The 144,179-nt window shown below is 30.5% G+C and overlaps 15 protein-coding genes across 21 annotated transcripts; 6 read left to right on the plus strand and 9 right to left on the minus strand.

Annotated features, from left to right (window-relative positions):
- The first annotated feature begins 1,463 nt into the window (after nt 1–1,463).
- LOC114171584 (cyclin-dependent kinase inhibitor 7-like) lies at nt 1,464–4,630 on the plus strand. Of its 2 annotated transcripts, XM_028056530.1 has the most exons (5): nt 1,464–2,139; nt 2,276–2,331; nt 2,618–2,788; nt 2,937–3,008; nt 4,166–4,630. In XM_028056530.1, exons 1-4 carry the CDS (start codon nt 1,822–1,824, stop codon nt 3,004–3,006), a joined length of 615 nt encoding a protein of 204 aa, XP_027912331.1. In that variant the 5' UTR covers nt 1,464–1,821; the 3' UTR covers nt 3,007–3,008; nt 4,166–4,630. The 2 variants fall into 2 exon arrangements, with proteins under 2 accessions (XP_027912331.1, XP_027912330.1); XM_028056529.1 differs by lacking the exon at nt 4,166–4,630 and having other exon boundaries at nt 1,478–2,139; nt 2,937–3,292.
- Nucleotides 4,631–10,384: 5,754 nt separating this feature from the next.
- On the minus strand, nt 10,385–11,477 carry LOC114174193. The gene is made up of 2 exons (XM_028058984.1): nt 10,767–11,477; nt 10,385–10,632 (listed from the first exon to the last, which is right to left on the minus strand). Exons 1-2 carry the CDS (start codon nt 11,328–11,330, stop codon nt 10,564–10,566), a joined length of 633 nt encoding a protein of 210 aa, XP_027914785.1. The 5' UTR covers nt 11,331–11,477; the 3' UTR covers nt 10,385–10,563.
- Nucleotides 11,478–19,091: 7,614 nt separating this feature from the next.
- On the minus strand, nt 19,092–20,014 carry LOC114172985 (calmodulin-like protein 1). The gene has a single exon (XM_028057165.1). It carries the CDS (start codon nt 19,857–19,859, stop codon nt 19,308–19,310), a length of 552 nt encoding a protein of 183 aa, XP_027912966.1. The 5' UTR covers nt 19,860–20,014; the 3' UTR covers nt 19,092–19,307.
- Nucleotides 20,015–22,760: 2,746 nt separating this feature from the next.
- Nucleotides 22,761–24,833, minus strand: LOC114169837 (ATP-dependent RNA helicase eIF4A). The gene is made up of 7 exons (XM_028055165.1): nt 24,702–24,833; nt 24,566–24,614; nt 24,349–24,486; nt 24,000–24,230; nt 23,764–23,803; nt 23,372–23,469; nt 22,761–23,098 (listed from the first exon to the last, which is right to left on the minus strand). Exons 1-7 carry the CDS (start codon nt 24,749–24,751, stop codon nt 23,081–23,083), a joined length of 624 nt encoding a protein of 207 aa, XP_027910966.1. The 5' UTR covers nt 24,752–24,833; the 3' UTR covers nt 22,761–23,080.
- Nucleotides 24,834–26,929: 2,096 nt separating this feature from the next.
- LOC114174279 (heat stress transcription factor B-1) lies at nt 26,930–28,767 on the minus strand. Its single transcript, XM_028059093.1, has 2 exons — nt 28,249–28,767; nt 26,930–27,884 (listed from the first exon to the last, which is right to left on the minus strand). The coding sequence occupies exons 1-2, from the start codon at nt 28,450–28,452 to the stop codon at nt 27,234–27,236; spliced, it is 855 nt and encodes a 284-aa protein (XP_027914894.1). The 5' UTR covers nt 28,453–28,767; the 3' UTR covers nt 26,930–27,233.
- Nucleotides 28,768–38,046: 9,279 nt separating this feature from the next.
- Nucleotides 38,047–40,252, minus strand: LOC114173522. 2 transcript variants are annotated; one of them, XR_003602512.1, is made up of 3 exons: nt 39,699–40,252; nt 38,813–39,459; nt 38,047–38,662 (listed from the first exon to the last, which is right to left on the minus strand). XR_003602512.1 is itself a non-coding variant. In XM_028057979.1 (2 exons), exons 1-2 carry the CDS (start codon nt 40,132–40,134, stop codon nt 39,377–39,379), a joined length of 519 nt encoding a protein of 172 aa, XP_027913780.1. In that variant the 5' UTR covers nt 40,135–40,252; the 3' UTR covers nt 38,047–39,376. The 2 variants fall into 2 exon arrangements, 1 of the variants encoding a protein (XP_027913780.1); XM_028057979.1 differs by having other exon boundaries at nt 38,047–39,459.
- Nucleotides 40,253–45,352: 5,100 nt separating this feature from the next.
- Nucleotides 45,353–50,088, plus strand: LOC114173587 (CLK4-associating serine/arginine rich protein). Its single transcript, XM_028058075.1, has 13 exons — nt 45,353–45,718; nt 45,856–45,894; nt 46,014–46,156; nt 46,377–46,452; nt 46,821–47,124; nt 47,222–47,331; nt 47,462–47,509; nt 47,632–47,841; nt 48,114–48,215; nt 48,500–48,627; nt 48,774–48,918; nt 49,628–49,759; nt 49,850–50,088. The coding sequence occupies exons 1-13, from the start codon at nt 45,522–45,524 to the stop codon at nt 49,872–49,874; spliced, it is 1,659 nt and encodes a 552-aa protein (XP_027913876.1). The 5' UTR covers nt 45,353–45,521; the 3' UTR covers nt 49,875–50,088.
- Nucleotides 50,089–60,290: 10,202 nt separating this feature from the next.
- LOC114166873 lies at nt 60,291–61,888 on the plus strand. Its single transcript, XM_028051751.1, has one exon. The coding sequence runs from the start codon at nt 60,414–60,416 to the stop codon at nt 61,641–61,643; it is 1,230 nt and encodes a 409-aa protein (XP_027907552.1). The 5' UTR covers nt 60,291–60,413; the 3' UTR covers nt 61,644–61,888.
- Nucleotides 61,889–67,255: 5,367 nt separating this feature from the next.
- On the minus strand, nt 67,256–79,313 carry LOC114173829 (zeaxanthin epoxidase, chloroplastic-like). Of its 4 annotated transcripts, none has more exons than XM_028058459.1 (16): nt 78,675–79,313; nt 77,632–77,794; nt 77,417–77,491; nt 77,092–77,192; nt 76,880–76,995; nt 73,371–73,582; nt 72,849–72,940; nt 72,509–72,623; nt 72,303–72,406; nt 70,139–70,184; nt 69,933–69,997; nt 69,759–69,842; nt 69,502–69,556; nt 69,334–69,422; nt 69,162–69,246; nt 67,256–67,536 (listed from the first exon to the last, which is right to left on the minus strand). In XM_028058459.1, exons 1-16 carry the CDS (start codon nt 79,178–79,180, stop codon nt 67,456–67,458), a joined length of 1,989 nt encoding a protein of 662 aa, XP_027914260.1. In that variant the 5' UTR covers nt 79,181–79,313; the 3' UTR covers nt 67,256–67,455. The 4 variants fall into 4 exon arrangements, with proteins under 4 accessions (XP_027914260.1, XP_027914262.1, XP_027914263.1 ...); XM_028058461.1 differs by having other exon boundaries at nt 77,632–77,762; nt 78,675–78,941; XM_028058462.1 differs by having other exon boundaries at nt 77,632–77,784; nt 78,675–78,748.
- A 7,854-nt stretch (nt 79,314–87,167) lies between these two features.
- On the plus strand, nt 87,168–89,961 carry LOC114173585. Its single transcript, XM_028058072.1, has 4 exons — nt 87,168–88,347; nt 88,712–89,036; nt 89,262–89,343; nt 89,560–89,961. Exons 1-4 carry the CDS (start codon nt 87,729–87,731, stop codon nt 89,764–89,766), a joined length of 1,233 nt encoding a protein of 410 aa, XP_027913873.1. The 5' UTR covers nt 87,168–87,728; the 3' UTR covers nt 89,767–89,961.
- A 295-nt stretch (nt 89,962–90,256) lies between these two features.
- LOC114173586 (RNA-binding protein Musashi homolog 2) lies at nt 90,257–94,560 on the minus strand. Of its 2 annotated transcripts, XM_028058073.1 has the most exons (14): nt 94,379–94,560; nt 93,970–94,195; nt 93,753–93,842; nt 93,216–93,281; nt 93,018–93,083; nt 92,803–92,888; nt 92,626–92,671; nt 92,384–92,438; nt 92,109–92,185; nt 91,743–91,887; nt 91,529–91,656; nt 91,312–91,416; nt 90,734–90,865; nt 90,257–90,598 (listed from the first exon to the last, which is right to left on the minus strand). In XM_028058073.1, the coding sequence occupies exons 2-14, from the start codon at nt 93,988–93,990 to the stop codon at nt 90,539–90,541; spliced, it is 1,077 nt and encodes a 358-aa protein (XP_027913874.1). In that variant the 5' UTR covers nt 93,991–94,195; nt 94,379–94,560; the 3' UTR covers nt 90,257–90,538. The 2 variants fall into 2 exon arrangements, with proteins under 2 accessions (XP_027913874.1, XP_027913875.1); XM_028058074.1 differs by having other exon boundaries at nt 93,970–94,510.
- Nucleotides 94,561–95,414: 854 nt separating this feature from the next.
- Nucleotides 95,415–99,526, minus strand: LOC114173893. The gene is made up of 5 exons (XM_028058561.1): nt 99,199–99,526; nt 97,295–97,485; nt 97,155–97,188; nt 96,250–96,863; nt 95,415–95,916 (listed from the first exon to the last, which is right to left on the minus strand). The coding sequence occupies exons 1-5, from the start codon at nt 99,524–99,526 to the stop codon at nt 95,662–95,664; spliced, it is 1,422 nt and encodes a 473-aa protein (XP_027914362.1). The 3' UTR covers nt 95,415–95,661.
- A 15,897-nt stretch (nt 99,527–115,423) lies between these two features.
- On the minus strand, nt 115,424–116,521 carry LOC114174276 (transcription factor HEC2). The gene has a single exon (XM_028059090.1). The coding sequence runs from the start codon at nt 116,310–116,312 to the stop codon at nt 115,578–115,580; it is 735 nt and encodes a 244-aa protein (XP_027914891.1). The 5' UTR covers nt 116,313–116,521; the 3' UTR covers nt 115,424–115,577.
- A 4,826-nt stretch (nt 116,522–121,347) lies between these two features.
- Nucleotides 121,348–122,209, plus strand: LOC114170495 (protein RALF-like 34). The gene has a single exon (XM_028055989.1). The coding sequence runs from the start codon at nt 121,473–121,475 to the stop codon at nt 121,860–121,862; it is 390 nt and encodes a 129-aa protein (XP_027911790.1). The 5' UTR covers nt 121,348–121,472; the 3' UTR covers nt 121,863–122,209.
- A 14,738-nt stretch (nt 122,210–136,947) lies between these two features.
- LOC114173158 (mitogen-activated protein kinase kinase kinase 17-like) lies at nt 136,948–138,364 on the plus strand. The gene has a single exon (XM_028057404.1). The coding sequence runs from the start codon at nt 137,123–137,125 to the stop codon at nt 138,152–138,154; it is 1,032 nt and encodes a 343-aa protein (XP_027913205.1). The 5' UTR covers nt 136,948–137,122; the 3' UTR covers nt 138,155–138,364.
- Nucleotides 138,365–144,179: the final 5,815 nt, after the last annotated feature.

Here is a 144,179-nt window from a genome sequence, read left to right on the forward strand (position 1 = left end):
CTCACGTGTATCGCAATATGCGTATCTCAACCGTATTTGATCATACCTACATTCAATATCCATATTTACCTCACATATAGAAATCGGTATGGTCCAAAATTAAATGACCATGTGTGTCATGTCCCCTACTCTTTTCTCCTAACTTAATTTGTTGCATGTCACCATTTCAATATTTATTGTCATCAATTAAGAATGAGGCACTAAAAGGAAATACTAGCTGCAAGAAACAAAATCCCCTCCCAACACAAGGAACCCAAAAATATCGAAGCAGAAAAAAATAATTACAAGTACTTTTTTTCTTTTCTTTTTATGAGCAAGGAAAAGAATATAATATAATATAATATAATATAATATAATATAATATAATTTGAAGTATATATAATTTTTTATAGAAGTAATCTTTACAACAAATGTAGGTTAATTGTATGAGTTTACTCAATAGCGGTCACATTTTGTTTATCAACAAATATTTTATCTCTGAAATGAGATAAGGACGGTTGATAGAATTGAAACAAAATGCGGTGTATTCATCACAAAGTCTTAATTAGTGCACACAAAGTAGTAAATAAAATGCTAAACTAACTACTATATGTTTTTTATTTCTCAAATTAGCTTTCATGCTTCATGAAGCAGTAAAAATTAGAATCAAATTATGGTCAAAGTAAAAATTATTTACTTCTGAATTAAAAGTAGAATTGATTTGAATTAGGAAGAACTATAATTAGTACCAAAGTCAATACATGTTCCTACAACTTACTGTCTAAAGAAAAAGAAAAAAAAAAAATATATATATATATATATATATATATATAGATATATATATTAGATTAAATAAAGATAGACTGTGTGACCAAAGACTACACGGAGAATATTAATCCAAAACCTTAGGATTCTTGTATTTAATATCTTTTAATTAGTGTCCAAGGACATGCACATGGATATTTACATGTAAGTAAAAAATTGAATTTTTGTTTTTTCCTTCTAAAAAAACATTAGAATTTTATTTATTTATTTTAGTATAATAAGTTGGTATAGCATAGTAGGGAGCAGCAGTGACCACTCACTATACGTACTTCACGACTAAACCAAGGAGGAAAATAGATAAATAAATAAATATATAAAATATGCACCCAAATTGTTTGAAGAGGAGAACGCGCAAATGGCAGTGTACTTCAAAGAGGATAAAGGTGGTGGGAGTATTAAATGGCATTTTCTTGTTTCACTGTTTATAGGAAGGATATATCCGTAATTTGGGAAGAAACGCATATACCTAACGATAGTTTCATCAGAAGCGCATGATTCTTATTTTGCACTACAGAATCAACGTTACTTTGTTTGTAGTGTATAATATAGAGGCTAATCCCACTAATCCTTGATTTGTCTTAATCTTATTCCGGTTGGAAGCTTGAGGTGTAAGAAGACGCAGGGTACAAACATGAATAACGGCGCCGTCAGATTTCCCGTTTTTAGATTCCCAGTCATTGTTAACAGAAACTAGGCCACCACCACCACAATGAAAAACAAGCTCCTCACATACACTTGCCAGCGCCACTAAGAAAAAGCAATTACCCAATCCCAACCGTTGAAGCCCTTTCGTCGTTATCCCAATTTCGTCGTCTCCGTACTACACGCGCGCACCAACTTACTACGCTCACTCACGCCACACCTCATTCATTCTCTCTCTATCTTACATTACCAAACCCAACCCCAAAAAAACGCACAACGCAACATCGTGCACACCACCAACACCTGAATAGGAATCACCTCGCGAGAGGACGCAACATTAGTTGTAGTACTTAAGGGGACTCACAGTGCACATCAATGCCTGCTCAGGTCGGTGTCAGGACACGCGCCCGAGCCGCATTAGCCATGGAACCTGACACTTCAGCTCGACCAACTCCCAAGAGAAAGACCATCACCCACACCAACCAAGACCCTCCTAAATCCTCCAAGTCTCCCAGAACCAGAACCAGAACCACTTCTTCTTCCCTCGTCAAACCTCTCACGCTTCTCCCGCAGCAACCGGAGATCAACCGACGCTGCCTCAGCCCTACCTCCGCTGAAATTCCTGCATTTTGCTGCTCCAACAATGGATCCACCAGCCTTGATGAGGACATGATCAAACTCTTAGATCTGGAGGTAACGAATTTATTATTTCTTATCTATTGCTGTCTGTCATACAATTTGTGATTCAACTCTCCTCTTAAATCGTTCCTTTCGCTCACTCATTTTCCTTCACCTAAATTAATGCATCGCATTCAACGTTTTGTTACAGGTGGAGAGCGCGCAAGTTGAAACGTCGACGTGCAATGGTGCTGCACAAATTGAAGGGTCTTTTAATCAAACTCATTTTATTTAAATTTGAATTTGCTTCCAGCTATAGTTCCATATCCAGGCGCTTTTCCTCCCACCCTTTTTTTCTTCATAATTCAAGTCAAAACAGCAAGACATAAAAAATGCCTCAGCAGTCATAATAATTTCCTCAATTCAAAACTCAAACTCATTCTTCTTCTCTCTCTATCTCGTGTGTGAGTGTTTGTGTTTTTTCGCGCACTGCTCATTTTATTCTATCTATATATAATTCTGAACAGTAATAGTTTTGGTGTCAACATTTCAGGAAAGAGATGAATCGTTCCAGCAAGCATCTCGAAAATTCGGAGGACACAGAGTCAGTGGAGATCAATTCTTGTCGTGCCTCGTCAAAGGTTCAAACCATGCCAACGGTGTCGGAGCTGGAAGAATTCTTCGTTACCGCCGAGAAAGACATTCAGAAACGATTTCAAGATAAGTAAGTTATAATTGCTAGAATTTTCTTCTTTCTCTCTCACACTCTTTTTTTCTTTTTCCTTTTTTTTTTTTAGTTTTGGTTTTTGACACCATAATGAGTATATGATGTAGCTCACTCATTCCATTTTAATTAAAAATTTATTTTGCAGGTACAATTATGACGTTGTTAAGGATATGCCGCTGGAAGGACGTTATGAGTGGGTTCAGTTGAAACCATGAAGGTGTGAGTCTCGCCACCTAAGAACAAAGAACTCCTATCAATTTGAACATGCCATTTTGGTCTCTTTAATTATAATATTGCTAAGTCCGGTCTAGGTCTTTGGTTTCTTGAATGTTAATTATCATTTACACCAACCAAGACTCTTTTCTCTTGTGTACAACTTTTTGTATTTCAGTGTGGTTAATGTAAACAGGTTGAGATTCGTTTGTTCCTTGTACAAAGAAGCAGCTTAATGCAGAATACTGTAAATTTCCTTTTGAAGAACTAATGCTCCCATTACAGGCTTCAACTTCTCTCATTTTTCCCTCTAAGCGTTCCCCTAGAATCCCTGTCCATTTGTCTTTTTAAACTTCGCTTTTTAGTGTAGAGTACACTGAAGTCAGTGACTGTATGATTGTGTCTACTTTTTCTATTCTTTTGTATATTTTTTTAAGAAAAAATAGATAACAAACAAAAATGAGAAGGAAGAAGATTAAGCGACTTATAGCGAAAATGGAGAAATGAAAGGAGTGGGAGTTGGTTGAAGGAAGAGGGGAGGCTAAGATTTTTCTTAGATGTTGAACATGGGAGGGGGCAAAGACACGCACCATTTAAGTTACGGAACGTGTTTGAGAGGGTGAGAAAGATGATCCCCGCCCCCACCATGTGAGAAAAGTCTTCGAAGCTTGCGGCAAAATCCATTCCACTTTCACAAGTACAACAAATATATGTAAGGGAGTAAAAATTGGAATATTGTTGTTATTGTTGTTTCCACACGGTACCATTCTCGCTTCTTCTTATCTACCAAGATACATAAAACGGAAAGTATCTGGTCTTGATCAGAACTTGAAATCCATAAAGAGAGACACAGGCATCATTAATTAGTTGGGTTGTTTTGTTTAATCTCTAGAATTTATGGCAAAGGTGGATTCATTGAAAGAAAGAGAAGTTAATTAGAGAGAGGAAGAGGAAGTAGGAATGAGAATGGGAATACGGTGATGAAGATGAGAGGAAAGGGTTGAGGTAGCAGAAGAGTGGTGTATAGTTGGGTTGAGAAGTTGTGGTCCTGATGCTGCATAGCCATAGTGGGACTAGAGATGGAAGGTAGCTAGTGTGACCTTTATCGGCCGTCGTTTTGGTTTTGCAATTTTTAATTAATTATTTTGCCATGTTGCGCAGGAGGAACGTGTTTGTCACGTCGTACTAGCTAGGTGGCTTATTAAGGCGCTGAGATAGTGCAGCAGTACTACATTGTTATGAGGATTGAGATTCTCTGCTGCAGATTGTGATTCCGTGATGTGCCTTCCCACTGCTGCTTTCCGTTATGTTATAATCATTGCCCTGCAAATCAAACACTGTGATTCGGATGAGATATCAGAATATCTTCGACAACACAGGATCTTCATTCTTGCAAACTTTTCAATCTCCAATCAGGACCTTTACCTTTACTCTCTCCCCTTTAACCCTTATTAACATGTGCACATTCATATAATAAATACATTGTTGTGTGTTGTTTTCTCCTTCTCCCAAAAGTGGAAACAAAACACACATTCATCTCATCTTTAATTAGAAGGCAATGTTAATAAAGCAGTGTCCAAGTTTTAGTGGGATCTTATGATAGTATATGAACATCGGATTATGTGACACTTTTTATTTCTATCATCATTTTATACGGTCATAATTAAGTTGTGTTCGTGCGTGTCTTTCATAGCATAATTATTTTACATCCTCCAATCATATATTTATTTAACCATTTTACCAACCAGATAGGACAAGAAAACAGAAAACCAAATTCAAATCAACGAAAGATACAACAACACCTCTCTCTCTCTCTCTCTCTCTCTCTCTCTCTCTATATATATATATATATATATATATATATATATATATATTATCAAGTAGGTCCCCCCAGATATTCTTTTTTATGACACATGTCACGACAAGTGGATGATGCAAAATGTAATTCACAGATGAAATAGTATATTGCTTATCCACACCTCATTTGTCCTTCCCCTTGCAGTTCGTGTTAACCAATAATTAACAACACAATTCGAAACCTTAGGTACAATGTACGTGAAAAACGTTGAGATTCACATCACAAATTAGTAGCAGTACTGATTTACTTTTTCAACAAATTCACGGCTGCTAATTATTTTCTTTTGTCTCCGTGTCTTTATTGTTGCCGAGAGAAGGCATCTGCATGATAACAATCTAGACAACATCAATCGTTGGTTGAAGTAATATATATTTGGTGCAATTCATAGATGTGGGCAAAACATAGGCATCAGCAGTAGGCCGGACTGAGATATTGATATTATTATTAATAATATCGATGAAAAAGGAGACAATGGCATATGGGTTAACGTTATTATGTTTGAGTTGAATGGATCAAAAGACAGGGTTTAATAGATATGCTGTGGAAGGATGAGGCATAAAGACGCAAAGTGTGGTTAAAATGGTAATCCGTAGCTAAAACGAAGATTGAAGGTAGAAGTGCACGAGGGCACTCGAAATAGGAATATATCTCCGGAAAAGGCAGTAAATTAAACCCACAATGCTGGATCATAAAGAAGAGAGAGGAGAGTTAGGCTTGCGGGCCCTGCCAACATTCAATTGTACGCTGATTTGATGCATCAATGGTTGATAGCAAAAGGTTCTAAAATGGTGTAATTGGTGCCAGGGAGTAGAGTGAGGTAAGGAATAGGGGACAGTGTCTGTTTTGGTTGAGGACGGTTATAGGCTGAAAGTGAGGATAAGGAGAAAGAAGTTGAAGATGATGCAGAGGATGAAGAAGGAGAAGAGGGTGGTGAAATATTGGAAGCATGTTTATGTGTTTTATTATGTTGATTTGTTGATTTTTGAATGAGTGATGAAGAGAGTGTGGTAGGTAGGTGGGAGAAATAGGAGGATATGTGGGTATTAAAGAAGGGAAGTGGCACAGTGGCAGTGGACAAAAACCTGAATCTATGTACTATTGTTCTTGGATCTTGTGCCCTGTTCCTTCTTCACTTCACTTCTCCTCAGCTTCTTTTCATGCTACTTTTGGTCCCTTCTTACCCACGTGGAATTTTGACTTACTAAGTGTTCCTCCTCAATATTCCTCCCTCACCATTTATTTACCTACTCTCTCCATTTATGTTCTTTAATTATTCTTAGCTACTCCCAATGGTAACTCCATTTCACACCCACTTTCTGTAATGTGAGATTTCTTTACCTATTTAATCGAAATTATTTGAATTTAGAATCTTATGATTTCGTGTGTGTGTGTGTGAGAGATAGTTTAAAAGCATCATTTTTCCTTACTTTACAAATATTATGAAACTTCTTTTAAAGAGGAAAACCTCCCATTTGAAACAAAGCGAATGCATTCATCTTTAATAATGCAACGAATTTAATGTTGCAACAAAGGATTCATAGTTTTTATCATTTTTATTTATTGTTAAATAAAGTATGTTATACGTTAAGCACAATTTATTAATAGTATAGAACTTATAGATAACTTGTCAACACTTAATATTATAGTCTACATGATCCCATTAACTAATAAGCTAATACCCATAATATTCCCCAAATGTAACTTTAATAAATCCAAAATTTAATTAAAAATTAATCGTTTTTCCGAGCCTAAACCATAGGAATGGGTTCATTATCATAACAAATTCTTCCTACGTGTACACACTGTTAAGAATTAGACAGCCTTAATCAACATGTTTAGTGATTCAAATATGGGTCGAATGAGATTCTCTAAGTTCATATTGAAGGCCCTTTCTAACCCTTTTTTTTTAGTTTTGGCAAATTTATATCATAAACTTGGTGAAAATGAAATTTATTGTATTTATATTTTCAATAAAAAGGTTTTAAATGTGAAATTAAAATAAAAGGATATTTTTTTCATAAACTTCAGTAAAAACAAGAAATAAAATAGAAACAACATTTTTCAAACCAATGGGCCAATTTACTACGGTCCATTACTAATAGCTTACTAATACGAAGAAAAGCCCAATTCTCCCGTAATAGTCGACCCCTAACGGCTTTTACTTCCTGTCTCCCTACAAATATTTAGCACAATTTCACAAATTTTTAAAATGACTATTTTACTTCTCAAAAAGTGACTTTTAGAATATATATATTGTGAAAACTTTCTGGACAATCTTTGTACTCCTTAGATTAAGATTTTCAGAAGGAAATTTTCTTAGCAGAATTTTTGGAATAGATTTTTCAAAATCATATTTCTAAAACATATGAAGTACATTTCGCAATAAGATTTTTGGAAAAAAGCATTCAGAAGGCGTATAATGCCTTTTGAAAGCTAGTTTTTTGAAACACTGTTACATGAAAATATGTTTTAAAAATAACATTCTGGAACATCTAAAATGCTTTTCGAACTTTTCGAAACAAGTTTCCTTTCGCATTTTCTCTTCTTTTGCAACGTTCTCTCCCTCTTCTTTCTCAGTAGTGATGACGGTGGAAACAACGACGACAACAATGCCAAAGGCTGTTTGAATCATTTTTCTATTATTGTGGGATTTTGTAAGTCACGAGATGCAGGAAGCAATAACTACATTTGGGTTTTCTTCCTCCATTTCCAACTTTTCTTATTGCATCCCAGAATTTTTCTAAAATCTTTTAAATCATCATCGGCTTTTTAACTAATTAAAAAAAAATCTTTCCTTATATTTACCCATCCAACAGTACTTACTCCCTCGCAATTTTCTCACAGTTGATGGAAGAAAAAATGTTTTTGAAAATACAGGATTTCAAATTTGATTTGGATAGATATGAGATTTCGAATTCCGGTTAAAAAGATTATCAAATTTCGAAATCTATTTAAGGATATTAGTGAATTTCAAAATCTAATAAAAAAATTATTGAATTTCGAATTCTGGTTAAGAGAATTACTAATGTTGAAATTCGGTTAAAGGAACAACCAAATTTAAAAATTAGGTAAGGGAATTACGTAATTTTAAAATTCAATTAAAATGATTAACGGATTGGAATCCGGTTAAGATAGTTAACGGATTTAAAAATATATATTATTTTTTTAATTCTGTGTTTTATATAATATGTTAAGAAAAATAAAATAAATGTATGTATTTTTTATTTTGTATTTATAAATTTTGTTTTTATATAAGGTGTTGAGAAAATAAATAAAATTAAAAAGACTAACATTAACAAAAATTAAAAAAAAAAACTAAAAAAATAAAATATATAATAAACATTCAGATATTGATCTCATAAGTTTAATGCCCAATCTCAAGAGTTTAATGTCAATTTAAGTGGAATGTGAACTTACAAAATTTGAGGTCGCAAAGAAAAACCCACTTAGGGATGACAAAAATATCTGTGCCCGCAGATTTTTGCGGATAAAATCCGCGACGGATAGTTACTACCTGCGGGTAGTGGGTATTTTAATACCCGCTTATAAACGGGTCGAGTACGGGTATCATACTATCCGTACTCGCGGGTACCCATTACCCGCAAAAAATTAAAATTAAAATTTAATTTATATTTTATTAAGTTAAATTTAATTAAAATTAGAAATAATAAATAGTATATTTTATTATGTCAAATTTAATTATAATTATAATTTAATTTAATTTATATTTTATTTTTATAATTTTATATTAAAAAATTTATAAAATACATATTTTTTTAAATATTTGCGGATATCGGATATCCACAGGTACCAGTGGATTTTAAAAATATTCGCGGATATTTTTTAAACGGATATCCGGCAGATAAACGGACGAGTAACGGACAGATTTTTTTTTTGCCGGATCGGGTTGCGGGTAGACACTATCCGTGCCCGATTCGATCCATTGTCATCCCTAAACCCACCACACATTCTCTACTAACACAAGTTACACAACTCAAATTTAATACAACAACAAAAACTTACCTTTTATTATCTTTTTTAAAAAACAAAACAACAGAAACTTGTTATTATCAGGTATTACCGTAAAAAAAAAAAAAACATATCACTATTACAAGACATCCCAACAGATGAATTACCTGTTTTTGTCAGTCTGATAATATTTTCCAAAAATGTCATATAGGGAGTAAATAAAAAAAAATATGCCAATAGCAAGGCTCCTAGATCTTGTAGAGCACATTTTAAATTCTTATATTTCAACTAATCACTCACATTTTATTTTATCTTAATTTCTATTAATCATATCTTATTTTAAATTAATTTCATTAATTAAAACTTTTTAATTTTAAATAATAGTTAATGTTTTATTTTAAATTAAATTAAACTAATTATATTCTATTTTAAATTACTTTTAACAATAAAAACAAAATTATAATCTTACAATTTTATTAATTAAAACACTTGTTTTGTCTATCACACAGTCCTCAAATCATTTAGTAACTTTCACAAATATTTTCTTTTTCTTTTTTTCAGTTATCATGATTTTTTCTCGGTTCAAATAACTTGATTTCTCATCCTCTTTTCTCTACTTTTTATCATTTTTCATTTTCTCAAATCCAAACAAAGCTACTGATGTTAAATTTACCCTACTCTCTACAATATTTTTAGCCATAATATTAATACAAATTACTCTTCATATAAAGTAATGACTCACATTATTTGAGACTTTGAATGTATATGAAGTATATTTAACATACTTTATTACATATCTATGATGATATCCTTTTACAATCTAATTTTATAACTCATTTTTATTTTCGTGACTTGTCACATGCCAAAAAATGTGTTAGTTGTTTACATGATATAGCATGTTGAATCAAAATCTTTTTTCCAACTGGATACCAATATTATAGTTGCTACTTTCTAAGATAAAAGTTATTCAACTTTAACTTTTTCTTTGTACGTAAAAATTAACAAAATTAAAATATAACAAGTGGGTTTTGACGGTCTTTTACTGATTGTTTCAGAAAAAAAGAGGTAGAATATTGCACATGTCTCTTTCACACTCAAAAACTACAGTAAAACACACAACAAAATCTTCCACCAATGAGAATTTTATATATTTGTATAAAACTCTCATGAAAAACTAAACTGCAAACAAAAGCATTTTTTCGAAGTGAATAGAAAGGAGAGGGAGGAAACACTCTTGTGGGAACTAAATCAAAGAAACAGTGTTTTTGTCCTTTCTTCTTCTATGCATCACTTAACACAGCGTACTCTATCCCATTATACAGTGCACTTCTTTTCTCTCTTCCCTTTGTATATAATAAAACACAGTACACATTTATTATAGTGATTTTCTCGATCTATTGTGGCTGCTCGCATTAGATTCGAGCATTCATGATATATAAGAGACATTTATTTTCCTTCAGTATAAGCCTAATGTAGTGGTTAGGGGAAATTAATGACGATCAAAATATTTTTCTTGTGAGTGAAACATGAAGATGCAAGATGCAAATAATATGTACAGCTAATAGGTTCTACATTCAAGAGAAATAAATTACAAGAGAGAATAAAAAGAAAACAGCCAAATCCTAACACAAATAAACTTACTTAACTCATCATAACAAAATGAAGAGAAAAACAAAAGAAGAGGCAAAAAGAAACAAAGAAGGAAGGAGAAAAAAAGAGAAGCTCCATTCCTCTACAAATACTCAACACTGTCACCCACCCCATAAGCTCCATAATTTGATCCTCCTTCATCTAAAACTTCCTGGATTACACCAAAAAACAAAGACCCAATTATCAGACAACCACCTACGTAGTGATCACATCAAACAAAAACCAAAACAAACACAACCCACAGGTGAAGTTTTTTTTTTAGAGAGAGAGAGATTAGTTTATGACCTGAGAAGAAGCGACATTAATCGGAGGAGCTTCATTGAGCAATGCAGACCTTGGTTCTGAAGAAGGTTCAGTACTCTTGTGAGGTTTCTTGGAGCCAATGTGAGTCTTTCTGAGACCCAGAAGGCCCTTCCACCTTGTTGAGGAGGCCTTGGGTGGCCTGAGAGAAAAACCCTGATCGTATTCATCGTCATTTATGAGGAGCTCTTCCTTGAGAGTGGTGGTGGTGGTGGTGGTGGTGGCCCTTTGCTGCATCACGTGGTTGTTGCAATTGTCCTTGTACGACATCAACCTACCCTTGAAGAAAAGCTCATCAGCACTCATCATGGAGTAGTTCGTGACTGAAAATTCGAAGTCTGAAGACACTGCAGGCGCGTCTGATCTTGAGCCTCGTTGTTCTTGTTGCTTCATGGCCTGCTGCACATCCACAAAATCATTCGAGAAGGAGATTCTAGGGCTCATTGGAGCGCACTGATGATGATGGTGATGGTGATGGGGATGGTGGTGGTGGTGGTTGTTTTCATCACGGTTGTGGTCGGAGTTGTTATACATGTCTAAGCATGCCATGAGATTTCAGAACACCGCATCTAAGATAAAAAGAAAACAAAATGGATGCATGCGAGAGAAGTAGAAACAATGAACTCCACTTGGGACCCCCTCTTTCACAGTGTTGCAACCCCACTTACAGCAGAGGTTTGTATTTATATGTGTCACAGAAGGGATCTTCCTTTGGATTTTTCTTCCTATCTTTGCTAATAAATACTATTATTTACATGCATGGCATGCCTTGACATGATGCTTTGTCATGACATGTCAATTTGGCCTTCAATGACGGTCAATCTTCAAGATTTGTACTGTCTCCAGTTTACACTGCTCTTCTTGGACACATGTGAATTGTGAATGCCTGCAACTGCCAACAATTTAAGTATTTTAACTGTTTTGTTTATTTATTTTCCTTCTCACCTTTCACCCCATCACCATCGGCTGCTTCCAACTCATGCAAAAGCTCTCCTTTTTAGGCCAATCCCTTGTGTTTCATCTTCTAATATAAACAAAGTTTTGGGAAGATTCGAAGAACTTGCACTTTTAACTATGCCATCTCTCATCATCCAATGCACAGTAATAACAAACCATATTATATATGCTTTATGCTTTATCTTTTCTTTTCTTTATTCACAACTTGAATAACATAACAACCATTGCATAGACAAAAGATTTTGCTTGCTCCTTGTTCTCTTCAAAGGTGTCGAGGTTATGGAGGAGAGTTGATATATAGCAGTTAGCAAGCATTTGAGTTACATAAAACAACATTTAAATTAAAGAAATGGGGTTTATATTGAGATTATGCAGAGTTAGATGGTTGGAATATTTTTGAATATATGAAAGTTTGAAGGCTCCCACCACCACCACCACCAAAGTGGCACAGTGGCAGAGTTACAGCTTACAGTTACAGAGAGGACCGGCATGCGCATGCATATATGCTGTATTCATACACATTTTATCTCTCATAATTGACCCAACTTTGACTCTAAAATCAAACAAAGCCAGGGAATGAGCTGGCGACACTAACGGATCAAAGTCACCACGTGACTCCGGATTCTTCTTCACAACACACATTTATTAATTCAAATTCAACCTACTAAATCCTCAACACCCAACACACATACATGGGTGAGGAAGATACAACATTTTAGTACCATCACTTACTAGATCCAAATCTTGAAATAAATAAATGTGTCTCACTTAAAATAAGTTAATGCTCGTTTACTTTTGTTGTGAATTGAATTCAAGCCATGTTTTTTTTTTTTTTTGTCTTCTTTTCTGGTTATAAATTGTGTTAACTTTTTGAGGATGGTTTGGTTTGGGGACATGTTCAAGATTCAAGTTTTATCTAAAACCAATAAAAAGTAGCAAAAACTACAAATGATAGCTTCTGCACTGACATAAATCGAGTGTGATGAAACAGACAGCACGATGTATATATCAGAAGAAAGATAAACAGACTCAATCCTTTTTTCAACAATCCTTAATGAGTCCAACCATAATAAGTGCAGTTTCCTCACTTCAAAAAGACTCTATTCCAAACCAAAGCCCACAAGGGTATGTTTTAATATGTTCAAGGTGTATGTATACATGTATATATATATTTCATGTGAAGAGTTTTAACTGTAATGTCATATTCAAGTGTTGGATATATCTAGCTAGAACATGAGTTGCTTACACCAATTCATATATCAGTTTGAATCTTTATTGTGTGAATATTCCTGGTACGCACCAAATGGCTTTGCATCCTAATTGCAACTTCTGTTATGGCAATCATACAAATTGTTACTATGATTATCTGTTTTGCAAATGGGAGAGAGAGAAAGAAAAGGGTGAGAGGGGTCGTAATCTTGAACTCTTGGAGTATTGTTTAGAAGTAGAATTACTAGTCTTCAGGACCAAGAAAGCCTGGTAACATGCAGGGAAAGGACACAGACCACTAAAAGTTTATTAAAAAATTTGAAAAACTAAGCTGCAGCAAAGGACAAGGTTGTCACTCACGTGGTTCAGTTCTTTTGAAGTGATTCTGCTAATGGGGTTATGACATGTGGCTGATTCCCACAAATGAAAACCCTCGAACATGGACCAGTCAAACACAATCGGCAAATTCTTGGAGATGAAAAGGCTCTTCAGTTTGTCCTCATCCCGGTTTTGCTCTTCCATTTCCTTCTAAAACTACTTCCATCTTATATCGTCTGTGATACCACCTAAACCTAACATAATTTCATATTAAAAACTTCTTCTATATTTAATGTCCATGCTCCTTTCCCAATGCCAGATCTCAACAACGAACTAATTTCTAGCTAGATGATTCTTCTGTGTCTAATTTCTTTATGATAACTTGCTTTTGTATAATTTATATAAGATTTTACCTTTTAATTTATACATAAACTAATTTTGATTTAACAACAGGAAGATTATTTCATGTAATACGTAAAAATAAGTCATTGGTGGTGTCTTATAGATGGATTATTCCCACCTCGTGCTGTAGTTCTGATGAATCTTTTGAGAAAAAAAAATATTGGAGAGATTAAAAAAACAATGAAAGCTGAGCCAAACTCAGAAAATAATAACTGTACATTCAACTCAAAATCTTATTTTTACTGATACAAAACTTAAACTTATATCCGAACAGTTTTTTTGGTTTGGAATGGAAGCTGATTGTAAAATTGATGCAATTAAACTGTTTGATGATTTTGAAAATGGTTACTGCTGAGCATGGATAGTATATAATAAAAGACGTGTGAAGAAGAGTAATGAATGATTGTTGTGAGAGTTGTTTGGGAGACAGGTATGGACCTACATTTGAAAAAACAGCTTCCAAAAGTGCTCATGCTGTTAAGAGGCTTTGTTTCAGCCAGTAGTGGCACTGTGATATAAGTTAAAATAGGGCAAGTCACGCTGGCTAAATCTATTCATTAATTATCCTCACATTTTGGGCTTCGATATTCATTCATATTTGGATAAAAATAGTTTAATTCACATTTTTTTACTCACTTTTTACTTATTTTTTAATCATCACTAGATTATTTATTTTGATTTTTTCAAGTGATGTAATGATCTAATGATGATTAAGCTCACGGATTAAAAGTAAATAAAAAAAAAAGGTTAAAATATCATTATCTTTTATATTTTTGGCTAAATTGACAATAATATCCCATATATATATATATGTATAACATTTTTCAAATTTGAAAAGTTCACATGGATATTGTTAATTATCTCTATTTTTATTTTATTTGTTAGTGTTAGAAATAGATAATGTGCTAGTGTCGATTTTTCTTTAATTCATAATTTGGTAAGCTCATTATTGATTTGTACGTGTCATTTGCCTACTTTGATGTGTTTAAATAAAATGAAACTCTAGGAATTCAGTAGGAATTGAACCATTCGCCAATTACGATTTTGGCACTTTAATTAAAATAAAATAAAATTTTATGCGATAGGCTAGAAAAAAAAATGAAAAAAAATATATGATGTATCAAGGAATTCATTATAATATATCATACCCTTGCTTTTATATTTTAAGAAATTAACCGGATAAGAAAATAAAATCTGAGAATATAGAGACAACACTTTTAAATTTATCATCAATTTTATCTATGGATTTTTGTGGTGAGAAATTATCCACAAATAATGGTTTGTCAGCATTACTCACATAAGTGAAGTCATGAAAATTATATATGAAAGGTGGTCTGTATACATTGTTTACAAAATTTGAGTGGAGAAAAATGATCCACGAACGATGGTCAAATTTATTATCCACAAATTGATATTTCTCACAGACACAAAATCCATAAAAAAATATTGACATCAAATATTTGAGTTGTGGATAATCCGTTGGTAATTTCTGATTACCATGAATTTTTGTTATTATCCATAAACTTTTACATTAGGTAAATTATTTTGTTTTTGTAGTAAATAACTTAATCATCCGAATCTCTCCATTTTTCTTTATTTTATAATATCTCTAAGGTCAGAAATATATAGTATTTGTCTCTAACTAATTACTCACCTAGAAATATTGATCAAGGATTGTCTTGAAAAAAGTATTTAATTTATGTTGTTTATAAAGGATAATTAATCGGAAACAATTTTGTCTCTAAAAATGATATATATATATATATATATATATATATATATATATATATATATATATATATATATATATATATATAAAGCGAAATGGATAGATCATATGAGGAAAAAGGAATTTGTTTACAGTATAATTTTATAGAAAAGTACACTTCATCTTAACCTTTTTTTATAATAATTTGATAAATATAAAAGATAATTTACATGTGAACACAAAACTTAAACAATAAAGATTAATTTGAAATTTATTGCAATATACTTTTTAGTAATATTATTTATCTTTAATTATCTTAATATAACTAAGTATAGCTGTGGTGACAATAATTTAGATAAGCTTCTCCTTAAATAGGAGAGAGAAAAAAGTTAAATAAATTCTTTAGCAAATTAAAAATAAGAATTTAAAGAAGTTATATATTTTATAAATTAATTTATATATAAACTAATTTTTATTTATAAAGAAATTTATTTTTCTTCTAAATATTTGTGCAAAGAAGTTTGGGAAACAAGTCTTGAAATTTTCAACGAAAAAGAAAACCCCAATGGCAGTCTAGTGAAGTTATCATATAGCTTAAAGTTGTCCAAAATTGAAACAAAAACTGAAACATATGAAATGCCAATGGCATAGAAAATGAAACATGGAATTTTAAATATAGGGATTAAAACAAAAAGTGACACTGATATAAAAAAGGATCAAACTAGATAAATAAATTATTTCTTCTTGGTTGCGTAAAAAGTGAAAAAAAAATGCATATAAACATAAAATCTCTAATTGAAAATGGTGTAAGAGTTGAATGTTTTAATATTTTCCTATAACAAATTGGACATTTTTTTTTCCATGTATTCCATTATAAGTACGTTGGGACTTTAGAACAAACCGAATGGACATGAAGAAAAGCCATCAGACACAAAATTAAAACCTCAAACTTTGTTTTCTTGTTAGAAATTCATGAAATTCTGACATAGAATAGAAAAATAATTGAATAATATATATAAAAACAAAATCCATGAACTAAATCTTAAGGTTTAATATTAAGATTTTATGTTGTAATGTTAGTTTCTTTTATACGAAGAATTTATGTCCTTGTTAATAAATCTCTACTATCTTTTCAAAAAAAAAAAATCCAACACTTTCTTTTCATTCACCAAATTCGAACTGATCTTAGACTGACAAATTCTGCATCACTTAATCCACAATGGTAAGGGGAAAGAACACTTCCAATCTTCAAGTATTTGAAGGTAATAGTATTATAATCCATTAGCCAAGTATTGTTTACTTTAAAATTTGAAACATCCTTAAAGATGTTTGAAGAAAGAAAAAAGGATATATTTAAATTAATGTTAGGTTAAAGTGGAGAAAGAAGTTGAAATGTAGAAGATGAAAATGCAGTTGTTTCCTTTGTACATGGATAGAATAAAACGCCGCAACAGGCGATATGGTCTCAAAGTTGAAAACTCACACGCGCAGCTGTAAGCAGATAACTTTGTTTAATTAAGTTCAAAAGAGCATTGTTTATAAATTTGGGCCTTGGGAAGGGTTGCTTTTCAGAAATTTCTTGGTGCCATCAAGAGTGACCGTGACTTCTAGTACTACGCAATTCCAACGCCATTTTTGATTTCGTTCATTCTATGCCTCAAAAACTGCAACCAAAACTCCATGCACCCTTTAGAGAATGCAAAGGTAAATGTGCATTTCGGAAATATCGAGGTCCCACCAAAATCTATCCAACTGCATTAATTACCTATCAATAAGACCATGCCCTACCCATAAAAATGCCTCCAATCCCGGTAATAAATTAATAAAGATAACATTTAAGGTTTGATAAAATGATATAAGTTTGTCTTATTTTCTAATTGATATCTTAAATATAATTTTTTTATGCATATCAAGTTTTAAATTAGACATCTATCAACGATGCAATAACACGATAATTCTAATAAACACCAAATTCCTTAAGTAATATAGATTTTTAAATAACTTTGATACCAAATTATGTCCACAACAAATCTTTTTAGATAAACACTCTTTTAATATTACTATTTATGATGTGTGATGTAGAGACAATTAAGAAAGCTACATAAGTGAATATATAACCTATGGAAAAGTGGGCTAGTCCAACCTATCTTGTTTGTACAATGGAAATAGTCATTAGTTTATCTCTCCATCAAATCAAATTAGTCAAAGATGTACATTATCAAATTAGCCAAAGATGTAAGTTCATGAACACTTAATTAATTTCTCATTTAATTTCTGTCAACAACCGCGCAAAGAAATTAATAACATGGGTTTAGTAGTCTAAACAAAAACATCCATGCCCATAATGATAAACTACTCGTATAAAAAAGGTTTATCCCTTGAAAAGTTGTGAAGAGTTTAAGCCCAGATAATCTCTTAACTATCCCGTTAAACAGGTAAAAGATCTATTAAAGTGTGAGATATTACCCTACCAGAGTGTAATGTGTTTCCAATGCGAATAAAAAGTAACTCATCTAATTTTTTTTATCGGACATTAACTTAGAACCATGCGCATCTAAAACACTTTTTAATAAAATCAATGTAATTGTAAGACCCTTTAGCTTGAACCTTAATACAACCGGTACCAAAATATACAATTGATATAACTATCCAACTACTTCCAAAATACTACTAATGAACTTTTAATCTTAAAAGTAGTTATCCAACTATTACCGAAATACAATTTAATAAACTCCATAATTATTACTAACAAACACTGCTATCTTTTATATTTTTTCAAATATCCTCATTTAAGTTTACTTAACAAAAGTGGACTTTAATTTAATTCAACCGTACAAAACAAATTTGATCAGACAATATAAATCTACTCATATGGGTGTAAATTTATCCTATTTCTAATCCACTTAGATATCCGATGTATATTGCATCAAAGTTTATAAACAACTTTTCTTTTATAACCATTGGTACTACTTATTTGTTACCTTTGTCTAACATTAATAAGAAAAATTGTCCTAGAGAGTCATGCCGAATCATAATTTCGGGTTTCTAAAAATATTCCAGTATAAATATGTGGTCAAGAGCCTTAATATTATTTCTCCCGGTAGAAAGAACAGGAGACTCGTTAGATTAAGAATTGTTGTTGATTAAACGATTCAGTGCTTTAGGATTTAGTTTCTAATTGCAACAGAAGTTAAAGATCTGATTAATTCAATTTGTTTATCATGGGCCATGATTTAGTTGTGTTATAACTTATATCTCAAAGTTTGTTCTCTGGTATCATTTTTCTTCATTCAATTCGTTAGGTTTTTAAGGAGGGTGTTTCACTGGAGAGATACCTGAAACTCTTGCCAGGAAGACTTTCGATACTAGGATCATACTGTACTCGTCTGAGCCGGTTTTAACCATCGGTTTTGATACCACTTGTTAGGTTTATAAGGAGAGATATCACTGGGGAGATACAGTACCAAATGAGACCTGAGCCCAACCACATAAGGCATTGACACCACTCTCAACCCAAAACCTTAAGACGATGGGTTTATGGGTCTTTATCCTTATATAGTGTTCCACTTTCTCATTTATAGTCGATATGAAACTTATACTGACACTTAAATTTCTCAGTTCTCTTATATCATTTTTCTTCATATCATAATTATAATGTGTTTCCAAGCATGATGTGTAAGAGATTATCTCGAGTGAGAAAACAACAAGGCAGGGAATCAAAGACAAAATAACATTAACATTTACCATATACATTGATATCAGAAGCATTACACCTGTTACTAACTAAGCATGATATAGTTATAGTTAATCTCATATATAGGACCAACAAACTATAGTAACCTCTCTAGCACTCAAGAAAAGAAAAAGAAACAAAGTATTTCTTAAGACACGAATAACAGAAACACTGAAAACAAGATAATTAGTCTAAACACTTAGCCTAGTTTCTTCCCACTCATCATCATCCTCGTAAACTCGTTCAAGTCAACGAAACCATCTCCATTTCCATCCACTCCTTTCACCATTTTTTTGCATGCACTAAGGCTGCAACTCTCTCCTAGCCTCTTCAGAACTTGGGACAATTCCTGAGCACTGATCTTCCCATCACCGTTCAAATCAAACACTTCAAAAGCGTTCTTGATATCCGCTTCTTTAATCTTACCCTCTCCGTTGAGCATCTCCACGAACTCTTTGAAGTCAATGAAGCCATCCCCATCAGAGTCCATCACCCTAAAACCCTTCACTGCTTCAGCTTCCCCAATGCCCCTATCCAAAGCCCTTGCAGCAGCCTTGTATTCTTCAAGTGAGATCTTGCCATCGTTGTTGGTGTCAAATTTCTGAAACACCCATTTCATTTCCTCCTCTTTTGGTTGGAAACTTTGTCCTTCATTATTCGATGTCTGTCTTGAAATGAAGCTATGCTTGCGTGAAGAGGAGGGCTTCCATGAGAAGCTATAGTTGAACCTCAGGAAACTCAAATTCGACATGTATACGTTTTAGGTTAAAAACATACACAAATCTTAGGCTTTAGTATGATTATGAAGGCTACTTCATCATGGTTTGTTTATATAGATAACCTTCCTCCATTGGATTCCCTCGAGGATCAAGATATTGTTTACAAGGAAAAGTAGTAGAATCTGAATAAAGACTCATTCCAATGCCCGGAGTTTAAACTCTAGTTGATATATATGCTTTATGCTACATTCTTTAGGATTGTTTCTGCTCACACGCTCAAGCTGTTTATTGATGAACACTAGTTTGGTGAAGTTAGAATATTTTTTTGATTGGTCAGAATTCACGTAGGTGGGTGTTGTGTTAGGTTGAAATGCAATGTGTTTGACGATTCCCTTCGATCTTTTTGGTAAAACCGTGTATTCACCACATACAGAGCTGAACGAATCCTATTCTTTTGTCACTTGTTAATATATATGTGTGATGAGGTATATACGCGTGTACATGAACCTTTCTTTCTTTTGGACTTGGTGATTGGAGAGATTCATTCCTGTTGCGTAAATTTTAATGTATATGCAGTTTTTTATTTCATTCATGTGAAGTTCATCACACTAGAGATGATGACACCCATCTGAAGCTCGCCAATATATTCTACTTTACCACTCAACCATTTGCAATTGAAAACTTTGTTGAGCATATTAACTCGCCTAATTTTCGTTGAGCCAGCAAGTTGTATAGATGCAAGCATCAAAGAAAAAACATGACAATGACAATAACAAATGACCGAGAGATATAAGGCCATGAAGAGACCTAATATCTGTCAATTTTAAACTGATCCCTCACAATTCTTAATCTAATAATGTCTTCTTCCTACTTATTCATGAAGAGACCTAATTAAGTGCTTCTTCCTACATCATAATAAAACCTGTACAAGTGATTATACGATACATAATACTATTTAACAAGCACTTAATTAAGTTATTTAATTACATTGGTTGTTTCTTCCTACACCCCCTATAATTTTCTTTGTGGGCCTCCAAGAAATACAGAATAAACTTTATCTTTAAAAGTTATGTGAAAGATTTTTTTTTCCTTTCAAATTGAGCAATCCCCAAATCATTCTTTTGCAAAAAAAAAAAAAAAAAACTTTCGTACAATTTGAAAATATGTATAATTTAAATTGTATATCGTTTTACATGACTTTCAAATTGTATAATTTAAAAAGCTTTTATAATTTCTTAATTATGTAATTTAGAAGTCATCTTCTTTCATAAAAAAAAAATTATAAGTTGCACATTCTAAAAGTCTTTCATTTCTATAATATGTAATCCACAAAAAAATTGAATTACAATTTAATTTTATTTTTGGGTAAAAATAACTTCCAAATGGTACAATATAAAACACTCTTTTCCTTAAACTATGTGGTGCAGAAAGAAAGAGCCATTACATTTTACATGTACCAGCCCTGCTGCTTGGACGCAACAAGCCCATCGAGCCATATTTCAAAGCAAAGCTCATAATTAGTTTTATCAAACATTTTCAGTTCTTAAGTACTGTCTAATTGATTGTCTTCTTACATTGTTTTACAAACTGATTTCTCAAACAATTTCACTCAATCAATCTTTCATCCAAGAAATGTTTAAGGAAAAAAAAAACAGAAACAGTCAAGAAATGTCTTCTCAACCTCTTTTATGTTCTTCAAATATTCTGTTGAAGTGCTTTTTTTTTCAAGTGCTTGTTTCTATGACATAAAAGTCACTACCTGGACGTTTCACCAAGACGTTTGACGATACTATAACGATTCGAGACATTTTTTAAGATGAATGTCACTGCCTAACTTCATCAACGGGACATTTTTTGTCCCTTTCATGTTTTACGCACAGGAAAGCTTTGCGGTTAGAGTTTTAGCTAGAGTACAGACTCCATCCCAAAAATGTGCTTCAGAAAATCAGCCTCGTACATTGGTTTTCATTTTTAATGTATAAAAAATGCCTCATGTTTCTTTGCTTGGAAAATCACTTTTTCTTTCTATTTCGATTTACGTGGGATCCAAAGTCACTTGCAAACTTTAATTTGATTATGTTACTAATCAATTTAAGATCACCTGCATATGCTCCTCACTAAATAACTAGACATATCAGACACAACGTTGGGCCAAATATTTACAAATGGTCTAATAGTTAAGCTAGCAAAGTCTGGTAGACATAAAGATGATAGGACTAAATGTTTAGAAATCCTCTAACAATAGAGAACCTAACAAGCTCCATTAGAATAAATTTCGATTTCATTTTTAGCATTGTGTTGTCGTTCCTATAAGACCGATTTATAAGTTGAATATTATCACTCACTTCTATATTAAACTTAGTCATATCACTATTTAGTGCAGAATCTTCAACCTCCCACAAGAGATTGTCCAAATTCATGGAAGCCTAATTGAAAATCGCTCAATTCCTACTCTGCAAGAGCTAGGCTAATCAGCTCATAGCAGGGTGATCTCATCGAAAACTGTACACAGTATTAGCACACTTCTTGAATCTACTTCAGTGTTTCTATTGCTTCAGTGTTTTCCCAGACAATGGTCAGGACAAATACAGGGCCTAGATTTCAGGCACTTTTATGCTATAAAAGGCCTCTTATTTTCGGAAAAAACTAAGCACATAAGTGGCACTGTCAAATTTCAGGGCACTTCAACCAGTAAATTTTTTCTTGCATAGTCTACGTGTTAATGTCAGTGTCCCACGGTCTACATTGCGATACATGCACCACAAATACTGCTTGTCGAGCATGATCAGTGCTTAGTTGTTAAATGATAAGTTTCCTTCTACGTGCTTAGTATTTCGCCTCATTCTTAAATTTCTCCCGAAGATATAACTACAAAAGTTATTTCCATTCATCTTTCCGAGAGAGAGATGGAGAGAAAACTGACTCTCAACTGCTTCCTCCCCCCTCAAATACCACTTCTATAATGTTAAACTATAAATTACAATTATATCTCCAAGAAAAGAGAAGAATAAGAAGTTTGTCATTTCTACCAAATTTCTGTGTTATAATTTTAAACATCCAATAAAAGATGTAATCTAGAATGAAAATCTACAAATCCAAAATAGTAATAAAAAATCAGTATTTTTTTGCTGCACTGGCTAGTGACCACTCCCATAATATTCGAAGAAATGAGCAAGCCTCATGTCTTCAAACATTCATGAATGCAAGCGATCAAATTTTGCTTTCTTCGAGAAAGAGCAAAGACTGAAGATCTTCATAAAACGTCAAGAATCTGCAATGTTATAAGATATGTAATTATAAGACCATTGAAGAACCAAAAAGACGTTTATACAATAGTACTAAACTAACAAGACAGGAAGACCAATAGGAATGAGAAAAAACATAAGAGTGTTTCATCCAACAACATATAAGACAGAATTCCTTGCTCTGAAAAAAAAAAAAACTAATAGGTATGAATATACTTCAACAAATTCAGAGTGAGATGACTGTCATGTGAACTTCCCATAGTCAAACTCGAGCAGAAAGAGTTAGAAGGCAAACTTACTCGCATAGGCATCTCTTGCATGACAATATTGCTGCTCTCTTCGATACTTTTCAGAGTCACCACTTCCCCCCCAACCACCATATTAATAACAATCCCATCTGCACATTACTCGGGAATGTTAGCAGCAATGAAAAACTACAAACTATCACATACTTAGACAAAAGTTAAATACAGTTCCTTAAATCTTGTTTGTGTTGTTTTCAGTCAAAATTGAAAACTCGGCTCGATAATAAAGGTTTACACTAAAGGAATATGCAAAATTTCGAGATAAAACTTCAATTTTGAGAAGGAAATAGAAGAGATAGCATCTAAGGAACTGTATCTATGTTTTGGCCAATTTAAAAAAAAAAAAAAAAAAAAACTACAGAAGTAGTAGGCAATAAAAAAAGGACCGGATGTTAAACAAGCTGCCAATCGCCTAGCGTATGTCTCCTGCAGGAAACACAAAAATAATGAGGAAAATAAGAACAGACGATACACTCAGGGACACCAATTTCGCATACATAAACAACTAAACCTGCATTCTTCTGCTAGGAAACATGAAATATAAGAATGCAGATAGCGATGGTAAATATCAGCTGCAGTAAAATATGCAGAAGAGAGAGAGAGAGAGAGAGAAGAGAAAAACCTTCTTTGCCGGTAACTCGTAGTTAATGAGAAGATGAGCATTCAGGGGAAGTTCGCCAGAAGAAAGGAGAGGGAGGCAGGAGTCTGTTACAATGATCATATGAGACTTCTCGTCTTTCCCAATCTCATCCTCGCTTGGCGCTCCACCCTGATTCGACTGGTTCCACCGTGCTGTTACCTGTTGAAATTTCTCTAAAAGAAAAGCGCGTTCATCTTCAGCGAGATCACTGTACTGACACGCGGAAAAGGGAAACGGAGGAAACAAGAGCGAATTACGTAAATAAAATAGTGTAGCGCGTGGGAATTTTGAGGAAGTGAATGAGTTGGTGATTGGAAAATTCGAGAGAGACCAGAGCAGAGGAGGAAACAAAGGGGAGAGTGGAGAGAGAGGAGCAGAGAGAGTCGAGATCGTCGCGCGTGCTGCAACAGACCACGATTGGCAAGGATGGACGTCGAGCGACCAGATCCACGAGTTCGATTACCGTTTGCTGCGATATGTCGATCGTTTTAGATAATCAAAAAATCGAAACAAAAAGTGAAAATGAGTGAGTGAGAGAGAGAGAGTACCATTTTGAAGTTGAGCCTGTCAACGGCGAGGTAAAAATGACGCGGGTGGCTGAAAATAAAGGAGAGGGGAGAATGTTTATGAATCTTAAAAGGAACTTAAAGGGGAAACGAGGAAGGAGAATGGAAAGAAGAGTACCCGAACGGTCCGCCCTGAAACGGCGGAGACGAACCGTAAACGCTGTCCATCGCCAGGGTAGAGGAGAGGAGATGCTGCTTCACCGTGGACTCTCTTTCTCTTCCACGCTTTTAGTATTTTTTTTTATATATAAATATGTTTTTCCAATTTAGCTATAAATAAATTTAGATTTTTTAAACTAATTCTTTTAATTTCATTTATATTTTAAACGTGTCATTTGAGTGTAATTGTTTACATGTTTGTTATGTTTTTCTTTAATGTTATTTTATAATCCACTTTAATGTTAAATACTATGATATGCATTTGAAAGGTTAAATATGAAAACATAACTATGTAAATTCAAAATTCATTTTACCAAATATATTTGAAATATTATACAGTTAAATAGAAATGTGTAACAACTCAACTCAAATAATATCATTTATAAACTAATATCTAAATAGAAATATGTAAAACGTATAAACAATTCAACTTAATATTATTTCAAAATATATTTAAAATATTAAATAAATTTAATAAAATTTGGTTGAAAAATCTAAATTTACATGTTTATAAAGATCTAACTTCAAATAAAGTTTTCAAAAATTACTAATTCCAAATTTTAAAAATTTGAGGAAAAAACATATTTAACTTTTGTTATTTTATTTTTTGATTTTTAAAAATGTCTTCACAGCTTTCATTTTTATTGTATGTTTCTTTTCTTTGAATTTTTTTTTAACGTAAAATAAATATGTTAATTCTAACAATTAAGTTTTCGGAATGTTAAAATTGGAATTATAGTATACACGTGGCTTGGAATTTGACGACAACCTTAAGTTTGTAAAGAGGGTGAACAAAATTCACTACTTATGCCAAAGTCCAACATGACTTATTATTTGGTACAACCTTTCTCTCACAAAATCAACGTGTTTAATTTTAGGAAGGGAATCCTATTATTTTTTACTTATCTTCATCTTAATCCGTATCTCAATGTTCACACGTTCACATACGTCGGTGTCTTGTACCTTTTCATCACATTACCAACATTAAATTCGTGAACAATGTTTAGTTTTTCGATAGTTTCATTTCACCAAGTGAAGTGAAAGTAACAAGCCAAACAGTGATGCCATCTTATTCATAAACAATCATCATCTATAAGCAATTACACTTTGGGAACACACTTGTAAATAACAATACCATTATTACCTTTCACCTTTTTTTCGATATTGTGTCTTCAGGAATGAAGACCTTGACATTCTCTAAATATAATTAAATATTTTAAAAATTATAATATATTAATTGTATTTATTTTTTTATGGTATCTTGTTATATTTTATTTTAATATAATTATATATAACATCTATAAGTACATTTAATTTTAATATCTTTCGAATAGAAAAAATATGAGAACTGCCTCTGTGTAGAATTAATTCTTTTTAGCAAGATTCAATTTAGTTGCTTTTTCTTTTTTGTATTTTGGCCACGTTTAATATAATTTTTTTAATTAAAGTACTGTTTTAGATGAAGTTATAAAATTAAAAAACTAAAGTGAATCTCATTAAGAAATAAAAAGATTAATTTTAATTTAAAAATAATATGAAGGATAAGACAATATAGTTTAAACCGTTAACTTTTAACTTCAATATGCTATATGTGTGTGCAATGCACTTAAAAGCGTGAACATCATATCACAATAATAAATAATAGTAATAATTAAAGAAAAAGAATCATAAATATCATTTCTGTGAAAAATTGAAAATATATTGACATAAATTGAGCAACAAATTAAAGAGTAAATAGAAATATTGGTGAGATATTGTTAAATTAAAATTTGAAAATAAGAGATCTTCATTTTGGTCTCTGAATGTATACCAAGTTTTGAAATTATATTCTATTGTTAAATTCCATCGGTCTTTTTTACTCAAACATATAAATCAAGGATTATTTTTGTTATAAAGCTATGATATTAACAGCCAATTTAAACTGTGTATACATTTTAAAAAATGAATTTTTTTTTTTACTATTTCAAAGACTAAATCAGCAAAATTTCTAAGATTTAAGAATTAAATTATTCATTATTCTAAATTAAACTATCTTAGTAAAAGTATAAATCAATTAAGCTAGATCCATCTATGACGTTGATTTTTTGATTAATCAAAAATAAATTAATCAAAATGAAAATTGATTTATTAAAAGCCACAGTATTAAATTGCTATCTCTCCTATTAATCATTATTACAAGAAATACTGTTTTGAAAACTTTAATTCAAACATAATCGTTAACATCAACCAAGCTACAGAATGCCTTACATAAAAAACCCATATATGGTTTCCAATCATACAAGGATTGACCTAGGTATATACATCATTAAATTTAAAATTAAATTAAAATAATAACATAACCTAGACACGTGGAGGGAGCAGAGCAGAGGCTACCGCATTTGGTCTCTTTACCCAAACATAATTATCGCTTAGCCTTTTACTTTTTCATTATCCTATTCCTTCCTTAATTTCCTAACAGGAAAAATCAAATTCTTCTTTGTTCATCGGTTGGTCAGTTGCAAACCTTATTGCTCGTCATGATGAGATTTAGAGGTTCAAAGTCAACAACGGGCTTGGACTCCTTCAGGCGAGGCCCACCGAAGCCCATTTGGTCTTCGCGCGCTCTCTTGTGGTTGTTGTGTCTTTTGTCTGCTAGTGTATCCTCTTTCAACCAGACACCAAACAGTTTCAAACACTCCCCACCACCTTCTTCACCTACCGCCTTCTCAGATCCGCAACTTCCTTGCCGCATGATGCGATCTATTTGATCAGGGCCCACCATCAGACGGTTCTTCAGAAAACCCACGAGCTCATCGCACTGCTTCCTCGCACGTGCCAGCTCGCAACTCAGCGTTTCGTTATCCTTCTTCAGTTTCTGGTTCTCGCTCGATAACTCATGAGGAGCTGTTGTGTTTGTTTCCACCAACCCCGTGTTCTTCCAACCGGAGGAAGAGGACGAGGTAGAGGTGGACCCAGCGTCATCTCCACCGCCGGAGTTTAACGGAGAGTTACCACCCCCGCTGGATTTTCCGGCCTCCGGTGGCAGCGCTGGCAATTGCGGCACGGTCTTGCGGCGTTTAATGTCGCAGAGAAGCTCCTTGTGCCCTCGCCTGAAATGTTCATTTGCGAATTCCCATTTATCTGGCACAATCTTTCGGAATCCCTGCAATCTCAAAACGCCGATTTGTTATTATTATTTGTAATGATTGGCTGTTAATCATATTAATAATAATAATAATAATAATAATGATTAATAGTAATCATATTTGTTAATTGATGTTTTCATTTCTCTTTTTCCCGAAATAATTATACATTTCAAGCTCATTAAATTTGCTCATCCCTATCATATATCGTAAAAAATATACCATACTTAGATATCAATTTAACTTAAGATTTTTTTGCAGGCCAAATGTTGGACTCCAAATGTTTTCGAATATACGTAGCAATTAGTAAGAACTATTACAGAAAAAGGCAGAGTAATTGGTGGAAGTAAATGTAACGAGAGAAAGAAAGAAGAAGAAACATACGTAGGTGTTGAGCTGGCGAACAAAACTGGAGAAGTTATTGTGCTTGAAACATTTAGGAAGCAAATCCTTGGCAAATTCCGCTTGTTTCCACACAACAAACGTGTTCCCACTGTCACTCCACGATATCACCTCGTTCGTCCCTGGATCATCCACCAACTCATACGTCTTCGTCAAAAACGGTGCCGGCACAGATCGTTGCGACATGATTTCACCCTCACAAATCTCTTCTTATTACAATTATTCTAAATAAAAAAAGCAAGAGAGAACTTAGGAGGAAGAACTAAAAAGGAGGAGAGCTGTCAAAAACTCCCAATCCCAGCAATAAAAGCCAGAAAGGAAAAAGCGAGAGTGAAGCAAATTCTTGGAAGGTTTTCTGGAATGATCAGAATCCATGAGTCAAAATCTCCAAATCAATTACCATAATTTCACGACACAAAAGGATAAAGTACCGTGAATACTTATACTTTTGTTATTCTCCTCCTCGAGGATTCTAGGACGAGACGGACTCTTATATAATACGGAACCAAACATATTCCAACCCAAAGTGACGTGTGGGTTCTAGAATTTTTGAGAAACTTACACATATAAAAAAAAATGGCAATGTTTATTTTGGACCAAACCAAAACTCAATCCACACGTACGCAATATACAGGGCACTTTGCTTTACACAACAGTGAATTGGATAAGGAGGCAATAGAAGAGAAGCATTGCACACACGCTTTTCACAAGGGTTTTCTCTCGTGCAAATTGCGTTTTCACTTCATACATTTTCTAAACCGAACTTTCGAATACGCTTCCCTGCTTGAAAACTTTTCCATTTTAGTTTTTGCTTATTATGACATAAAATATATTGTTTTGATAGAAGGACGCGTGCGCTTGTAAGTATTTGTAAAAGTTGCGAAATAAATTAATTTAAAAAATATTATATTTTATAAGGTTAATTTTAATTTATCGGAAGGGGAAAGAGCAAGTGGGTAAGAGGGCTTTTTCTCTGCCCTCACCTAACTCTGCATTCATCGTTATTGATATTTTAATTATTATTATTACTAATGTTGTTATGATTAACTATGTACGTGTCTTGTCATGTTTCATCAATTGGTCGCCCCATCCACTTTGTCCAATTTTTTTTAATTTTTTTTGTGTTAGACCTTTTCTGCCTGTTATGACCGCCCAACAAATATATAAAGAAATATTGACAATGGAAGAAAAAGAAGACTAATGCGATACAAACACACATATGCCTTTTATTTGTCCTCTTACTTGATTTGGACTTTTATGTTCTTTCCTCACAAATTCCTCCGATGTAGTTTTCACACTAAATTATTAACACCACATTTTAAACTATGTACTTCGTGCTACTCTTTCATTTCTTTTTCACTGAAATTAATTACGCTTGGATTTTTGTCTCTTCAAGCAACTCCACTTAAGGACAATTAATACATGAATGCCTAGGTTAACTAATCTCATTTATCAGTCTTATTCAAATCACTTAGGTTTCAAAATAATAAAGATATATACCTTATTAGGAGTTAATTAGTCTAGGTTAATGATGTATTTGACTCTGACAAAACACCTTTCTTAGATGATACGCTTGTTTCTAAACTGTGTGGATAATGATGTTTCAGGACACTGTGTTTGTATCTTTAGAGAGAAAAATAGTCATATTCTTTCGTTAATAACTTTTTCCACTTAATTTTTTTTCCTAATTTGCTAGTTAATTAAACTTATGAAAATATTATTATACATGTATATTAGGATGTGTTTGATAAAATGACCATCCCTTTTATATACCTTTTAAAGAAAATATATAAAATATATTCATGATTATTCATTAAAAAAGTTATGTTTGATTACATTATATGAATAATGAAACTTTAATATCAGATGTTTCATTCAATTTACTCATTGTCCACTACTCAATTTACGACTAACATAAGTTCTCACTCGATTATAAATGTTAATAATTGATGCCATATACTATGTACTAAGATTTTTTTTTTCTTTTCAAAAAGGTTCTTATATTATGTTTCAAAAAATATATTAAATCATAATCGTTTAACTTGTCATATTTTATTTTTAAGGCAACAATAATTAATAACAAATTAAGAACAATTTGATTTTGAATTATTGGAATGTAAGAAAAAAAAAATATGCCGTCACTATCTTAAAAAAATTCTCAGCTTTGACATTTCAAGGTTTGTTTCATATTTGAATTCACACATTTGTGAATTCAAAATTGTCAATCTCTTGTATATTATTATTAAGTAAGTCCAGATGATAAAAATTCATGAAATATCTTTATTTTTTAATAATTAAAAATAAGATAAAAAAAATGATAATAATGTGTTCAATTGCACATACAGTAATTTATAACATTTAAAATAGCAATAAATAGTTACATAGAAAACAAAACAAAAAATAAAAAACAAGTAATTCTTTTAAAAATTGAAGAACACAATATCTTGAAAATAATACAAAAGATGGAATATTACTTTAAAGCTAAAAGAAATATAATTTTCATGAAAACAACAAATAGCATTTTTTTTAAATGATTATCTTAAAATTAAATTATTATATTACTTATATTTTTAATTATTAAATTAAATGTATTTAATTATTAAAACAATATTCAATCAATTTCTAATTAAAATTATAAAAATTCATAAACACAACTTATCATAAAATGGAAATATAAAATTCGTCCAAAATTGAATACTTAATTTGTCCAATCAGTTACTTCAATTGAAAACTAACTAACTCATGATTATGAATTAAATTAAAATATCATTTAGTTGAATTCATATTTAATAATTCAATTAATTTATGATTTAAATTCTAGAAAAAACATAAACACAACTTAATACCATAAAATGTAAATGTAAAATTTAAAGAAAAATGAAGAATTCATCAATTAAAGCAAAACTCAATTATTGTATAATCATAATTCTATGGATTGAACCTTAAAACTTATTTATTCATCCTTGAAGAACAACTGATCCAAAAAGAAAAACATATATGAAAAATAAAATTTTGAAAGTTAAAGATGATTTTTTTAACAATGAAAAAATTAAAAAATTAATTAAGTGTTCTAAATTAGAGAGTTCAATAAATACTATGCATAAAGATCTTGTTAAAGTAAGAATATGTCTAAATATAAGCTCTAATTATAGGTCCTTAAACTCAATTATAGAAAGTCAAAACCAAAAGTAAAATGTTAAACCCGCAAAAACTCATACACAAAAATACAATTTTATTTAAATTTTAAAAAATGATTACAAAGAAAAAAAAAATCATGTACTTATTTCAAAAATTCAAAAAATAAAATTTCAAATGCAAGTGAACAGTTTAAAGTAACGAGGACGCAAATATCATACTAACTAAAAATATAAAAATTCATATAATTACGTACATTGATTTCAATTTATTATAATTAACTCAGTTTATTACAATTGAGATGAAATTATTCAACAATTAAAATTAAAAATATAGGAAAAGATATTTTGGATATAAGATAAAACTATAAATATATATATATATATATATATATATATATAGAGAAAATACGTGTTCTCAATATTAATTAAAGAAATATATGGAATTTTCTAATCTTCTAATTCAATGTAGAAAGATACATAGAGAAAATATAGTTCAATGTAGCAAAATAGTTAAAAGGAAAAAACAATTTGACTGGAGTCAAATTACTTTGATGCATGCCCAACATAGGAATGTATTTGATAAATGAATATTCTACAATTTCATTGTAGTTGGCAGCACCACCAAACGAATTACGATACACGAATTACGATACACACCTTTTGCGTGAAAAATGTGAGTCAAACTTTAGGAATAAATAATCATCAAAATTCCTTCGCATTAAATAAAGGGTATGACTTTCCGACCACTGCTTTACCGTAACATATTTGACTCTTTCTATTACAGTTAAAGTTTAATAATAATTTATCAAAATACATAATATCATTTTCATTTTCACCTATTATATTTTTATTTAACAATATACTGTGTCAAGTAAAAGAAAAAAAAAAAGACGAGGAGCCATGTTTGAAAGGTAAAAGTACAGTTACAATAGATATGATATGACTCACTACCATATTAATATGTAATTTTTTTAATTTTAAAAATTAATATAAATATTAATCTTAATTTATATATATATATAATAAATTTAATTTATTAAAAATAAAGCTGCGATACAGAAAATTAATAATAAATATTTTTGAACGTGCACATGCAATATACAAAATACATATATATTCTATGAGATTAAAATTTACAAAATTTAACGGTAAGTTATCTCACACATTAATACTCTAAACGTGTGTGGAGTTGTTTCTACAAAAGCATTGTTACCTGAAAAAGAGAACTAAAACAACTTAAACAATAATTGAGAACTTTAAATTAAAGCTGAGTTAGAACCAAACTAAAAAATATAAATCCATGATAATCACTACATATATTTGTTTTTAAGTTAGAACAATCTGAATTACATAAACTCAATCAAGTAGTTAAATTTGACAAAGTTTTGAGTTGTTCAAATAAATATAACAATTCAAATATATTAGAGAATTTTTTTAAAGTGTTTCAATATGGATCGGTTTGCTTAAGTGTCTACAATTCCAAGATAATTTATCGTGTAAAACTTATTTTTCTTGTTCATTCAATTTTTAAGGTCTCATGTTCACCTATAACCACTTGGATGATATTGCGGTACTTCTAAACTAAAGTCAATAGGTGACTCATGAAAAGGGTATTAAGGGTTGTAATGCATGTGTTTTTGCAACCATACCTTAAACCTTTATTTTTTAAAACCTTTATTTTTAGTTTGTGTTATAGGTTTCTACCTTTTTGTTGGTCTAATCATGACTCAATCATACCTTAATCAACATTAGTTGGTTGATTCGTGATTAATCTGATCTTTATTCTACAACAAGTAGGCTAGAATGATTGGTCAAGTTGGTCAGCTAAGAATGATCGATTCGAAAGTGATCGTCAAAGGATGATCGGTCCTAGAGTATGTACCATACACAAAGTAACTTGTATATAATCAGTAGCGGACCTTTGTGGTAGCAGGGAGGGGCCATGGCACCCCCAAAAATTTGATTTTTTTTTTAAAATTTTAGGTATTTTAAATTTTTTTATATTATAGATATTAGATAATATATTATAAATTAATGATGATTAAATTAAATATTTTATTTCTTTTATAAATATAATAATTAATGTTAATAAATAATAAAATATAAAATTAAACATAATAAAGAATAAAGAATACAAAGATTTATCAAGATGTTTTTATTATTATTTTTCATTATGGTTTGACCTTCTTATAAATCGTTTTCATTTCTTATTCTTAAATTTTTTTCTTTTGCTTTTGAAGAGAAAAATATTTATTTTTTTGCTCTTATTTCTCTTTGTTCTCTTTCATTCACGAGGAGGAAAAGAATTAGGTAATTTTGTTATCTTACTTGATAGTGAAATATTAGTTTAATAAATTATTTAATAAGTCTCTTTTATATTAATTTTTATTTTATGAACATAGAAGTAAAAGTATCTTATTGTGTGTTTTTTTTTATAACCGGATACTGTGGTTCATTATATGACTTGAGTTTCTCACAAATCGTTCTCATCTCCCATTCTCACCTATTTTCTTTTGTTTCTTAAAGAGAAAAAGATCTACTATTTTTGCTCTCATATATAAGTTGTTGTCTTCCATTCTCGAAAAAATAAAGAAGAAAGTAATTCTCTCGTATCACATGATAGTGAAATATTAGTTTAATAATTGTATATTAATTTATTTAATGAGTTTGTATATTAATTTTTTATTTTATGAACATAAAAGAAAAAATATTGTACTGTGTGTTTTTTATAACTGGATCTTAAGTGTGGTTTGATTATCATCGAATTTTCTTTTGATATTTACGTCTCTCAGTTTTTTATTAGATTATGAAAATTTATTTTTTAGTATTTTTTTTTAAATAGGTATACAAATTCAAGTCTTCCATATATTTATTTGTAATCTTTTTTTTTTAGTTATCGTTATACTAAATTATGTATTTATTTTTATTATATTAGTGACAATAATTAAATGTATAAATTTTGAACGTATTATTTTGGCTCCCCCAACAATATTGATCAAGATCCGCTACTGTATATAATATCATATCGCTTGTAACTAATGGTCATATATATGTTACATTGAGATATTTTATCTCAAAAAATATTAATATAAAAGTATATGGTTGAGATATCTTATGTTATATACATTAGGATTCATAAATAAATATATGAAATCATTTTAACTTTGTTTTTATAGACTTACATACCAAAAGAGTATAGAGAGGTTTAACATAAAAAGAAAAAAATATATTCATCTAGTATAACTAAAATAGTGATAAATTGCACTTGAGTCAATTTCCAAAAAAAAAAAAAACTTTAAAGAGAAACATAATAAAATCAAATATTTTGACAATGGATAATTTTATGTATGTTCAAATTTACATTAAACCTAACATTGTATTTGTAACTGGACGTTCAGATGTCAATTAATCTAAGTGTCAACTATTACAAAAATGTAAATAAATTAATAACGTATCTTTAAATAGCAAAGAATGACATGCTTACATATACACAAATTAGTGATTTCAAGGTAATACTTCAAACTTTGTTGTTTGTGTTGATACAAAAATTAAAATCAACATCTAGTTAATATTTTATGCTAGATAATGGAGTTATATATCTCGTAGTAGGTTAAAAAAAAATTGACTATTGCTTCATTGTAGATAAAAAGTTATTTTCTTGTTTTGATGCTATCTTGTATAATTTAAGAGTTTTATATTTGGACAATTCTACTGGCCAATAAAAATATAGTGTGATAACTTTACAATGTATTTTTGACTAAAGAAAGAAAATGAGAATTGAACATGTAAGTGGTGAGTTGATGATTTAGTTCATTTAATTAAAGGCGTGTTACTAAAAAAATGTAAGGATGATACAATACCTAATATGTAAGAATGAAAATTGTCTTAAAAAATGTAACATTTATTATAAATTATTTGGTTAGATATATTTTTAGTTTCAAAATTTGAACTCAAAGTTATAATTTGTCTTTATCTAAAACTTTGATACATTTTTGTTTCTAAACTTGAGTGAATATAATTCTATTAACACAATATTGTTAATTTTTGTTTACGTGTTAACCTGTCTTTCTTTCGAACTAAACTAACATTTGAGTCAAAATATATCAAATGATCTAAACAACTCTAATGTTGCTTGATATGTTAACAAAATTTACCACAATTTGGTTATAAATTTATTTTTTAAAGTTTAAAAAGCAAATTATATCAAAATTTCAAATAGGACAAAATATAATTTTTATATTCTATCCTTGCAACCATGATATTTTTTTAATTTTCATTCAACTCATCATCAATTTAACATGAGATATGGAGACAATTCCGCATGTTTGCACTATAAGATGGTTAGAGTTTTATATGACATGGTTTATTGTTGATAAATCAAAGGACATGTTTCTTCCAAGGTTCTTAGCTTATGGGTAATATTCTTCTACCTTTCATTGGGAGTTGAGGCTAAACTGTGATGACTCTGTTAACCAGCTGCAAAAAGAAAATATTGTATTGGGTGTTTATGGGGACCATTCTGGTGGTGTCATTTCTTGTTCTACAACTGATCCTGACTTCTTCTGTTACTTTTGCAGAGTTTTGGATCTTGTATTTAAATTGATCGGAGCAAAGGTTTTGGAGTTTTCACTCTTGAATTCGATTTTCACGTGGTGAGCAGAGGTATCCACCACAAGTGCAAGCATCCGCTGAATCCGACCAGGTTATATGTATCCGGATGAGTCGAGTCGAGTCTTAGTGTATTGATTTGAAAGTCATAACAGACTTAGGTGGCTTAGGTGTTGTATATTTATTGGACTGTGAAAGTATACATGATTGCATGAAGAAAATCTTTTTGGCTCTAGCTTACCCTTTGCTTGTTTGATTGCTTGTTCTTCTACTTTTGCGATGATGATCAATTTATTGATGGGAGCAGATACGAGAGGAAATCGTGGTCAACAGGGGAGAGATGAATCCGCTGCATAGTCTTCCTGGACTGGACTTCTTGTGCTGATTGGACTTTTCTTTTAGGGCAATGGCTTGCCCATGTATTGTTTGGCCTTTGGGCTTATTTTTTTGAAAACTTTTTCGTTATTTCTCTATATTTTATTTTGGCATCATGGTGTGCCTTGGTTACTGTATGAAGTTGTGATTGTACTCCAGGACTGCTTAGCTTAACATATTATTCTACGTGACATCTCCTTTTAATTTGATTTATTAATTAAATGGTACGTTACACATAAAATTAAAAACAACTAAACATAACCTGTCGTCATTTAAAAATAATTCATAATCAAATAATATTACAAACATAATTATTCTTATGTTCAAATTATTTAATATAATTATCTATAAACAATATTTTAATTAAATAATATTTTTCTTAAATTTGAATATTATTGAATATATGAACAAATAAGAACACTAATAAATACCATATAAAAATTGGAGAAACTACATAATGCAATGCAATTTGACTCACATGTATAATAAAATACTGTACTGTGCAAAGAACAATTTTATGCTTATTTTATTTTAAATTTTAAACTATGTAAAATAATTATTTTCGTGACTAAGTTATTATATATATGAACACTACAGACACATGTTGAATGTTATAATACTCCTTCTCGAACCATCCCTCTTAAATTTTGTTTTAAATTTTGTAATTAAATAAGTTGATATAATTTAGACTCTAACTATAATCTAAAGTTGACCTCTTAAATTTTGTAATTAAATAAGTTGATATAATTTAGACTCTAACTATAATCTAAAGTTGACCGCATCATACTTCGATGTATTGAGGGATACAATATGTAAAATATCTTGATTAAGATCAAGATATATAAAATCAAGTTTTTAAAATAATCATGCATTTAAGAAATAAAAAAAAAATTGTTCACTAAAAAAACCCATAAAATTAAATTACTTGACATTAAGTACAAGAGGTGTGAAATAATACTAACGTTAAATTACATTTTGTTTATTTTTATAATATTTAATCCACAATTTTATTTTTAATTATAAAATTTATTTATTTTTAGTGATAAAATTTATTTATTTTTATAGAAAAAATAGAATTGAAATGAACCTCATTTATTCCTTACTAACTAAATAAATTATTAAGTCATTTGAGTGGTCTGAGTAACAAGGTTTATATATTATATCAAAAGTCAATATTAAAGGAGAATATTTACTTAAAGCAAAAAGAAGTAGAAATAATTGGATAAAGAAGTTAAATGATGGGGTACACACTAACTTACTATATTCTTATCATAAATAAAATAGAATATAACAATGGTCGATTAAGATTGAAAATTAATTAAGTGAATTATGTAAACGACAACTTCAGAGAATAAAAAAATAATAACAAATAATTTAAGTTTGTATTAAGAATGACATATTTGAAAGTTCTGTTTTCGAGTCATAGGCATCTTGTCAAACTTTATATACATATTATAAATCAGGTGTTAGGAATGACAAAAGAAAGAAACAAGGTGAAATTGTTATTTTAAAAATTCAGATTAAAAATATTAAAGTGATAAATTAAAATATTATTATCCTTACATTATTAAGTTTAAGGTACACCGTATTACTGCAGGTGTCAATAATTTCGGTTCAAAATATAACTAATTACAAAACTAAAAACTCTGTACACAGAAACACGAGAAAAATAGGTATATCACTGAACAGTCATGTAACTTATACATGCAGAATTATAAACTATGGTTTGTTGAGAAAGGACAATATATTGCAATATGTTTTAGCTCAACGTTCTGTTCTGCTAAAACTCCAAGCTCTGCTAAAACTTCCATGGATTCGTAGTTTCTTTCCCGATTTGTTCATATGTTCCGTGCAAATGACTCATAACGTTTTCTAGCTACACTCAATTGTGTTTGTTATATCCAGATTACATAGTCAGATATATCCAGATTATATAGTCAGATATTCCCTACCTCTCAAGATTATAAATTTACTCTCATTTCAATGTATTTTCTTTTAACCACACCATTTTTTATATCTACTATTATCTTTTTCACTTTTCTTATCTCTCTATTACTATCATCCAAATTCACCTCAAATGAGTGCAGGCCGAACATTAGCCTTCATCCTAACCTTCAATTTTTTCATGGATGGCACAGTTCTCGTGACATAGGTGTTCAACACATAACCGGTCACTGCAATTTCTTTGATGTTAGTCGGAATGGATTGACTTGACGGCAGTCTCCGCGTAAAAAAAGTCAACACTGGAGACTTTCCATTCCATTGCCACTCTGTCTCTGGAAAATGGGTGGAAAATAAGTGATGACAGAGGGAAGCTAGCTAAAAGTACAAAAGGTAAGAAACACAAAGTAGTCATGCCAGCAGCGCAATATTCTCAGACCCAGACGAACAGGAGAATGTTGAAATTTGAAGCTTCCCTGTCTTACCTTTCACGAAAGACATAAGTTGAATCGTACTGCTACCAGGTCCATGTTAGAAAGCAAGCTCTATCCCTCGTTCAAGTTATATTCTTCGCTTCTCCAACCAAGCTACCAGGCAAATCCAAGAGGAAAGAGAAACTACAGATACCAAAGTTGAGCAGAGTAGAGCAGAGCAGCACACACAGTACTGGATTCAAATGCACTAGTAGAACCAACACCTTTTCACTTTTCTTTTCACACACTCACCACAAACACAAAAACAAAGACAAAACTAAATGTACGTACTTCTACCACATCACATAGACAATACTATAATAGATCTAACTTAGTAGTCATCACATATTCCACAAGTACATCACAAAACAAGGCTCTGCCGACACCCCACATGTATTACTAACTACCTACTTTGCTTCCCTCACAATCGGGTGGTTAAACAGGGTCCGCCATCGCTTCAGTTCGGTGAGAAATAGTTGTCATTTATATCAATCACAGTTTCTATTGTAATGATTTAGGTTTCACAACCCTGCTTCGGTTCCGGATCAAGGATCATCATCGCATCATATAATCCATTCAGCTAGAACTTTGACGCACCGCACAACCAACAACCTGAGCCCACTGCTTCAGCCTCGTCTTCACCGTCTGAGGGTTATCACCTTCATAATTTATTCACATCAAACAAAGCAATGATTCAGCAAACAAAGATATGGTCATATCTTAATCCACTTCAATCACACTCAACGCATATTAAACAAGACCGAGATTTAAATGTCCTTATCTATATTTCTCAAAAAAATTGATAACCTAAATTATTGGATGCAAACTTTTTATAATTGTGACACATGTGAGAGATTTTTATGGAAAACAGATAATAGATCAGATAACTGTTAAGTACCTGTGGTGAAGATGGTAGAGTGGGGACTGCCGTGGGGAGAAGGAGTGCCTTCGCAGTCAGATGCAACGGAGGAAGACGGTGTGGTCTTGGGGACAAGGGATTCGTTGTAGTGTTTGTTGACGGCGTAGTAGAGACCTAGAGCTGGTAGGGTATCGGAGAGGCGGTGATCAAGCTCAACCTCAGGGGAGGATTCGAATCCGAAGCCCAATTCGATGCAGGCTTTGAGTTCGTCCACATCCTCGTCTGTGACGCTCTTGCTGCGGCGGTTCTTCCAGTTTCCCTTGCGGCGGAGCCAGGCCTCGTCACGGTAGACATCCGGCGACCATGATCGCTGCTTGAAGAGCGGCGGCGCAGACTGCAGGAGCGGTGGACGCTGGAGCAGGAAGGGTGGCGGCTGCGCGTGGACATCCGATTCCGACATGGGCGTGGAAAACATGCACAGCCCCTTAGAGTTGGGGTTGTGCGGAGGTCGAGGGACCTCGCACGATGAGTTAGAGAACGCTATGGCGTTGTTAGGTTTCTCTCTTTCGGCGCTTTTGAATGCGAAGGGACACCACAGGCTTTATTCTTAGCTGCTTGGATCAAACCCACACCTCTGTCCTCTCTCATTGGTCCACGTCATATATTTTCTTTTTTAATCTTATGTCTTATTTTCTTGCATGACGTACAAATATTTTCATTCTACCATATTTTATATGTCCAACTAATACATTGGCAGAGAATAATCAAATATTATAATAATATAATAATGCCTTGTTGACTAAGGAAATAATAAGCTCCAGGTACTCACATTAATTGATGCTTATTTCGAGATTAACTATACGTTAAGTTAGGTATAATACTCAATTATCTTTAAATTATACTTAAGAGCTTCAATTTTACGATATATGGATGTTGTTATTTGCATTATGCATTATTGATGGAATCCTTTACCTTAAAAGCAATCTCTGGCTATGACGTGTTGGGAACTTGGGATCCAGAAAATTTTCTTGTTAACCATGCATGTTTCCATTATTGTAATAATAATAAGTTAAAAGAAATTATATTTTATAGTTTCATTCGCATAGTATGAATGCGTGGTCCACTAGTAAGATTACATCGATTAAACTATATACATGCGCCATTTTACTTTGTCAATTCCAACCACAAAGACGCCACAACTTACTCATGTAAACATTCAATTTGGCTCTTTATTTCATCTCTATATATTATTAACCTGAGTTTCTATTCTTAATCGTGAAGATACTTTCCCTCTTTTCTTTTTCTTCCCCTCTCGATGAACCATTCTTAAGTGTACCATTTTTATAAAATTTAAGTTAGCTACAATAATATTTTATTTTTAAATTAGTTACACATTTAAGTGAAAGTGATATTATTTATTTTAAACTGCACATGTTATCACTTATATTTATTTAAGATTATTGAGTCTGACAAAATATTTATGAATTATTAACAGAACTTTTAATGTTGTATAAAAAAACTAGTACATGTAAACCTTTATTATCTCCTTCTGAACTTTAACCATAGTTATCCATAAGCAATCTGGTCAAACTAAAACCCCTCTTAACTTTTATATCATTTGTTCACGCATCAGCATATTTAGTGAAAATAATATTTATTTTAGCAACATCTGAATCGAAAATTTAATTAAGACTGCAATATAATGATATGTAAATTAAAAACATATTTAATCTAGCCTTCGAATGAAAGTTAATTGATAATTTCATTAATATTTGAAAAATTTAACCATGGATTTATAGATGAAATTTTGAATTTTATATGTTATTTGGTGTATGTTTATTTCTTAGTCGTCATTATGATAACAAAATCAACTTGACGTCTTCTTTTGATTTGTATATCAAATATAAATATTATATTAAAAAGGAAAGTAAAACTTTATACTATCTCTCAGGTACAAAAATTGTATCTTATATTTATATATTTCATACTTTTGTGCTTATCCTATTAAACATTATCTATTTTAAAAAAATAGCATAAAAATTTTCTATTATTAAATATAAAAAGAGAACGAAAAATAGAGTAAATTTTTGTAAATGAAAAACTATTTGCACAAAATATTTTATAAGCTGCCTTGTTAAATTTTTTAACATCAAAAAATTAATTAATTCATAAATTAAAATTACTTTGTATATGAAATAATTTCAATTCGTAAAAATTTAAGTTATTTTTGTTAAAATAATTTTTGTTCAAAAATTGCTGAAATAGGTAACGTGTTTAAACTGTTTGTAGGTTTGTAAAAATTATTATGACAAATAACCTATTAACTATATTTTCAAGAGATCAGGTCAGGTCAAAGTTATTTGAAATTTGTTTAAAATTTATAAACATTACATATTATATTTATAATTAAAATATATTATTAAATACTTATTTATATATATATATATATATATATATATATATATTCAAAACCTAAAACTTATTTAACCGAATATACGAAATATTCCAAACTATTGAAATAAAAAATATAAAATCATCAAATTGCGAAAGCATGAGTGACAATAATTGAATACGATGTAACACACAGAAAAAACACTAATTTTATTTAGCAGACTTTAGTTTAGTGGTGCAAACCAACGTGGTAGTTTAAGAGACACATCCCAAAACCATGAAAACCACAAGAAAGAAATAATATCTAGTGTTAGGACCTACATGCCCTATTCTTATTATCCCTGTTGCTGATTAATCTAGCATATACGTACGGATATCCCTATAGATGACATGACATGTCATAAGAAATAATATATTATTTTACTTGCGTTATTTCTTAAATATATATAATCTTAAAATTGAATTTTTGATTATAAAACTACAGGATGTAGTCTACAGTCTGATATCCACTATTTTTAATTTATTATATATTTGATTTTTTTAATATTATTAGGTATTCAAAACGACGATCAAATATATATTCAAAACCTACAACTTTTTTTTGCGGTAAATTAAAAAAAATACTAACAAATTTTAATTTAATTTACATATAAAATAGTAATTTATTATTAATTCTTCAAAATTCTTGTTTGATTCTTATTAAAGTTCTTCGATCTGATGAGTATTGAAAGTTGTATGATAACAAATTAAAAGAAAAACCAAATTGGTTTATTAGTCTGCATTTATGTGAAACGAGTCAAACTTTTCATACAATGTTGAAAATACATGACAGGCTAGCTTGACCTGCATTTTGTGGGCCAAGTGAGTCAGGTCAGTCCATATTATCACCCTTACTAATGTTTTGTATAAATGTGGAAAGTCACTAACTCCCCCAAATTTTTCTAATCTTATTATATATATATATATATATATATATATATATATATATATATATATATATATATATATATATATATTATACATTATTATATTATTTATATTAAGTTTAAGAAAGTTTGTTACCATTTTATTTATATATATCACTCATTATAGATCTTTATTGTTTATAAAATAAAATAAAAAACTAATTTGATGGATATTTGTTAATTAAATGATTAGGATTTTTTCTTATACTTTCTCAATAGTCATTAAGAAAGTATGGGAGTCGAAAACAAAAAATATCGAGATAAATCAGAAAACGAAAATTGGAAGAATAGAGAGATTAATAATATATTATGACAATATTTCTCATGAATCAATATTAATATTTTATTATGATTTATATATCTTAAATTTATGATTTTTCTATGATATTTCTCCTAAATTAGTTTGAACCCTAATTATATATATATATATATATATATATATATATATATATATATATATATATATATATATATATATTTTAAATTAGTATAATCTTAATTATAAATTTTAAGAATTTTATGTTTTCAAATCCACATGCTACAATTTTTAAAATTTTATGGATATATGCATTACGAATCCATTATATACATATTTAAGGATAACCTTAAATTGGATTGAAGATTATAATAGGTTTGTTGTGTGCATGCAATAAATAAAAGAAAATCAGAGGTTGAAAAGTCCATAAGTGATGTGTGAAAATGGTTTAAGTAGATGAATTGAAAAGCTTTTTTTATTTAATTAGAAAAAAATAATTTATATATAAAAATTATAATTTAGCACTTCTAAAATTTTTGACTTGATTAAGCTGTCTGACTTGATTATTATGCAGTTCTTTCTTAGTTTAAAATAACTTATGTTAGTTATAGTTAACTATAAGATATACTAAATTGGACAATTCTATCAAATCAAACTAGCTTGACAAACAAAAAAATATCAAATGAAACATAATAATTATCTTACTAAATCCATCAATTTAAAATAAAATAATTTATTACAATTAACTAGTTTCTTTTACATGGATAGATGCTACCTCACAAATGTAAATGCAAGAAATATACTCACAAGACAGATAAAGAATAAAAGATAAATCTACTTTATCCAAAATCCTTGTCGAATGAGATTTTAGACATTTAAGTAAGAAATCGTATAATGAAAATTTTATTTATAATCCAACTTTTAATTGTAAAATAATAGAATATTATATTTTAATATCATTACTACTCTTAACTATTTTTTAAATAATTTCATAATTATTAATTTTAATTATTTAATTATATACGAGTACAGTTTACAAATAACTAGTAAAACATATATAACAAAAACTAGAATATTACATTCATGTTTTATTTAAATATATTACGAATCTTTTAAATTTATAATTTTATATTTTTTTTCTAGAACAAGAAACCAATGTCTTATTGAAAGACTCGATAAAAAAATATCTTGTTGAATTTTGTTATAGAATCTATTCATTTATCTAAAAAAAAAACTGTCTAAAAAAATTTACAGCTTAATTACACATGTTGTTTAAATTTAAAATATAATTTGATCCTTAATTTATTCTTACATTATAAAACATTATAAAACAGAACAGTTATTTTAAAGAACAGGACTCACTTATCGGATTATTTTAATCAATATTTTTTTGTTCACATTATTTAATCATTTCCACACACAAGTTAAGAAAATGTATTGATTTTTACGATTTTCTCCAAATTTTATTTTTTATCATGATTATTTTATTATTTCAGATTCAGATTTAAATGAAAAATATATATATATATATATATATATATATATATATATATTTTAAATTACAGCAATTAATATTATTTAAAGTTTAAGAAATATGTATTCATTATTATTATTATTATTCAACAACCTTCAAACTCAAATTAAACATAAATCATATATTTTTTTAAAACTATTAATTTAAACTTTACATTAAAGTTTATTAGTTATTATGGTCAAGCTAAAACATTCAATTGAAATTAAATATCGTTTTAGTTATATATATATATATATATAATTTTTTCAAAAAACATCATCACTATAATTTTTTTGTTATTCTTAAACAAAGTCGTGCTTTACGAAAAAAAACTTAAATGCCACGTTAATTTTTACATTTTAGTTCACTGAAAACTATAATAAAAGATAATTTATATAACTAAATGATCACAAATAAAAAACATTTTTCCCATAAGTTTATAAAAGTTATAAAATTAATTATTAATTAATAGTTAAGAAAAAAAAGATAAGGCCTGAGGTAATTAAATGGAACAAGTGACAACAAAGGGAACCGGGTTCAGTAAGCTATGGTAATTTCCTCGATTGGGCCATTCATACATTCATAGGTGGGGGACTAAGTCCGGGTCCAGGATGAAACCCGCGCAAACTCTGTGAGCACGACACGAGGTGCAAGGCCACTGTGTGTATTGCAGGAATCAAAATTAGGGTTCCAAACCGCATTGGAGAGAAAGAAGAAGAAGGGGAAGCAGAAGAAGGATGTGGCACGAGGCGAGAAGGTCGGAGAAGAAAGTCCACGACATGATGGACGCAGCTCGGAAGAGAGCACAGCGACGCGCCGTCTACCTCGCCAAGAGACGCGGCGATCCTCAGCAATCCATTCAACTCGTAGGCTTCCGCTGCCGAACCTACCGAGACGACGCTCTCTACCAAGCCACACAGGATCAGCAGGGCCTGTTCGTTTCTTTCACTCTTCTCTTTCAATACCTTGATCTTTATTCGATCACCGTTTCCAAAGCTTCTAATCGATTCAATTGTATTCTGTGATTAATTAATTTGCATAAGGTTGATGTGGTGATTTTTTGTATCTCAGGATACCTTGGAATGGGAAACAGGATGTATTGATTGACAGGTGCGAGCCTTTTCTTCTCTTACGTGTATTTCATTAATTAATTAATCACGCTTGCTTCATTGCATTGAATTTTATTAGTAGTGCTTCTTTTGATGTGAATCCTATGTGTGCATTTGCAGATTTGATGGCCGTGCTCTCCTTGATTTCATTCGCGATTCTAGTCATAGACGCGCTCCGGAAAAGTCTGAAGAAGAAGAAGAGTTAGAAGAGTTTGTTAATTTTGAGCGTTATCGGGATTTAGTAAAGCATCGCCGTAGAGGATGTCGGTACTTTTTTATTTCTCGACAATGTGTTTGATTCTCTTGTAATGATGACCTTTAATGTTTTTGTTACTATTATTGATTTTTCTTTGTCTTTTAATCTATTTCAATGATGTTCATTCATGATAAAGGAATAAGATACAAAAAGGTTTCCAGGCTGGTCTGATTTCTAGTTTTTGATTTTGAGGTTGAATTTACAAACTAGGTTTTTAATGTTAACAGTTACTGACGAGGAGGCTTTGCAACATGTAAATCAAGAGATGGAAGCCAAGGCTGCTGCCCCGTTTACATCAGACAGGTTGGATGATGTTCCTTTCATGCATATTCAACTATATTTTAGTCACTTGGCATCATGTATGCGACATACTAATTTTTAAGTTCCTAATCCTTAATGTTATATGTAAGCAATATCTGCTGAAAATATGTTGCTTGATTTATTTGTAGCTTTTTTACTGTGGACCTGATGTTTGTTTCTGTCTTTCTAGTTGGTGTCTTGGAATATTAGTTTTTATTTTTTATTTTTTATATTACTTATGCTATAATTTTTGTTCCATTTCTAAAACTGAACCTTAGCAATTAGTAATAACAACTGTATCCTTATATGATGTCAAGTTAGTATACTTCATAGCAGATGATCTTACTTTGTTTATGTATGTACACCTGTAGATCTAATTTACCACAGCCTTCTGCAAGTAAAGGATCCTACTCACAGGTTGGGTTTTCTTATGATGGGAATGGAAAAGAAGAAACCCATATTTCAGATGATGATGATAATGATAATGATAATGAGGAAGATGAAGATGATGATGATGATGAGGATTTTAATAGTGATGATAGCAATGATGAAGGAATGGAAATAATTGCTAAAGAATATGGGGTTAAAAGGTATGGTTGGCTTGTCTACATGGATAAGAAAGCAAAGGAGGAAGAGAAAAGGCAAAAGGAGTTGATCAAAGGTGACCCTGCAATTGTAAGTGCACAAGTTCACAGTAAGATGTTTTAGTTCTTCATATTTGTAGATGACCTTTTGGATGATGTTTTATGATGATATATTATAAATTTTGTAGAGGAAGCTAAGTCGTAAAGAAAGAAGGAAGGCTTCTCAGATTGAAAGGGAGAGAGAGAGAGAAGCCACACGGATATCAGGAACTCGTGTGCTGCATCATGACCCCTACCGGTAGACAAACTGATATTTCCATCCTTCAGATTGAGCGAAGAATATATGAAATTGTACTCCTACTAACAAATGGGATTGCTGATTATTCTTCCATGCTACTCATAATCTTGAACTCAATATATACATGCAGGGAATCAAGGCAAAGTCCAACATATGAAGCCTATTCTCGATCTAGAAGGTATGCCACCGGTTCTCCATTTCTATCTGAATGATGTCTGTACATATATCCATTTTCCCCATTACTCGTACTTATTGGAAAGGAACTTCTATTAAGTGTTTTTTGTCAATTTCTTTGTGCAGGTCAAGGTCCAGATCACGGTCCTACTCTCCATCGCACTCAAGGCGTTATTCACGTAGTAGTCATTCTGATGATATTCACCGAAGCAAACCAAGGACACCTAAAATAGAATACATAACTGAATTTGGGAGCTCTGGAGCAGCAGATGAACCCCGGCTTGAAGGATTTTCTCCACCACGATCTCCTACATCTCAAGTTGATATGTTAAACCGGTCGGAGCACTGGACCTTTAATTCTTGCCAAGATAGATTGGACAGTCTTTTCTCTGCGCAGCATATCTCCCATATTGTTGTCTGAGGCAATTTTTTGTGGTTTAGAATAGATCAGGACTAGGTTTGTTGGGGTAACTTCCAAGAGGAGAAGGGAGGAGGCTTCCTATTTGAATCTCATTGTTCCCTGAAATGAATTTTGCATAACTAACTCACCTGTGAGCTGCATGGAAATCTTGCAAGTATTTTATCTGATACCTCCACTGTTTTTGCAGGCCTTCATCTGGTTGCATACTGGAGGCATTGCATGTTGATCCTGCTTCCGGTGTATCAATTGATAAAGATAAGGGCACTAAAGTTGCGAAGCCATCAGTAAGGTATGCCATCACCCAACGGTGTACATGCAAATGGACATTTATATTGTAGATGGTTTTTGCAATTCCATCTTCTCTACTGAGCATGAAATTTTGTATCAAGTTTGGTCTGCGTCAGTTACACTGTCATCTTGTCAAAGACACAATAGAATTTTTTTATTTATTATTAATTTCTTTCAGCTTATTTTATCTGGTTTTAAAAATGGATATTTCACTTTTGTTAAAATGTAAATATTCTGAATATTTATTTATTTTTTTAATTGTTGCTCTCTTTTCCCCATCCACAGTGCTTCTTCAGCATTAGCAAAATTAAAGGCTGGTGGTTCTGGAGGTCCCTTAAAACAACAAGGGGAGAAGAAAGAAACTCCTCAAGAAAGACTTAAAAGAATCATGAACAGACAACTAAACAAACAAAGTATGTCTGCTTGCATAATTTATTTTATTTACAGATCAAAGAAGTCTTCTATATGCATTTCACTAATTCTTTTCAGGAGCAAGTATAGCAGTTTTTATGTGAATTTTGTATCGGTTTCTAATGTTAAAAATTGTTTGCCTGTGCAGTTAAGAAAGATACTGCTGCTGAACTAGCCAAGAAAAGGGAACAGGAACGGCAGAGGCAGGAAAAACTTGCAGAAACAAGCCGATTGAGTCGGTATAGACGGCACAGCCGCAGTCGCAGCAGGAGTTTAAGCCGTTCCCCTCCAAGGTATTTGAAACTCACTTTGCACATGTTAGATGCTTTTGTGCTGTTAATGGACTCACAGATAAAATAGTTTACCCCTGTATTTAATGGAATGGTCAGCCTGCAAGAATTTGGTCTAATTGCTTGAGTAACATCAGTTTTCACCTCTCCATTATATTTTAGACCAACTAGGCAACTTTTTGTGGTTTGAAGTCAAGGATGTTGTTTTTTATTGGATATAATATAAATTCTATAGCTACCTTCCTGCTCCTCCATCCCGATGTAATGTAATTCTTGTTATTTTCAGGTGTCAAGTTATCTTTTAGGTATTTCAAATCCGGTTGTAGCAAGTGTTGTCGCCAGTTCTAATCTATACTAATATTATATTTGTGCAAATTGATGTCGTGTCTTGACATTTAAGAACAATTTTTCGTGCCCAATATTGCTGTCTAATCTAAACTGCTCATCAGAATGACTTTCTTTCAATCAGAACTGTCTTTTGCCTTTCCTCGTTCACGGGAATTGCGTCCGTTCTGTAATACATCTTAGGACCTTGAATACTCAAGGGATCTGTAATTTGTTTGTAGCATTTAGGTAATATGTATTGATGGACTTTTAAGATTAGTAATTAGTGGAATTAGTACCCATCAGTAGAAATTTTATTTTCAGCAAATGGAGTTTTACTGCGTTTTCCTATTGGTTAGCTAATACTGAATGATATGAACACTTGCAGAAGGTACAGGCACAGTAGAAGTCCTAGTAGAAGCAGAGGTTCCAGAAGATATTATTCTAGCTCCCGATCCCGGTCCCCTTCTCGCACCCGTTCCCGCTCACGTTCTCGGTCTCCTTATTCTCGATCTCCTAGGTAGTGTTTTGTTTTTCATTTGCCTGTCCCGTGAAATTTATGCTAGATCTTCTAAATCATGAAAGACTGACTTAGAAGATGAAATTTCAGGATAAGAAACAGATCAAGGCACTGAGGCAAAGCTGTGTGCGTGTAGAAAGGCTGACGAAGTTTGTGTTCATTTGTTTATAGTATGGATATTATTAATATATGGCGTAAAACTCTCTTGGTTGAGTTGTGTTGAAGCAGCAGCGGTATGCTACCTTTCTGAACATGTCATTTCAGTATTTGCTAATGTATATCGAATAATTTGTTATCACGAATCTCGTATCAGGTGCATATTTATTGAATCAAATTGTACAACGTAGGTTCCTTGAAAGAAAAAAAAGAATGATTTTAACTATAATGTAAGTTAGAAACCCTTTCAAACCTTGAAACAGATATTTTCCTATTATCACATAGAAAGAATTCAGGAAATTCTGCTTCTTAACTATGGTTAATTTTTGTTTGGTTAAAAGATATGATTAATAATATTTATTTAGGTTTTCTGAAAATCAGGCAAGTATTTTATTTTTATTACAATATTATTTTATTGTTGCATTAAATCATTTAATAAGATTAGTGATTTTTTATTGAAGTTTTATTTTAACTTATGGAACTTAAATATTTGGTGAAAATTAAGGCTAATTCATTTTTGATAAACAGTTTAATGGAAATGTAATCATTTAGAAAGAAAATCAGACATGAAAGTTTTACTTTTTTTATCTCCAAAAGTTTTAGTATATATATATATATATATATATATATATGATTGAGGGAAACTTCAAAAATATGTTGAGTATGGGTAAACTTGGGGCATTGATAGCAACTGAGCCCAGTACCACGAATATTGGACTTAGTGCCGTTGGTTGTCCAAAACCTTGAACTAGTTTTAATTTTCTTAGGCAAAATATCCGATATCCTCCGTTACTCTACATAGCGAAAACTAATTTTTACTATACTAAAAATTATATTATTTTCAAAAATATATAACTTTTTAAGAATAATAATAAAACAATAAAGTTTAAAATATATATAATTTTGTATGAATTCTATTAAAAATTATGTAGTGATTATTTTAAAAAAAGTCTCTAATTATTTTGAAATAGAAAAAAAAATGTTTAACTATTTATTTTATTAAATAAATAAATACATTTTTATTTAGTAATTTAAAAAAAAAAATTAAAAGATGTATGTATATCTATATATAATAACATAGATAACTATTTGTTTATTATAGAATTCATTTATTTTATTAAATAAATAAATACATTTTTATTTATTAATTTAAAAAATAAATAAATTAAAAGATGTATGTATATTTATATATATAATAACATAGATAAATATTTGTTTATTATAGAACTCATACCGTTACCAGCTGAGCTGATGAACATTATTACGCATAAGATATCGTCCTCCTGTATAATTAAATTAAATGTTATTCTGGTGAAGTATTTTGTTTTTCTCAAGATAAGGCTAAACTCTAAATAGTTCATTCTGTTTGAATAATTATTGCTTATTCCTAATTTGATTTAACGTGATGACGTGAATCGTTAATGTGCTATGATTTAATGGAAAGTATCACGCAATGGGAATGTATATTCTTTTATGGTATTGAACTAATATAAAAGTAGTTATATTTATAGATAGAAAATTGCTTTTCGGTAAAGTTACTATCAATATTTTTATACATTAAATTTCTAATTGTTAAGTCAAGTGTTCTTGTTGACTAAATTAAAATTACAATTTTTTTTATAAATAAATTTCATCAAACAACTTTTTACCAATTCATCTTATTGATTATTAGCTATATTGATTAGTTAGTCTCACTGACTTTCTCGTATGTAACGAGGCAATAGGTTTTTAACATTATATCGATTACCACAATTTGAAAAAAAAAATTATAACTATTAAAAAAATACAATAATTCCTTTAAGGGTTACTCTATTTATAAATGCATTCTATATTATACTACAACACAGAAATTTAAACAACTTACGAAATGTCTAAAATAGATTTTGGGAGTATCTAATTCATCACAGGTTTTGAAATAACCATAAAATATGTTTCTATTAATTTCAGACAGGTGAATCTAGAAGATCTTATATGACACGCCCCGTCAAGAATGTTTGTCCACAGATCTAAAATGCACCACTATATAACAATTGAAAAATATATCTCTTTCACAACAATGAACTATATGTAAGGTAACAACGAAACATTAACAACAAAATGAAGAAACTGAGGAGGAATTGAGACAGTGTAGAGAAAAAATAAAGTATCATTACTTTTAATATTTTTTTGTTAAAATTATTTTTGTGTTTCTTTATTGTATTGGGTGATTGTAAATATAATAAAGGTAAAAGAAGAATTAGATCTGAATGTATCCTTTCACAGTCACAAAGCAAAGCCCCAAAAGAAGTGTAAGGAGGATATATGAAGAAAACTTGTAGACATTTTTCAACATTAAAGCACCTTGCTTAACAAAGGAAAGTTTTTGATGTGTTTATAAGAGATATTTTAGATTTATTAAAAGAAGAAAAGAGAACATCAGGCCTATAAAATTATTATAAATTACATTTCAAAAAAAATATGATACTAAATTAATCTTTCAATTATTATGTTGTCATACGTTTAACTCTTTAATGACTTCAACATTAAATTATTTCGTAAAAAAAAAATTCATTATCAATTTAATCCTAGTAAAACTTCACAATTTTACTTTTGGAATTACAAAGATAGTGACAGATTAAATCCGTAACAGTAGCAGAGATTACTTTGATGATACATGAAATCTTGACCACTTTGTTTGATCAAAGATTTTTTCGGGTTACAAGTCACTTTCAAAAGTAAAAAAAGAAAGAGAGTAAAAAATATTGTTTAGATGGATAAGAATAAAAATAATTTTCCCCCAAAATATTAGTTACATTTAAAAGTCAAAATAAAGAAATTGAATGTAATGAAGCACATTTTTCCCCTTGAGTTGAAAAGAGTGATTGAATGTTGACAAATGGGAAAGAGAAATTTGTACCCATGGACCCATTCCTTAAAGTCTCTTTTTCTTCCTCCGTTTGGTTTAATATTAAAATGAGTGAGGAAGTGCCATTTTCTTCTGTTTTCAATTCTCCACATTTCTCTCATTTGTAATTGATCCTGATCAAGTCAACTGTAGTGGACTATTTTTCTCATATTTTCTTAAAATAAACACATCGAAGATTTAAGTTCTTCAGAAATTAATTTTGTGATTAAAGTTTTTAATGAGTTAACGTAATACTATGAATATATAAAATTCTGCGACGTCCAATAATTTTGCACTTTCTGCTGTGGAACATATCATTACATATATGAATTTCACATGACATCAATTCCCATGAGAATATCATGTGGGTATTCAGTATTAATTTATTTCTTCACGGTCTTTAAATTAGTAGGTGTAACCAAATGTTTCAAATACTTACAAATGTTTGAAAGAAGCAGATCTTGTTGAGAAATTTACGTAACAGAGTTCATTCCCAATTGTGTATTTCTCGACAGTTCTCAAAAGCAAAACACAGGAACCTCCCAATCAAAGTCATGAGATTTCCATGACTTAGCTTTTTTCGGTGCCACTGCCATTATCCATAGTTATCGGTTACTATAAGGAATTGCATCAGCAAACATATTGTGAGTTAACATCTTGTCAGTTTTATTAAGCACTTGTTTTCTAATTGAAACTATAAGTTAGGTTTAAAGTTCAAATCTCCTCTCAAATATGAATTTCTTGTGTATTAAAGTTATTCAAAACTTGTATTAACGAGATTTATTGTTTGATAGACCTATTATGTTATCGACTGTCAGATCATACTAATGTCTCGTCACAAGGAGTGTATGGAAGATTTCACGTTTATACTATATTCAAACCTTCTATTTACAAATCAATTATGTAAGATTCAATTGAAGTTAAAACTTCTTAAGATGAAAAGTTAAATTAGTCGGTTGAGTGGTTGAAGTCCTGGACAATTTGGATGACAATTGCGCATCATCTTTTCTGATATTTTAGTTTGTGGTATCTGCAAACTGTTGCAAAGAATAATTGTACAATGAAATCATTGGATTATTTACTACAAACCTTTGGTTGGATTAAGAAAATGTTTATCATCGAATTGAGTCGGATTTGGTCTTGTCTTCCCCTCCTCGTTTTGTTGGATGATGTAGTATAAGTTGATGGTTGGGTAAAACTGACGATGACAGTTAACAGTATCTGATGAAAACCAATTGCACATTAAATTAGTGGCAACTTTATGTCAGTGTCCACTGTCCAAGATAAGCCGAGACTTCTTATTTCTCCATTGAATTATGGATGTTCATTGTGTCATGCCATCCAAACAAAAGCTCATGTAATTTGCTTTTGACCAAATTTACCTGCGATAAGGATATATAGGAACTGATTGCAGGTGAAAGAAAATAAAACTGTGGCAGAGATTGAAGATTGAAGCAGACTAAAGAAAATGCAAGGTGGGATAGGGATATGAAAGCCACAAAACTAAAAAAGCAGTGCTTTTGCAACAGTTTGAAACTGCCAAGATGATAATCATTTGAGTTTAGGCACGCACTGTTATAGGATCAGTAATTAGAGAGATGACATAATGAAAAAATCGATGATATAAATATGAGATACGTGATGATAAGATAAAAAGTGTATTGTTTATTCAAAAATTTTCACGCAAGCTTCTAGCTTTCCGATAACCCTTTATGTTGTGTGCGTGGACCAAGCTGTGATATTATTTGTTAGCATAAAAAAGGCAAGTGGGGATGCATGCAATTGAGTAAACTGGTTCCATTCTACCTCTACCGTGAATAGTTGTATTGTAGGGCAAGGAAAAGGAAGTCTAAGATATTTGTTTATATATGGAAATACTAATGAGTTACCGAAAGCTATTGCAATTTGTTGCTATGGCTACTTTCTTTTTCTTTGTCCTTCGCATCTCTCGAGCATTTCTTGAACCACACGGGATTTTCCAGTATCTCATCCATCCATCCATCCATCTTAAAGCTATGCCATCAAACTCACGTCTAAAACCTCACTTTATTCTGTCCTTTTCACGCCCCACGCCTCTTACCCTTTAACCTTCTATTCTCGCCTTTACTTAATACCTTTTTTTCACAGACAACACTTTCCAATATATAACACTATCTTTACTCTCACACGAGGGCTCACAAATCTTGTTTAAAACACAATCTAATCTTAGCAACTATGGCTACACACCTACCTAGCTAACACTTCTCTTGGACAAGGAGAAAGCCTTAACTAAAAGAAACCTATATTGCATCTTTAGCCACTTTTCTTTCCTTTTTTTTTTCTTTACTTGAAATGATTAAACCTTTTTGTGGATTATATGAAATATATATATATATATATATATATATATATATATATATATATATATATATATATATGTACCTGAAACAGCTAATCACAATCCACTAATTATATGTTTTCAAAAACTTTATATTCTTTCAGACCCTTAACTAGCTTGACCCTGTTAATTAACATAAAATAGGTTAAGATTTATATAAGTGAAGCACATGGCGTGACGTATCTTTTCTTGGACGGCTTAATTAATCTATATTTGGTGTCCCAATTGGTACATATGTGTGTTTTTATATATATTCTGATATACTGTTCAATAATACTGAAGAAAAAGTAGGTAAAGGCTCTTACCCTACACATTATATTCTCTTTTATTAGGCATGCACTCACATCTGATGAATCTCCTATCATCACATGCTTGTACTCTAAAACTAATAAATATATTACACTGTATAAGTGTGTATCAAATAGAAACTACATTTTCCATGCTTTATCTGTTTCGAGAAAGATAGAGTCATTTCGATGGATGCATATATCTCAATTATTTGGTCTATGTTCTAACCCTTGTTTCAAATTACCTTCACTCTAATACTAGTGCACCTTTACATCATTCTTGCGTCATTTTGGTTTTTCTGTGAGTGTGATATAAGAGGTGAGAAATCCTCGCTCGATCATTTTGATTGATAATTGCAGTAAGCAGAACCTAGTTTCATTCTCATCATTTCCCTTCACCAGCAGAACCTAGTTTTTAATATCCATCCACCAACTTTGTTGAAAACATTTACTTTAACCACAGTAATTTCTTTAGTTCAGAGAATTTTTTTAATAGTTTAGGTGATGCATTATACATAAGATAAATGTATATTTTAATATATAAATTTACATTTCAAAAGTTTTAGCTTTTGTCTCAATATTATGGGACTAAAACTACTTTACACATAGAAATTGAAAAAAATTGCATTTCGTACATAAATAAAGTATAACACCTTTGCTCTCAAGTACCAGCTTTGTCACTGTGACGTAGCAGTACTAAAGTAGTTGTGAATTACAGTGAAAATGTCATCAGTTTTTTTTTTTTTTTCTTTCTCAATTCACCGTTCGTTCAGATGACAAGCCGACAGATGTTAACTCCAACTTTTTGTCTCCAAATCACATTACTTACCACTTTGTTTCTTGTTTCTTCTTTTTTCAATAGAACTTTGCTTAATGGTAAACAAAATGGACATAGAAAGAAGGATTAGTGGTATATATGTATGAAAACAAATTCTCTTGACCCACCAACGTGGTTAGACTCAGACGTGAAGAACAGAGACAATAGAAAACGAGAGCGGAACACAGATTTTGGAATGTTACTGAGAAATTGGTTGTCATTTGTTGACAAATCAGTGATTAAGAAACAAAATGTTGGGAGTTGTTGGTTAATTTGAGAAAGACAAAGAAACAATATAGGCCACAACCCCCACCCTCCATTTGGTACATGCATGGACCCCTACGTTGTTCTTTGTGCCCACCAAATCCACTTTCACGAGAAGATTTCATCTTTCTCACGACAGGTGTGGAGAATCTCCAAATGCTTCCTCACTCACTCAACCACAAATCTTAGACCTTTTTCCTTCTACATTTTCTTCTTTTGTAGCTTACGATAAGGTCAGTGATCATGCTAACTGGTCCATGCCTTCCTCAAAAGTCTTAACCCTCCCATCTATTCCTAATCTTTGTGGCTACGGTTCCATTCCATTCCCTGCTAAATCAAACCTTGCATTGTTGGCCAAGAACAAAAATTTTGATATTATTTTTTGAAAGTTGCACATGGATCGTCGTCATCCACAAATTAAGAACAGTTATGCATAATATATATATAGTACTAAAGGCTGTGAAAGTGTTGCTCTCAAGAAAAGTACAATGAGGAAGCAAAAACAGCACGGTGGTTCCCAAAGGTGGAGGCTTTTCTTTTAAAAGCAAGTGTGAAAAATGGGCCATGAAAACCCCCAAAAGTCCAACAAACTCAGATTCTTCACAATAGGATATGAGGAGAATGAGTGGCCTTCAAGTTGCTTCCAAACTAAGACGCTTTCAAGTGGGTTCGGGTTTTGCTTATTACACTGCCCTTTATTTTATATGTTATAGTAAATAATACAATATCAATAACAATTTTATGTATATTTTTTTTTTCTTTTTAAATCATCAACAAATATTCGTTTTTCAAATGTGAAAACATTAATTAATTCCGGACTATATATTTATATAGTCATACCTTAATGGTCAAAATTAAAAATTAGTTGACTATTGAAACAAAACTCGATTATCTATGTCTATGTCTTTTATATCTCGTTAAGAGAGTGGTTTTAGTTGATGTTTTTCAATAACTGTCATGATATAAAATCCCAAGATATTTGAACATTGAACCAATTTTGGTACAAACGGGTAAAAAAGCATTCAGTAACAATGTGCATGTTATTTAATAAGTAACACAAAGTCGTTGACCCAACATCACCTTTACCAACGAACGATCATGTAACATATGAAACCAGTTTTTTTCTTTCATGGGAATGGTCCAACTTCACATGACAGTTGTTTTGTTTTACCTTACTTAATTTCCTCTCTTTGCGCCAATATCTTTGGTGGAATATGAGTGAATCGGTCACGTGCTGAGGCTCAGAAAGTGACCGTTAGTGTGCAATTTGGCATCTTATTTAAATCAAAACAAACAGCTATGAACACAATTCTTCACACAAAATCTATTTATTTAGGGCACTGCACGCACATAGTAAGAAAAAGTAGAAGAAGGGGATAACTTTATCCAAATCTCCATTCACCTTTTGCAGTTGAGGTTTAAGTCCAAAATAAAACCAGAAAAAAAAAAAAATAACAGGATGCATGTGCATTTTTCTGTTCTTTCTCTCTTTCTTCGCTCAAACGTCGCAACATGTCTTAATAAATGCATCTTCCTTCATTTCTCGACACGTAACTGTGTTTGACCAAAGGTTGTTGTTTTCTCATCGTTGATGATGATCCCTTAAACAAAACAATTAGTAGAAGCATTCTTTTTTTTTTTTCCTTTTCTTATTTGACACAAAACTTGGGTGTCGCGTGGGAAAAACATTTGGGGCGGCCATAATCAAAGTTTTCACAAATGCTTGTAGGATGCCATCATGTGCTTGCATCCAATGCTACAGAGAGACGTTAAGAAAAAAATAACAAAAGGAAAATATCAGTGCCGGCTTTTTTATTACAAGGCGGTGCCAAAACTAGATAAATTCATCACTTTTTTCTATTTTGATAGCAATTTTCTAGGATTCCCCAAACTTTTTGGGTACTACTTGGACAAACAAAACCTACCAGTTACGCGGTCCATTCTTTTTGCAAGTTTGACAATGTAGTTCCACTAAACTCCACATACTAAGCCCTCTGGTATATTATTCAACAAACATGAATGTAATAATTTAAAGTGCTTTAGATTGTTGTTGTTGAATTAAAAATGACATCGAAACAACGTAATTAGTTTAACTAAGTTTTTTGTCTAAAATTTTGGAAGGGGAGGTGATTTAATAGGTTATGAAGACTTTGAAGATAAAAAAAAAGTAGGTCCACGTGAATGCACCAACCAACCCCATCCTCTTGTAGAGTTAGTGAGTGTGTGATAGTTATGGTTGAGGTTACTATTCTCCCTAACCTCCAAATCCAAATACAATGTCACCTTTTAGGATGAACCATCACATTAATGGCGAGGCTGCGTGATGCTAACTTCTCACCGATGCTTTTAAATCGGTGAACTTCTTGGAAACAGTACTAGACGCAGCTACCTTCTCACCTTAACCAACACTTTACTTCTTTTATATGCCAAATTATTAATTACATTTTCAATATTTCTAAAATAAAAAAATATAAAGAAGAGTTAACTATTTAGGAATAGTTGGATCACTTGGTTTATCAATATATAGATACTTTTATAAATAATTAATCCAAAGTTTAAATCTATAGATTTTTCCAAGACATACATAAAAAAGTTTTAATAACAATAAAACTCAATCAAATCCATATAAGATATTTGAGAGTATCTCTAACTTTAAAATATTGAATTTTATGAAATTTTTACTTTATAAAATATTTAACTTTCTAGTTTTTATTTAATGCTAAACTTAAACTTATTTACAACAAATTATAATTTAAAACCATAAAATAAAGAGAAGTGAATTTCTAACGGAGGCTTCGATTGCAAAATAGATAGAAAAAAAGATAAAGTGACAGTAACGTAGTGAGGAAACAGAGCATAAGGATTTAAAAGTAGTCAATCTCCGTAACATAACTAAAATATTTGTTTACTAAATTACAAGGAATTAAGTATAACTTATGTTTGACTTAAAGGAGGCTGAACTTCAATCTGAGAATGGTTATTGATAAATTATAGGTTTGTTTATTAACTTGGATGGAGGCAGAGGAAAAACATGGCAATATTTGAACAGGAAAATAGTAGTGGTAGCATATGGGAGTTAACAACGCCAAACATAGTAGTTTCATCATCATCATGTGTAAAACAGATATTGGTACTTGGGATGGGAGGCCACTTAAATGCAGAATTAACCATGCCCTCTGTTTAAGAGACACCTCCTCGTTAACCTAATTCTTAATCACTAATCATTAGTTGGATATTACTTTTTCTTCGAACATGGCGGAAAGAAAAAAAAGATTAGAAGCAAGAAATGAAAGTAAGAAAAAAAAAAGGAAAGAGAAGAGATTAACGTTAGAGTACAACACACCAATGTGCCATGATGATTGTGTGCTTAGCTTTAAGATCCCCCGCCAAACATAAACATGATTGCTAGTGGGCCAAACATTAGTCATGCATGCTTACTACTAATAATAATTAAAATCACAACTTAACCATCCCATACAAAAAACCTAACAGTGAAAACAATGATACCAAATCTCTTTATCTTCATCACTGAAAAAACTAGCTCAAGAAGATTAAGGGATTACCATTGGCAATAATAATAATAATAAAAAGTACAGTCACTCACAGGTGTTTCCTGAATGAACCGTTGCTCAACAGCTATTATTCATATCACGCCTTGCAATTTGGAATTTCCTATTTACCATTTACGACAAAACATGGGTTATGAGAAAGAAAAAGGAAAGAGAGAAAAGAAATCTGAAAGTGGGGTCCACCGTTTTGGTGCTATAAATTGAAGAAGCATGGAAGTTGAAGTCCTCTGTGTGGAAAGGCACCAAAGAGAGAGAGAAAGAGAAACACACTAATTATCACTACACTTCGATATAACCGCAATGGTGGACGTCGACCGGAGGATCACCGGTCTAAATCCGGCTCACGTAGCCGGTTTACGCCGTTTGTCGGCTCGAGCAGCGGCGGCTTCATCTGTCCCGGTCCGTAACGGTGTCGTTTCATTCGCTTCCTTGGCAGATAAAGTCATAAACCACCTTCGGGACTCGAGCATACACGTGCAGCATGGTCTCTCCGATGCGGAGTTCGCACGTGCCGAGGCAGAGTTCGGGTTCGTCTTCCCTCCGGACCTCCGCGCCGTCCTGGCTGCGGGGCTTCCCGTAGGTCCGGGATTCCCGGACTGGCGCTCCGGCGGCGCGCGGCTGCATCTGCGCGCTTCGCTGGACCTCCCGATCGCGGCGATTTCATTCCAGATCGCAAGGAATGCCGTGTGGTCGAAGTCATGGGGTCCGAGGCCATGCGAGCCGGAGAAGGCGCTGCGAGTGGCGCGGAACGCGCTGAAGAGAGCGCCGCTGTTGATTCCTATCTTCAACCATTGCTACATTCCGTCCAATCCCTCCCTCGCTGGAAACCCCATCTTCTTCGTCGACGAGAACAGAATCTTCTGCTGCGGCTTGGATCTCTCCGATTTCTTCGACCGCGAGTCGCTCTTCCGGAGCTCCGAAGCGGATCCTATACTTCTGAAGAAGCAGCGATCCGTAAGCGAGAAATCAACCGGTGTTTCTGTTTCAGCGGGTTTCTCGCGGCGGAGCCTTGACGCCTCCGGCGGGAGGACACCGCGGTGGGTGGAGTTCTGGACTGACGCCGCCACGGATAAGCGGAGGAGAAACTCTTCGTCGTCTTCGTTGTCGTTATCGGCGTCTTCGTCACCAGAGAGGTTTTTCGAGATGCCGCGGAGTAAGGTTCCGGGTTGGGTGGAAGAATATATAGGACAAATCGGGTCTGTCTTGAAAGCGGGTGGGTGGAGCGAATCAGATATAAATGAAATGGTTGAGGTTTCGGCTTCTGGATTCTTCGAGGGAGAGATGGTGGTGTTGGATAATCAAGCTCTGTTGGATGCTCTGCTTCTGAAAGCGGATAGATTTTCGGATTCGCTCCGAAAAGCGGGGTGGAGCTCCGAAGAGGTTTCGGAAGCTTTGGGATTCGATTTCCGACCAGAGAAGGAGCGGAAACCGGCTAAGAAACTGTCACCTCAACTCGCGGAGAAGATTGAGAAACTGGCTCAGTCGGTTTCCCGGTCAAGACTAAATACCTGGGAGAGGGAAACCCGATGAATGAGTGAATTCACACTACACTTTTTATTTTTTATTTTTACGGGCTTGCTTTTCCCTCTTTTGGGTTAAAAACGACGAAGAGTTGGGAAAACGCGTTGTACTATGCACAAAATAGATCAAAGAGGTTTAACATTACACAAGTTGATGATCATCTTTTCCTTTTTTTTATATAAATATATGTATAAGTTGAAAATAAATGTTGAAGGCTAAGAAGTGTAATGAATATCTTGAATTTTGTTTCGAAATGAGCACCACGGAGGGTGCACGTGTGAATCTGCACTCACCACACTTGTACGTATTCTGTTGTATGGTTGTTTATTTGAATTGAAAGGTGTGCCTCCCTCCAATCAGATGAACTTGCTCTCATATGGCAACCATTCAAAATCAAACTCCCACTTTTTCATCCTTTTCACTATAATTTTCAACTTCAATGTCATTCACAGAGATACGCCAAAATTTTCCCTTCTTTTTTACTGAAGCTCGATTTCCTTGGAATCTGGAAAAGGATATGCATGCAATGTATGTATGGGTTTGCACGCTCAAAATACTGACACAAAAAAAAAAAGTATACAACATAATACACAGAAACTTTGGCATGGTCATTTGTTATGTTATACCACACACCGTCATATTCAGAGAAGGAAATTAAGTAGTATCACTATTCAGTCAAATTATCTTAAAATCTTAGCTTTTATGGCAAACATTTTAATCTCAAAAATGGTTATGGATTTTGTTGGCTTCCCAATAATAATCAAATTCCGTAAGAATGAAAAAAGAAAACACACTATTATATTGAATGAAATTAATATCATACACATTAATGAGTTTCAGCTTGTGTTGAACTCCAAACACAAAAAACTTTAGGCAATGAATGGAAACCATCATTAGTTTTAAAATTATTTTCTTAAGATAAGATGAGGGTTATCTAAAACTTATTGATAAGATTTGTTATACTATTGTTTATTGGATTATTATTGAATTACTCATAAATATTTAGTACAGTACAAACTTTTATGTTGTTTGTAAACTTCGTAGGTGCTTCCACTGAAGTTTGAAATTGTTGGGTGATGAAAAAATGAAAGGAAACTGATATTTTGTATTTTTTTTAGTTAGATGTTTGTCTTAATTTGGTTGTTTTGTAAAGATTTTGGGGAGCATCTCATCTTTTATCTTAAGCAGACACAGAGGCAGGTCCTCATGTGGAGGAGCCAGGGAGAGATGTACCGGGAAACAAAACTATGCATTTCTATTTCATTGCACTTTCTAACCACTTTCCAATTCAAATTGCTTTTGGACTTTACTACATATTTTTCAAACTTAACATATCCACATTATTTCTAATATCTGTCACATAAATTATATTTTAATATCATAACAAATATTCATTTAATCCAACACATTATAAGCTACTCAATTCCTTTTATTCAATAAAGCAAATAAACTAAAATATAATAATTAAACAAGACAGATTATCATTTAGAATTATTTTTAGTATTCAATTAAATAAATAATAAATTAGGCTAAAAAAAGTTAAGAGCATATCTCTTATGTTTTGAATTATTAGATTTTCTACAATAAGGACATTCATGTACATATTATAATGATTAATATAGTTGGAAACTAAACTTAAACACCTATAAGGTATATGATCTCTTTCTTATGTAAATCTTTTTATGAGCCTAACATATATACCAGTCTTAAAAATTTAGCAGCTTTTTTACTTTATATATATACATATAGAATATATCTTTGAAATAAATGTACATAAAATACTTTAAAATTGATATATCTTTTATATATAATATATGTAATAAATGTTTCTTAATCCAAATACTAATTTATAAAAATTTAAAATTGAATAAAAAATATTAAACAACGTAAAAATTTTATTTATTTTTAAATAAATTTATTAAAATGTTGGATTTATATGATCATATTTTTTCATACTGAAAAAAAAAACTTACATTATTTTTGCATATCAAAACAATCCCAATTATCAGTTAGAAAAACATATTATAGTTACAGAAATAAAAGACACATAAGAACTAGCTTTTAGATTTAAAGTCCCCTGTAGCATTGGCATGAAATGTTTTGAAGTTACAGTGTTCACTTTAGACTTCTCAAAACCATGCACTCAAATAGCTCCAAAGGGGTATCATCACATTAGTAATGTGTCAAAATCAAATGAAGTTATGAAGTAAAAAACTTAGAAGCTAATAATTCAAAATAATATAAATAAATAAATTATAAACAAAAAAAATCTTTCTATGAAGTTATAAGGGAACTTTTTTTTTTTCTAAAATGGTGATGTTTCATTTTCATCTTTGTGTAGAAGTGACAGATTTTCTAGTTGCAGCTAGAAAATGGAGAGACTATAAACAGTACATGGTATGGTGTTGGTGAAGGATGATAAATAAATTTTGGGGTGACAATAACTTCTGATACTATGAGCTGACAGATCATAACTATGGGAAAGTTATGAATCCAAAACAGTAGCAAGAAAACATAGTATTTGTAATGAAAGAGCCATACTAAGTGGAGGGTTTTGAGCTGAAGGCCACACTAACCCAGAAAATGAAAAAAGACAAAAAAAATGTAACTACAGTCTTACTTACATCTGCAACTGAGATAACAGAAAACGAAAACATTTTATTTGTAATACTGCAATCAATAAATGCATCCACCAACGGTCATAGCAGTGCAGATTGGAGTTATTTATTTGTCTCTACGTGATCTCTGAACTTGACCGTTGATCTCTTGTCACTTCTCTCTCCCATCATTCATGTGACATGCCAAGACTCTTCATCATTTCCTCACTCCATGTGCCTCCTCTCTCATGATAATGCTAAATATTCGGAAGGAAAATATGTTGTGGAGTTGGATCTTCCTATGCTGCTGTTGCTGCATTTATTCGTTCAAACGTTTAAACAAAAGTATAACAAGAAATTAATATTGAGTATAGAATTAAGGTGGTCCCATGAGATGTGTATGGTGTTGGGATCCTTTGTAGGGTCCACATGCCATTTAGCTATGGGTATGATGAATACATATTTGAAAATGAAGAGCAGAAAAGAGTGATGTGACGGTGGGAGGTGGTGGTGGTGGTGAGGCTGAATCCAAGTTATCTTGTCTGGGAGAGAGGGTGACGGTAGTGGCCAGCACTTCACCCCTCTCACATTCCTGGTTTGAAGTTTGATCTTTGGCTTGCGTTTTGTTGATGGAAAGGGAGACAACACTACAGAACGTGAAGAATTGAGGGATGGTGACTAGAGCTTGTTGACATTAAGGCAACCTTGTCGAATCTTCCAACATTGTCCTTTGCTATACGGTTTGTGTTTTCACCATGCCATGTCTAAACTTCTTCGATTACTCTGCATTATTTATTGTAGGTCCAGCCCCATGCTTCAATCCATCTCCCACCTCTTACTTTCTTCATCTCATCACATCATTATTAAATCATCAACACATAAATGCCTACTTTTCACGTCTATCCATCCACGGGCCCATTCAATTCATTACCTCCTCTGCATTACCATAATTATTATTATTTCAAAATTTTATATTCACGATCGATGAAACGTTTAATACTATGTCAAAAACTATAGTTATTAATCTTGATGTAATATTTTTTACTTAAAACTGTAACTGTACAAATATCACGAGTGTGACTTGATTCACTTAACTTATATCACAGCCGTCCTCAACCCTTTTACATGTACTATTCCAAAAACATCCTTAATCCTCACCCCATTCACATCATAAATTATACATGTCTTCAAACATGATTGTGAACTCGATAAATGTACACACGGAAAAAATGAAAGACGAGTTGTTTTGAATGTTTTGAGCATTCAAGGATGTGTAAACACATGTTTTGAAAGTTCGGAGCATTTTAGGTTTTTCTCAACAAATATTTTTCGATATGCATGAATTTGAAATCAAATATTTGATCAAATGTTTAAAAAACTAGATTATCTACAATATGTCAGCCCTATAACACATTGTTAGTTTTTTCTAACCAATTTTATCCAAAATTACATCGCTAATCTCGTTGTAGTTTACAGATGAAAATGTTGAATCATTTGCATGAAATAGAACTCTTTCCACAAATAAATTATCATCTAAGGAGTAAAAAAAATTTGAAATAAATAATAATAAAAGTTTGAACTAAATAATATTAACAAATGTTACTGATCCGTCTATCCTAAAGTTAGGAAAACAAAGAAGTGTGTATGAATGTATGTTTAATATCGAATTTAACCAAAAAAATTGTTTTTGACAAAGTCAAAGTCGAAAGCATAATGGAGTTACTCTATGTAAAATAAGATAAAAAGAGAACGGTTCACTAATTTTGAATAATAATTATTACTTAATTAAAATTTTGTACTATAAGAGTATTTAAAAAAGAAAATAGCAACACTAAAAGCACATTAAGAGTTAATTGAACTATAACTTCTCAATGAACATTCTATTTCGTGTAAGAGTTTTAGTAAAGATATCTATTAATTGACAGTTAATTTTATACTTCAAGCACATCATAACTTTTTTTTTTTTTAATAAGAGAATTCAAAAGCAAAGAATCTCATTTATTAGATTTTGTTAGCATACTCCTTCATTTTTTAACATCTCAAATTCTCTAACAAGATTAACACTCATTCCGTTATTCATTTCATCTCACGAAATGGGCTCTCTGTTTTCGATGCCCTTTACTCTTCTATTCACCTCATTAAATAATACATAACATATCACCTTATTAATGATAATTGATTCTAATTCCTGATTTTTTCAACCTAAATTAGGAATCCTAAATATATGCAATTATTACAAATATGCCATATTATATAACAGCAGATAGTTGTCCAGCAGATTTATTGCCTAACAATTTTCAGCATTGAATAAAAAAAAGTCCATATTTCAAATGCTGATTTAATTATCATGACTTTTTGTGAAAATATCTTGTGAGACAACATCAGACCAAAAAGTTCTTATCTTTGACTTTCTTGCTTTGCTTTCCTTTTGATTTTAATCCATGTCATTGTTGGATTGGCACAACAAAAACTTCACAGTCCTCTCAATTGTTTTCCAAATATCATTTGCCTAGATATGATAACTGTCACCATCAATAACAATGCTAGTGCTGTGTAGTGAGTTTCAGTGAATTGAAGCAAGATGCTCAGATTTTTATGTTGAGTTTTACTCGTCCAGTCATAGCTCCCCTTGAAAAATAGATCTTTTGATCCAAAAAACTTAACTCAATCATCACTGAAAGTAGATAAATTCAGTAATTTATATGTCTAAACGTTACTTGTTCACAGTATGTCACAGATATTTGAATATGAACCGAAACCATGATACAATGACATTCCCTATCCAATAAAGTATCCGAGAAACAGTGACATCTCATTCCTGGTAAAATGCTAGTGTCTGCCTTTTGTCTGTCAAATATTGATGTGGGAAGTGAGAATCATACACAACGCTTACTCATGTCAACATACGAGCAGAATTCATGCTACAATGAACTAACCCTGTAATCATATCTGTCATGAATTGAGCTAATCTGTCCAAGTAAAAAGTGTCGGATCCAAATCAAGTAAAGTTGGTAACATATTGCAGACAAGAAATCGAATTTCCTTTCATTCTCTTATTAAGCACCATCAAAAGTCGTATAAAATGTTCAAATCATAAATGATTGGCATTGTTGTATTATACCCTGCCCTAAAGAATGCAGATGTTGGCTCTACGACTGCGATTTTTGTGCTGTACAACTTTTCTGTAACTTTCAAAGACAAATGGTGACTGAACATATTCATGATCATTCTTTCTGATAAAGTTTTGTTCCTTCCTTTTCTGATTCTCTTGGAGCAGATCTTGTCACCTTAACACGAAAAGAAGCCTGCAAATAACTTCGATAGTTAGACACCATAAAAATACACCATTTGGAAGCAAATTCTCATATTGTCAGCAAGGACATTGAAGTAATGCAAAAAGATTTATGTCGGGATAGAAGACCGCGACCATTCATACGTTGGATAAAGAGAAGGAATATGTTACTTGACCAACTTTTTTATACTTCAAAAATTAGTTAAGTTAAAGTATTTAACTACTGAATTTTGTGTACTTATTAAAAAATTCAATGAAAAGGACTACTTCTGTTCTGAAAATAATCGTTAGTGATGAAAAGGTGTATTTGAGTAACACTTTTCAAATGATGCTGAACCTTGGTAACAGGAAACCATTTCTGTATAAAGCTAAGATTGCATCAGTAACATTGTTTTGCAGGTCTAATTGATTCTTTCAGTATGATATTTAGATTAAAGTATGCTTTTGCAGTTACATAAACCGACTCCTACTGAATCAGTCAGATTAATATATAAACTTAAATACATACCAAAAAAAGAAATCAATCTTCTGAACCCGGATTTGAATCCAGCCCAAAAGACCTCTTCAGAGTGTCCCTCCAGACTAGGGCAAGTCCAGGCCCAAAAACATGAGCATGGCCTAGGAACTTTACCAAAAGACCTAGGTAGCTTCTAGGTCTTGTGATCCTTTACCGTTATGAATGTACAACTCTATGTAAGGACAATGACCCTCCTATGTTTAGGTACACACTATTCTTTCCTATTTCCTCTATATTTTTTCTAAAGAACAAATAATACAATCCTTGCCAGCATTCATTTCCTTGTACACAACGTAATAAATTGCTTTTAGAAGAAGGGAAAAGGGAATTGAAAACACCACCTCATCTGTCTAAACTAATTTTTACCCCTAGTCGCATATAGTTCTATTAGAACCTTACTGAAGTCATGTACAATTTTAAAAAATATATATATGTTGACAAGTACTCAAGTGAACCTAACTTGTAGCAGTACAGAATGAGTGGCCTAACCTAATGTTTATAGGTTGCAAAGAATGTTCAATTATTTAAATGTTATGATACTGTTTCCGGGACTATTTCACCTGAGGCATACCTAGCTATAGCCCACATACACTTTTCTTTTGTAAAATGATCTTTGATAAGATGCAAGTGTACCTGACGTGTAACAGTGCTCGATTTGTAGAGGCTTAAAAACGTTCAATTATTTACATGTTTTGCTGTTTCCAGGACTATTGCACCTGAATCAACAATGATTATGGCATACCTAACTATAACCCAAGGCATGCCTAACTTTATATGTCAAGCAATTTAAGGCATACCGCAATTATTTTCAAGAAAATAATCTTGAAAAGTACCCAAGTCAACGTGTAACAGTAGTAATGGATATGCAGAAGCCTTACAACAATGTTAAATTATTTAGATGTGATGCTGTTTCCAGACCTCTGAACATGACATGAATTAACCATGACTAAGCTTTCGCTAAGTATAAAATTTGGTTGTGTTTAATGCGGTCAAGGCCTCAAAGGTTTGGCTACTCTTACTTCTAAAAGCATGCACCTATTATAACTTATAAGCTTTACAAGACAAAAATATGCAATATTTGTTTAATGAAAGTGCTTTTCTATAGGGATAGTGTCTATTACCTTATCAGAACCAAACTCAATCACATCAGATGGACGAACACGAGAAGGATAATTTGAATGTATCCTGTATCGCCTTCCTTCATTGCTGAAAATATGAGAGGGCAATTGAATATATACATTTTAAATAATTTAAACTTAGAATAAAGTATTAGCCTCAAATTTCTTTACTTACTCAGTGATCCAGGTGCCATATAGACTCCTCAAATCAGTCAAGAAGAAGGCACCATCCTTATAGTTAATTATTGCATGCAATGGAGAAACCTTCAAAATAGAATGGTTGTTGCGTGATGTTTAAGCATTATGTTTCAAACCATGTTCAGTTAATGATGAATTATTTTACCTTGGGTAAAGGTATTATGATTGAACTGCCCGGATGATCTTTATGCTGTGAACTCCTGCAGTCACAAAAGCCTGTCAGAGCAAGAATTGGTTGAGAGCAAAAGGAAGCACAACACAACAAATTAGTCCCTACAATTGTAAGTAGTGGTTAATTTAATCTCAGAAATTACAAACATGTTACCTAAAATGATCAAACATCAATCCTCATTATTTTACGAACATGTAACATGTTGTAAGTAGGAGTAACTGAAGACCTACCCGATTATGCATGGTTTCATCTCATCTTGACTTAGAGATATAGGTTTTATACAGCCTGCTTCATCACATGGTAATAAAATCCACCTATGTATCATAGAATGATGGAGACATTAGATATGGAATACATTATCATAAGGATAATATTCATTCATATTGGCACATGCATGGACATACTCTCCGTTAATGGCACGCTCAAGTGCATCGTTGTCTTCAAACCATGTTTGTAACTGGTCGTTTGCCTTCATACATAATCAAACCCAATATCTAGATCAGTAAAAAAAAATCTAATAGACATGACCAATAAAAGACAAACAATCATTTGTTAGTAACAAAGTATAAAAGTAACAAAGTACAAAAGTAACTTGGTTTGAGCAACATACTTTGTCTGAGAGCCTGCAACATATCGGTCTACCTTCAAGCTTGGAGCTGCAAAGTAGCACCATTTTTCATGTAAAGGATGAAAGTAATAATGCACAGTTTTCCAAAGCTTTATTCATGTAAAATGTTTCCAATTCTTGCCAGCACCAATAAAAAGCAGCAACATATTTTTGCAGGGTTAAAAAACGTAGCTAAGAAACTATTGGCAGAGGAAGATACCATTATTTAATAATAATCTGCTTACTCATCAAACTTTGTTTAAAATCCACAACAAGTGCATCATTTTCCAGTCACCAAGAAGTCATCCATACACAGTCAATCAGAATTCAGAATTTAGACACTTAACATTAGGAGTTGACTTACGTAGGCTTTATGTGAAACCAAAACTAAGTAAATACAAATCAATTCTAGAATACCAATCAATTGGAGCTTGTTTTAAACCATAAAGAACCTTATTTAGCAACTAGACTTTATCTTCTTGTCTTGTAATAGCAAATCCTTCAGGTTGCTCAACATATATCTCTTCTTGTAAATAACCATTCAGGAAAGCAGATTTTTTGCTGCCAACCAAAGCCAGAACCAACATGAGTGCATCAAGCCTTGCTATAGGAACAAAATTTTCAGAGAAGTCAACTCCAAATACTTGAGCATATCCCTTCACCACAAGCCTGACCTGTGCTTATTAATAAACCCATCAGCATTTAGCTTTGTCCAAAACATCCATTTAACATCAATAACATTATTGTGTTCATGTCCAGACTTAATTGCAAAGTTTGGTTTTTTCAATCATCTTAAGCTCCTTTTGCATTGCAGTTGTCCACTAAAATTGTAAGGCTCAAACTATATATATCTTTCATAAATGTATGAAAGCAGCCTAGTTCCTCTAACGGGTGGATCATCAACCTTTTCATCATGAACTAATGAGAATTTAGGATCTTACCTGTTATTATTGAAAGACTCTATGAGCTTTTGAGGTACACTCTACCTTGAGCAAACTCCTTTGCTTGTTGCATTTCAAACTCCTTGATCAGATTCAGCAATTGCATCGCTCTGAACTTCTCATTACCTTCATAATCCTTAAGAACATCCCAGATGGCCTTTGCGAACTTTAATATCGAGTAAGAGTTGGATTGTCTAATAAGCGAGGAATCTTATAGTCATCCTTAACCGTCTCCCAAAGATTATTTGAATTTAGCTAAGTCTCTAATAATCAGTTTCATTATCAGATTGCATTTTCACCTTTACCTAAATAACATGTTTAAGTTTTGATATTTAACTTTAAAACTCACCAGATCCCTCAAGAATAATTAAGCTGTGATACCAACTGTAGGATTAAAACGTAACTAAGAAACAATGAGAAACTGAAGAAGATACCAATTTATTGAATAATAATCTGCTTAGATATAAAAACTTACAACCTATGAAGCCCAGACATGTAATATCAATGGTGTGTCCCATGTCCAACACATATCAGACATCGACACACATACATACTTGTACGACACACGTGTCAGTCAAGTATCCGATTTGAAAGATGTTTTTGTCTTTAACATTATTTTGTCATGACTTCAACACAATGTTAATAACCACAAATTCAATAGTTTTCTAAAAAACCCATAAACTTGTAAACTTATCAAGTAAGTTTCTATTATGATTATAAAAATAAGGAAAAAATCTCATGATCACTATTTTTCAATTTTTTGGATATTAGATAGATAGACTAGATTCATTTTTGTGTTAGTTAACAATGTGTTAGTTAAAAGTTTGAAACTAATAGGTATATATATGTCATGTTTTGTGTCTTATGTTTTTTCAATTTAGCCGTATCTCCGGGGTTTCATAGCTTACAACAGAGAAGTAACACAATTCCTAAACTTTAGCTACTACCCCACTACCTGTAACAGCTAGTAAAAAATAAAACCAAGTCTTCTAACATACTTTATCAAAACTCATCGGCAGATATTTAGGGATTTTAAATTAAACAGCTACTGGTGCAAACACTCAACAATTTCTCACAAATGCCAGTTTCTTGAGCATCCCTTCCTTTTCTGAAATAACCCCTTGGCTAAAATTTCAAGCATGCATGTTGCATATCCTCAGATATAAAAACTTCAGCAAATCATGATGAAATCTATAAAGCAAATAAATGAGGGTTTTCATCATTACCTATTGCCACCTAAGACCCAGTTCAACATCAAAGGCATCACCTTGCCGATCAAAAACCTTCCTCCAACTCTTCCAGGATGCGGTATCCGAAACTTGGTCAAAAACTGCAAATGAGAGTAACCATGAATTTGTGGACAGGATGATGTTTTGATAAGTCACCTTCACTATATTCTTCAGTATCTCAATTTTAAAACTGATGTTCGTACCTCTAATGGTCCAAGACCAACACCAAGATATGCCCTGTAGGTGGAAGCCATCAAAGCTGCCATTCTAGCCATTCCATGAACAATGGCAACTCTTAATCTTCTTTCTCTTTCATAGCTTTAAAGAAACAATGGAATTCAGGGTAAGATACATACTATGAGTCAGAAAAAAAGATTTATAATAAAAAATCAACCCAATTTGCTAATGATGTAAGATTTACTACTGGAGTATTAGCTGACATACGCAAGCATTTCTTAGTGCTTTGCCTCCCTCTCATTTGTTCCAAAATTAAAGTAAATGAGGTAGCTTTAGATTCAAATTCAGCATTCATTAGCATGTTACCTTTTTAAGGAAGAATCAATATCAAGTGGAGAGCCTGATTTGGTACTTTTTTCCCATGCATTGTCTAATTCCAATGCAAGTTGATAACTGTCCTGTAAATGATAAAAGAAACTAGTAAGAAAGACTTCACCTTAGCATGAGTGTTTCATAGATAGTTTGACTTTGTTGATGTCCATTGCATCAACAAGTAAGAAATATCTTCATTTTATGCTTCTTCTGGGGTTAGTTAGTTCTACATGTTAGTAAGTTGTTTAAACAGCTATAAGGAAAATAAGCATAAAGACAAAGTCAAGAAAGCTTGGATATACGTGTGAAACCGCTAAAGTTATGAAGACTTGGACAATGATATTTATTAGGTCTAAATACGTATGAAATTGCTGAAGCTGACTGAAAAGTAAAGAAAAAAAATTCATACTTCACTATTTGGTTGAGTGAAATAGTATAGTAATAGAAAGGATCCCATAGAATACTCACTCCCCCAAATTCTATAACAAACAACTATTTAAGATATATCAGTTATACCTCAATAGCCATGCATCCTCCTTGGCCCATATTTGGCTGCATAGCATGGATAGAATCACCAAGCAAGGTGACACGGCCCTTTCCCCATGTAAATGTTGGGGTCCTGTCATATATGTCTCTTCTAAGAATCGCCTCTTCTTCTGTGGCAACTAGTACATCAATTACGTTATCACACCAACCCTCAAACATCTTAAATAACCTTTCCTTTTTTCCTGCCAGACAGAATTCAAAAGTAAGATGAGTTCTTTGTTTTCTTTGCACCATCATCAAATTTCTATGAGCCACAGTTACTGTATTCAGTAACTGTGCTCTGACAGATGTCAAATCTCAAACACAATAAGATCACTTACTCTTGAAAACAGAAGGGAATAATTGCTTTATTCCTTATTGATGATTATTAGGTCAATTGACCTATTTAAACATATACATATGTAACAGACCATATACTTAGAAAGAATAAATCCCTATAACTACGGGATTTTATTCTTATTACAATCTTCCTAATATTAAAACAAAATCTCAACTAATTAAAACGCAATAAATAAAAAATTTACAATTAATGTTGGCTATCGTAACAGCTTGCTCTTGACACTCCCCCTCAAGCTGGTGAATAAATATTTTCCATTCCCAACTTGGATACAATATCTTCAAACTTAATATTGTGTAGACCTTTAGTAAGGATATCTGCAAGTTGATCTTGTGTAGATACAAAAGGAGTACAAATCAACCCACTTTCCAATTTTTCCTTAATAAAGTGCCTATCCACTTCAACATGTTTAGTCCTATCATGTTGTACTGGATTATGAGCTATACTAATGGCAGATTTATTGTCACAGTATAATTTCATAGGTTTCTCCCATCTTATCTTCAGATCATCTAGGATGATCTTTAGCCATAGAAGTTCACATATTCCTTGAGCCATGGCTCTAAATTCTGCTTCGGCACTTGATCTTGCCACGACATTCTGCTTCTTACTTCTCCAAGTCACCAAATTTCCACCAAGAAATGTGCAATATCCAGTGGTTGATCTCCGGTCCACAATTGACCCAGCATAGTCTGCATCAGTGTATGATTCAATACTTAGGCTTTGGTTTTTTCTGAACAAAATCCCTCTGCCTGGAGTGCCTTTTAGATACTGAATAATTCTGAATACAGCATGCAAATGTGCCTCTTTTGGTTGGTGCATAAATTGACTTACTAGGCTGACAGCAAAAGCAATGTCTGGCCTGGTATGGGATAAGTAGATGAGCCTGCCTACAAGTCTTTGATACATTCCTTTATCCACAGCCACATCCTCTTCCATACTTCCTAATTTCATATTCGGATCGATCGGAGTGTTTGCTGGTTTACACGCCGTTCTGCCGGTTTCCTTAAGCAAATCCGTAACATATTTTTGTTGAGAAATGAAGATTCCTTTCTTAGAGTAGGCTACTTCAATTCCCAAAAAATACTTGAGTTTTCCTAGTATCTTTATTTCAAATTCTGCTGCAAGACATTCACTCAACTTCTGCTGCTCTCTCTTGTCATCTCCGGTTACAATAATATCATCTACATAAACCAGCAAGATAGTTACTTCCCCTGAAACTGAGTGTTTGAAAAAAAGAGTATGGTCTCCCTGACTCTGTTTATAACCCAAACTTGTCATCACATTAGAAAATCTACCGAACCATGCTCTAGGAGATTGCTTTAATCCATATAAGGCCTTTTCTAGCTTGCATACAGTTCCTGAGACTGCCATTTCATCATAACCTGGGGGTAACTCCATATAAATTTCCTCTTCAAGATCTCCGTGTAGGAATGCATTCTTTACATCAAATTGTTGTAAGTCCCAACCATTATTCACTGCTAATGATAATATGACTCTGACCGTATTCATTTTTGCAACCGGAGCAAAAGTTTCCAAGTAATCCACTCCATACGTCTGTGTGAATCCTTTAGCCACTAACCTCGCCTTGTATCGTTCAACTGTTCCATCTGCTTTATACTTCACAGTAAATACCCATTTGCACCCTATTGCCTTTTTCCCTCTAGGTAAGATAACAAGCTTCCAGGTCTTATTTTTGTTCAGTGCTTCCATTTCAACATCCATGGCTTGTTTCCATTTTCTATTAGATAATGCTTCAGATACAGAAGATGGTGTGGATATGTTATTCAGATTTGTAAGGAAAGTTTTATGGGTAGGAGAGAACTGTGTGAAGGATAGAAAATTTGATAAAGGATAAACAGGTTTTTTAGTGCATGTTCTGGTTTCCTTTCTAAGAGCAATAGGTAGGTCAAGCTCATTGGGTAGGCTAAGGTTTTCTTGCTGTACTTTTGAGGTTTCCAAAATTCCAGCATCACATTCATTAAACAAATTTACAGGACTAGTAGATGTTACCTCATATAGTGGTACCGGATTGGATTCTTGAACATGACTAGAAGCTGGAATGGACCTCGTTTTTCTCCTTGAATACACCAAATTTTTCCCAATTTCTCTACCATTAGTAATCTCAGTTTCAGATTGGCTTTCAATTTGTTGAGGTTCAATCTCAGGTTGAGTTTTGGTGATAGTAGTTTCGGTCTCTGGTTGTATTTCAATTTCAGGTTGGGTTGGACTATTTTCAGGTCTGTCCACATTCACCACACCAGGATTAATTTCAGGTCTTGAGAATATTAGAAGCTCATCTTCCCTTAATGGTTCATCTTCCTTTGTTATACTCTCCCCCTGAAGATGAGATTCCTTAAAATAACTTTTATGTTCATGAAAGGTAACATCTCTAGACACATAAAATTTTCTAGATATAGGGTGGTAACATCTATATCCCTTTTGTGTGTTTGAGTAACCTACAAAAATACACTTGACAGCTCTAGGATCAAGTTTTCCCCTTTCATTATTGTGAACATGGACAAAAGCTATACACCCAAATATTCTAGGTTGAAGTTTGTTTGAGGACTCTATGTGGGGATAGAATGAGGACAGGACCTGCATAGGACTTTGTAAATTTAGAAGTTTTGAGGGTAAACGATTGATTAGGTATGTGGCAGTGAGAATAGCTTCCCCCCAAAAATTTTTCGGGACATGATTTTGAAAAAGAAGGGCTCTGGTAAGATTCCATATTCTCTTGGCTTTAATGTTTCAGATACAAACTTTTCACACTCGTGGATATTAGATTCAGGAGCCACAGACCATATGACACCTCTACCTCTATATTTTTCCACCTACTCACCCTGTCCTAGCAATAAAAAAATTTCTACAGCTGATGGAACGCTTATAACTGCAGCTGTCTTGAAAACAGAAGGGAATAATTGCTTTATTCCTTATTGATGATTATTAGGTCAATTGACCTATTTAAACATATACATATGTAACAGACCATATACTTAGAAAGAATAAATCCCTATAACTACGGGATTTTATTCTTATTACAATCTTCCTAATATTAAAACAAAATCTCAACTAATTAAAACGCAATAAATAAAAAATTTACAATTAATGTTGGCTATCGTAACAGCTTGCTCTTGACACTTACCATTGGGGATATCAGATCCACCAGCTGGTTCTTGATGAAATGCATACCATTGCGTCTTTCCAGCACCAACATCCGAAGATACAAAGTATTGCTTATGTCCTAGGAATACTCGGTACCTTCAACACGGAAATTCAAGTAAGCTTCTCAACATGATAAAGGGAATACTAAAAAAGAGGCCAATAAATATGGAACATGAATCACGGCCAACTTACCCAACAGAATCAATGTCAGCAGGCACAAAATCTGCAACACCAGTGTAACAAGTATAGCCAGAGTAAGTAGCTTCTGTTTCACCAAATAACTTAGTCCTCACCTATTCACAGAATAATACCATTTAAGATTGTATTAAGAAAGAGTACATATGAGTTATGACCATAAAGACTCTCTACAGAACAGAATGACAAAAAGTTCAGCACTTCTACTAAAGCAACTTTGTAAATTCCATTGATGCATTCGGATAAATAAACATTCATTTCTTTAACGGAAAAATAATTTGCTAAACAAAAAGGCTTGGAATCAAAGTGAATTTAACGAGACCTTGGACCATATCCCATCTGCTCCAACCAAGAGATCTCCATCATATTTCTGACCATTCTCCAGCTCCACAGTTACCTGCAAATGTGAAATGCAGGATGAAACAAGTGATAAACCAAACATTGTTCAAGTTTTCCATTGCATGTTCTTGATCAAAAACACCTATTATAGCAATATGAGGAGAATCTTCAACTTAAAAGCTTTCTTTAAATAATTACCTTGTCTCCATGATCAACAAAATCAACAACATTACTTTCATTCATAATGGAATCTTCCCCAACTGCACGAGCAAGGATTTCTTGTAAAGCCATTCGACTAATAACTCTAGTGACTGGAAGCCCACGCTCTGCTGCAGGAGTGAATGTATCAAACTTGATGTACCTAATGCCAAACTAAATATCAATTCATGGCAGGCACAATGCGTGCTAAAATTTCATAAAGTAAGCATTTAAAACTATATTCAATTTATATAAAATATTATGTAAGCACGATTCTTATTAGAAAGAAGTACTGTTTTACAGTAACTGAACAATTCCTGAAACCAGATTTATCCTATTGTTACATGCTAAATGAATATTAACATATTACAAACGAGGGATATACTCATCAGTTCAGATTTTTGTATCATTTACAAATTCTACCAGCAATTACTTGTTCTTAGAAACTGCCCAGAACTTCACATATATTGTCACAACTACACCAAACCCTCAATAATCCCAAACAGCATTGAACAAATATTTTATGCGTGGTTTGTGGCAAATGAGACAGAAAATACATGTTAACCAGACTCGTGCAATGTATTGTAGAGCTAAAGTATCATCATGTATAAAGCTCTAAATAGTTTAATCAATCCCAACAGAAAACATGATGTTAGTAAAAAAATTTACTAGAAACACTGACATAATTATCACAATTTGTGGCAGTGTCATTTCTGAATAAGCCAGCCAGTCAAGCATCAGAGTTTACATCGAACTGGCACTTCTGAATTAGAGGACCATTCAATTGATACATTTCATTTCGAAATATCTGTTTCACCACGTCTTTCTCCCAGAGAAGACGCCACTATCAGGCTTGGATGAACACACAAAACAGTAGTAAATTGAAACTAAATAATTTGGGATTTTATAGTCAAATAGTTCCCAAATCCACAAATCATAAACTAAAACCAGTCAGGTGTATCTCATGCAAAAACATTAAGAGCAAGAACAAAATCAAGGTACTCAAATCAAATATCTGTAACCAGCTTCAAATTCACACTTACCAAGAGCCAGAAACCCCATCCACTAGCCCATTGATCCTATCACCTGTGATACAACCAACTCTCAAAACTTCTTCCGCAGCCTCAAAATCTATAGCTTCCAAAGCAGCCAAAGCATTGCTCTGTATCTGAATCGGACCCCTATACTGCCCCTCCCCTCTTATAGCACTCATATCCTTCTCAAACACCACCACTTCGAACCCTTTTCTCTTGGCAGCCAAAGCAAATACCAACCCCCCAATCCCTCCACCAGCCACAAGCACCCTAAGCTTCTTCTTCTTCTGAGGGACACCATCCCCTCCATTTCCAGCCACACTTTTCCAAACATCAGGGGGTGCCTCCGCCACTGTTGCTTTGATTGGAATCAGCTTCTTCCATTGTTTTACTGTTCTGCTTCCATAACTGGCACAAGGTAGTGAAAACTCTTGGCACACAGGAATTGAGAAAAGAGTTCTTGAGAAAACTGGCATTGAGGGATGCAGAGAGCTGCAAGTCAAGGTAAGAGGCATTGTGGAAGCAGCAGAAAGTCAACACGAGAAGGACATGCAATGAGTGGAAGATTAGATCGTGGCTTGGAGATGAGAAAGTGAAGGCAAATGCATGAATATAAAAGAAGGGAAAGGTGGTGGTGGTATTCTTAGGTGCGGCAAAAACAAAACACAAAAACATAAAATGTTGGACACATGTAGATCAACATTCACCAATGATGGAGAAGTCAAAGCCAGGTGGCACTCTCTGAATGAACATGTGGCAGACATCTTAGATTTTGGAACAGGTGGCTCTATCCCCTAAGGTCACCCACATATCAATCATATGATACATCAAAACCCACCGCCAGATTATAATATTCATCTTTTTTGTGATCTCTTTAGTACAGATCAGTATTATACTCGAGTAATGACTTGATCCAGATACATCACTTCACTCATGTATACCACTTATTATTACTTTTATTTGTGATATACAATGTTCATTTTAGAATATAAATTTAAGTTTCATATAGAATAAAAATAAAAATTTTATATAAGAAAAATATTTATCATGATTTATATTCTTTATAAATCATATTTTATTAAAGACCGATTATTAATAAGTAAATAATTTATTTTAATGACAAACTTATACGAATACTGTATCAAAAATATTCGTGACGGATGATTGACAAACAAATCTCATTATGTAAACAGCGTTACACATAAGAGTTGCTCTCATTGTCTTTAAGGTTTTATTTTAAAAATAGTATTAATTTCTTATATTTTAATTATCGTGTTTTATTAGAGTTTTATCTTTATATTATTCTTCCTCAATAATGACTCATCACATTCTCACATAAACAGATTTAATTTAATTTGTAAGAGTTGAATGTATTTTTATTTAATTCATTAACTCGTTATTTATTATATTATTAAGAGATAATTAATTAAGAGATTAAAAGAGTAATATTTTTTACAATGGAAATTGTCATCTGTTATATATTTTCTTTTTGTAAAAGTATTTTTACTGCCTTTAACTTTTAGTTTCATTAACATAATTTGTATTTTATTTTTTGTTGATAATAATGCAATAGGAAAAAGAATAAGGTTTCAAAACAAGATAAAATTGAACTCTCAAAGAGTTTAAAATATTAATTATTTCACCTATTTTATTGAACTCGGATAAATAATTCATAATCCATGACATGTTTTCATTAATAACAATTATAGCGAAATTAATAAATAGTTAATGATTTAACTTGCTGAGCTGTAATTTAACATGTTTCAGAGAGAATAATAGTTATACTTTATCTTCACAATAAATGCATAGGTTTTTTGTTCCAAATTTATAAAGAAAAAACTCAAGAACAATTCTATTCCTCTTTTTTTTTTCAGAATAAATCAATTGAAATAGTTATTAATGAACTAATAATTCTCTGTGGCAGTGAATAATCCTTAGAAATTATATTTGATTGGGTAACATAATTCACTATCATATAGATTAGATACAGTTGACTTACACGGAAGACAAAAATAATTTTGTTTTTTGAAAATTACATAAAAAAATTATGCAAAGAAGTACATTTACAATTAATGTTAGTTTAGGAATAAATTAATTCTTTTAAAAAAAATTATATCCTAAATGACTTTTCATATTTTTCTGTATGTTTACTTATGAAGCCAATATATTATGAGGACAATTAATAGATACGAACATGTCCCAGTCTCAACTCAAATATTGCTATGAATAAGATGAAAAATAATTGCTCCACTCAATCATACTAGTTTCTTCCTAAAAAGAAAAATAGACATAAGAAAATAAAATCCCAATTAATAAATAAAAATTAAAAAAATTATCATATAATATAAAATTAATTAAGTTTACTTATGTTTTAAATAAATAGTATGTATGATTTTTTTTTTTTCATATTCAAAGCGATAATTTGCACCTACCGACCAATATTAATATACCTTATGCCGCTCGTCTTCTTTTTAAACTCAAATTATGTTCGCTTTCATTAAAACATTTTTTAGTATTTGTTGCATAATAAGATGTATATTAATTTTATTGATGATTGGTTTTTATTAAAACATATTAATTTTATTAATTAAAATATTAATTATCTATTTTTAATAAATGTTATCTTCACAATCATATATTTTTATCTAGAAAATTAAATTAATAATCTTAATTAATTTTAGCTTAATTTTATATGTACTAAAGATACGTTGATACAATTTTTTTTCCTTTTGTTACATATGTCAGTTTATATTTTTTTTATTTGAATTCGTACTTTTTTTAGTTATCTTTTTTATTTTATCTATATGTTTAATATTTATGAATTAGTTTATAAATGTCTATTTTTTATTTTGAAATATTTATTTTAATTTAAAAAATAATTTTATATATATACAATACATTAATATTGGATAAATTGTTATCACCAAAATAAAATTATTTGTTAATTAAATTCCTTTGTACTTATTAATACACTTGTAATTTTTAATAATCATATTTATTATTTGTTATTAATACTTTCTGAAGTTATTATTTATATTTTAATGAATAATTTATTGTTCTTTATTTACATTTATTAATATATTTAATATCTCTTTATTATGGTCTTATGTGCTAATTAGTAGTTGATTCGTTTATTTATTTTTATGCATTTACTTATAATGTTATATATTTAACCGGCCAATTAATGCCTTGTCACACGTTTAAAATTCATTTATAGCAATTAATTAGTTCATTTTTTCCGTTTATATTTATGTTAAGATTGTTGTGAATTGATATTTTTATGATGGTGATTTTTTACTGGTGTGATCTATATTAATAGGGTTATGGGTAACATGAATAAATGTGATATTTCAGTATAATTATCGTAAAAAGTCTTGTATTTGTCAAGGTTGGTGCTAGTAATATTCTGTTTATAGTTTATGATAAAATTTATGTTAGAAATGTCTATCATATATTAATGTGATTACTTTCAAGGCAAGGCTGTCTGTTTTATTTTAATTTAATTCGATATTTTATTTATTTCTTTATTAATATGGAATATAAATAACATTTTCTCCATATGTTAATCAAATAGTTTTAAATTGTTTACATGCATCTTTCTCTGTTTCTCCATATGAAAATTTTTATTATGTGTTTTTTGTTATTTATGTTGATCAAATACTTTGAAAAACATACTCATTGATGTTACAAGGAATGTGATTTACTATGAAGAGCATTTCCTTTACTATAATTTTGGTAACAAAAGAGTCCTTTTATATTCTATGTTTTATCTAACCTCTATTTATCATTTGTTTGATTTTTATTATTTTACTCTACCCTCTACTAAAAATATATCTAATAGTTATATTCTACTTTATCCACTTTTTCTCAAACACAAATCTCTTTCCCTAAAAAGTTCTAATGATTATATCATCAAATCTATATATCTTTTCACTACTTATTCTCCAAATATTTCATACCATTTATCTTAGTTTAGTTGTATCTTAATATGAGCTTTCTCTCTACAGTTTTATTGTCTATGTCTTCTTATTGTTATTGAAGTAACTCCTAAGCAACATAATACTAATAAGATATCATATAAATAAGCTTTGTCAATAAACTCGTTGATATCTACATTAAGACTTTACCTTAGGATTTTCTACTTTTATATTGAAAGTTAAAAATGCAAAAATAATTTTTATTTTACCCTCTACTTATTGATATAATAATATTGTAAATTTGATTTTTTTTCCTCTATTACTTTTTTTCTCTTGTTTCTGATATCGTTGTTATTTAATAATTAATGATGAAACTATTTTATTTTTTTCAAAACACCATTCTCTTTCTCAATCTTACCTACAACTCCTGCTACTATGTTATGCAGTAACACATGAATAAAACTAATAATTGAAAAGTAAAAATAAGTTATAAAGATCATTAAAACTAATCCTAACATAAATAGACTTTGACCAAACTGACTCCAGAATTGAAAACAAAATATTAGACTAATCATACAACAAAATAAAAAATATAACAATAACCAAACTAAAATTAGAAGTTGGCTTAATAATTACCAATAATAACTAATTCAAGTCATAATATATCAATTAGTTTAAGTACTCGATTATACAAAACCCACGTATCATCTAGGACCCTTCACTTAAGGTGGTAGAGTATTTATGTGATGGATTCTTTTAGACTCTCTTCGTTTAAGTTAATTACTCAAATCAGCTGATTTGCAACGATGCATTTAAGATGTTATAGGCATTCTTTTGAAGAGAAATGCCTTGATTTGATAAGATGGATTTACAAAATTACATAAAATTTTTATCCCTCTTTATATAGCATATTTGAGTGAATGTAATTTGATTTTACAAATTTATCCTCATTGAAATACATCACTGCATTTTATAAGTTATTATACATTATTATTATTATTTTTATTAATTATTATTATTATTTATTTATTAATATTATTTTATTATATATAATTATTATTTTTATTATTATTATTATATATATATATAATATAATAATATATATTTATATATATAATAATAATATTTATTACTAATAATATATGTATACAATAATTAATAATTATACAAATATATATATATATAACATAATAATTAATAATATATATAATTATTATTAATAATATATGTATATAATAATTAATAATTAAAATTAAAATATTATTAAAATTTAATATTTTTTATTTTTATTTTTATTTTTATTAAAATGGTAGTTTGGTAATTTTTAAATTTTATTTACTATATTTAATTTATCACATCACTTAAATTACTTACTAACTTTCATAAAATTCATTTTCAAAAAATTCATTTATTTTACCTTCTAAATCCATTAAAAAAAACACACATATTTACCTATACAAATACACACAAATTCATCTTCACACTTTCTCCTAAATCCATCTTCTAACACTGCCTTACCAAAGTTTATCAAGAATACACAACATCCATAGAACATAAATTCGATATATTTAAAAAATTAACACTACATTTGTATTAAAATCTTAACAAGTTTATAAATATTTTTTAATATATTATTTGTTTCGACCGTAAGTCCGACAACATCATTAAATCAAGGGTTAAATATGTTTTTGGTCCTTCAAGTTTCAGTGAATTTTAAAATTAGTCCCTCATCAAAACTTTATACCAATTTAGTCCTTCAACTTTCAAAATGCGTGATTTTAGTCCTTTTAACCAAATTTTGTTAAGTTTATCTGACGTTTCAAGCACATTTCATGATAGTGTTTAAACTAACATTGAAGCAAAAATGTGTCAAACAGTGTAAATAATTTAAATACTATCATGAAATGCGCTTGAAACGTTAGATAAACTTAACAAAATTTGGTTAAAATGACTAAATTCATGCATTTTGAAAGATGAATGACTAAATTGGTCAAAATTTTTGATGAGGGACTAATTCCAAATTTCGCTGAAACTTGAGGAACCAAAAACACAATTAACCCATAAATCAACTACTCTATTCTCGATGTATTGTCCATTTTAGAACGTGAAATTCTAATTTTGTCCTTAAAAGACAAATTAAATGATGAAGATAGTATATAAATTGTGTTTGATCTCAACTTTTAAACGATGTGAGCAGTGGCGGAACTTGGACTAAAATTGTAGGGGGGCCAAATTAGATTTGTTATATATAATTTTTCTTTAGAAGAAAAACTATTCATTTTTTTTTCTCTTCATTTCCTCTTCTTAAAACAAACACACATAATAGTAGAATTCAAAAAAATATTAATATCATTCGCTATTATATCATGCTATTATATCATGATACCAATTCATGAATACCATTTTAGACAAGTCATTCGTATCTCATCAATTTGATTTGGTGGTATTGTCAAATTTGATGTCGTTTTTCCCAGATCACGTTATAATGAATTGTTAAATTCATTATATGTAACTCTAAGAACTTTAGATATTTGTTTTATATTGTCTTAAATTCTTGGTTCTTATTAAATTTCTCAAGTTTAGTTAACGTAAATGCATTTCTTTTTCATCTTCATCACAAACCTTCCTCTTTGAAAAAAAGAATCAATTTTTTTACTTTTTATCATAATCTTTCTAATATAAATTTATCACCTCTTATCTATTTAAAAAAATAAAATTTATATTCACAAATCACAATTATCACAATGCAAAACATAACAAAACTCATACTACTTTAATTAAATAAGCTATACTGTATAAATTCAAAACTTAAAAAAAAAACTACCATAGGTAGCGAAAAATACAAAATCCCTAAATTTCATAATTAAGGGTTATAATAATTTAAGAAAAATTATAATTAGGGTTCATACCAATTTCATAAAAGAATCCCTAAAATTATAATTAGGGTTTATATTAATTTGGGATAAACTTAAGTTGGAAGAAACATCCTAAAAAGAATCATAAACTAACATACATACATCATAATAAGATACTAACATTGATTTGTGAGAGATCATGCAAGAATGTATACATGAATCTCAATCTATGTGTTTCCAACCTCTATTTTCCAACCTATCTATTTGTATTTATCTCTCTTCATACACTTTCATGATAATTTACACGGTGAAAAGATCTTATAATCAGAAAAAAAACTCTAATCTCTTTTATAAATTAATGTCTCTATTAATTTATTTTATTTTATCTTTTATTATAATTTTCCATAATATAATTTTAATATAAATAATATATAATATAATTTTAAAAAATATATAAATATATATATATATATATATATAATTCAAAAAAAAATGGCTCCCACTGTCCTATCCTAGTTCCGTCCCTGAATGTGAGACTATTAGGTGTACCGGGACATTATTTATAAAATAATTAATAAGATTTTAAAATTCACATTTAAATTTTTAACATTATCTGATATTCACTAGGAGGGCTCCATCGGAAGGATACTTGAAATGTAAAAAATGTTTGGCAATGGTTGCCTGCACAGGCATGTCAAGAGTACAAGACCTTGTTTCACTCATTTTACTTGAGATGAGAGTGAATGAATTTTTCCCCTCTGAGACACGACAGATAACATTTGACGTTATGTGCAGGTCTCTGACATCTTCACTGGATCTGCCACACAACATTAACCTTCTTCTGCACCAATACCCTCAATTGCACACTGTGCCAACCAAAACACCTTCCATTCATCACCTGTTGCCGTTGCTTTTCCTCACCTTTCTTTTTTTCCACATTTGGTAATCACTATCCTTTTTCTTACGAACCTCGATTCCTCATTTGCTTCCTTACACCTTCTCTTTCACTGTCTTTCCTCTCCGTAACAATTTAACAACCAAACACTTTTCATTTTTAATCACAAACTCATTATACTATTTTCGAGAAAGGGAGATATTTCAGATAATTCCATCTAAAATAAATACAAATCCCTTTAATGAATGAAATACGCATTAGATAGTGATATTAACAATGTTTCCATCTCCTTTTTGTTTCGATGTAAACAAACAGTCACTGTTATTCCTCTAATAATACACTACACCTCCCATATACAGCTGGCAGGTGCCACAGTGTCGTTGAAAAGTGTGTATATCAATTATCATGAATTAAAGATGTTTTTTATATTATGTAATTAATTGATTTTTTTTTTCGTAAAATAGTGTTATACTGATTTCTAAATACCACTTTATACTATGTCTTAGCTTCCGGCCCACACCATGTGTCTGCCTGACCTTAGGAGTCCCAAGCAATTTTACGGAAAAACCACGTGACAAATGCAAGGGTGTGTTTCATATAATGTCTCCCAAAAAATTATTACACGATGTGGAACCCTTCTACACTGATTTTCATGACATGTACGATAAATTTTTTGAACTTCAAAAGAATCACGAAGTTAAATTATGTGTAATGTAAACATTGATTGGAGGAACGACGATGGTTTAATCTGCATCATGAAATGATTTGTGATGTCTCACAGCTCACGTCTTCCTTGTCCTATTATCGTTGGTAAGACCTACCCACCTCACCTCACTTGGTTATTCCACCGCAATACACACCTTCTTATCTCTCGCTTCATTGTTATTGGACTTATGCGTTAAGTCTCAACCTATAATTGTCCACACATATGTGTTGTACGCATCCCTCTAATGTCGATAGTAGCAGAAAACGTTACTTAAACCACTCCATCATTCAACATTGATGACAGCATCTCAAGCGTAATTAGCAACTAAGTCAGTAATAAACTCACATTCAAGCCTCTAATTTCGGCATTTGGTGTCTTAGTTTAACGCGCAACACCACAAATCGTCCCCTTCAACCCCTTGTTGCTTTCCTGTGTGACCCGGATTGAACCATACCGAGTGATTGAGTAATGAGTGGTCAAAACCTACTGCAAGTTCTTTTTTTGATACTGCCAACATAAAGCTTAGTTTTCCTCTGGAAACTGGTGTTTTCTTTTCTTCTTTGTTTCAGAATCATCGCCACCGATATCTGTTTCGGTATAAACAAGATTTTCCATATTTGAAGTGACAGAGGGCTTGCTCAAGAGGCTTTGCCAACTGAAAGTAGCTCCAAAAGGGGTAGATAAAGTGTCATGAAGAAGAGTTCCGGTTCCTCTCAGAAACTTGGTTCATTTCTAAGTCCAGGGGCACCGCACTATAGAGAGAAAAACAGCGGGAGCCAAAACGGGTGGAGCTCAGAGAGGGTGTTGCAGCCATCAAGTAGCAGCATAAGGCATCAAGCCAGTGTGGCTAACTTGACACCCTTCAACAGTGGAAGAACAGTACCATCAAAATGGGATGATGCAGAGAGGTGGATTTGTAGCCCCGTTTCGGGCTATACTAATCACAAAACTAATTCCTATGCACAACTTCATCGGCGACCCAAATCAAAAAGTGGTCCTATTGTGCCTCCAGGAAAAGGCTACTACTCCAATTACTCGCCCACAATTCCACTTCGTCAAGGTTTGGCGGTGAAAAACTTCATGATGGGTGGTTCCCCTTTTTCAACGGGGGTGTTGGCACCGGATGCTATTTCTCTTCACCATTATTATGCACATGACGCCGTTTTTGGTCCCCGTTATGACTTTGACAGTACTATGCAATGTTCTAGTCCTCTTCTCGACGATAACAGTGAAGCTATCCTCGCATCAGTGTCTAGTGCACCGGTGTGGTCAGAACTGCTGTGTGACCCATCTTCGCCTAATTCTCAAGGTATGAATACCGGAGTTCCTCTTCAGAGGCAGTGGTCTTTCTAAACTTGCATTGTATACTCTATTTAAGATGCTGAATATGTATATCAAATGGATAAAGATTAGTGAAAACTGATACGATATAGTTTATAGCCCAGTGTATGTGACTGACTTTGTTTCAGGGAATATTTAACTCCAAGTATACTGTATTCAGACATTCGTTGGTTCAATTTGGTAATATAGTTAGTGTCTTGGTGTATTTGTGGGAGAGATAACTCGATCAAAGCGAGGATAAGCTTTTCTGTTTTTGTGCAGTCACCGGATAGTTGAATATGAAAAGTTATATATTCACATATTTAAAATGTTTCAGTTAATTTCCTTTACAGATGAGAAACGAAATGGAACTAAGAATGAGGACGCATTGACATCTCTCTCTAGATGTGATAAAGGAACTCAAATGAGCCCTCCTGAAACTGAGAAAGATGCAGCAAAATCGTCACCCACTTCGACCATGAATCATGAAAATAGGCATGCTGCGAAGTTAGAGGTGAGAGATGTGGAGGTAGACAGTGAGGCTACTATTATTAGGTGGTCCAAGAGCCATGTACCCAGGCTGAGCTTGCTACCTGGTAAACACTCAAGGAGAAGGACTAGTATGGAAGCCCAACCTTCGGGTTTGGATATTGCAGAGTCAACGTTGGACTCTACCAAGTATGTTCTTTAGGTTCTTTAGATGTTTGGTGTTCTTGGGTTTGGATTTGTCCCAGATATAAAATAAATTTGGAAGATCTAATTGAGTTACTAAATGAATTCAAATTCTACTGCCATGCATGTTTTCCATTGTCTAGTATCATTATTATCAAGATATTTGAATCTCTCGAACATTCATTCAGTGATCAGAACAGATTTGATGTCGTTGTTTTGTTTTTGGCGCAGGTTTCAGAGAGAGGAATCCAAAATCATTGCATGGGAGAGTTTGCAAAAAGCCAAGGCTGAAGCTGCAATACGAACACTAGAGGTTTTTTATTCATCACAGCTTGTATATATATTGAACTTTCTCATATGATGTGTGTCCCTATTCCAACTCAAATTCGTATGCAAGATATTACATTCACTAATGGAGGCTCCGTCTCCAAACCGTAAAATGGTTGTGTCGTGTCATGCTGCATGATAAAACTACATCAGGGACATATCGAGTTTTTCTTTCCCCTAATTATGGAAGTATTTTACACAGATGAAATTGGAAAAGAAGAAATCATCGTCGATGGAAAAGATTCTAAACAAGCTGAGAAGGGCGCAGATGAAAGCTGAAAAGATGAGAAACCAAATAACTGTAGAAGAGGATCTGCAGCAGGTTTCCAAGACTCGGAAAGTATTTTCATTCCAAAAATATGTCCAGATATGGTCCCCAAAGAGCTGCTTCGGCACTCATGCTCCATGATTAATATTTAATCCAATATACAAGTCCTGAAATTTTTAAGGTTTTGCCCATAAGCACAGAAAAATAATTTAAGTTATAGGCCATTTTTATTTGCCTTAGTGAATTACAACTGCATTCTTAATGCATTTGACATTTTCGGCATTATGTACCAAACCCAATCGGGATTATTTCTGGATTACCTTTTTTTGTCCTCCATGCAACTTGTGATTCGGTATTAAACAAGACTGAAAAAAAAATGCACAACAATTTAATTTTTAATTTTATATCATATGGGCAAACCTGTCGATGGGCTTCCATCTCAATCTCAATAGACAAGATAATTTAAATTGGTGCCGATACATCATATAGATATGCGTTAAATAAAATAGAATGAGTTGGATCACATCCGTACGACATCTTCTCTACACCGTCTTTCTAATTTTTCACGTCAAATCGGAAGAAAAGCGCAAAGCTCGTATTGTTTGTATCTTCTCGTTCGCAAAATACAATATGGGCATAACTGAATAATTTATTATGGACCATACATCAGCATCTTGTCTGATAATAGACGACGAGGAACAAAATACATAGTACGAAATGTAGCATTGTTCTAGAATATAACATGTTCCCATCATCTTGCTTAGTACAAATCGATACAAGATAATATGTTCAAACGAAAGTATTTCTGGCTTACGATGGATTAAAAAAATTCAATCCACATTTCTTACAACTTCATAAATCATGATTAAATAACAGTACCACAGTTCGCAGTCACCAGTGAACTGTGTCCCTACTAGTATGGTCTATACCTCCAATCTGCTGCTCTTGATGGTCTCCCAATTCCGTAACCCCACTGCAAAAGAAAATTTATAATAAAAATCGGAAACATGAAACACTAGTTAATACTTTCAATGTTTCTTGACATATTGCCCAAATTTTCATTTCCTATACATATCGCTTATAAAATTATTAGTACGTAAATACTCACATCGTCAAAGTCTAAGCTACCGTACATCCTCCCATAAGATCGCACAGGACCGCCATATCCCCCAAAAGATTCCATCATGAAATTCCCACTGGGCCCTGCATCATCAACGGGTGTAGCCGAATCTATTGCAACCTACAGATGAAAACCACTAATCAGTAAAATCGTACTTAAACCAAAAAATATAATCAAAACACATTCACATCATGATGACATGTCATAAGGAATTCACACTGGGATTATATTTGTCTACTGTGCATATATGTTGTGTAATGCAATTACAGTAGACAGTCACGTTACATCACATAGATCTCGTTAAGAAATAACAGAACAACAAATCCACTAATTACATGTTTTCTCCTGATTTGAATGAACTATATAGTTAAGAGTCTAAAATCTAGGGAGGCTAAGAATGGGCATTTTAAAGCAGAAGAGTTCATCTCCACCCCGTACCTACACAGATTCCATTCCACCACATCTATACATCTAAATTTAAATCAAAGAAAAATGAACAAACAGAAACTTATAGCAGCTGAAAGTTGGTAGTAATGCAAGCCCGCAGCAAATTTAAATTAAAGTACCTGATGCCCACAAATCTCATGAGACCTACGTGAGACACGATCTGCTACACCATCTTCAGCAAAAGTAACAAATCCAAAACCTCTGTGGCCTGTTCTCTTAGGATCCTACCCAAAAAATAGGCAGTTAAGTTAACAAAGCTTTGTCAAACTCGTACATGCATTTTTTTAATATCTTATCCTTGCAACATAAACATATATGCATTTTTTAATATCTTACCCTCGGAACATAAACATCTAATATACGGCCAAATCTTCCAAAATATTGACGAAGATCCTCTGAAGATGCTTCTGGGGGAAGACGACCAACGAAAATTTTTTTACTAGTTCTACGAGCAGGTTCTCCCCCTATTTCACAAAATATGCCAGACAGTCACTAACTAGTATGAAGCCACTGAAGTCATTTAATTGAACACTGGTGCTTGCATGCTTACGTCCATAAATTGGGCCAGGATGATCATACAAAGTAGGAGTACCAAGTGCTGCATATCTAGTGGCTGCAGAAATGTAAGCATTGTATGCACCATATCCTCCTCCCTGTGGTGGCATTCTGCTGCCAATTGGCTTAAAGTCTTCATCCTGGAAAAAGAAATATATAATCTTATTTAACTAAAAGGATAAGGAACTTTTAAATTTTAAATAATAAAATGTCCTTTTAATAATAAAACAGTACACTTGGGTAGCAAATTCGCTATTAATATTTCATTAATTTGAATAAAATTGTCTTGGTTATTACTCTGAAATTTCCCAAAACTATTCTACAGTAAAATGACAACCCATAAAAAAATAAAAACTCTTGCCTTCGGTGTTGCTCGATCAACCACCACCGCAGAACCTCCCAGTTCATGGGTTTCTGACATCAAATTCTCCACAGAATCTGTACAACAAAACATGTTCCTTACAGTGATCGGGACATCCATTCCACAATATTTCAGAAGTCCAAAAACCAAAATAGTAAACAAAAATACTGCACGTATGTAAAATTCCAAGGGATACCCAAGATCCCAGATGACTAAAGCAGATAAAATATGTAGAAACTTAAAATTAGAGCACACAGGCTGATATAGACGCCAACCTGCACTTGCAAAAGTGATGAAACCAATTCCACGATGTGTTTTGGAACCTTGATCCTGTAGGAAGAAATGGTAAAGTGTCCATAATTAAGAAAAATGTACAGCACACGACAGTCTGCAGTTTATGTGCACAGCCATAGATGCAAATTCAACAGCGAGCATGCATACAAAAAAGAATTAAATATACATACAAACCGCATTTAAATTATGTATTATGTATAACGATCAAATAGGAGTAACGTACCTTTGGCATGTACAGATCTGTTATATCACCATACTTCTCAAAATGACTGAAAGAAAAAGAAAAGGAATATAAGGTTGCGATACTATTGTATAAATTTAAGTCAACACAAGAATATATTACTAAAGAAAAAAAAAATCCTCGGTGGATTATCATAATGAAAATCTTACAAACTCATACCTTCGGAAAGCAGCTTCTGTTACTGATTGTGGAATCCTGGCTACAAATATTCTAGTAACTTTTTTCACTGGTGCCCTCATTTCCTCCTTTAATATGAAAGCATTACAAGAATGAGTAGTACTATCATAAGATATGGTTATTATATTTTGGATAAAATGCAAACCAGGAATGAAGCAGAATAGATTTCAAGTTTCGGATTGAAATTTGGTTATAACCTTCGGTGTGGCCACTTTGACTTCCAGCGTCCTATTACCAAGAATATGTTCACTTGATAATACTTCCTGCGGCCAGAAGATCATCCAAATCATGATATAGCATGTAGACATTATATAAGGGTGTATCAAATGAGAGGTAGAGATATGAGAAGGAGCTAATCTTGACTATACAACTCCCCCTCTCTGTAAAGGGACTACCTTAGCATCATCCACTGAAGCAAATGTAACATATCCAAAACCACGAGACCTTCCAGTTGACCGCTCCTAAAATAAATAAGGCAGATTATGTTACTTTTTTCTCTACCACAACCTTTAGACATCAAATTTGGTCAACGAAGGAACTTTTTATGTATTTACTCTGATAGTACAAGAACACTAAACTAATTTTATTTTTGAGGAGCAGAATGGATGTTTACTCGAAATGGATTAATATTACTGAAGCTTAGAGCCTAAGAACATGGCAGTTGGATGGACAAAACATCTTCAAAAGCAGTATAAAGAATTCAACCCCTCTTCCTCTTTAATTTTTTTTCTTGAGAAAAAAAAATGTAAGCACCAGGGGCTTTTAATTAAATTCAACGCCAATAGGAATACAGACAGGATGAAGTAAAATTACAGCGGATAATTGAAACACACGCACATATTGTTTATTGCATTTAAGTATCGACACGTTAGACGAGTATAAACAGAACATGAAATAACAACACAACAGAAAAATGGAAAGCAACGGCTAACCTTCATTACAATGCAATCTTCCAGCTCCCCAAATTTGCTCATATATTCCCTTAATCCTTCAGTATCGACATCCCACGGAATTCCCAAAACCTAATATGCAATTTAAAAGAACAGGAATCGAGAAAAAAATATCAAACGATATCATTTTGCTTGTTATAATGAACATGTAAGCATACGAGTAGGGAAGAAATAAGAAAATTGAACGAGCACGACTAACCACAAGCTTTCGCTGCTCCATTAAAATCTTCAACAAATCACAATGAAAGAGAACGGAAGGCTGTGGATGGAAAAATCCCTGTCCACCACTCTGAGAATAAAAAGAAAAAAGAAAAAAGGGGGGGAAATAATCTATCCACCTCCTCCTCCTCTTGGGGTAATGGAATCTCTCAGCAGAGCACTCAGCGCTCTCAACCCTCTCTCTCTCAAATTCTCACACTCGCCGCCTGCACATAACAAGCACACTTCTTTCTCACACACAAATATCGTCGTCATCATCATCATCAGCATCATCATCATATACTACCAAATGAAAATCAGCTTTTTGGGGGGTTGGAGTTCTACTGTAAAGGAAAACAGAGATCTATTACAAATTGAAAAAGAATTCGGTGAATTAGGCGCTCACTGACCTTGGTGAATACGAAATTGAAAACCCTAAATCGAAGATCTTCCTCTCTCGCTAGCCCTCCCTATCTCTCCTCCTTCCTCTCCCGCTCGTGACGCTTTTTCGCTCCGTCCCCTCTTTGGTTTATCGGGCCATCATAAACATGCCCACTTCTCGATCTCTATCTATGAATTGGGCTGGGCCGAGTCAGACCCGGTTTAGGGTGGAACCAAGTATTAACCAAACCATTTAAATACATTCTTTCCTATGACTAATTATTTATTTTTAAAAATCTTTAATTATATACATTACTATGATAAATTCTGTAATTTTGTTTACAAAAAAAATTCTACTAATAAATTATAAGTTAATCTTAAACTTATTTAAATTGTTAAGTAAAATATCATTAAACTTGAGAATTATTGAAAAAAAAGTAATAAATAAACTAAAATAAAATATTTTAGACAACATAGCATTTGTGACAAAATAAATAAATATAACACATCCTTAAACTATGATGAATGTGTTAATGGCATGCAGATCATCTTGTGGGATAATTCTCAAATATGGGAATGAATTTTTTATTTGTGGATTTTCTCAATTTCTTGTTCTTTTGTCCTTTGGATTTCGAAATTGTGGTATCTTTTCATCAAAAGATGCTATCTTCATCCCTTGTTATGATTTAGGGTTAAAGCTATTCATGTCCTTCATATTTACCATTGTATGACTGAGTATACACTTTTTATAATTATTTTATGGAATTATTTTTATGCTCAAAAGTAATGTCATAATATCATAATTTTTCTCCTAAAAAAATAACTATTGTAAACATGAAAGCATACACAGAAAATATATATGTGCTTATTTTTATCCTGATAAAATTATTTATTTATATGCAATGTCACATTGTTAATATAAATCCATATTTATAATTTAACTTTTAATAAGGGCAAGCCTGGGCAATTAATTGTTTTAATATAAACTAACTACTGTGAAATTAAAATTCAAAATTAATTTTTTAACATAACTCTAAATAAACCTTATGATTAACTATTGAAATCAAGTCCCGAAACGCTTTGAGAAAGATGATATTGAGAAAGGATATAAAATTTCCAAACACTAATACATATAACTAGTGGCATTTTTGTGTCTTCAAGACGTGGAACAAGCATTTACCAAAAAAAGAGGTGAAATGGAGAACTTGGCATTAGCCTCATTAATGACAAACCATGCAGAAACATGAAACAGACTTTAAGACTGGGTAGCTAATTAAGGAAATACTAGTAGTGAGTTGCATGGACGCATCAATCACTCTGTTCTGAAGTGCTTTTCAATTGCTCCGAGAAGAGTGGAATTAATATAATCTTGTGTACCATGAGCAGGTAAGCCAGGTAGCACTAAACCAAATAATCTGAATCCAAACAGAAACCATCCTTCTCTGTAGTGAGGTCCATGTTTGTAGGCAATGGTAAAGCTCCTTAATAGTTCCAAAGCAGCATTGAACACCATTGGTATCACACACCATGGCGAGAAGTAATTCTTGTTCGGCTCTTCTTCCAAAACCTGCAATAATCAAACAACTTGTTCATTCTTCGGTTCACCTTGTTCTTTTGATCCGTGCATGTTGTCAAAAAAACCATTTTGCAATCCAGATATATACCACTTTCTTTTGAATAGTTTTCTAATCACATCGTTTTCACTTTTTTGATTTGAAGTATTACTGCATCATTATATATTGTTAAAATCAAATGGGTTGTTAAGTGGATGTGTTCTTTCTTTAGTTTCAAATAATTTGAAGTATCAAATAATGAATTTTCTTTAGTTTATATCAAGTTCGACTCAAGTCAATTTTTTTCAAAAATAAATATATAATTCAAAAAAGGAGAAAGTACTTACTTTGAGTTCATAGCGCCTGTTAAAGAAAAGGCAGACCCCAAAGTGCTTGAACAGCAAGTCCTTATCATCGTAGGGCAACCTCGGAACTATGTCGTTGCAATAAACAAACCTGCAATACCTAATGGAATTCTCCTTCAAATTTTTTTTCATGAAGTTCGCATATGCTTCGTCTCCAACTCTAGGTTGCCCAAACGTGTAGATCCCTTCCAACCTCTCTATCAGCAACTTCTCATCATGCAAGAACATGATCGTAGGGAACAGAATAGCGAGTGCTCCTCCCAAACTGTGACCCGTAATAATGAACTTTGCATTGGGGTTTTCACTCAAACCTTTCCTTAAAATGTCTCTGATAACATAGTAGGCCAACGGGGGAAGATTTTCGTCCCTTTGAATCTCCACAGGCCACCCCTCGTTTTTCTGTAACCCTAAAGCTTTCATAAAGCCACCGTGAACTTTTCCGACGCCGGGAATCCCATACCACGAGATGTCAAGGTCAGTGCACCAAGCATCTGCATCAAAGGGTTCCGTTCCTCGGAAAGCCACAACGTAAGTATCGCGCTGCTCGTGCTTGTCCAAAAGAATCAACACTTGGGTTGTGGCCTTTCCTTGAGATTCTGCCATGTCAATGCAACCAAAGGTGGATACAAGAGTTTAGTTCTTATCCTTTTTCATTATTGAATGTGTGAATAGACTTCTAAATTTTCAATTCATACTCTTTTTAAATTACCTTTAATTATATTTATTGATAATAATCGTTAAATTTAGAGATAAAAGCATATTTTTGAAATAGTAATATTAAATGTGATTTAGGAAACTAATTAAAATTTGATATTTAAGTCACCATATTATTTCTTTTGCTAGTACGTTAAGACATGCAAATGAGATTGGTTATTTGCAGTTCTTACCATTCCAACAATCAAAAAAGCCCACGAATTCCATCTGTAAGAGGTCACAAGTCACAAACAAAATCAATTAAGAATGCATCGCAAACTGAGGAAAAGACAGAGAATGTAAAGAGGGAAAAGAAAAAAAGCTATTATTTTACCTTCCAATGAGTTTTGACCAGATATTTAAGGTAAGCCACATTCTCGTAGGAAGCTTTTGAAGCCATCATAGCTAATGAAACATAGTACCTGCAGTCATCACGCTTGATAGCATCCAACTTTACTCGCGCATCCAAATTTCCAATACAAGACAAATAATTTTGTGCGTTACGATCTGGGACGACCAAGTGACCTGTTTTGTTTAAATTTTAGTTCATGAGATTTGATACAAGTTAATCATCTTTGAGTGGATAATTCATACTTTTGTTTGGTTGCATCATTTTTATTTAACCGCGTTAAAATGAACAATTAAGAGAATAAACAATATCAATCATAGCATGAACAGTACAAGTTATTATTCTATTAGTTGATAATTTCGAGGAGTGTTTTTTGTTCATTACTGTTATTACACGTGGATACGAAAATAAATAAATAAAACAATGGAAGCGACTACCCATAATTGATGATGGGACTTGATTGCGTAGGAGATTTATTATACTATTTTATATTAAATCACGCTTTTCACACAACTATTCACTATTTCGTGAGTGGCCCCACTTGCTTTTGTTTATTATAATTTTATTTTATTTCTTATCAAACAACTGAACTTTTTTTATCTTTATACTTTCTTTCCCCCCTTAATAAATGTAACTTAAAATTAAATATAAAGTGAAAAAAATACTGAAAAGAAGTACAAAAGTTTATGTGTGGGTTATAAAAAATGAGAAAATGAATAAACTAAAACATATGAAGCTTATATTTTATTTCTTTTCAATTTTATATATTTCCACTCTCTTATTTTTCAATTCATTTTATATTTCCCTGTCCCCAATTGTAATGAGTTATGGGTCAACGGGAGAAAAGATATGAAAGATAATTTGTCTATATAATAAAAAAAATTATTTATTATTACAAGAAAGTTCTGGCAAGTGGCCCACCTCTCCAAATGTTCCTCAATGAGACTGCGACAAGTTGTGGGTTAATTTGGCGTATAGTGTTATTTCCACCCAACCAAATCTTTTTATGTAAATAAACAATGTTGGAAAATGAGATTGGAGTTTCAACTGGCTCACAATTTTTTTATTCAGAAACTTATTGAACTTTGAATTTAACCTAAACTTTTAAATATATGAGATAAGATTATATCAACTTCAATATCTATATAAAATATATCAATCATAATGTACATTAAAGTGATGACAAAACTCGTATTTATCTAATACAAAAATAAAAAAATAGATATGATCGATATCATATTATACTCACATTATTTATGAAAAAAAATATATCATCAACGCATATTATATAATTACTTGTTTAAAAAACATACTTCATAAATAACATAGAATATTGGATCCAGCTAGAATGTATAATCCACTATTTCTAAACCCAAAAATATTGAATCAGTAGCAGAGAAATCACAACTATGAAGAAGACTAAGAAATGGATGATTTTCTATTATCTTTGGGTTTTTCCAGTGTGTCTTTTTTTTATGATTTTAAAATATATATTTCAAAATACCATTCTATTTTAAAATTATCGTACAGAGATGATATTAAAAACTCAATAAATAAATAAATAACTGGACTCGAAAAAAAAAACAATAAAGAATCTGAAATTGGAAACGACCTTGGAAGACGATCTGATTTGATTCTGAATGACCGAGTAACTACTCTTTCTAGGACAAAGAAAAACGATAGATGGATGCAGATTTCTTCACAAAAATTTTCACAGTGGGTAAAAGAAAGAGACTAGTGGGGGTTTTAGCTTTGCACAAAACAGTGGATGAAGCAAATGAATCTGATCGATGTGGCAAACATTTTTGTTGAGTTAAGAAGACAAAACACCAGAAATGTAAAATTACAAAGAGCCTCAGATCTATCGAAGATACATTCAAAGAAATTACCTGAGAGGAAGTTCACGAAAATCATGATGAAACCGCCGTTAAGGTAAATGAGGTTGATGACGAACTCGATGAAAGAGCCGAATAACGCAAGTGGCTTGGCGAGGAGCAATAGAAGCTTCTGCAGCACGACGGAGACGAAGATAAGCCATCTGTGGCGGAAGCTTCCCTCGTAATCTCCTTCGGCCTTGCTGTCCACAAATTTTCGGTTTCTCAAGTTTCGGGAATACAGCACATGAAGAAGATCGAAGAAACCAGCTTCTTTTGGGTTCAGCAACATATAACTGTCAACAATACCCTTGTTGCAGCTGCCATTGGGTTCGCTCGCCATGGGTAACAACAAGCTCCACAAGTAAGAAGAAGAAGGGGCAAATGATAAAGCTCGTGTCCCTTTAATATTTATAATTGCGATTTTCAGAATGACAAAGCTCGTGTCTTTTTGCAACCTTTTTTTTTATTCAATTTAGTTAGTGTGAAATAAAATGGACCGGTAACCCTAAAAATAAAAATACAGTTTGAATGTACAAAGAAATTAACCTTTTTTTAATAAAATAATTTGAAAAAATAAAACAATGACTTAAAAGATAATTTATTCAATCATTCATATATGATGCTTTTGAATATTTCATCAAACAAGTACTATAGGATTTTTTACTTTTAATGTTATCAAATTAGATAAACTAATCCTATACTTTTTTTCTAACTATAATATCCTTACAGATACTGTGTAGGTGACAAACATGGAGCACGATAATATTGTTGGTGGATTCTGCAAGTGCAGAGAGGTGATATTTTTGTTTTTAGTATCTTTCTTCCCACTTGTTATGAGTATTGAAAAGATAAAACTAAAACATTATTATTTTTTATAAATCAAATTTAGTTTATACACGAATTGAAAATATAATCTTAAAAACAACATTTAAAATCTTCTGGAAATAAGCTAGTTTTAAATTTTATTTTATTTTATTTTAAAACATCTATAAAAGGAGTTTGTGTATGATATAACTTTAAATAGTACTAATATTTTTGTGTGTAAATGAAGTATGACTTCTGGAAGAGAAATTTATGTATAAACTAGCTAAATCGGCTTACAAATATATCATATTATTTTTTTAATATAAAAGATCTTATCTTATTGGAACTTTTAATCTCTTTAATTTTAACTTCTTTCACACTTTTCAGAGTTAGGTGGCCAAGTGGCACGTTGAAGGACAAAATAACATAATAAATTCGTGCAAACTGTTTTTTAATGCATACAAATATATTATCTTGTGAAAAATGGGTTTTTTAATTTATTCTTTCGAAATGTTTTGATGCGCGTAAATAATTATAAAAAAAAACAATCATTTTTAAAATAATACAACTTGTTAGTGTACAAGTTAGCGTGTTCTTCAATAAGTATTATACAAGTTAGCTCGTGAGTATTATTTTGTCGATTTCCTTAGGAGTTTTTTAATACAAGATACTTCCAAAAATATACCTTACTTTGCATAACTTACTTTTTTAAGTTTAATGACTCATTTTGTTTCATTATTTTATTTATCATTACAATTTTATCCCATTATTAATTAAAAGTTTCTATTTAGTTTGACTTCTTTTCATGAACATGTTTAGGGGTGCTGCTAAACGTGCGAATCCGATGAAGGTTTATGGTGAACTTAAATAAAATAACACTTTAGTTACAAGCATAATCATGTCAACAACCATAATTATTACATCCCTATCATTTTAAATTATTTCATTAAACATAAGATATTTTAAAGATAATATGAAGCTAAATTATTTCTATTAGATAAAATAGAACTATTGTCTTTCCGGTTGAAAAATTCATTTTGTGTTGGAATAAATAAAATAAAAATTAATACGTTACAAAAGTTCATAATTAACTGTTAAATAAATTTATTTTATTTTATTTAAATAAAAATATATTCATAAATATAATACAATTATATTTAATATTTTATTTAATATACAGTAATAAAAAATTTAAAAATAATTAAATAATTACATTTTAATGTCTTTAAAACCTGAAATATAATTAAATATTAAAAATTTAAATTAACAAAAAAAATATTAAATATCTAAAAAGTCTATATAAAAGATAATTAGAATATGAATTTGAAACTTAATTAATTTTTTTTTCTAATTTATTGATAATATTTTGAAACATTCATGTTAACTTCATAAAATATCTTGCATTAAATAAACAGATAATATTTTAATATCTAAAATTATTAATTATAAAGATATAAAGTTAAAAAAATTTGATGAAAATTTTAGAAATTTAAAAGTATTTATATTTTATTATAAAAATATTAATCAAAAATTTAAAAAATTTATCTGTTATATAAATTCATATTATTTTAATTAATAAGATTAATTATTTTGGTCTGAATATAAAAATGATAGATTCATATATCACTAATTTATAATAAGTGAGTTTTGGTTAATTCTCGATAAAAAAAATAAAAACTGTGAAGAACACCTTAAATTAACTGGGAGGATTTGAGGACATTATGACTATTAGTTAATTTTTGAGCACCGTGTTTTTGTTTTATTTGAATTTCGTAAAATGTGAAGAGCACATGATAAATCACTGATATAAACAATTTTTATGCTTTCTAAACCTTTATATAAACAAACTTTGATATTGATGCATGAAATTTTAAAGTTCTCCCCCGAAGTTCCACAACAACTAAAATTAACATTATTTAAAGAATTAAGGTGATGTTAATGAGTGGCATAACAGCATTGGTTAAAAATAATTAACAAATATTAAATTTTATAAAAATTTATAATTAATTATGATATTAAATAAAATTTGATTTAATAATTATTAATGTAATTATATTTTATTTTATTTAAAAAATAAAAATATTCATAAAAAGTAAGTTAGATTTAATATTGTTTTTAATATTTATCAATAAAATTAAAAAATAATTAAATAATAAAATAACTATATTTTAATGTTATTAAAAATTAAAATATAATTTATCATTTTAAATTTTAAATTAAAAAATAATAATATTAAACATATAAATATTTAAAAAAAACAATTAAAGTACTAATTTAATACTTGATTAAATTTTGTTTTTCCTACTTCTCGTTAACCTTTTATAATATTCCTCTTAATTTAATAATATCTATTGTTTTAAAGAAATACATAATATTTCTATATCAAAATTTATTCATTATAATTACATAAAAATAACAATATGTCATGGAAATATATTTTATTATTTTTAGTAAAGAGCTAAAAAATTCCAATGCTTATTTTTATATCATAGACTCGTTGTTTAAAATTTACAAAGATATTTTTATAAAATTGTATATATACAATTATATTATTTTAATTAATCAATTTATTATTATAATTTTTAATATAAAAATATGGACCAATATATATTTATTATTTCTTAATTAGTATTTAGAATATTATTTAACATCCCTAAATAAAAAAAATAAAAATCCAACAAAAACAACTTATTAGTGGTCGACATTGTTTAAGTTTGGTCAATAAAAATTTTGAAAAAATAATCACAGTTATCGACTTTTGTGATTTGATTACCATTTTTCAAATAATTTATTTTAATTTATAATAAAATGTGTCAACTTGTCTGTATAGGGCATACTTATTATTATAAAAGATGGTAAATAGATTTAAGACAAAAAATTTATTTAATTATGGTCGACAGAATAAGACTTTAATTACAACTAGTGTAAACACAGGCGCTATCGCGCCTGTGTGTGTATTTTTTAAATATGAATGATATTATATTAGTAGATGATAATAGTATAATGTTATTAAGTTAATATATAAAATAAATGTATATTTATTAAAAATAAAATGAAATAAATAGAGAGAATAATTGTTGATGAATAAAAAAAAAGATAAACAGTTTTATAAAAAATAGATAAAAATAATTATTAATTTTAAAAAATTAATAAATAATAATATTATAAAGGGTATGTTTGGTATTATGAAATGTGGACACAAAAGAAGAATCCTCTTTTATATATTGTTATAGATTATAGTCATGTCCATAACCATAATTATTACATCACTGTCATTTTCCATTATTTTATTAAACATCAAGTTATTTTAAAGAAAAAATGAAACTAAATTATTTTTATTAAAATAGAAATCAGATAAAATAAAACTGTTGTCTTTTTCCGATTGAAAAAATTATTTTATGTTAATACAAATAAATAAAATATATTAATTAAGAATAATTAATTTACAATTAAATTTTATAAAAGATATTAAATAAGTGCGATGTTAAATAAATTATGATTTAATAATTATTATTGTAATTATATCTTATTTAAAAAATAAAGATATTTATAAGAATTATACGGTTTAATATTTTATTTAATACATATTAATAAAAAATTTGAAAGTAATTAAATAATTATATTTAATATAATTAAATGAAAAATATTTAAATTAACAAAAAATAAACAAAAAATTGTGTTAAATATTTAAAAGACTTAAAAATAATAATTAAAATATAAATTTAAGACTTAATTAAGTTTTTTTCTTAACTTATCGATAATTTTTGGTAACATTATATTAACTTAAAAATATCTTCTATATAAAATAAACAGATAAAATTTTAATATTTAAAATTATTAATTATAAAAACATTAACTTACCGAAATAAAAAATTAATTACTTAAAATTTTAAGAGAATTGACAAGTTTATATTTATATTTTTACAAACATTTTTAGTAGAAATGTTAGAAGTTCTTAAATATTTATTTTATATTAGAAAATATTATTCAAAAATTTAAAAAAATATTTCTGTCTTTGTATAAATTATATTATTCAAATTAATCACTCCAATTTTTAATATAAAAATATAAATTTAAATATCAGTAATTATATCTGAGATCCTCTTAATATTATTCATAAATGAAAACTTTTGAGAGTTTGAGAACATTATAATTAGGGTTATCAATGGGACGAGTAAGGTATGGGTAATAACTTTCTCATATCATACTTATCGGATAAATATTCATGTTGTACCTGTATTTATATATGTGTAAGTATCCGTTATGCAGATATCCATATATTTTTTTAATCTCCACGAGTACTTACGAATATTTACAAAAATGAAAACTTAATATTTAACAACAAATTGTAACTATAAATTTAAATAAAAATACAATGCATAATATTTATAAATTTCAAACAAAGTTTAAATAATCTATTTGTTTAGTGCTGAATGACAATTTATATATAAATTAATATTTTTTAAAATTAATTAATAAAAAATTAACATATTCAAAACTAATGTATTAATATTTTAATAATTTTTTAATTTAAATTAAAGTATAACTGGTACATGTATCCACAAATACGAATATTATGATACTCATATCTATCATATTAACAAGTGAATATAAAAATATTATACCCATAATTCACAAATATCATTTTTAATATACAATGTGAATTTTATTTGCGGATACTATGTACTAATTATTTTGAAATCGGTAACTAAGACTATTAATTAATTTTTGAGTACCGTGTTTTTATCTTATTTGAATTTCGTGAAATGTGAAGAGCACATGATAAGTCACTGAGGAGAAGTATTTAAGGCAACAACTTCTTTATAAATGCGAGAAACTACAGCAGAGTCAGGACAAAGGAAACATCCAGAACATACCAATGTGAGCGGAAAAACAAAGGAAACTACTAGAAGAATTTTCACTCGTGCTATATTTGAATTAGATAATAAAAAAAAAGTAAGAAAATGAAAAATATAATTATTGAGATGAAAATGAATAAAAGTAAAATATATCAGTATTTATTATTTTAACAATATTAATTTAATTACTCATTTTATTATATAAAAACATAAAAATTGATAACATAATTCAATATATTAAAATACAATAAAATATTTTCATAAATATTCAAGAAATTGAAAAGATAATCCATTAATTAATATACAACCAATCTAAGAAATAAAGTTGATTTTTTTCACATCTTTTATGTTTATAATGAAAATTTAACATGTTACTTTTCATTTTTTATTGTCTTTTAATTATTTTATGTTTAATATTTGTATTAAATATAATTTTTGTTTCTAAATTATTTTGAAATATTATATTTCATTTTTTAAATTAAAATAAATATATGTATATATGCATTGTCTTTGTATTTTACAAGTTTTTTTCACATCTTTTGTGTTTACAATGAAAATTTAACATGTTACTTTTCATTTTTTATTGTCTTTTAATTATTTAATATTTAATATTTTGATTAAATATGATTTTTGTTTCTAAATTATTTTGAAATATTATATTTCATTTTTTAAATTAAAATAAATATATGTATATATGTATTGTCTTTGTATTTTACAAAAATCATATAAATATTTTCTTCAACAAACATGCAAAATCTTTTCTATAGAACAAATAGAAGTATATAATAAACTACAGTGCGATATTTACATATTATTTTTTGGACACAATATTTTGTATAATTTTAGTAAAGTATGCAAATAAAATAGATATAACAGACATAATTTTTTAAAACATATAATATTTAATATTTTAAAATTGTAGTCTATATTTAAATTTTTGTGCTTTCTAAAACTTTATATAAACAAACTTCGATATCGATGCATGAAATTTTAAAGTCCTCCTGTGAAGTTCCACACCAGCTAAAATTAACATTATTAAATGAACTAAGGTCCTTAGAACACGTGGTCTAAAAACATTGGTAGGAGATAATTAATAAGTATTAAATTTTATACAAATTTACAATTAATTTTGATGTTAAATAAAATATAATTTAATAATAAATGTTATTTTATTTTATTTAAAGGAAAAAATATGTTTAAAAGAACTATATAATTGTATATAATATTAACGAATACAAGTTAAAAAATGATTAAAAAATAAAATTATTATATTTTTAATATTGTTAAAAATTAATATATAATTAAACATAAAGAAATAACAGAAATAATTAACAAAAAATAATATCAAATATCTAAATATCTAAAAAGTTAAGAAAAAAACATTTAAAGTATTATTGAGATTGTATCAAATTTCTTTCTGACTTTTTGATAACGTTATGCAACATTTATTTTACTTTAACAAAATATTTTTATTAAAAAAATATATAATATCTCAATACTAAAATTATTTATTATAAATACATAAAATTAATAATATGTCATAAAGATATTTTTTATTTTTTAACAGAGAGCTTAAAAAATCTAAATGATATAAAATATGTGATATACATTTATATTATTTTAATTAATAAAATTAATTATTATAATTTTTAATATTAAAATAATGAAATAAATATGCAATTATTCTTTAATCAATAATTTTAGGAGATCGGTTAGCATTCCTATAAATTAAAGAAATAAAAATCCAGCAAAAAGAACAATATTCGATATTCGTATTAGCGGTCAACATTCTCTAAGTTTGGTCAATGTCAACTTGTTGGTATAGGGCATATTTATATTATGATTATTATAAAAAATGGTAAGTGGATGTAAGCATGCTCTGTCTTTGGTGGTGAAGTGGGATTTATGATGTTTTTTTACATTACAGCTGTCAGAAATGTACCCATAAGATACGAAAAGCATCTTTATATGAGCAATAAAAGACTCGTCCTCAAAATTCAAACGTCCAATCAACGCAAAGGGTAAAAAATTGACAAATGTTTAACAAATTGGAAGCATGATTCTCGGGTTTCTTTTTTTAATATTTTTCATAACCAAGTCATCAATTTCGCTCTCATCACATGTTAAATATGTGTCTAACCTGAACAAACTAAGATTCCACCTTAATGCCATATTTTTTATAAAACAGTATTTTTTTATGTCTAAAATACAATGAATATATTTATAATAAAAAGTGGTACAAATATATATGATAAACAAATATAAATACGATAAATAACAAATATTGTTATATAAAATATTAACAATATTTATCAATATCAAATAATGTTTGTGTTTGTGTAATAAACAATAGACATTATATTTTTCTAATTTACATAAAATGTAATATATTTAACAAATTAAATTATATTATGTATATAAAGTTAGTTTTAAAATGATTTTTTAAAAAAAAATTGAAAACAAAATTTCCCCCTTCTGTTTTTTTTTTTTCTCTCTCTCCATACTTCCGTCTCTTTCTTATCTTTTTCTTCTAACTCAATTTTCGATCTTAATTTTTTATTATTTTCAAAATCAAGTTTCACTACATTGAAATTGAGAATTTAATAATTATCTTGCACCAAATAATGAGTAAGTTTATTTTCTACTTTTGTTTTTTTAAATAATTTATTTTTCTTTTTACATGTGATTAAGGATTTAGTGTAAAAGAATTGTTTATTGAGAGAGGTTTGCGATGAAAATAAAAAAATGAACTAAACTTAAAAAAATTTATAAGTTCAAATTTTGAGAAAAAAAAAGAGAACTCTCTAAAGTTTATAGAATTACATATAATAAATTTGAAATTTTTTTAACAAGTAATATGATAGTTTATATTGAAAAAAATATTGTAATAATTAGTTATGATTCAATGACAAAAGATTTTAAGTTAATTATTGAAGATTTTTGTTTATGATTCAATTATCGAAGAAATATTACACTTCTTTCATTTTTCTTTACTTTTCACTATTTTTTTCTCAAGATAAACAATTCTAAGTTTTACCATTACTCCACATTTAAAAGAATATTATTGTCTGTTATTTTATGAAAAATACAAGTGTTTAATATATATATATATATATATATATATATATATATATATATTATGGAAAAATAAGACAATAAGTAAGAAGTAATTAATATATTTCTGATTAATGGGTGGTTTGATATTTTTAATTTATTACTTCTAAGTATTTATGAGTATTCGTAGGGATTCATTTAAGAAAATTTGTAAACATTGTGTATTTAGTTTTAGTGATATATGATCATTTGTAAGGAAAGTTTTGTAAAAGAAGATGGAGTGTGAAATAAGAAAAAAGTAATAAATTTATGGATTTTCTTTTAATTACTAATTTATCTTTGTGTCTTGCATTTAATTTAAAATAATATATTATAGAATCTCTGTCTCCGTATATATATATATATATATATATATATATATATATATATATATATATATATATATATATTTTACGCATATTAAATAAAACATATATTTCCTGATACTAACATTTAATTTTTAATATACCTACAACACAATTCTTGACATGGGAGTTAAATTTTTGTTTTCTTTTCATAATGGGCCAACAATGTTCTAGTCGACACAGCAAACTGTAAAAGGCCCGTTCATTACTTTAAACTTATCTCCTTAGTTTATTCAGAATTGCATTGCTTACACCTTCCGAATTTATTAGTACACCCCCTTTTTTTTTATTCATCTATCCTCTTTTGGAAATTGAACCCTTCAAGGATTATTCGAATGCAGAAACAGGCACGGACAGGACGTTTCCTAAACGAAAACAAGGATTTTTAAAATTTTTTTAGGCACGATAGGCTATGCCATGAACAAAAATATTTTAATATCCATGCATATAACGGCTTTGAAATCAAATTTCTTTTATATATTTTAATTGTTATGCATTAAGTTATAACTTTATTTTAATTCAAAAAACATATAAAAACAATAAATAAATTAGTAAACAAACTTAAGAGCCGGCAATACTAGAAATACAGGAGAAAAAAATATTTTTATCTTGTTGCAATCTTGTGAATTTATTTTAATATAAAATTAGAATCGAAATGTTTGTGAATGCAGGAGAATGAAATTTAATTCTGACAATCGTAAATATTCTATGTTAAATTTTTTATCCACAAAAACTATTTGATAAAAATATCAATTTTTTTTTTTGTGTTTCTGTAAACTTTATTTTCTAATTGAATAATGAATTGCGAAAGTTGTCATATGTTGCGTAATTTTATATGTAAAGAACGATATTTATTACTTGTTATGTGCGATCAGTGCACTTACTATTTTTCACTAACATCTTAACCGGTAGAATTGTATTATATAAGTGCTTCTTAATATTTCTCTTTACTAATTCTAGTTGTATTGGAATTGACGGTAAACTCTTAATCATCTTCTCTTACATTGTCTTGTCGAGATACTTGGATATTTTTATCTTGCATCGCCTATGTGGGCTTTTAAAATTTGACATTTTCCTTACTTGAGTAAGCAACTTACATGTTGTTACTACGCTTTTTTTTAGGCTTGTAAATGTAAAATTAGAAGCTTTTTGTATTTGATTTCCATCTTTCCTGGCATATGTTTTGAATTCACAATTTTCTTATTCCTACACATTCTCTTTATCTTTTATATATATTTGCTAACTTTGACTTGCAATAATCATGACTTGCAATAATCAATCAATATTTTCATTAATGAGTCATCTTAATGAAACATATATTTTTCAAGATTACTGCGCACTTAAAAAATCTACATGAAGTGGACTAAAGATTAATTTGGTTAAAAAAATTATATGGTCACTTGTTTGTCTTATAGAAATTTACTAAGTTTTATGTAGTTGATTTTTCTTTTATTAACTTTGATAAGGAAATAGCTGAAGTTAAAGCACTACTTTTGTCAAATCTAGTTCCCAGTACAATCAATAAGAGGACAACGGACAACTAGAAGACGACCAAGAACAACCACAACACAATCAAGATCAACATTTGCCTCATCAGTACAATATTATTAGTTTCTTTAGGATTTTTTTGTATCAATACTTATATCTTTAACTTTGATATTGTTATTTGGATTTGTTAAATATGGTGAAATTTCTTTTATTACGTTTTTCTATATTATCTTTATACTTTTATTTAATTGTTGTCCATCCATTATTTAAATTATTTACTTTAATGACCGATTCTTTTATATATATATATATATATATATATATATATATATATATTTTATATAAATTCTCTGTAATGTAGTAAGATTTTAAACTTTTATCATAAACTTCAATTTTTAAGAATGCATAAGTATTGTAAACTTTTATAATAAATTTCAATGTTTAAGAATGCATAAGTATTGCAGAAAAAAAAATATTATTATCAAAGTAGACAAACACATTACTTACAGATTATTTATAGTAATTACTTATGAACAAATTATAAATTTGTATATAATTACATACTTACGGATTCATATGTAAGTAATTACTTACTAATAAAATTGTAGTTATGATTTTTTTTTTAGGTTAAACTTTACTTACGAATTTTTGGAAGTTACCTACAAAATTTCGATAGATAATAGTAATTTTTTTTTTTGTAGTGAAAAGGTGGATAAGAAAGAGTTTGAGTGTTAATTTTGAGAAGAATGTTGTACTCAAGAGTTCCATGGCATGTTTTCAGTTAGGATTAGCAAGAGCAACTTAATTGACCACTAATAGGGATAGAATCACTAACAATAACATTCGAAACTTTATTAGTTTTTAAGATTCCAGGTTCGTAAATTAAATTTGTGAAAAAATCAACATGTTTTTTCACATATTTATTTGATCACTAGTAACAACAACACAAAACAACCAAAAATATTAAAAATATTTCTTCCAAACTTGTAAGAAACAACAACATAACAACTAAATACGTCAAAATATAAAGCTAAAATAATTTTTCATACTTTCAAAAATTATGAGAAGCAACAATAAATATAAAATGATAGTACAAAAGATAAACAATATTTTTAATGTGAAAATTTTTTGTAAATGTGAGAAGTAAAAACTTATGTACAACTAATCAGTCAAATTCAATAGGATCAAATAACCAGAGAATTAAATCAAAAAGTACAAGTGAGAACAACCACTGAATATTCAAAATAATATTATTTTCAAAATTTATTTCTCTAACCATAAATCTTAAATTGACAGTCCCAAAATGGTCGAAATAAAAAATCATGTTTCATGAACCTATTGTCAAAATTTAGTCTTACCGTAGAGTTGTCAAAACGGATCACTCGACCTAATCTGGTTCGGCTCGCGACGGGTTGGTCATTTAGTGGGTCAATCCAATCCGGCTCAGTTATTAGCAACCCAACAAAATTAGAAACCGACCCAACCCACCACGGATTGACGGGTTAAACGGGTTGGCTCACTTAATTAAAAAAAAAAAAACACAATTTTTTTTCTTCAATCTCAAGAAAACTAAATTATAATTTCGATTAAAATCTAAATAAGATTCAATACAATCTAAATAAAATCCCAAATTATGTTAAACTCCAAATACAAACCAAAATCACAAAAAAATTACTATCTAACATCAAATCATTATTGTCACTTATCAAACTATAGTATTAAAATCTTGAATAAATAAATCAACAACATTTTCATCTCTTGAAACATCTTCTTTATCCCCATCTACAATATATATATATATATATATATATATATATATATATTAAATATTTAAAATTTATTGGCGGGTTGGTGAGGCAACCCGGCTCATCACGGGTTCAATCCAAATGAGCCGGGTTCTTAGTGAGTTTGGTTCATTTTTAACTCGTACTGAAATTTATAATTTTTTTTCAACCCAACTCGACCCGAACCCGTGATGAACCGGGTTGGATCGCAGGTTATAACCCATTTTGACGGCTATAGTCTTACCAAATGATAAATAAAACGAAAATGACAATGGACAAATCGGTAAATGTGTCAACAATTATTTTAAAGACTTCAACTTTTTCACATTCTCCTCACCTAGAGGATCTTTTCCACTTAAATTAAACTAGATGAAATAGACTTAACTAATTTAAACTTTTTAAATACATAATTACAAATATATACTATACTACTACCACGATAAAACTATAGACGAAGATAAATACTAACATTTTAAATCTCTTGTACATAATTTCGCACCACCGATCTTTTGTACAGAGAGACACCTCGATTACGATAACCAAATAGAAAGATAGAAAGAAGAGAGGAAATTATATACTTTTAAGAACAAAATATTGGACAAAGTGAGCAGGAAAAGAAAATCATGCAGCTAGAATCTATGAAGTCAACATTTTCTCTACGCCACTCAGACTCAATCAAATCCGAATTTTGTTTCTATTTCCTTTCACTGTATATTGACCCTGGATCTTATTATTCAGCAAAATTTTCAAATCTAAGTCCAGATACTTTTTTTTTTCTTTTTTTCCCTAACAGCAACTTGTTATTTCGTCAAATTAAATGTCTTAATCATAGCAAAAACAACTAAATTCTATAATGATTTATAAACCCCACCTTTCCTCACAAGAAATATGATCATCCTCATAAATTTCATGTTTATTTATATTTTACATTTTTACTTTCTTCTATTAAAACTGTCACAAAATATAATAGTTGGACCAGATTTCATTAATTTAAAATACATGTTACCGAGACATTTGGATTTAAGAGACTAAGATAGATAAGAAAAATTTGTTCAAGTAATATTTAAGTTAAGTAAAAGTTATATCCAAAGGCTTGTATAGTTTGTAAAGTAAAAACATAGGTGGTATATATTCTGATATTTCTGGTGTCTCATAATGAATACATGGGAATTCAATCATTGTTCCTCCATCATTTATTCCTTCTTATTCTCTATCACCTGCATGTACTTTTTCACCAACAACTGTTACTCCATTATCATGCTCGTGACATCTGAATTACATCTGCGCAGTTAATATTAGGTCAAATATATATAACCCGATAAAGAACACTTCAACATAACGCAAAGCTTTTTAAAATAATTTCAATTTTGAAAAAGATGTACTCTTTTTAAATTTGAGAGTTGTAACAGGGTAATTTTTCATTTTAATTATACTCTGCTATTCTATCACTATTAAGCATACCATTATGAAGTTCAACAACTGGTCGCTGTCATAGAGAATAAAATAATATAATATCCAAATGGATAGATAGATAGATAAGGAAATAAATGCTGCAGTCCCTGTCTCTGAAATTTCCTTGCGTTTTTCACCATTGTTCACCACAGTTGGCTACAAATTTTGAATGTATTCTCACTGGCCTTTTCTTTTCCTTTTTTTTCTTCTGTTTTTACGTGTTTTTTGACCAATAAATACAAGAACGTATTCAGTGCAATGTCGGTGCAGATATGAGAAATGATGAATGAAGCTTATCCCATTTTCCATCGATCTAGGGCAATATCTGCAGGTGAAATATTAGAGATAGGGCTAGTGTAAGTTTGTGAAACAATTATTGATTAAGTGATTAAAATATTATTAAAAGGAAATATGCAGAATGGTGTATAAAAAACAAAAGAAAAGTGAAAGAAAAGATGAAAGAATACGATAAGGAATGTGTCAGAGGAGGATACAATGCACTATAGAGAAGGTGGGAAGGTGCAGAGATAATGCATATGCTGATAGCAAGGTGCCCCCTGGTGCTTTAGTTCTTATTCACCAACACATAACAAAAATAATAATTAAAAACCCTATCTCGTTGCTTGCATGGGACCCTATTAGTCTATTTCACATGGCCTCATTTCACTATATTTTTCTCACCTTTTCTTTTTCTTTCACTTCCATTTTTTTTTTGTAATGCAGACTTTGATCGCATATATAGGGTGAGAAAAAAAAAAGACATTTGTGAAGCATGATCCTTGAGACACGAACAACCAAATTATTCGACCTTGCCGTGGGGGGCAACCTACTTCGTTTAACCCTAGGGGCCCTTTCTTCTTCTAGAATACCTGAAATGGATGATTAGGTATAGACAAATTATTAGCTGTTCCATGAAGGTCTATTCATATCTATATAATATATGTAGTTAAGTCTTCAAATGTTATTAGGGCATAATTTTTTAATAAAAAAAACTTCTTCATTAAATGTAAAATTTTTCTTTGCTCCACTATCTGACATTTTTATTGTGTCTTCTTGATGGATAAAAATAATATATCATTAATAATTTTATGTATGGTTCCAACGTAAAATAGGTTAATATATCTGATTTAGTCGCACGAACTTCACAATTTGTTATTAAATTAAACAATGTTTTACTGCATTAAGAAAAATATTCACAAATTATCTTTAGTTTCAACTATAAGTAAAATATAATAAAATATTCATGGGCATTAAATATTCTCGGCACTCATGATTGTGAACTAAACTTTAATTCCAACAACAATATTTTAAACCTAAATCTGTTATTGCCACTTACAATAGTAATTTTTCTCGAGACACCTTAAAGAAATCACACTGTTTCCTTTAGAGAAATTGTATGTATAAGAAAAAAAAGTGTTGCAACTAAAAAATAAATTGAAAGATGAGAAAGAAGTGCATGTGAAATACGAGTGTCAATGTGATTAAGATTAGGAAAAAGCTATTTGACACCACTGTTTATAAATAACAACCATGACAGTTTTTCTTTTAGTAAAATATTTTATTTAAGTGTAGGATGGGAGTAGAAAAAACTGAGTGTCAACGTATCTATGCTCTTCAAATTATTAGAAACTGTATTGGTTAAATCGATAAAATTAATACAACTCTTTTCTTTGATATCCATGGTTTCTTTCTTTCATTGCGACAGCTTTTCACGTAGTTTTCCCTATATTCACAATAAAACAAAATACAGTGAGGTCATTTTATTCTATAATGAGAAATTAGATTTAAAAAAAAATGTACATTTTTTTGTGTAACAAAGAAACAAGGAAAAAGAAGAAATAAGATGAGTCATATAATAGAATAATATAGAGATATGAAAAATAATATCATAAAATCTATTTTAATAATTACTATGAGAAATAAACAATAATTATGCATGCATGCATGCATGCTGGTTGCGCCGTGTATTGAAGTGTCGTGGATCAGCACGGTTAATCTAAACCGCTATATATGCCATTGCATGTGACCCCTCATAAAGATACACATAGATGGCCAAAAAACCGAAAATGGCCCATTAGAGTTGGGCATTTAGAAGACCAAAACAAGATCGGTCAAACTTTTGTTTTATATATTTATATTATATTATATTATATTTTATATCTCAGTGATTGCCGCAAGAGTCTAGATCATTCGTAAGATTTGCTTGTTATTATTCAAACATTTTTCTGACATTCATTCTTATTAGATAGAAACGAAATTAACTAAGGAGATTGATTATAAAAACATAAAAATGAACAATGAAGAAAATGATATTCATTCATATCAGTTTTATTGATTGCTTTCCCCGTTTAGGTATGAAAAGAGAAAAAGAAATTCTTGAAAACAACGACAATTACACTGGCGAACACTGTCTTTATAACCATGCACCATCGATGACAAAAAAACCTATCATGAAGATCAATATACAGCTCATATATAATTCATTGATTTTCCTTTTTCATGCATGTATGAAGCAAACACTTCTTCTGAACTAAACTCAATTCAACTCAACTCAGCATGTGTTTAGAAGGTGCAGAACCCAGCATATGACACGGTTGGCAACTCTTCATGAAGGAAGCATAATTAACGTTATTGGTGGCGTTTGACACAGTACCAGGGAAGCCAAAAACACTCAAGGGTCTGGTTGCTCCGGCTTGTTCCAGCGTCTGCACTTGTTTCTTCAAGAACTTTACGTAGTGTATGGCTTCATCCAACATAGAAGCCGTGTCCATTTTGGTCCCACCAGGAACTAATCTCTGGAGGATCCTTATTCGCTCGCTAATCCTTTCCCTTCTGTGCCTCGCCGCCACACTCTGCGGATCCTTCGAAATCTTCACGTTCCTTCTCTTCGGGGGCTTGATAGATTCAGGGTCTATATGAATAGGTTGCATGACCGCTACGCGGAAAATCATCTCCCTCATGGCCGCCACGGAATTCTTCTTCTCCGGGTTGGGTTCAAGAGGAGGTGTCATGGGTGGTTGGATAACGAAATTAGAGGAAGGTGGAGGCGGTGGATTGATCAGAGTGGGTGGTGGGGTTATGACGTTTTGGTTAACGTTGGAGAAGACAGGTAGTGTGGTGTTGGTGGTGGAGGTTAAGAACTCGTTTTCCGGGTAGAGAGGAGTGGTGGTGGTGTTGTTATAAAAAGGTTCACATAACTCAGGGAACTTTTCCATTTGCATCATCATGATCATGTCCATGCTGGTATCACTCGTGGGGGTTTTGAGTATGTCCACGTCCATGAGTTTGAAACTGCGAGAGACACGGAGGAATGGAAGAAAGGGGAGAAGGGAGAAAAGTTGGGAGCAGAGTATGGGAAGGGAGAGAGAGAGAGAAAGAGAGAGGAAGAAGTAGGGTTTGCACTTTGCAGAAGAGAGATAGAGAATAATATAAAAGAGCGCAGAGATTGCAGAAAGTGGTGCAGGATTATTATCTCTGTAACCGACCAATGCAGCAGGTAATGGAAGGGCTTTTTATAGCAAGTTGAGAGCAATGTGTTTTTAAATTGATCTAAGAATGGAAAGGGAAGAAAATCTATGATGGACTTGACATTTTTATTAATTGGAGACCGCCCATGATGTGTGGGGCTGGCTTTAGGAATAAGGGTTGATTTCTGGAGAGCCGTTGATGTTTATCTTTGTGAATTGTCAAAGGTGGAGGCATTTAAGATCAAGGGTTGACGATGAGAGGGTGAGGGACCACAGGCATTGCGGTAGGGTTGGGGTGGAGGATATAATGGTTGAAGGTGCATGAACCAGTGCTTGAAATATGCCATGGATGCATCCTTTTTACTGAAATGTAGGTTGGTGTTGTTTGGGTTGAATATTAATATAATTGTATTTTAGCAGTTAGTGAGATAATAAAGGCAGGGATTGGTAGCCCCACTGTCACATGACAGTGGTCAGAAGAACATTGGGAGATAAAATTTAGGGTTAATCTCAGAGTGGCGAATTGATGAAGGAGATAAGAGCGTGGGGATAGTGGTCCCAGGTATATATAGAGTGAGAGATATGCTTTATTGGTTCGCGGAAAGATAGGGTTAATGGAAAGAAAAGGAAAAACAGTGGAAAAAGAAACGATGGAATTATGAACTCAACTCAACTCATTTATCTTTGGGAACGCCTTTCGAGGTGGATTCAGAAGGGTAGTAACTCCTCTGCTTGATGCTTCTCCACTTCATCACTCAACTCACTCAAAGGTTGCATTGCATGCTCTGTTTATCTTTTTCTCTTTAACCATTTCAGCTGTCGTTTTCCAATACATGAACTGTTCTTGCCCAGTGGCAGGTGCTGTTCTATATTTACTTTTGTTGATATTTGTTTTTATGTCAGGTAATTTGTGTTTATTGTAAAAATATGCTGCTACACAGCAAATTCATTAACCTGTTTAATGTTGGACTAAACATGCGTGAATTAACTGCACAATATAAAATCATGTAAAGGGTACCTCATCAGACTGACTTCAGTATGTAGCTCTTCAAATATCTAATTTTGTTTTTTGGATTTACACTTGTACTAGTTTTTCTTTGATCACATACATTGTTAATTTAGTCGAGTTTAGATAGACATGATGAGGAAGATAATTGTTCAATGCAAGAAGCAATAAAGATAGTTTAAGAGTGGAACTAAATTCAATCCACAAAATTTGAGAAAGGCAAAAATAAGAGAGGAAATTGTCTCATTAGTGTAATTCAAGCCGAACCAGAAATAATTGAATACGAAGTCTTATATCGATTAAAGATAAAATAAATTTATAGTGTATAAGTGAATACAAACATTACATTTTTATTTAACTAATCGAATTTTGTAAGATTGAGTTATGCTTAAAATTCATTTCTTAATATAAAATCTGAAGATATATTAAATCTTACCTCGATCAAAAATAATATCAATTTATAATATATATATATATATATATATATATATATATAAAAGTGAGTATAAATTTATTATTTAATTTTATAAGGTTGAGTTATAATTACACTTTAATATCATGACTTCGTGCCCTTCTCTCCAATTTAATATTTGAACTTAATAACATTAAACCGTGTTCAGATTTCAGATTATATAATTTGAACTTAATAACATTAAACCGTGTTCAGATTTTAGATTATATAAGAATTATACGAGGATTAAATTTTGGTTCAATAATTATAAACTAAATTAAAATGAATGATATTTGATTTGATTCAAAATTTTGGTTGAATGACGTTTTTCAATTGAATTAATTGATTGAACTAATTAATTGTTTAAAGGTTTTTCTTTCTTTCAATAACTATTATGATAAATTATACAAATCTTCATGAGAATTTAACTCTCTTTTCGTTTTCAATTTTTAATTGGGTTTTATATCTAAATCTCTAAATTCATAGTATAAAAAATAATATTAAACATTGAATATAATATACATGTCTGAAGATAAAAAAATGTTTTATTTAATAATCAATTTAAGTTGGGTTTTATGTTACAGAATTTTATATAAAAAATAAATGTTTCCATTTCACTTATGACAATGAAAATCATAATGTTTTGGAGCTTATTAGAATTAAGCTCTTATTTATTTATTACGGGGTGATATATTTATTTTCATTGACTAAGTTTTTATTCCAAGAAGGAATTTATTTTTAACAAGACGAATTTTCAAAACAATTCGGCTTCTAATGTTGGATAAAAGCTTTGGACTTGTTTATATTGGCTAAAAATCCCATACAATAAAAGGTCAAATAAAATGTTTTGACCAATCCAAATTGGCTAAGAGTTCCAAATAAAATTTACTTAAGTCAAACCAATATGTTTGGCTACATTACAAGGTTGGATAATAGTTTTTGAACTACGAGTTTTCAATTGAATTAGTAGACTATACCATAAGGTCAAATAGTTTTCAATCTAAAATTGTCTAAATCATACAACATTGAATAATAATTTTCAATCTAAAATTATTTAAGTCATGCAAAATTGTTCCATCACATTACAATATGTTTGATTTATTTATTTATTATTATTAAATATCATATTGTAATATAGTATGATGCAACCCAAACAGTGTTACTAAAGCCATAAGACCTAGCTTTCATAAGATTCGCGTATCAAATGATACTGTGTAGAAAAAACAATAATCTCAGCTTGTGTTTCAGGGACCCATTTCATAGTGGGAGACGTATATTGCTGGGAAAGGAAATTTTGGAAACTCAAAAAAGAGAACCTGCTAAAATTTATCAGATTGTAGCAGCATGTTACGTATAAAAATATAAAAAATAAATAAATAACAGATAAGAAGATAAGATGTATATAACTAAATTCCACGGAAAAATGTGGTCCTTTTTATCATATTTGCATGGATTTTTTAATGATGTCTAACTATGTCACGTGGTAGGTTTATAGAGGGAGTTTCACTAAGAGATACAATTCAATGAGACATGAGCTCAATCACATAAGTCATTGACACTACTCTCAATCCAAAACTTTAAAACAATGAGTTTATGAATATTTATCCTTAATATAGTACTTTACTTTCTCATTTATAGTAACGTGAAACTTAGATTCACACTTAAATTCCTAATCACGTTCATCATTTGGTTCATCATTTGGTTGTAGAGTTAGAACAGGTTTTTATTTCAGAAAAAGTTTACCCTTTCTAAGATTTCCAAATAACCAGAACATTTTGCTTATATGCATTGGAAGAATCTGTTTATTTCTAAACCCTAAACAATTCTATACACAGATAACCTCGACTAATGAAAGACGAGTACACGTGGCAAAAAATATTGTAACTCTCAGAATACTAAATATGAATGTTTTAGATGGATATTCTAATGAATAATAGATAAAAATATTTAATTATTTGTTTGTTGATATAATATTATGATATTGTGGATCCTCGATATCTATTAACAATTATTATTAATTTTTATATGATTAATTATTTTTCAACGTGTGATGTTTATGGATAAAATTTGTTATATTTTTTAGAATAAATCTTCACAAATAAAATGAAAGGATAGGTTATGACTTGTGGTAAACATTTTATAGTCTTATATTTTTAAAATGAAAAAAATGATACATTAATATTAAACTCTCAGTATTTTATATTTCTCTTAATTAAAAAAATACCGTTTCCTTGTTGTATTGAATTTAAGATTCATTTTGAGATATTATCTTATTTTTTAAGCAAACATGTGTATTTTAAAATCGTATAAGCTTGTGAGGCAAAATATGAACAGAAGAAAAGTTCATGATTCTGACAAGGATTTTTGTATCACAAAAACATGGATTCCATGTTTTATTTTGACTATTGTAGTTTCAGGACCCCCAATTTGTTTCATGTTGAACGTGCGTGCTTGAATAGTTGGTACTTATAGGTTGGGCTTTTCTAAGTACAATTAAATATTTTCCATGAATAGTGCTTTCAACAAAAACAACTACTATGGGCCTTCTTTCAACAATTAAAGGGTTGCTATTTGGGCTTCAGGAATGAAGTGTTTGTGTATGCAAATTGGCAAAACACTAATTTTAACAGTCCTCTTTTCCTTATATTTAGAATTGTCCATTTTTGTATTTTCAATCCATGATCCACTTTTTCATAAGGAGTAATGTCTCAACCCAAAAATGTATTTTTGTGTTTCTGAAACAAATATTTTCTCACATATTCTGTTTAGTAAGAAACAAGAAATAGGGGGAGTGTAAAGAAAATAACAAAGGTAAAAGGTGAGAGAAATATAAGTCTTTTGTTGAAAAGAATATTTTTTTTATTAATATTGTTTTTAACTATTTGTTATTATTGCAATAACAGAGAAAAAAATACATTTTATTAATGATCAAGAAATTTAAAAAGAGGAAGAAATTGGACTGAAGTGTGAAATTGCTAAATTTAAATTCTTTTTGCTTTAATATTTATAATTAAATTTGTTTGTTTTTGACGAGTGTGACTATAATTTAGTAGGAGTTATGATGCACCGTCGTAGTTTTTTTAGGTTAGGCATTGCAGGTGATTGAGCTACCCAGATTTAGTTAAGAACAATGGAGCAGGTGATCCACATTTAATTCAAAATCACCGTTCGTCGGCACCACCGCATCGCCTTTACTACGTACCGTTGCACAGTGTAACACGACACGACAAGACACATATTCTAGCGTGCTTTTGATTAAAAGCTCATCAACACGTTCCCCACCGTCAGATGGAATCTAACGCATCGCATCGAAGCAAAACGAGGTGGGGGCGCACGATAATAGAGGAGGGACACGCGTAAATTGAGGCATTGATGAGGAACAGCTGTAAACCAGTAAGGTACCAGCTTTGGCGCTTACACCATGTGACTCTGTGTCTTCTGTCCCCTCTCTAACACCAAATTATAACTCTTTCTTCACTCTCCACACTTCACTCTCCCTTCTCTCTTCTCTCTTCCCATGGCTTCTTCTCTTCCTCTTCTCACCCTCTCATTCTCCCTCGCTCTCTTCCTATGCTTTCTCTTCACCCACCACGGTGCCGTCCACGCGCAGATCGACGACACTGGCCTCAACCTCATGTCCGACGCCTTGGACTGGCCGACCACAATGTCACTCTACGATGATCTTGACGAAGACGAGGAAGAAGATGTCGAGAGTGGTTTTAGCCGGAGATCATTATTCTGGCGTCGAATGAAGTACTACATCTCCTACGGTGCTCTTTCTGCTAACAGAATCCCGTGTCCTCCTCGTTCTGGAAGATCTTACTACACTCACAACTGCTACAAGGCGCGTGGACCCGTCCATCCCTACTCCAGAGGCTGCTCTGTCATCACGCGCTGCCGGAGATGACTTCGGATCTCATCACACGCGCCTCAGATCGCAAATAAAAACCGCTCTTTAGGATGCTCTTTGTTTAGTCTAGTAAGCTTGGTTAGTTGTGTAAGCAAGTCATTTGTTGTCGTGTTTGAGTAACGGTTGGGATTTTGGGGTTTTGCATCATCTCGTTGCGTCGCGCTAAAGGATCTGCTTGCATTGCATGCTCTTTTTATTGCTTCTTTCTATTTATTCGTTTGTATAAACCCTAAAGTAATGAGAATATTGCTACTCTACACGTGGTGGATCCCCAATTGTGTTTTCCTTTTATTTCTATCTTTTTTATTTATCCCATCGTTAATCAAACTCCATTGCGTTGCCAATTCTGTATCCTGTTTCCCTTTCTCCTTGTTGCTTTTGTTTAATTTAATTTTAGAAATTTGTTGTATTTTGATTTCTTTTAATTCATTGCTTTTAATAAACATTATTCAGGCACTAGAAAGTTAACTGTTTTAAAACAGTTTTAGAAATGATCCCAAAGTTTGATATTGTAATTTAATCCTAATGACACGTACCAACTCTACCATTTATTAAACTTAATTGATATTTATAATTTTATAATTAATATTCAATTACATATATATTTTTTTGTATTCGAGTCTGGAAAAATAAATATATTAAAAGAAAACACATTATTGTTTTTTGTCTTGCAATAATTCATTGGATAGTGGATAACAACAGTAGTGTAGTGTGGATAAAGAAAGTGTAATGAAGAGGATGATTGAAGTCTATCCAATAGCAATCTGGTACAGTTGGTCACTTTTCTAGAATTGCAGTTAAGGGACCAAGAAATTTAAATTCTTTGGCAACAGCTTCCCTAACATTTATCAATTCACCGGAATTGTCCATAACCCCACTAGTCCTCATAAATGCCACATTTTTTTTTCCCTTCATTTAACTGTCTGACCACTCTTTTTGGTGTTAGTTAGGTCTAATCTAAGAGTATGGTCTGCTTCATTTAACAAATCAAGAAAATAAATGTAGTTTATATAATTATTTAAAAGGTTCACTGGGTAGTGTCTTGATACAGCGTTTCAATTTCACAATTAAAAGCATATTTATTTGAAGACATTAATCGATGAATGGATAATTAAAAAAGGGGAATCAAACTTCTATAAGTAACATTTTTTTTTCTTTCATAATTTTGATTTTGTAAGACTCAAATCACGTAAATGTTATGTTGAAAGGATGATTGTTACATCCCAATAGAGTAGTCTACTAAAAATTAAGCATCACGTAATTATAATGTAAAAGAGTACATATCATGAAGCATACATGTACTGACTATTACAGTTATCCATAGTATACTTAGAATAAAAGATTAGGCACACCACAATTGCCATAAAAAGGACACAAGGGTACTATTGTTTTACAAAAGATTGCTCATAGAGCAAGGAATCTAAATAAACAAGAGATCTTCAAAAAGTGGCTCAATAGTGAGCCATAACCCAGACTAAGGGGACCATTCTACACAGCAGCATCTTCACCATCCTGAGTTCTACCAAGGATTTCCACATCTGCTCACACCAATAAATTGGTGATCATTGAAAAGAGAAAGCAAAGCAAGGAATAGACAAAAGTGAAACGGTAAGCTAGAGTAAAATATTTTAACATGTTATCAAGCAACCAAATGATAAAACAGGTTATAATCAAACAAAGCAGTAGGCACCCAAATCATGTGAAAGCAAACAATTGCAAGACTCTATGACTCAATATCCGGATCATACTCTTGATATAGAATTCTAAAGGAAGTATGCACCTGTGTTGGTTTCTAAACTCTGCAGAGTTTAGACGCAAGGGATTATCACCCAACCACACACAGGGTTAATCCTCTAATGTCTTAGGCCCAATATGTCCCAAGACTAGGACCTCCTACCACTCTCACCACATAAATCATTATGCTCTATGTGAGTGTGAACGATTATTAGAGTTCAGGATACCTTCCTTTATCTAGACATCTCCTATATCAAGGTATACACTAACTACCATTACTAGAGATGGCAAATAAACCCGTGCCCATGGGTATCACCCGAACCCGTCCCCGTTTTGACGGGGAATCCCCGCTTTGACTGGGTATGGGTATGGGTATGGGTAATACCCGAAATTTTCAACTGGGGATGGGGATGAGGATGGGGATATATATATACCCGCCCAAATACCCGTTCCCGCTTAAATTACTAAACTATTTATAATTTATTAAATAATCTAAAAAATATACATAAATAAATAATATATTTACACATAAAATATAATATAATATAATATAATATAGTATATATACATATAAATAAAATATACTTATATATATATATATATATATATATATTTACACATATACATGTAATATAATATAATATAATATAATATAATATACATATAATATATATACATAATAATATAATATAATATATATAATATATACGTATAAAACAAATTAATCATTTAACTAGTGAGATCTTTTATAAACAAATTTATAACATTACAAATTTATAAAAATTTAAAAGAAATATATATATATATATATATATATATATATATATATATATATATATATAAAAGCATAAAATATCTACGCATATACATATAATATATATACATAATAATATAATATATATTATTATATTTATATTATTATATAATATAATATAATATATACTTAAAATAAATATATATCTATAAAAATATATATATATATATATATATATATATATATAAACATAACATATCCACACATATAATATATATACATAGTAATAATAATATAATATATAATATAATATAATATATATAAATAATTATATATATATATATAAACATAAGATATCCACACATATAATATATATACATAGTAATATAATATATAATATAATATAATATAATATATATATATATATATATATATATATATATATATATATAACATATTTCTCATTCTCTTTGTTTTTTGTTATACACTTTGTTTACTCTCTCAATTGTCTGGTTTGTTTTTCAAGATTTAATTTTGAAGGTAATTTTTCTTCTTCTTATTACATAATTTTTACTCTCTGTACATAGTTATGTTCAAATAGGTGTTCCTCAATTTCATTCTATGAAATAATTTTTAGGTTACACATTTGATTATCTTTATTTATTTATTTATTTTCATGAAAATGTTTGACTCTTATTTTGTACCTCTTCTTTTTGTTACTTTGGTTATACACTTTTTTACTCTCTTTTAATTGTTTGGCTTGTTCTTTAAGGTTTAAGCAGATCTTCAAGGTACTTTTCCTTTTATCATAATCTTAATTATACATTTTTTTTTCCGTTATGTTATGTTCAAATGGATATTCTCAAATTTGGGTTACACATTTAATTATCTTTACTCATTTATGATAATTTTATTTATTATTTATTTTTTGTTTCATGATAATGTTTAATTCTCAATTTTAATTGCTCAATTGCATAAATCCTTAATTTAATTCAAGATCAAAAGATGAAGAATCTATGTTTAAATTTGAATTATTATTAATTTAATTTTGTTATTTGTGCTATTTCGTTTAAGTGGTATAATATAAATTTTTAATAGTATAAAAAATATTTGAAATATTTTTAAACTTGATTATTGGTTTTCCTTTTATATTTTGTTAAAAAAGAAATTAACCTTTTTACTTTGTTTGATTTTTTTTTGTTACGTATGTTAGTTTCTAGAGAAAATGAGCACAAGAGATCAAGATTTGCAGGTACCAAGTCCACCACAGTGTTCACAACAACCAACTCCCTTTCAAAGTTCCAATAATGACAGTCAATCTCCATTGAATCCATCTACGCAAACACCTTCAGAAGTTCATGATGAAATACATTCAACAACACAAGTAGAGCCTGAGAAAGGGAAATTGAAAAGTGTTGTGTGGGAACACTTTGAAAAGATAAAAGTTGATGGAAAATACAAAGCTAAATGTAACTATTGCAAGAAACTGCTTGGTGGAGAAACAAAGAATGGAACAAAGCACTTGCACCATCATACAAACATATGTATTCAAAAGAAGGCTTTAGCAAAAGGAAAAGGGGGACAAAAAACACTTTTTTCTAAGATTTCAAGTGGCAAAAAGGAATTGGCTTGTGGAGCTTATAATGAAGAAAATGCCAAGAGGGAACTTGCAACAATGATTATATTGCATGAATATCCATTGTCAATAGTGGACCATATTGGTTTTATTAGATTCGTGATAACAATTCAACCATTATTTCAACTTCCTTCACGAAATACGATAAAGAAAGAGATACTCGGCATCTATGAACATGAAAAACAAGTTGTTATGAAGTTGATAGATACAAATAAAGGAAGAATAGCAATTACATCGGATATGTGGACTGCAAGCAATCAAAAGAAAGGGTATATGTCTATCACAGCTCACTATATTGATGACAATTGGACATTGCAAAATATAATTTTGAGGTACACCTTTTTTAATTTATAAATTTTCCAGTAATTTTTTTTATGCACCTCTAGAAAGATTATATGTCTTACAAAATATTGCTTAATTTATAGGTATGTTCCCGCACCTCACACAGCTGATCGACTTTGCAATGTATTAGTTGATTGTTTGTTCGATTAGAATATTGATACAAAATTGTCTACTATCACTTTAGACAACTGCAGCACAAATGATAGCATGATTGAAAAAATTAAGGATAAGTTGAAGTTGGACACACTCATTAAGAAATGGTCTTTGCTTCATATGCGTTGTTCAGCACATATCCTTAATTTGATTGTGAAAGAAGGGTTAGCCGTCCTAAAAGAAGGGGTGGAAAAAATTCGAGAAAGTGTAGCATATTGGACAGCAACTCCTAAAAGAATGGAAAAATTTGAGGAAACAGCTAGACAATTGCGAATTTCTTTCACTAAAAAGTTAAGTTTGAATTGCCCAACTAGATGGAATTCTACTTACAAGATGCTTGATATTGCCATATGTTATAAGGATGTGTTTTTTAGGTTAAAGCAACGTGAAGCTCAATACACTTCTTTGCCAACTGATATGCAGTGAGAATTTGCAAAGGATGTTTGTCGAAGGCTAAAATTATTTAATGACATCACAAAAATCATTTCTGGCTCCAAATACCCAACTGCCAACATCTTTTTCCCAAAGATTTGTGAGATCAAGATTGCAATAAATGATTGGGTTAAATCTCCTGAGATAACCATTCAAAATATGGCAATACAAATGTTAAAGAAATTTGAAAGTTACTGGAGTGTTATTCATGATATATTGGCAATTGCTTCAGTTTTAGATCCAAGGTACAAGATGGACATGTTAGAATATTATTTTTATAAATTGTATGGTAATGATTTTGATCTGAAACTTAGTAGGATTCGTCAAATGTGCTATGATTTGGTTTTGGAATATCAATCAAAAAAGAATGAAACTTCTTCTTATAGAGCTACATCATTGGAGTTGGGAAAGGATGTTGATAATGATGCGAATGAATTTTTAGAGTTTATGGCAAAAAAGAAAAAATCTAGAACTACAGTTATGAAAACAGAGTTGGATTATTACTTGGAAGAAGATAATTTGCCGGTTACACAAGAATTTGATATCCTATCATGGTGGAAAACAAATGGGTTAAAGTTTCCAACCCTTCAAGCAATTGCAAGGGATGTTTTAGCTATTTCAATAACAACTGTAGCTTCTGAATCTGCTTTTAGTACTGGTGGTCAGATATTAACTTCTCACCGTAGTCGACTTCATCATATTACTATAGAGGCTTTGATGTGTACAAGAAGTTGGATATGGAACTCAAACCATCTAGGTAAGTTACTCAAATTTATTAATATTTTTTGTTAGTATTTTTTGTGAATTCTCATCTAATATTCTACATTTGGTGTTTGTAGGTGTTAAAAAATTAAAAGGAAAAGATGTTCTCATGAGTGAAAATGAATCTGATGAAGAAGGTACATTATATTCTAGTAATTAAAATTTTCAATTTCAATTATTATATCATATCTAATTTTTCATTTTTTTTCTATGTGTAGGTGGATCGAATGCAAATGAAACCACTGATCATTTGTAAAATTAATAAATATTTTGGTTATTATAAAATTTTAGTAATGTGTAATTTTTTAGCTTTTATATAATTATTTGAATTTTATTTAGTTGTTATTTGATACTTTAATTTGAGATTTATACTATTATAATATTTTTCTTAATATTTGACATCATGAAAATCAAAAAGAGTATGTTATTTTAATATTGAATATTTTGATAGTATCATGATTCCGTTGGTGTGATTTTTAAATTTTTTTTATAAAAAATATTTAATTGATATATGGAACAATAAAAAAATGGGTATGGGTATGGGTATAAGAAAATACCCGTTACCCGGTGGGGATGGGGATGGGTCAAAAGTTGTATACCTGTTGGGTTTGGGGATGGGGATGTGGATGAATTTTTATTATGGGGATGGGGATGGGATCATGATACCCGTACCCGCCCCGCCCCGTTGCCATCCCTAACCATTACCAAGAGTTTCCCTTAAAACTCTTTTACCAACAAATTTTCACATGCCATCTCAAGAATTCAATTTTCATGCCATTCCACCACCAACCACAAAACAAGTCATGCTTTCCATACCAACATTTTCATTATCAATCTCATTAAAGCATACAAACAGGCATGATCATCTATATTGAGTAAGGGAAAATTAAAGAAAACCACCATGAAACAAACAACAGTCAACACAGCGTCTCCTACCTGAGTTTCATAGGAATGACTTAAAAAAAACATGTATTATCATTGAAAATCTCACATTTGTTTTAAACTTACAAATATATAAATAGTTTTAATAATATTTGACAGTAGCATATAAAATTAAAACCCATTGTTAAACTTGCATGTGAAAGACTTTGAACAAATTATGTTAAATTGGTAATTGGTAATTAATGCATTTAAAAATAAACATTTTTCTTTTATAATAATGAGAATAAAAATTATTGTCATTTATTCTTATACACGGATCAAAGATATTGGTATTCTAAAATGTAACAAAATGATTAAAATTTTATCAGAAAACTAAAAGAATATTTATTATTTATTATATATATATATATATTGACCTTTACTAGGAGAGGAAAGACATTACTAATTATGAGATGAAGGAAAAAGTAACAGGTCTGAAAATCAATACATGTATGGATGCATGATAACACTTGCAACAAAATAATGTCTTTTACAATAGTATATTATGTTCTCATCAAACTAGTTTACTCTGGTGAAAATAGTTACATATATAATAATTTAAAATTTTTTTAACCAAAATATAATTTACCCAGAAGGGAATACTCCTCACATTTATACTTTTATCTAGATTTTTAATTTTTACAAAATATAAAATGTACTCGATGCAATATGAAAATTGTCAAGGGACATGCCATTTTTAATGTAACCATCAATACCTTAAATTATTTTCTACAAATCCTGCACAGGGGAAATTTTCAATAAAGAATAATTTAAACAAGATATCAATCCACAAATGTTTTTTTAAAAAAACAATTTTACTTTCATACTTCAACATAAACCCAAGTCTTCAGAGATTGAGACCAAAGGCAAACTATTTTCATGAATAAAATCTTAACAAATAAATAAAAGTATCTAATGCCAATGATTCAATGCGGGCAACAATCAACATCTAAAATTTCAACCAAGGAAACTATGTACAGAAAACAACATACCCTTAAAAGGATAAATATTAAATACAGTCAGATACTATACCAATAAAAGTACAGAAATGATGCACCTTGTCCAGCAACAGTTAAATTACAAGGTGCTTTCTGTCACATAAATCTGATGCCTATATAGAAAGCATAATAACTTTAAAAAAAAACTTAAACTCTAACTTCCCTTACCTCGAATGGAGCTAAACGTTCTTAAAGGACTCTTGGTGGAAGAGAACCAGGACCAAGAACAGCTTAATGAGCTGAAAACAAACGCACGAGCACGAAAAAAAGCTTAGATTTGATAGAGATTAAGGTAAGACCAGAACTTAGGAGCTGAAAACAAAAGGAAGCAAGGGAAGGAATCAACTTACGTGGTAGAAAGATGTTTCAGCTATGGAAATCAAGGAACTTGTTCAAGCCCTAGCAGAGCTTTCTGCTTCAGCACCATAGACACAAAGAGGACTATTTTCTGTAAAAGTGGCAGAATGAAGGGTAAGTGACTATGATGGGGGTCTTGGAGGTCCAAAGTGAGCTGAACTTGAATCCTTAAATGGCTAGGCCCAACCCTCTTTAGGACAGAGTTTAAAATAGAGAAAGGGATCTCACAATGATAAATAACCAATTTAAAAATCGGAATTCCTTTTGGCCAATTCACTATTTTCAAATGAAAAAAAAAATGTGTAATAGACATAACAGACATTTGACAACAGAAAAATATTTAATTTTTAAAAATCTAAATATCTCACGATTTGTATTTCATATGTATTTTACTTTTCAAATCAGAAAACACTGTTAAAAACAATATTTTTTTGGAAATATTTTTATTAATGGTTTTACAAAAATGTATTTATGTGGCGGTGAGAATTCTGAAGCTAGAGAAAAATTACCGCCTAAAATAACCCGTTATGCTTATTAAATAGTTCAATATAATAAATGATTAAATTTTTCAATAAAAGCCTCGTTACTTTTTATTTTAAGAAAGTAATATAAATACTTTTGTAATTATTTATGACTAAGCACACAGAGTGATGGAGCTTCTTAGTGTAGAAGTGAAAGGAGATATAATGAGAATGCAAAGAAAGAGTTGAATCAAAATGAAGGAATGAAGTGCAACAAGCTCTCGGCAATGGAGGTTTGATAAAGACGAAGTGTATAACTGGTGTTATCTTATAGAAGGTGGTTAGAAGAAATGTTGGAAAATCCTAACCTAGTGTGTTCTCAAATAAGCATAGAAGAAATTGAGTGCTTTCAACAACTATGCTTCTACAATGCAAATTCAAAAGTAACCCTTACATGTGCATAAGAATCTATCATTTATAGTAGATTAGCTTCCTTAATGCATTTCAAATTAAGCACAAATGAAATGGAGATGTAGTTTGAAGAGCAAGTTTTATTGGAGGTCATGTGATGTAGGAGATGATATATGGTGGCGCCAAGTGGCATGTCACACTCTCCTTGCTTTAGTCATGCTTTGCTTGCTTGTCTCCAATGTAGCACATGTCAGGATTCTTGATAAAGAACTATGGTCTTCCATGCATCAACTCATATTTTAGAGATTTCTTTAGCCTATTTGAATAAAGTGAAAAACCCATAATTGACTTGATCATCTTGTGAGAGGTCAATTTGAATATTCTTCATCATGTTTCTAGTTATTGGACCTCTAGATGAACTTGGACTTATTGATGGTGGGCTTATTGATGCATTGGGGCTTAGGCCCGGGATCACATCACAAAGTATATATTTCTAAAAGTCATGATTTTTAGGAGATATATTTTCTGAATATGAATTTTTGTTCTCTTGAAACAAACAGTGTACACAGGTAGTTTTGTGCAATCATATTTGCTGTGTAAACTTTTACAGGCCGAAGAGGTTTTTATTTTATTTTATTATGATCAGAGTTTTTCCTGGGCTATGCAGTCCAGCTAAACAAACACAAGTCAGTTTTTCACTTCCTGCACCTTCACAATTTTTTCGCCCAACACCTATAATTTTCAAAACGATAATGTTACCCTCCATTGAATTTTGGAATACATATTTTGAAAACTTTATGAAACAAGCATTTCAAACTTTTCGAAACAAGATTTTCGGAACATATTTTTGGAATAAAATTTCTAAAATGTAATTTTCGGAAGAAAAAAAATCCAAAACGTATAAAAAATATGTTCTAGGAATTAGTTTTTTTTTGAAATAGGATTTATGGAATAAATTTTTCGAAACGTATACGAGTTTTCATAATATTCCTACATGAAATATGTTCCGGAATTTTACTTTTATTTGAAACATGAAATTTATTCATAAAAAACTTTTGAAACGAGTTTTTATTTTACAAAAGATAACCTTTTGACAAACATTTTAATTTTTTATTTTTTTATAAAAGTTACAAAAATAAAATAGAGTATTTTTTTATTAAAAATTTTCATTTATCAAAATTTACCAAATAAAATTTTGTCAAAGCATCATTTTCTTTCTTTTTATTATCTTCTTCCTTTGAAACAAAGTGGTGGTGGTTGCGACATCAAAAATGTGTGTTTCAGTCTTTTCATAATATTATAGAGGTGCAGTAAATAATTGACGGGTGTAGAAAATAATAGTCTCAAAGTAAACACGTTGACCCAATACTATCAAACCTAATTGTAAAAACAAAAAAACATAGGAACTGGTTTCAGCCGTTCTCTATATATGATGAGCATGGATAGATAAATCCATATCAAATTCATTCCTCGTTGATTATATGATTAAATATTTGTAGTCTTTAAACTGAAATTGGAATTCATTTAATTTTTAAAACTTTTATATATTTTAATTATCAAATATAAAAAATAATAAATATACTTTTTTAACTTAATTAAGTTAAATTTTTTGACATATCAGATCTATTATAATTGAAATTAAAGTAAAAATATATTAAAGGATATAAACAATTTAACTGGTAATATAAGATATGTTTGACACATCAATCAAATTTAACATAATAAAATTAAAATTATTATATTCATTTATTTCTAAAATATATCAAAATTCGGACAAGTTTTAATTTTACATTAAAATTGAGATAAAAAAAATATTTAATCCTTATATATCATTTTCATGTCATATATAATCCATATATTTTAAGCCATACGCTTTCTTTACAAAACATTTTGAACTGTGTGTTAATTCAATAGTCTTAAACATATGTTCTTTTACAGAAAATATCACTGCTAAAATTGTTACTACCTGTGATGGCTAGTGAAAAATTTTTCCTATTGACGTTAATTTTATTTTATATTTATGAATATTTTAATTTCATATCCTTAACTTTTTTTATAAAAAATATTAACTTCCTCACCCTGTTGTAAAAAATATTACAAAAATAAAAGTTCAGAAAACTGACATTTTTTTAAATTCTCTCATCCTCACACTATATATATATATATATATATATATATATATATATATATATATATATATATATATATATTACGAGTTATGTTTTTTATACATTTTTTATATTTTTTAAATGATAAAAAAATGAAAACTTAAACAATTAATTACAATAAAAAATTTAAACAAAATAGAAAATCTAGTATTTTTCTAAACATGTAAGCTTTCTATAAATAAACATGAATTGACCTTTTTAAAGAAATTATAAAAAATAGGCACTACATTGTTTAAAAACAGAGTCCTTACTATTTTCACAGTTTTATCACTACCCAACTTTAAAACCTGAAAAAAATGAGAAGAAGAACGCGTTTTCACTTTCTCTTTTCTAGACATAATTAGGTTTTGTTCTTTGATTAATCTATTCTCCAGACATTAAAAAACTTGTTGATTTAATTTCTATGCTCTAAAAAATATTATTTATTATATCTTTAAACTATATTTTTAAGTTCGTTAAGCTTTGTGGAGAAAAGTATTCGAAAAATTCAACAACAATGAGTAATAAACTGAAAATAAAATAATTTATGGTCTATTCAAGTCAAACTGAAAATTGAATATTAAAACTGGTTGTGCTGTGGGATCCAAAAACAACGACAGTTCTCTGCATCTGTCCGCAATACTGATTCACTGTTTCTCTTCTGCAAATATTCAAAACCCCGTTTGAAGAGTGTTGACATTTTCTGAATCAAGTGTGAACATTGAATTCAACAACGACCTTTCTCACATTAAACCAAGAATTTTCCTAACTTCCTCGTGCACTTTTATTTGAACTCAACTAATCAACCCATATGAAAAATAATTATGTCAAAAACACCAACCCTTCAATTAGTCGTAAGCCATGACAACATTTTCTAAAACATCATAATTTTCTTCACTGTTGTTGTAGTAACATGTGTGCAAATCTTTGTGTGGAAATTGGTTTTTAACATGTGCACAAAGAAAAAAAAACAGTGATTTGTTTGATCTAACGAAATGTATAAATAATAAATAAAGTCTAAATGTTTATTGTTTATTTCATTCAAAATGTTCTTTCTCCAAATGTCATTTTATTTTAAGTTTTTCTAAGATGGGAATAATTAAAACTGTGTTATTTTTCTTTATTATGATGGTGATCAGAAAGTAACATGAAGGTATAATTACTTGTTTGATATCCCAACTTTTTGGTTAAGTTCAGTTTCGTATTCATACTTTTAGTTTGTTCAATTTAGTACTTCAATTATATAAAGAGATTCATTTGGTTCTCTCCGTTAAGTTGGGGTTAACACCGTGTCTGTACAGGACACGTGTCAAGTCATGAAATTTTTATTTTTTATTATTATTTTTTAAAATACTTTTTAAAAACAATTAAAAACTGTCACATGTCAGTTTATCATTGTGTCACGTGGCAACTTACAATCATGACACGTGGCAGTGGTAGTAGTTTTTCCAATTTAGTATCCCAATTTTTTAAAATGATTCAATTTCGTCATCTCCAATTTGAGACCAAATTAGTAAAAAAGCTTAATTCTAACTTATATATACATGTTACAATATTTTTTATAATATATATATATATATATATATATATATCAAATCATTTCACCTAAATACTTAAATTATTTTATTTTTTACATTTAACCTTTGTAATTTTTTACACATGAAATTTTTACACCTCTAAAAAATAAAATAATTTGAATATTTAGGTGTAGTGATTTGATATATAAATTCAAAACAATTATTTTAACATGTATATATAAGTTATAATTAAACTTAATTACTAATTTGGTCTCAAATTGGAAATGACGAAATTTGATCATTTTAAAAAATTGGGTACTAAATTGAACCAAAAATTTAAATTGAGTACTAAATTGAAAACAACTATTATCACTGTCACGTGTGATTGTAAGCTGTTACGTGACACAATGATAAATTGACACGTGGCAGTTTTTAAATTTTTTGAAAAAAAAAATTAAAAATATATTTTTTAAATTAAAAAATTCTTGTTTAACACGTGTCCCTGTACGGACCCGATGTTAACTCCAACTTAACAGGGAGGACAGAATTGACTCTTTTTAGATAATTGGGTATTAAATTGAACAAACAAAAAGTATGGACACCAAATTAAACTTAACAAAAAAGTTGGAGTACCAAATTAATAATTATACCTAACATTAAAATAGATTGCGATCCAATCAAACAGTTCAATCTCTTAATATTATAGTTGCTAGTATAATAAGTTATAAACTAGTTTATTGATCATTCTTTAAAATAAAATTTTTTATTTTAAATCATTAGATAAAAATTAAGGAATAAATATTTAAAAAAGAAACATGTTAGGTAAGATCTAAGATCAAAACTGAATTTCTAACGTTATTTCAAATTTAAAGTTTTCCTGATTTCAAAAAACATAGGTGTAAGACATAAGAAAATCTCATTTTCAAGGAATATTTTTATTTTTAAAAATTGTAGTCTTAAAAACATGATAACATCTTCAATTTAAAACCTCAAAATTTATATATATTTTTTTTTGGATTTTTTTTATGGTAATCAAATTTTGTACACTTTTCATTCATATTTTAATTCTCAATCGTCTATCTCACGTATGAATTGGATTTTATCACAATAAAATATACTTATCACACCAATTTATTTAAGAATGTTTCCTCTTGTCTTAATCTTAATATTGATTTATTATCTTCATCTAAATCTAAATCTTGACTTTTTATATATTAAATCGGGAAGTTCTTGTTTTCTTATAAATTATCAACTTTCGTGCCAAGTAAAAACTATTTTAGAAGATATTATAAAAATATTCACCATAAATAAATTACAGAACACTTACATCCTAACCATTTAGTAAAAGAAAAATCATTACAGATATTTTATAAAATTTTGACATCTCAGTCCATTAAATCACTACAAAGTGACAAAATAATATCACAACAACCATTCACTTTTACACATTATCTTTTAAATAGAAAAAAAAACATTAAACTATAATTATAATACAATAACTATAATGAGTATTATTTAATATATGCATTACAAAAATAGTTGTAAAGTTGTGGTATGAGATAATGAATTGTGAATACATCGAAACTTAAAAAAAAAATTATAGTAGAGAGAAAAATATCATAAAATCCGATGATATATTCATGCAGTTTTCTATATTTATTTTCTTCAAATCTAACATTTAACATATGATAGAAGTTAAATCAAACAACATTAAAGTATAAATTGTAAACTTTTCCCAATGGAATTACATGTGAGGGCAGTCACGTAATTAACACGGTTATTAACGAAGTGAATCATTAATCTTTATTCTGTGATATCAATTCATATTATCACAAAATCCAAACAGTGATAAATTCTATAGCGATTCGATAAAATAAAATCTAATAGATTGAAGAAAATATCAATAGAAGTAATCATATAAAAATTTGTATATCTTATATAATATTTCGCTAACTTTATCGAATTATATATCCTGCGTGTTATTCTTAAAAAAAGGAAAATTACCTTTTGACAAGAAAATAAAATAGTACAATATATAGCTAAATTAAAGAAATGTCATTTTCAAAAACTTTTCAATATTTTGAAGAATATCATATTATAAGATAAGATAATTGAAGAAGATAAAAAGATTATATGAGAGTATCTCTTGATAAGAAGAAATACGAAGATTTTATACATGGGTATTTCCACTATTAAAAAAAATATTTAGGTCCTTTCACGGATTTATTTGGGATAAATTGAATTAAGAAAAATATAGATTTTAACTTTCAAAGCGAGTCAAATGATAGGTTAGTGTCCAATCTATAATATATTGTGATCTATTATAATTTATAATTTATAGTAAATATGATAATGATAATGATAATTATTTCATTATCATATTTAGATATCTATCTAAATTTTGGTTTATAAAAGAAAGCATGTGTAGCCTGAAGCAGTGAGATCAGGAAAACGCTCAGAAAATTTCCTCAATTATCACGTGTTTCAAATGTTTTCATGCCGCCAATTTCACTCCCTCCGATGATTTCAGTATTTGACGCTTCAACGAGTTCTCGTTCTTTATAAAGGAACGCAAGACATTTGTTTTCTTCGTGCTTCAAAACTGAATTCATCGTACACTGTTCTACCAAACATGAATTGGGTTCGCGGCGACTCACTCGGCAGTGGAACCTTCGCCACCGTCAACATCGCCGTGCCGGCAAACTGTTCCACTCGCTTCCCTTCTCCCGCCGCCGTCAAATCCTCTGATTCCCTCAACGCGGGTTCGCTCGAACACGAAAAGGAGATACTCGATCGCCTTGGCTCTTCCCCTTACATCATCAACTGTTTCGGCCACGATCGCACCGTCGAGAACGGCGAGGAGTTCTACAACGTCTTCCTCGAACACGCCGCCGGAGGGTCCCTCGCCGACCAGGTCAAGAAACACGGCGGAAGCCTCCCAGAGCCTTTAGTGCGGCGATGCGCTAGGTCCATCGTGGAAGGACTCAAACATATTCACCACCACGGTTTCGTTCACTGCGACGTGAAGCTCCAGAACGTTCTCGTTTTCGACAACGGCGAGGTGAAAATCGCGGACTTCGGGCTCGCCAAGGAGAAGGGGGAGAAACAGGGGAAGTGCGAGTTCAGGGGAACGCCGTTGTTTATGTCGCCGGAATCGGTGAACGACAATGAGTACGAGCCGCCGGCGGATATCTGGGCCCTGGGATGTGCCGTCGTGGAGATGGTGACCGGAAAACCCGCGTGGGACGTTAGCAACGGGTCGAGTATTTGGTCATTGTTGATTCGGATTGGTATGGGAGAAGAATTGCCAAAGATTCCAGAAGAATTGTCGCAAGAGGGAAAGGACTTTTTGGAAAAGTGCTTTGTTAAGGATCCCAAGAACAGGTGGAGCGCTGAGATGCTTCTGAAGCACCCTTTCATCAAAGTTGACTCATTTTCATTCGAGAAAGTTCATGAGCCATTGCCGTCACCGGCGCCGTCACCAAGGACCCATTTCGATTTTCCTGACTGGACTTCCACCGCAACGGCTTCGCTCCCGTCTTCCGTGGATTCCGACGAGCGGCCCGGATGGTCGTGTTCTCCGGAGAGTCGTCTCCGGCGGCTTGTCACCGATAAGAGACCGGAGAATTGGTCAGAATCGGATGGCTGGATCAGTGTTAGGTGAAGTTCTTGGAAGTGTTGCTGGTTCTGTGTTTACAAACAAAAACCATCACATTCGTTCATTCTTTTTAATTCATTAGTTTGTGAATTAAGCAGGCACATGATACCATTACTTTCGTCACCTTTGGCAAAATGTACATATATAATTTTGTTCTGAACTCCTTCAAGTCGATTTTGGATCGTTATGAATGATACATTTTTCATTAGATGATAATCTAAAAGTGCAAATATATAAATAAATAAACATTTGCATTAAAATATTTAATACCCATAATAAAAATCAATTGAATGTCGCAAACTTATTTAAACAAAAATAATTTGATTTTCTCAAAATTGTAGATTCATGAATTTTGATTCACGTAAATTTAATTCTTTAACTTCAACAATCATAAGGTACCCATATAAACCAACTAGGAGCACTACACCAACATGTTTAAAAACCATTATTTAGAGATTCACCTCCTAGGAGAAACCTAGCTTTTCCGACATCTCCCACAAATATTTTTGTGAAAACCATATATATTTGGTTTTTATCAACAACAACATATGGTAGTTGTAATATTGCAAAAGATATTAATTCTTTTTAACTCCTGAACTCTCACTATTGTACAAATATTACATTACCATGTAATACAACATTCTTACCATATAATGCAACATTTTTATCTGTACACGTAAATGTATAGTTCATATTTCAATTACATATATAACAAAAGTCCTGATTGATTTGTTATTGTTGTGTCATTTAGCTTGTGCTTCTCGACGTCAACCGGTACTGTATCAGTTAATAAAAAAATGTTATTTTTACAATTGTTTAAATAATCAAATATAGGTATAAAGAACAAATTAGTGAAGACAAAAGGTTATATCTAAAGAACTAAATCTTATATCAGTCTCTTTCTATAACGACTCGGGAAGGATTCAATTTATCCATGTTAAAATAAATCATCATTTTTGGCACATGAGTAAATTTAAGAAGCACATGATTAAAATAATTTCTCGTTTTTTGTGCTTAAATTTTTAATATGCGTGATTTTATTTATGAAGGTAATAATATAACAAGTTACATGTGATAGTTGGCTTAAATTGAATACTGTGGGTCGTCTTTGTTTAGTTCCATGTATCGGTAATTTTAGAGATAATAGGAGTGAATAATGAGTAGTTTTTCAACTATTTTAGGAGTGTAAAATTTTATTTATACTATATTTATAATAATCATTTATACTTTAGAACATGTTTTTAAGGAATTTTTTAAATATTTTAGTCGGAGAATGATTTTACTTTAATTTATTATGTTTATTAAATAAAAAAGTGTTTATATTTTTGTAAATATACGTAGTTTAAAAATTTTCATATTCTTTTATTCTTTTGTGAGAGAAATCATGCTAATAAATTAATTAATTTAACTTTTATTCATAAGAAATCATACAAATGATTTATTTTTGTGTACTTATTTAGATAGTTTCATAATAAATATAATTTGTATATGTTTAGTGAGGTGTAATTTTTATCATGTGTGTAGTGTGATCTCTACATTTTCTGTTATTTTATCTATTTTTTTAATAAATTTTTATGTGGTGAAAAATAATTAATAGGTTTTGGTTTGTTAATATATCTAACATGTTATAGTTTATAATAATATCAAACCTTATTAAAAATTTAAGTGTGATATGATATGCAGATAAAATAGTTGAGACGATAGAAAAAAAAGTTAAATGTTTTTATATATTTAAAGGATTTAATACTATCTAATATTATGATTCAAAGATGAAAATCTTAATATATTTTAATTTCAAATTAAAATTTATATTCCTAGATCAAAATTTAAGAGAATTTACCGTAAGTGGAAGGATGTAATTAATGTTTCGAAATAAGAGTTTATAAATGGATGAAAATTTATCTACTTCGAAAACGAGGATATTTAATTAACTTTTAAAATGTGAGAATTGCAATATTTATTTGAAGAAATTATCAAAAACTAAAAATTATCTTATATTATAATTTAAAATGTGTATTACAATTATAAAATAGATATTTTTTATATATGTAAGGTTATTTTAATAGCACGTGTATCGTAAAAATATATATCATTTATTATAAATCTAATAATTATTTATTTTATATAAAGATAAACATTTCTCTTTGTGCCTTATGTATGTTTCTTTCAAAATTGATCTATTGATATCTTTTTCAAAAGGTGATGGAATTAAATTCATTTAAAATAAATAAAATATAAATGTAGGAAATTATTTTTTATTAAGTACAGCATAATTTTACACACTATCATAATAAAATAATTTTAAGCATATTTTTAAAGTAATGATTATAAAGGAATGACAACAAGACCATATATGTGTAATTTTGATTATATTTTGAAAAAAAATATGTGTATCATCCTTGTTCTTGTATCGGACGAGTAGTCGTAGCAGCACTCATATTTTAGTTTACACGATTTCAAATATTAATTAAATACTTTTTATAAACATAAAAAACTATATTAATAAAACATGATATTTAAAATTTCAAAATAATTACAATACTTTTTATTTAATTTAATGTTGTTAAAAAATACTTTGAAGATTTAGTGAATATTAATCAAGTTTAATTATTTATTCTCGAAGAAAGAATGAAAAATTATGTGTAGCAAAAGAAAAAAAATCTTTAAATAAAACAAAATTAAAGAAAAAATAAATAATTTTTTTAGGCTTTTTAATAAATTAAAAAATTGCACTATTACTCGAAATTGATAACGAGATACTTTCACGTGAAAATAAATAAAAAACATAAAAAAATCAACAAAAATTACTAAAGATGTTTGTTAAAAATAATATAATTCAATAAATTCATATTATATTTTAAAAATACAATATTATTTTAAAAATACTCAATAATTTAAGAATATTTTAATAATTTAAACTGTAAAAAAATCAAGGAGAAATATAAAAATAAAACAAATATCTAAATATTTTATTGTCCTGCAAAATGTTAAAATTTGAATATCATTAATATTCACTAGCGAACACACAAGCGCTATCGCGCCTCTATACGATTTTTTAAATATAAATAATCATATGTTAGTAGGTGATAATGATACAATGTAATTAAGTTAATATATAAAATATATTTATATTTATTAAAAATAAAGTGAAATGAATAGAGAAATTAATTGTTGATGAATAAAAAGAAAGATAAACAATTTTATAAAAAATATGTAAAAATAACCATTAATTTAAAAAAAGTTAAATAAATAATTATATTAAAAATGATAGAATTGATATTATGAAATATGAACACAAAATAAGAAATCCTCTTTATATATTGTTATAGATATCAATATCCATATCGTACTAATTTAATAAAAAAATCATCTATAAAAGTTATCATATATATATATATATAATAGAATATATTTATTTGACATATATGTAATACTTTATAATTTCATCATAAAACTAAAACTTATGGTCATTACACGGTAATTGTACTCTATTTCAAATACATGGGGCTGAACTCACTTTTCTTAATCGTTGCTATGTACTTTTTATAAAGTGTGTAATAAGCCACCCATCGTATCAATGGAAGACTATTTGAAGTAGTTTTTCTAAGTTTTAAATTTAAACTTTAGTATCGATATTATAAATTAAAGTATTTGGACCATCTAACAAATTAGTTATGGATGGAAACAAATTTATTCTTCTGTAGTTTTACTCTCTCAATTATTGACCTCCTCACATATGGATTGCTCTTAACAACTGCAAGACCATTGAATTTTTGGGTTAGAGAAGACCAATTGAAAGTGGAAATTAGTTAGGTGGGCTTAAATAGGTTTGTTAGATAAAACAGGAAAGCAAAACAGTAAAAAATGAACACGTTTTATTAATTTTTATTTATTTTCCTGAACAAAAACATTTTTAACTTTATTTTGTTTTTTATTCACTTTCTCTTACTATTTTAATTTTCACCTTCTTTTCATGAAATCAATTAGTTGTACTTCCAATTTCGATCCTATAATTCATAGAATTTGTAATTTTGATCTCCAAATCTGTTTTTCATAGTTTTTAGTCTCTAAATTAATTAGTTAATTGTACTTATATTATCTCAATTTCTTAGATGTTAATTAATTCTGACGAGGCTATGGACGAATGAATTATAATATATTTTTTTTAATTTAATTATGTGTGAAGGTTTTATATGATGTGTTCTTTTGTGAAGGATGAAGGATGAATTTAAGAACGAGTGTATCGGTGAATTTGAATGAATTTAAAAATTAATTTTATGTTATTTCTTTTAAATGATTTGAAAGTGAAAATGGATGAATGGAATGAAGTTTATAAATGATTTGACTATTGTTATAGATAAAAAAAAATAGATAACAAAAAAATATTAATAGACATCAAATACTTTATATGACACTTTCTATTTAACACAAAATCTATAACACTATTTATTGAATTCAAATATTGTTCAATATATTTTAATGCATACGCAACCATGCGTAACATTACCTGTGCAACTAATATTATGCACAATTATAATTTTCGGTATAAGTGTGTAATTATATTAAAATCATCAACTACAACTTCAGCTTCAAAATATAACATATCTAATTCTTTTTCCATTTAAATTACCTTAAACAAATACAAACATTATTACATAAAAAAAATAAAGACGATGCTACATTCGTTTATAATTTATATGCAGTTACCCTTAGTCATAAATATAATTATCCTTGGCCACGAATACAATTTTTTATACCATAAAAAAATTATTTCAATTCCTTAACAAAGTCATTCAAAATTTCCAAAAACTACACTACAAATTTAGAACAACTATTTCCAATAATTTCAAATTTTGTCTCACTCATGCAACTCAATAATGTACATAAAATATACAATTTCATTGAAAAATCAAAATTTAATTACTATCCATTACTAATACACAATTTTAACAAATTATATAATGGTTCGATTTGTAACGTCCTATTTAATTTATAAACGCAATTAAAGGAAATGCCACATATATGCAGTCCTGGGGTTCTCAACATCACCCCTACAAAACTGGGCACACCACGATGCCAACAAAAACAGGATAACTGTTTAACTAAAAGTTTACAATCTAATAACCACGAATACAGGGGCATAGCCCTAAAGAAAGCATGAAGGAAGGAAGTATAAGATCCATCCCAGCTGACTAAGTAGCGGAATCGCCATTCCCTTGTTGACCACGAGAACCTCGCCCATCTGCTCCCATCAATCAAATTGATGATCATCGCAAGGAAGAACAGCCACATACAACACAACCATGCAACGAAACGGGTAAGCTAGAGCCAACAACATAATCATCATACAGTCAAATGTATTTTCATCATCTCATATCCATATAACAACCAAGCATGTTATGACTCTTCATTCAATACACTACGACTCGACTCGACTCATCCGGATATGTATAACTTGGTCGGATTCAGCGAATGCTTGCACTTGTGGTGGATATCTCTGCTCGACCCTGAGCTGCTCGATCCTGAGCCATGTGTTACAAGTGTTACGATGAATCAAATCTCCCTCACCACAAGGTTAGCCCTTACTGGATTTCAGGCCTCCTGCTACTCTCACCACAGGGGTCAGTCCGCTCTAGGTGAGACTAATTGGCTCCTCAGAGTGTCAGGATGCAACCTTACATTGAATCCTTACCTAGTTATACAGATGGGGCACCACCATGGACACCCACTAACAGGGGCCATGGAATTACGTCCCGACCACTGAAGCGTAGCCCGGAGGTCTCACCTAGAGACCCCAAGGAATTACACGCTGACACGGACCAACATTTATAGAACAACAGTAGGAGAACAGCAAAATCATGTTTACAATTCCATACCCATCCATGAGATTTATTCCTCATACGCATCACATTTTGAATCCATACATCAGATCATCACCATCCCATGAGTCTAGGGTCTCATATCATGTCAATACCATGTTCCTTTAGTTTCAAACCACACATGCATCTCACATGCCAAGTTCCCACAACAC

Source organism: Vigna unguiculata, chromosome 2, assembly GCF_004118075.2.
Source record: "Vigna unguiculata cultivar IT97K-499-35 chromosome 2, ASM411807v1, whole genome shotgun sequence".
NCBI lineage: Eukaryota > Viridiplantae > Streptophyta > Magnoliopsida > Fabales > Fabaceae > Vigna > Vigna unguiculata.

Excerpts from the sequence above, each read along its gene's own strand:
- LOC114171584 (XM_028056530.1), top strand. The coding sequence starts at position 1,822 with ATGCCTGCTCAGGTCGGTGTCAGGACACGCGCCCGAGCCGCATTAGCC. Across the intron at positions 2,140-2,275 it reads TCAAACTCTTAGATCTGGAG|GTGGAGAGCGCGCAAGTTGA; the intron begins GTAACGAATTTA and ends GTTTTGTTACAG. Across the intron at positions 2,332-2,617 it reads GGTGCTGCACAAATTGAAGG|GAAAGAGATGAATCGTTCCA; the intron begins GTCTTTTAATCA and ends TCAACATTTCAG.
- LOC114174193 (XM_028058984.1), bottom strand. The coding sequence starts at position 11,330 with ATGGCATGCTTAGACATGTATAACAACTCCGACCACAACCGTGATGAA. Across the intron at positions 10,633-10,766 it reads TTAATGTCGCTTCTTCTCAG|GAAGTTTTAGATGAAGGAGG; the intron begins GTCATAAACTAA and ends GGTGTAATCCAG.
- LOC114172985 (XM_028057165.1), bottom strand. The coding sequence starts at position 19,859 with ATGTCGAATTTGAGTTTCCTGAGGTTCAACTATAGCTTCTCATGGAAG.
- LOC114169837 (XM_028055165.1), bottom strand. The coding sequence starts at position 24,751 with ATGGACAGCGTTTACGGTTCGTCTCCGCCGTTTCAGGGCGGACCGTTC. Across the intron at positions 24,231-24,348 it reads TTGTTTCCTCCTCTGCTCTG|TACAGTGATCTCGCTGAAGA; the intron begins GTCTCTCTCGAA and ends TCCGCGTGTCAG. Across the intron at positions 23,470-23,763 it reads GGCAGCTTGTTTAACATCCG|ATGGGATTGTTATTAATATG; the intron begins GTCCTTTTTTTA and ends AGTAATGTGCAG.
- LOC114174279 (XM_028059093.1), bottom strand. The coding sequence starts at position 28,452 with ATGTCGCAACGATCTGTGCCGGCACCGTTTTTGACGAAGACGTATGAG. Across the intron at positions 27,885-28,248 it reads TTCGCCAGCTCAACACCTAC|GGATTCCGAAAGATTGTGCC; the intron begins GTATGTTTCTTC and ends TTGAGATTGCAG.
- LOC114173522 (XM_028057979.1), bottom strand. The coding sequence starts at position 40,134 with ATGTTTTCCACGCCCATGTCGGAATCGGATGTCCACGCGCAGCCGCCA. Across the intron at positions 39,460-39,698 it reads CTCTACCATCTTCACCACAG|GTGATAACCCTCAGACGGTG; the intron begins GTACTTAACAGT and ends TAAATTATGAAG.
- LOC114173587 (XM_028058075.1), top strand. The coding sequence starts at position 45,522 with ATGTGGCACGAGGCGAGAAGGTCGGAGAAGAAAGTCCACGACATGATG. Across the intron at positions 45,895-46,013 it reads CAGGATGTATTGATTGACAG|ATTTGATGGCCGTGCTCTCC; the intron begins GTGCGAGCCTTT and ends GTGCATTTGCAG. Across the intron at positions 49,760-49,849 it reads CCTTATTCTCGATCTCCTAG|GATAAGAAACAGATCAAGGC; the intron begins GTAGTGTTTTGT and ends ATGAAATTTCAG.
- LOC114166873 (XM_028051751.1), top strand. The coding sequence starts at position 60,414 with ATGGTGGACGTCGACCGGAGGATCACCGGTCTAAATCCGGCTCACGTA.
- LOC114173829 (XM_028058459.1), bottom strand. The coding sequence starts at position 79,180 with ATGCCTCTTACCTTGACTTGCAGCTCTCTGCATCCCTCAATGCCAGTT. Across the intron at positions 72,407-72,508 it reads TTGGTCTTGGACCATTAGAG|TTTTTGACCAAGTTTCGGAT; the intron begins GTACGAACATCA and ends TCTCATTTGCAG. Across the intron at positions 69,247-69,333 it reads TATGGCACCTGGATCACTGA|CAATGAAGGAAGGCGATACA; the intron begins GTAAGTAAAGAA and ends TCATATTTTCAG.
- LOC114173585 (XM_028058072.1), top strand. The coding sequence starts at position 87,729 with ATGAAGAAGAGTTCCGGTTCCTCTCAGAAACTTGGTTCATTTCTAAGT. Across the intron at positions 89,037-89,261 it reads TCAACGTTGGACTCTACCAA|GTTTCAGAGAGAGGAATCCA; the intron begins GTATGTTCTTTA and ends TTTTTGGCGCAG. Across the intron at positions 89,344-89,559 it reads CTGCAATACGAACACTAGAG|ATGAAATTGGAAAAGAAGAA; the intron begins GTTTTTTATTCA and ends TATTTTACACAG.
- LOC114173586 (XM_028058073.1), bottom strand. The coding sequence starts at position 93,990 with ATGGAGCAGCGAAAGCTTGTG. Across the intron at positions 92,186-92,383 it reads CATCACTTTTGCAAGTGCAG|ATTCTGTGGAGAATTTGATG; the intron begins GTTGGCGTCTAT and ends TTTGTTGTACAG. Across the intron at positions 91,657-91,742 it reads TCCTGGCCCAATTTATGGAC|GGGGAGAACCTGCTCGTAGA; the intron begins GTAAGCATGCAA and ends TTTGTGAAATAG.
- LOC114173893 (XM_028058561.1), bottom strand. The coding sequence starts at position 99,526 with ATGGCGAGCGAACCCAATGGCAGCTGCAACAAGGGTATTGTTGACAGT. Across the intron at positions 97,189-97,294 it reads TGGTCAAAACTCATTGGAAG|ATGGAATTCGTGGGCTTTTT; the intron begins GTAAAATAATAG and ends GACCTCTTACAG. Across the intron at positions 95,917-96,249 it reads ACAGGCGCTATGAACTCAAA|GTTTTGGAAGAAGAGCCGAA; the intron begins GTAAGTACTTTC and ends TGATTATTGCAG.
- LOC114174276 (XM_028059090.1), bottom strand. The coding sequence starts at position 116,312 with ATGGACGTGGACATACTCAAAACCCCCACGAGTGATACCAGCATGGAC.
- LOC114170495 (XM_028055989.1), top strand. The coding sequence starts at position 121,473 with ATGGCTTCTTCTCTTCCTCTTCTCACCCTCTCATTCTCCCTCGCTCTC.
- LOC114173158 (XM_028057404.1), top strand. The coding sequence starts at position 137,123 with ATGAATTGGGTTCGCGGCGACTCACTCGGCAGTGGAACCTTCGCCACC.